The sequence below is a fragment of the Malaya genurostris genome, chromosome 2, assembly GCF_030247185.1.
Source record: "Malaya genurostris strain Urasoe2022 chromosome 2, Malgen_1.1, whole genome shotgun sequence".
Classification (NCBI taxonomy): domain Eukaryota; kingdom Metazoa; phylum Arthropoda; class Insecta; order Diptera; family Culicidae; genus Malaya; species Malaya genurostris.
The window spans coordinates 329252767-329396945 of record NC_080571.1 but is presented as its reverse complement, the minus strand read 5'-3'; the positions used below and the strand labels follow the sequence as shown (position 1 = coordinate 329396945).

General features: G+C 37.6%; 5 protein-coding genes and 1 long non-coding RNA gene across 17 annotated transcripts; 3 read left to right on the top strand and 3 right to left on the bottom strand.

The window, feature by feature from the left end:
• Positions 1-7989: 7989 nt before the first annotated feature.
• LOC131427786 (uncharacterized) lies at positions 7990-8882 on the top strand. Its single transcript, XR_009229310.1, has 2 exons — positions 7990-8108; positions 8278-8882. It is a non-coding gene; the product is annotated as an uncharacterized LOC131427786 (long non-coding RNA).
• A 6998-nt stretch (positions 8883-15880) lies between these two features.
• Positions 15881-24431, top strand: LOC131431494 (uncharacterized). Its single transcript, XM_058597248.1, has 2 exons — positions 15881-16036; positions 23826-24431. Exon 2 carries the CDS (start codon positions 23849-23851, stop codon positions 24134-24136), a length of 288 nt encoding a protein of 95 aa, XP_058453231.1. The 5' UTR covers positions 15881-16036; positions 23826-23848; the 3' UTR covers positions 24137-24431.
• Positions 24432-49318: 24887 nt separating this feature from the next.
• On the bottom strand, positions 49319-52362 carry LOC131431491 (uncharacterized). 2 transcript variants are annotated; one of them, XM_058597241.1, is made up of 5 exons: positions 51893-52362; positions 50913-51830; positions 50580-50855; positions 50364-50513; positions 49319-50296 (listed from the first exon to the last, which is right to left on the bottom strand). In XM_058597241.1, the coding sequence occupies exons 1-5, from the start codon at positions 51926-51928 to the stop codon at positions 50120-50122; spliced, it is 1557 nt and encodes a 518-aa protein (XP_058453224.1). In that variant the 5' UTR covers positions 51929-52362; the 3' UTR covers positions 49319-50119. The 2 variants fall into 2 exon arrangements, with proteins under 2 accessions (XP_058453224.1, XP_058453225.1); XM_058597242.1 differs by having other exon boundaries at positions 50364-50510.
• Positions 52363-63093: 10731 nt separating this feature from the next.
• Positions 63094-66964, top strand: LOC131431490 (spermatogenesis-associated protein 20). Of its 2 annotated transcripts, none has more exons than XM_058597239.1 (5): positions 63094-63648; positions 64171-65763; positions 65830-66038; positions 66111-66320; positions 66382-66964. In XM_058597239.1, exons 1-5 carry the CDS (start codon positions 63296-63298, stop codon positions 66645-66647), a joined length of 2631 nt encoding a protein of 876 aa, XP_058453222.1. In that variant the 5' UTR covers positions 63094-63295; the 3' UTR covers positions 66648-66964. The 2 variants fall into 2 exon arrangements, with proteins under 2 accessions (XP_058453222.1, XP_058453223.1); XM_058597240.1 differs by lacking the exon at positions 63094-63648 and adding an exon at positions 63775-63939.
• A 5789-nt stretch (positions 66965-72753) lies between these two features.
• On the bottom strand, positions 72754-138046 carry LOC131431488 (AP-1 complex subunit gamma-1). 10 transcript variants are annotated; one of them, XR_009229682.1, is made up of 18 exons: positions 137525-138045; positions 136254-136634; positions 111459-111520; positions 110981-111335; positions 110673-110911; positions 91849-91925; positions 91105-91122; positions 83833-83928; positions 83578-83738; positions 76187-76571; positions 75908-76121; positions 75627-75765; positions 75273-75558; positions 74749-75204; positions 74546-74686; positions 74287-74394; positions 74053-74226; positions 72754-73889 (listed from the first exon to the last, which is right to left on the bottom strand). XR_009229682.1 is itself a non-coding variant. In XM_058597235.1 (17 exons), the coding sequence occupies exons 2-17, from the start codon at positions 136271-136273 to the stop codon at positions 74119-74121; spliced, it is 2847 nt and encodes a 948-aa protein (XP_058453218.1). In that variant the 5' UTR covers positions 136274-136634; positions 137525-138046; the 3' UTR covers positions 72754-74118. The 10 variants fall into 10 exon arrangements, 9 of the variants coding, with proteins under 9 accessions (XP_058453218.1, XP_058453212.1, XP_058453219.1 ...); XM_058597235.1 differs by having other exon boundaries at positions 72754-74226; positions 75627-75747; positions 137525-138046; XM_058597229.1 differs by having other exon boundaries at positions 72754-74226.
• A 323-nt stretch (positions 138047-138369) lies between these two features.
• LOC131431487 (T-complex protein 1 subunit epsilon) lies at positions 138370-141108 on the bottom strand. Its single transcript, XM_058597228.1, has 4 exons — positions 141001-141108; positions 140767-140928; positions 139421-140402; positions 138370-139350 (listed from the first exon to the last, which is right to left on the bottom strand). The coding sequence occupies exons 2-4, from the start codon at positions 140872-140874 to the stop codon at positions 138818-138820; spliced, it is 1623 nt and encodes a 540-aa protein (XP_058453211.1). The 5' UTR covers positions 140875-140928; positions 141001-141108; the 3' UTR covers positions 138370-138817.
• Positions 141109-144179: the final 3071 nt, after the last annotated feature.

Genomic DNA, 144179 nt, shown 5'->3' with positions numbered 1-144179 from the left:
AGCAAAACATTTATAGACGACAAATTTTTCAGTAATTTGATTGTCTAGCTTTGAGAATAGTATATCATGAGAATTCTGATGCAGTATATTCAATTGTATTCCATTTGAAAAAGGAATCATTGGATCAATTGTACTTAAAGAAATTGGTATGCCTTATCAATAACGAAATAAGATATAATAACAAATCTTAATGCTAAATAGATTTTGTCTAATCTATCAAGAAGATTCCTTTGAAAATATGAAGTATTACTATGACAGCACAGGAACATCAAGACGAGATATGATCTTAATATTTGTTATTATTTTGATTTTCGTTTATATTCACATCTACCCGGGAGGAGTGCAAGTTTTGCTAGGGCAATTCAAACGCGTCTTCCAAACGCAGCGCCTGCTGTGTGCTCAAACCCTGTGCTCCTGTTACTTCCATAAAAGTCAATGTCAATGTCATGTCAAAAAACGATTTATTGAGTTTAATCAAAATAGTGTATCATCATAAACATCATCATCAGCATCAACCAGCTGGAAGTAAAACAAAGTCTTTTGTCGCTCTAATCACTATGTGGTGTGAAATATTTTTCTAAACTAATTTTGCTTGGAACATTGCTATTGCGAAAAGACTGCTGTCAAATTAACAATATCAATGTGATTACGATCCAAACTTATTATTTACGTGAAATTTTCATCTAGCATTTATTTCTCTTAATCTAGTATTCATTTTATTGCGAATGAAACAACGGTTGCGAAATCGAACACGGTATAGGACATCAAACGAGAATATATGTTGAAACTACGTAAACCGTAACGTAAAGAAACCGATATTTTCTCCAACTCTGTTGATAAGGAGTGTTAAAAGAGCATTTCCCAAAGATACAAAATTGACAATGTTCCATGATTTTGGAAAAGTCTCATTGACACGCGTAATCCTTAGTTATAAATTCCTGTAGGATTGCTGTTATTACTAATTTTCACACCCCTCAGCAGGGGATCAACGATTTCGGACGTAGATCATGCCATGTCTTATCTTGATCATATGTGATTTTCCTTCACCTAGAATATAGCTGATCGAATCATCCAATGATTGAACTTACATGAATCAAAAATCATTTTAGCTCCAAATCACTACCGATTTGGTGTGACGGAAGATCCGTACCGATTTTGATCGAGGTAATTTAAAGATGACTGATCACTGATCAGAAGTGATCTCTATTGGGAAAGATCACAAGCGATCTTCTTTAGCAGTGATCTCGATTTGATGAGGTTTTGAACTTTATTTTCTCAGCCCTGTGTGCTACACTAAGGAAATATTATTCCTTAGCTAAATAAATAATATATCTGTAAAAGAATTAAACAGATGATTCAAATGTTTCATCAATACCAATCAAATACTATTGTTTAATTATATAATAATTATTAATAAAATAATTTCGATGGTTTTGTAATTTTAGAGATATTTTTTAATCTAATGACAGCATGTAATAAATTGATTTGTCCCTCATATTTTTTTTTATTCAATAGTAACATATTTGAAGGCACACTGCTTAAGCTCTTAGATGCCAAGGGCATTTTCTTATTTTAAATTATAACTAACTTAAAACTAGGGTATAATTCCGGTCGCAATGGTCGATTCTGGCAGATTCAGTCTGCAGCTGGCGATCGGCAATGGTCGGTGGATTAAATATGACATTAGTGTCCTCCAGATGACGATTGTCCCTCATATTTGTACGGTTTGTCATACATATTGAGTATGTATTGAGATGAACTTTATTTATTTTGAATTCGTGACATGTGACATAGGGAGGGTGGGGTGTCTTTGCTGCTGTGACAATTTGTGACAAAATGGGGGGAGAGGAGTCAAATATTGCCAAAAAAGCGTAACGTCTTTTAAGGACAGCCCCTTACGTATCCGGAATTATAGGGCAAAGTGTGTTAAATATTGTACACCGCCACTCAAAGCGTCGAAACAAAAACCATGCAAAATATTTTAAGTTGGCATCGGAACTACATCAATCGATCTTCATTATCAGTAGGCTGCCAAACAAACCGATTCTGGCTATCCTGGCTCCCTGGTTGTATTTTCCAAAATTTTTCTTCGTGATGGTTTGACCGATTTTCACAAACTTAGGTTCGAATAAAAGGTCTCGGGATTCCTTATGGAATTCCTGAATTTCATCCGGATCCGGATCGGTATCTCAAACTGCGCAGAAGCAAGAGCTCGGCGCAGAGGCTCAAGAATTCTGCTTCGGTTGTCTTGAAAATATGACAAAATATTCTTGAAATGTTGATATACAAAGAAAAAATATGATTTTTCGAAAGTGTAAGACCTTACGCGCTCCCCAGAAAATTGAATTGTTTCCTACGATTTTATAGACCATAAACTTTAAACGCGTTTCTCTCGAAAGCAGGTTTTGAAAGTGCGTGTTCATCGTCATTCGAAAACTACTTTTACAATTTTTATTAAATTTTGCACACACTTTCTACATGTAAAATATCAGAACCCAACGTTTCCCTTTTCGTTTTTTGTTACTCTGGGGAGATTTTACTGCTACAAACGGGCGTATTTTTTCGCGAAAATCACATTTTAGACTTCAAACAATCACCAAAAATAAAAAAAAACGTTTGGGTCTAGAAAACATATATTTTAACTATGATGCTTTGATTTGTTGACTTCTGATTAGTCTACGCTGAGATACAGTGGACACTGCATATCATGATTTCGAAGAAGCGTCCTCAAAAATACTCCTTCGCCAGCTCATTTCTCAATATTTTTCCAAAAAAAAGTTAGGGAGTGTTGTTCGAATGATGCTGATATTATGCAATGATGTATTATGCAAAACATTTGAATTATTTTGAACGATAGCTAATTTTTTTAACCGACATAAGTCACGTACCCACAGGGGGAACCCGAGGAGCCCTGGCCCTTCCGAAATCAGAAACAGAAACGAAAAATAAGTTTGGGACATATTAAGGGGCTGTTGATCCTGTAGATTTCACCGTGAGATAGAGGTTTTGTGAGCTACGTAATGGTAAAAACTCCACTGCCGATGAAGCACGCAGCGGCAGGCTCCTTGAAGCAGAACAGAGTCAAAACCACATAAAATGGAGGATGAATCTATTTGTGATTTAAATTTTCCAATTTTGACTATGAGCTTAACTCGGTGCAATGAACTTCATGTTGGCCATGGGCTTAACTCGACGCAACAATCTGTTTTTTGTGTTCACTATACAATGAGCTTTATTCGATGTAATGTACTCCATGTTGGCTATTGGCTCAATCCGACGCATCTCTTACCGTTTTTCTATTTTTTTGCTGATTATTTTTAATTTTATTTGCCATGAGCTGAATTTGTCTTACTCATTGCGCACTTCTGGCAACACTTGAAAAAAGCTTACCATTGTTCTTTCTTTTTTTCGGCTTTCTCATCGTTTATAAAACATTTTAATCATACTTACGATGGAAATGAATTTAAGATTCTCCAGTCAATGTTGCTCGAATATCAAAAATACAACGAATGTCTATGATCATCGCTCGCTTTCCTTCGCCTTTGTTCGATAATCGTTCTGGTATTCGAACTTGTTCGTATATTCGGGCGCGAACGAAGCCGACGCTGCTTCGTTACTTGCACGAATATCTATTCCTTGCAGTTGTTATTAGCTGCCCTTACACGAGACAATATTATTGTCAATACAAGGAGTATTGACAATACTTTTGATCGTGTAGTGGAAACTTCATTGGATTGACGAAAATATTGTCAAGAAATCAAAACTGCTCATCCATCCGACAATACTTTCTCTACAAAGAGGAAACTGCCAAATATGTGCAATGAACTCATCTCTCAATATTTCAATGTTCATTTGCAATATTTGAAGCTCCAAACGCTTGATTTTCTCGAAAAATGCGGACACAAGTTACCAAGTCAATTGGATTGACGGTATTGACAATACTTTGGATTGACAATAATATTGTCACGTGTAAGGGCTGCTATTCGCATTGGACATACCCCCGAATGACTTAACGCGAATATCGAACGAATATTCATACAGCGATCATCGCCAAACCTAATTCGCGATGATCGTTCGTGCTGTCTTTGAAACATGCAAATTAAGATGTTTCCCCCCGCACTATTACCATAGTCTTATGTGTATGTGATGAACCATATTCCAGCATTCTCCCATTACTGCTATCGAACGAGATATGATGAATTTATTAGATGAAAAATGCTTCGCGAAGAATGGAAACCAACGATCTTCGCCGTGACGCTATTCGAACCAATTCGAAGAATAAAATAAATGAACGAATGACAAACGAATGTATAAAACGAACATGCACGATGTATACCAGCAGCGAAGAATGGATTAGTATATTCGGGTTCTCTACGATTATTGCTTATTCCTTTTGCACCCTTCTCTCTTTCGAGCAGTGAATAGTTCAACGTTGTTCGAGACTGGCATATTCGAAGGCAGTATAATCACAGCAAGGATGCGTGAATGAATTAGTTACACGAAGAATATTTGCAACATTGTCTCCAGTTCAGTTTATCATGTCAGGATCGCCAATGTGATATTCTCTTTCTAGCAGTTACCAACTTATATTCTACATACTCGTTCGACGCCTTTTACTCCTCGTCTTCCACCGTCATCCAGACTCTACCGCGCTCTACACGCTAAACCAATCATACCCACACTCAATGTGGATATTACATTACTCAGGATACCACAATCGCCATTAAGGTGCTCGTCGAAATACTGCCGCCACCTCTCGTTCACATCACAGTTCATGAGAAGATTCCCGTTTGTGTCCTTGCACATATCGGTCTGTGGCACATGGCCTCTGCGCGAACGGTTCACCTTCTCGTAGAAATTCCTTGTGTGATTAGCACGGAACAGCTGTTCCATCCCTTCGCGATCTCGGTGTTCCTGTTGACGCTTTTTTCTACGGGATACCGAGTTTAATCTGTTCCGCGCCTGTTTGTATCGCTCCTCATTTGCTCTCGTCCGGTGTTGCAGCTTGCTCGCCCAAATAATAATAATAATAATAATAATAATAATAATAATAATAATAATAATAATAATAATAATAATAATAATAATAATAATAATAATAATTATTATTATTATTATTATTATTATTATTATTATTATTATTATTATTATTATTATTATTATTATTATTATTATTATTATTATTATTATTATTATTATTATTATTATTATTATAAAGATTAATCTGTATATATGGCAACCCTGTTTCGCATGGCATATTTTCACACGATCCCATACTAGAATAAAGATGTATTCAATCACTTCCACTTTCGCATTGCCGTTCGTAACTGAATGTGTTAGTGACTGTGCCAATTATTTTAAGTTCCATCTTGATGAATCTTTTGGTAGGAAATATTGAGATCTGAGATGGTTCTCGTGTGTGTCTTGTTTCGGCAACAGTTGCTCAGAAAATGGCAGGAAAGCGACAAGATTCAACTAGTTCTTCAGAATAATCTTTAGCACTGAAAAGTGCTTTGAATGGGCCTTGTTGGACTTTTTGGCTGCCTTTCTACCGGTTTTCGGTGTCATCGTGCTGACGGTGTCTCGTGCGTTCAGAGTAGCTGCTTTAACTTAAATGACGCTATTTCTCACATCACATTTCATTTTATACCTGCTACTGGCAGCGGTGTACGGACAGCCCCTTTGCCAAAATTCCTTTTCCTGTTCGCAGAACGGGAAATAGTGAGACGACAGGTCCTCGATGTTGCTCTCGTGTGTCTTGTTTCGGGAACAGTTGCTCAGCAAATGGTAGGAAAAATGAACCACTCAACTTTTATATGGATGCTCTTGTATAGATGCAGACATCTCGCGTTCTGATTGGCTGGTGCTGTCATGGGTTAAATCAAACAGGTTTTTCAATAGTGTACTATTGAAAAACTTCAATGTTGTTGCAATACACGTTCAAGTTGAAAATTTTCGATTCTATTGGTAGTTAGATTATATAAATCCTTCTACGTACCACTGAGCTATGAGCTTTCAAAATACGAGAAAGGCAAACGCGCCTTATGAATTATCCACTTTGATACTCGTTTGTACCAAACATTTCAGAAAAGTTTAATTTTGAATTATTTGTCACACAACTGAAAATTTTATCATAAAATTGTGATCATATTTCCGATGGCATGTAGCAAGAATTATGTTGATTCATTAAATACAACAAGAGATATTCAAGATCAAAAACTTATCACTCTCTCAGAGGGTAAATTTTGAAAAGGCACCCCATAGTAAAGTAAGTCGTATTCACGACAAAAATGGATCTTACTCACTTTTCTCAGAGATTGTAGAAGCGATATTCCCAATTTTAGGGTCAAATGAAAGGTCTGTAGGTTGAACTAATTAATGCACAAACAATCTCTTTGGTTTGTTTCAAGAAGCAAAGAGAAACATTCAGAATAGTATTATATATGAGAATATTGTTGATATGAGAAAGGTATTATTACACCACTAGGTGGATTAAAACAGATTTTTTTTCTGAAAACAAATGGTATTGCTATTTCCCATAACAAATGATAATAAAAAAAATTAAAATATGTCTTTACCTTCACCTGTTCCACGTTCCTGTCAAAACATGCTACAAACTGTAGTATTTACTACAAGTTTTCGGTAGGCAGCTCTAGAGGTTGCTACTCGTGTGTTTTCTGATAAAGTGAAGTACAGAATTTTTACCGATGTAAGTACGTTTCTTGCTTTTACGGCTCTGTGTCGATACGGTATGCAGTAAATGCTTAAATTCGGAAGTAGCATTAACTACATGTTCGAACTTGTTTTTTATTCATACCAAACCGCGTTATACTCGGTGGACTTTGTTTTTGAGAAGATACTACAAACAACAATCTTTACTACATTTTATTCATACGGCTACATTGTCACGTTGTACAATCGATCTACTAAGCACTCGAAACAAACAATGAATCAAATCAAAAACAATAATTTATCGACATTTTATTGTCGTAGTCTAGCTCTACGATTGTATTGAATTCAGATATTTTCGAATAAATTTAGGTATAGAACTCTGGCAAGATGTGCATTTAGTTCGCTTCAAATTGATTTGCATATTAGGTATAGACTATTCTAACAGAAACAAAGTTCAAAGAACAAGTTTTACCATACAACAAAACAGAAAAAACGATCGTCTACAGTTCTGAGATGAAGCAAACCTGTTTTATCAGAGCATCAATTTTAAGAATCATATTTTCGACTTCACGCAGACGGAACCTGAAACGACGATGGCACCGGTATAATCTGTTAACATATTCATCGCGGCTAAATATCAAGGAAAGGTTTGATTGTTTTTATTTCTTGAATCGGTTGCAGCTGCACAACATCGATGATTTTATGTGATGTTAAAGACGACAGGTTTAGTGTCGATCCTAGGGAAATTAATAATATATTGAATAAGAGACATAATCAAACTAGAACAGAAGGTATTGATAGAAAATTGTCAATACTTATAGTAACATAAAGTCCGAAGAACTCAGTCGGAAGATTTTTGATAATCTCAAAGTGCATTTACCAATTTTTTTTTATTCCTACAATCAGTTATATTATATACCGAATATAAATCAAAGAAATATCAAGTTTCGTTATGAATTTGATTGTCACTAAATCTAATTACAGCAAAAAATTCTTTTATTTTTTGTTAAACGCTTTCTTAGTTCAAATTAGTAGAGCTTTTGGATACGATAGAAATCGGATCCACGGTCGGTGTCGGACTGTTCGCTGTGTCATCCTTCCTAAATTAAACAATCAGCACCGACGATCGTTTCACATTTAAATGCGAGATTAGTTTATAAAATAAGAAAAAGGAAGCAAAAAATTTATGGGAGCTTTCAGCAATGCTCTTCAACAGCCATAAGTGGAAGTTGCTGAACTAGTTTCCACCTTCGTGGTATTATCGTGCCGCGGCAGGATCTTGTCATTTCAGTGCGCATATATATTCTTGTTAATTTCCAAGCAGATGAGCTGTCGCTGAATTCAGTGGCTTCTCACTTTCAAATTTTGCGATATAAAAGCTCTCAGCGGCCCAGACACCGTTGTTCTATCGTTTCAGGATTCCTTGGAAGACAGAGGTAGGTGGATTTCAATCAAGTGAAACATTTGGACACATTCGAAGTTGAGAATACTTGAGTGTCGGACATTGTGTGACAAAGAGTACAAACCTTTGAGAAGTGATTCTTTTCTAAACAAAATTCGAGTTGAGCATTGAATAAAAAAAAGTGTTATCTATTTCATTCGCAGTCCCAAGATGAAGATTCTGTTTTGTATTTTTGCGCTTGCTGGAGCCATACTGGCGAGACCCCAGAACCTGCCTCACTTTGACGAAGGGTTGCAGATTGGTAATCAAAACGGATTTCTCGCACCGGACGTAGCAATTATCGATCAGGGTGTTGTCCCACTGGTCAATGCCCAGGAAGACATCCCCTACACCCAGGATGTGAATCTAGAACAGTTCTTGGTTGGTTTGGATTCCCCGGTTGCCTCGAATCTTCAGCGTTCGGTCAGCCAGGCATTGCCGTAAGCATTCGGAAAGGAACTGACGGCACTCGAAACGACGATGACCCCTGCCAACGTTCAGCGGACCAATGCTCAAACGGATTCTTCTCGATGATACTACAACCGCCGATATTGCTGACATCTTTTGTGGCCACAAAGTTGACTTCTTTCGATGTAGAAATGCTCCTTCGCGTGATATTCATGATACTGATAGTGGAAAAAGACCAAAATGGAACGACAACACGTGAAGTCTTCATAGCTAGTTAATCCTAAATTAAAATAAATGTATTTTATTTATTGGCTGTAATTTGTAAGGTACAATAAAAATGCCAACCAATGACTTCTTAGAAGTGTTCTCTATTCTATTTATATTAGGCAACTTATGTTATCATAGTGGATGGGCAAAGCGGGATGGGTCTTCCACGCAGTCTTTAAGTCTTTATAATCTATTTCGGCCCTTCTTATATAGGTATCACTGTGAAAACCGTAAATTGCTGCTTCGATTTTTACCGGTTCTGAAAAACAGGGTAATATGCGAAAAAAAAGAAAATAGGGTAAGACCTCCCTATTTCATCTCAGCTCCAATTTCCATCTCATTCCTTCACCTCATAACTTTGAACATTAATCATACCTTTAAACGTACCTGAACAAAACTGTGGAACGTTCTAAAACGTTCTATTCTAGGTTTTGCCACACTTTCCAATTGAAAAAATAGTTAAAAAACCTTCAACGATCGCTTTTTTCATTTAAAATAAACTCACTTTTTGATTTAGGAACCACTTTCGTCTGAAATTCTACAAATCATCATGTTTCTGTATATTTACTAGTCGATTCGTTTCAAAACATGATCACATAATTACACAACTATTCAATGTTGGATGACTTTATAGTTAGTAATGTTTACTTTCCACTTGTTTATTCAACGATTAAGGTTTCTGAAATAACCTGATAAGCAAAAAAGCAATGAAAAATATGAGATGAAAATTTGCACTCAATTCACTTGATTGCGTTTTGTTTTCATCTCATTTCGTATCGCAAGGTTGCCAAGTTTTCTCATAATGTTAAATAAAAAAAAATATTTTTTCTTCTTTAAATTATCATCTTCAAGTATTTTTTGGTATCCGTGACATTAGTTTAATTATATCATTGATATTTATATATAAATAAAACTGTTCCGGATTCTAATATTACCAAATAGAGCGCGTTAAATACTAATCAAATAACCATTGTGGTAAATCTAGTAGCACTGGTTTCTTTCCGCTATACGTCACCATTACACTGTTAAATGTGTGTGTTTCATTGGCTCTGCATTTAATATAAATGTTTATCAGTGTTCATCATCAAACATTTGCACAAAAGATTTCCATGTTAACATGTGATTTGTCCGTTGATTAATAAACTTTTAAAGAAGTACTGCAGTCAAATACTAATATATACTCAGAGAGAAAAGTCTAACGTTTTACTTCTTACTTTTTATGAACCTTTACAAATCTGTATTGAATTTAGAAAATCTGTAATCTGATTTAACGAACGAGAGCGCAAAAATCTATACAATACAGATAAATCTGTATGAATGGCATCTCTGATTCTGCATTTTGTTTTTAGAAGGGCTAATGCCTAAATAGTAACAATTCTTTTTTGGTTTTTTTTTTAGTTCTCCAAATTAACTGCAGAGTAAAATTTTAAATTTGAAACGAAAGGTAATGAAAACGATCCAAAAAATTTTAAGCGTCGAACGATTCCTAACTGTTTCTTAAAATATCGTGTGTTGTGTCATAGTTGGCATTAGGCCCTTTTTCTGACATTTTGAACCTGAGAGTGTGATAGTGCAATATTTTGATTTTGATTGCTGTCGCCAATGCTAATTTATGGAATGAATAAAGGACCAACGATAGGATGAATATAAAACCTTTGAGATGAAATTAGGAGCACAGTAGTGAACATATCAGAAGTGTTTTTAGCTGATTTTTTAATGATTTTTATTATTTTAATTTCCAAGGAATGTGAATCAATTCCAAGGAATGTGAATCAATTCCCAATGTGGAGCAGGGCGAATTAAGCAGAAATATGAAAAAATCGTAGTGATTTCGGTGGCTGAATCAGGTTTTTAAGGTAGCGTCCTTACAAATGAGATGAAATAGGGAGCCCTTACCCTATAAGTTTGTTTTTTTTTTTGAGAAAGAACTATGTAAAGAGCAACAATTTTCTTAAAACTAGTTTAAAATTTCTAAAATTTGTAGACATTTTTAGCAAGCTACCGAATAGTATTGCTTCCTGTGTACCGGGCTTCGGGTTCCGGCTCCAAAAGTATCGGAAATAGTGGTCAAAAACTTTAAAATGGAGTTCACTTCGAATTCTTAAAGATGGTTAGGCAGATTTTCATAAAGTTAGATTCAAATAAAAAGGTCTTACAATTGGCCTTCTAACGACAGTTCGATATGAAGATAGCGTCGTGGTTCAAACGATTATGTTTCCGAATAAAACTGTCAAAATAGATAGGAATTTTCATTCTCCGGTGAGTTTTTATTTATTTGTGATTGAAATTCGAACCATCTAATGTCGTTTTCGCTTGATAAAACTGAAACTGGCTCAGAGTAGTTTCATCAAACAAAAACTTTTCACGAAACTGTCCGCACGGCCTTTTGGCTACCTGGGCAGCTATGGCTACCAAAGTTGATTCAGTGACGGCTGTCAAATCCAATTTGGTAAAACATCTGTCGCCTGTATCTTATGTCGTTTTCGTTTTTCAATTGCACTACACCGGTGTAGCGAAAGCTGCACCTAAACCGTTCGTTTTTACAAATTGCACTACACCAGTGCTACACTTTTTCTGCACCGATACGACTAATGTAGCACTCATCGAAAGTTTGATGCAGCTCTGTGCAATGGAATCGTTTATTGTAGTCAATGGTTACTGTTTATGTTTTCGTCATTTTTGTTCGTTTATTCATGCCTCAGTGTAGCACTGCACCGGTGTAGTGCAAATTAAAAACGAAAACGCCATTAGTTAGCCGAGCGTTTTCATCTATTCACCTTCGCTGAAAATGTCAATAATTTCGATGTGGAAAATCCTAGTGGATACGGTTGTATCGTTTGACGTGTATGTCTGGCAGCCGGGAGGCAGTTGGTCACCAAAATGGATGCCAACCATATTTTGACCGTTTAGTCAGCCGCCTGGCAGCAATGCGTATTCGGGTGTGTTTGGTTCGCACTTAGCAACGGGGGTTCGAGCAAACCTGATGTAAAAATCAGGTTCGAAACTGACTCGATTTTCAGTTCCAAAACTTTGAAACTTGGTTCGGAACTAGCTTCAAACAAACGGTTTGACAGTAGTTAGGGTGGAAACTGGGTTAGGTTTAGCATCAAGCGAAAACGACATAAGAATATTCTGGTAGAATAGGAAAAAAACATTGATTTCTCTTAATTAGAGCTTGAACTAATTGTTTTAATTATTCGGCTTGAGAATAAATCTTTTTGATTTTTTTGAAACTGTACTGAACAAATTGGTCTGGCCGTCATTTCCACTCAGTAGTAGTCTAAACCGTATGTTCGAGCCCCGATCTGGAAGGATTCGTAGTGTCAGTAGGATCATAGCACCAGCCATGCAATGGTTCTGTACACTCTGAATCGGCTGCGAAGTCTGTTGAAACCAACCCATACACAACCTGACAGAAATGAGCCTGTTGCATATGTGTTCCACTGAATTCAGGGCGGCGCTAGTGTACCTAAACAATACGGGTGCAATGAATTACGAAACAAAAAGATTACAAGAGAAACCAGTACTTCATTACGTTATTTACGGTCACTGTGTATGCGTCCAGCAGTATATTTAAAAGGAGCGTAATTTTCGTATTGTGACTCACAATATTGCGAATTTTTCTAACAGCGCTGCATAGCAACAAACTCATCAATAACACACGTCATAAATCTACAAACATGCGTATTTTGTAATCTTTATATCTTTTATTTCACTCTGCCCAACTTCTTCTCTTTGGTCTAAAAAGATAACTACTAATAGTAATTGATAAAGTTAGAAATAAAGTGTGAATGTGGTGTGTGACTAAAGAGTACCTAACATATTTAGTCGTATATGAAAACGCTAGGAATTAGTAGCCATTTGTAGGAGTATTTGTTATCATTGGATGATCTTCTAACGACTCGGATGAAGATAAGGGAACCAAAGATTTAATCTTGGTTTGCAAATTAGTAGTATTTTTCTTCAAGATTCAGTAGGACACATTACTTCACGTTTATTATTTATTGAAATGTGATGAACTACTTTTGAACCTTCTATTGTTGAAAAGAGAAAAATTATACTTATACTAAACCATAGTAACTTATCATCATAATTATTTTGTTAATGTCAAGAAATGGTAGCAAAATTTATTTTACTTATTTGAATATAAAAATTTAAACCGCAGATTGTCGAAAAACCGATACGTTATTTCCAAATGTTATTCTATTTACGACGCCATTGTGGAACCAGAGAACCAAAACTTTTACTTATATTCTCGATGTATGGGAGCTGTCAAGTTGTCCACGGGTTGGATGAAACAGAAGATACAATTCCACTACAGGAATGTAATACCAAGGCTTTGCTTAGTTGCCTAAACCTTTAGTTTAGATTACGAAAATTGTTTATATAACCTCACTGAGCACCAACAGCTAAATAAACATAGTTCAGTATAAAAAAATCAATAGTTAAAAGGATCAAAAATCATTCCGTAGGTTTGTTTAAGGGAATATTATCGTGTTAGTAACAATTTCCACAATTGATACTCGATTCATACGCTGCTCTATAGCGGCCCTTACACGATCATTAAAAGTGTCATTACTAAAAAGTAATGACACTTTTAATGATCGTGTAAGGGCCGCTTATGTGATAATCTGCTAACATCAGCGTTTTTTTTTTTGGTTCAGAAAATAAAACATAGAAGGCATTGGGTTGTTTTGAGTTTTGCGTTTGACAGCTAATTAGATTCTGCACGAACATGGCATAACCTCAAATATCGTTTTCCGACTGCTACTCATCAAATCCGTTCGAAAAATATCCATATTGTGATGGTTTGTAACGAATATCAATGAACTCAAGATTACGAAGTCCCATATAAATTAAAGAAAAAAAATTTCGGTAATCGTGAACCTGAGAACTCAGTAATAGTATACTTTTACCTCCTTCTTTTGCTCGAACGCCTTCAGTATATGTTTATCCAACTGAGGGTTAGCAGAACCTTTTTTCGACCCGTTTTCGATTTATATTCAAAGGTGTTATCCTCACCGAACTTCCTGATTGCATTTCGCACGGCTTTTTCACTTACTCCTTCCATTTTTGCTATCTTTCTCAGTGACAGTCCGCGTTCTGTGCACCATTTGTACACAATTTTTCGACGTTGTTCTGCTGAAAGTCCACGCAAATGTCCTAGCAAAAGAAATTAAATATAAAACAGACTCGATTTTACGAGAATACCGTGAAAGTTATGATTATTGTGAGATCTGAGATAAGACATTGACCGTGCGTAATCGCAAGCGTCTGGTAATTCAGCTAGGATTACATAAAAATCATTCGAGTCCGAGTGTCTGAAGTGACTAAATTTTGCATCGCTCTAATTAAAAAAGTAAAAGTTATTAAGGAACAATTGGTAACAGATCGGCTGAAAAGTTCGTATCGTTTCTATGAAAGGGCGCCACTAGAAATAAATCCATACCATTTTCAGTTAGTACCAACCTTCAAAAGATACGTGTATAAATTTGACAGCTGTCTGATTATTAGTTTGTGAGATATTGCATTTTGAGTGAAGCTACTTTTGTTATTGTGAAAAAAATGGAAAAAAAAGGAATTTCGTGTGTTGATGAAACACTACTTTTTGATGAAAAAAAGTGCCGCCGATACCAAAAAATGGCTTGATGATGAGACTCTGCACCGGGCGAAGCAACAATTCGTAAGTGGTTTGCAAAATTTCGTACTGGTCATATGAGCACCGAAGACGATGAACGCAGTGGCTGTTACCGATGAAAACTTGAAAGTCCAAAAGAGGCTGTTACCGATGAAAACTTGAAAAAAATCCACAAAATGATTTGCAATGACCGAATAGTGAAGTTGATCGAGATAGCTGACACCCTAAAGATATCAAAGGAACGTGTTGGACATATTATTCACGAATATTTGGATATGAGAAAGCTTTGTGCAAAATGGATGCCGCGTGAGCTCACAATCGATCAAAAACAACAACGAATTGATGATTGAAAACCATGCTGAAATTGAACGAATTGGGCTTTGAATTGCTCCCTCATGCACCGTATTCTCCAGATTTGGCCCCCAGTGACTGTTTCCTGTTCTCAGACCTCAAGAGAATGCTCGCTGGTAAAAAATTTAGAAGCAATGAAGAGGTAATCGCTGAAACTGAGGCCTATTTTAAGGCAAAGGACAAATCGTACTACAAAAATGGTATCGAAAAGTTGGAAGATCGCTATAATCGCTGTATCGCCTCTGATGGCAATTATGTTGAATAATAAAAACGAATTTTGGCAAAAAAATGTGTGTTTCTATTAAACGATACGAACTTTTCTGCCGAACTGTTAATCATAGGACAACTGCCATTGTTGCAAAAAGCAAAAGCGGTTTATCCCACTATTTAAGCGTGGGAATTAAATTAGGGTTTGATCTTTTTTATTTACTGAATTAAGAAGAAAGGTCGAAATAAATGCTCTTAAATATATTTTTAATTCAAATTTAATTTACTCGAAATTTAGGATGATTATCGCTATGCCAAGTATTTAGTTCTGTTTTCGTCAAAATCAATATGATAAATAACGCTTCATAGTTTATTTTATGATTGCTAAAAAACTGGATGTGTTTCGTTTTTTCATGTTAGTATTTAGCATTATGCAAAATTGATTTGAAAACATTAAATTAATCTCGTACTGCGGTTGAACTATGTTGAAAAACAAAACACGAAATTCCTTAACAAATTGCAAATTGTGGAAATTTATTCCATCAGGTCGAAGATACCAAACCCGTTTCGAAAGCTTTGCACCGTATTAATCCCGTCCAGCAACAGCGCTGATCGCCGATAATAGGAATCCATATTGTCACAAAGTGGTTCGATGCTTGTGGCCACCGACAACAAGAAACCTGAACATCAAAGATCTTCGCTAGCAGCCGGGTTTCTCTCTTGGGAAGCGTGTGAATCTCCCTGCGTTCTCACGGATTGCCACTGTGCAGGGTAGGTTCAAAATCTCGTATCTCTTCGCAGCAACAACGGTTTGAACGACACGGCACCTTACTAAAGCTTCGACGTTCTCCCCCCGTGGGAGACACCGAGTGGGGAGATCTGTGCTATAAAAGCATTGCTCCAAGCGGCGCCGACGCTTTGTCGTAGAGGAATTTCATCATCAGCAACAACGATTCCCATTTTCCACCCCGACTCGGGTCCATCATCTGTGCTCTGCAAGTGTATCCTTTCGACCTCTTGCAGTCGTGTTCTCTTAGTTCTACTTGAAGAAGGTGAGTTTCTGAAGAATTGGTGCTGTTTTGTTTTTGGCAAAATGCTGGCTAGTGATTTTAGTGTCCTTGGAATTGGCTGGTAACATTCAAACTGATTAACGAAAAGAAAAAATGAAACGAATCATAGGTCTAGCCCGACTCGGTTCCACACGATTCAATGATTCAAAACAGGTATTACGTTATTTAGAGCAAGATGAAAGGTAACTCGGTAATGCCAGACGAGTGCGCTGAATTGCCAGACAGTACGAGAGAGAGAAAAAAAGTGAAAACCAAATGGAAAGAAAAGAAGAATGAAGATCTCTCGGTTACCGGACCAGGCTGCACCCCAGTCGCCCCGCATTGAAAATTCGACCAAAGTAATTGTGACGAAGTTGCTAATTATGTATTATGAAACAAGCCGTGGATGCAAGTGCATACCGATGAACTGCCGTTTGTGGGAGAAAAAAACAAAACATGGTGATCGCGCATTTGTTGTTTATCGGCGGTTCGTTCGCACCAGATTCACCTACGAAACCACTATGCGATGGTTATGCGATGATGCTGTGTTTTATAGGGTGATGTGATTTTATGAAGGTGTAAATTTCTAGAATTTGGAGTGACCGAACCTAGCATAGTCAGTTGAAAAACAAAATGTACACGGAACCACCCGCAATCCCATTTCAACCAGAATATTAGTTGATTTTCTGAATTCGATTGGTTAAAATTTGGTACAAATAATCGATTGGTGTTTTAACTAAACTGTCATTTTTGTTTTTCGATTAGCAGAAACGATGGTTGAAACAACTAATTTATCTGTTTGAAAAAAAATGCTGTCAATTAGTGAGGACACATACCTTTCAATTTCAACAAATATTTTAGTTGAAATAACTGGTGTTGTTATTGAAACAAAATTCTGTTAGTTGAAATCGGTTTTATTTGTTTTAGACATTGCAAATAGTTGAATCAACTCGAACAATGTTATTGATTTGCGAAAATAATCAAAATATACTTACTGATACACGTCATGATCTATTTGAAATAAGTTTGGTATGTTGAGATTCATGAAATAAATATCGTTGTTAAAATATAAACAGTATTTTATATTGGCATGTAATAATTGGAAAAACCACCGATCACTGCTGATTTCAAGTGATGTTAACCAAGGAATAAATTATCATTACGAAATCAGAACTGATCTGATCTCTAAGTGATTTTGATTTGTGTATGATCATGATCATGTCAAATCGAGATCAGTAAAGATCTAAATTCTAAAAAAATACTTCTGATTCGATCGGAAATGATTGATGTAGAAAAACGTTTTTAATCAGCAAATGTGCCTGGAGGGGCGAGTAAATTAGCGAAATTATTAAATTTACCTAAAATGAGTATTGAAAGATGATGCCTTCAAACGGTTGAACTAAAGTTATGCACTGATAATTTTAGTCAATTTATATGAGCTTGGGTGCATCAACCGCTGGGAATTGGAATTTTGCGACGGCAATTCAAACGCGCCATTCAAGCGCAGTGCGTTCTGTGTGTTTGAAACCCTTCGCTCCTGTTACTTTTATAAATTAAATTCATGTCAAAAAGCGTTTTATTGCTAATGCATGAACATCATCATCGGTATCAAACAGCTGGAAGTAAAACAGTCTGCTGGAAGTAAATCAATGGTCGAATTTGAAGCATAAAATTTTTGCGCATACCTGAAAGATTACGAGATGATCATTCATTAACATTTTCTAATTTGTCACCAAATCTTTTTCATCTTAAACAAGGTTAACTTTATCACAACACCGCTGTTAGATAAACATTTGTTATCATAAATGTCTCAAATCGAATGAACACAATTTCACCAAACGCTTTAACCATAGATGTTGTTTTCATTGACATTTTGAAGCGACGCGAACAGATTTCAACTAAAAAAGTTGTTGATTTTGCATTGCGATTATTGTTTTGCTTTCAACTGACTCCGGCATTTGACAGCATTCAAAACAACATATTTTTCAACTACTTAAATATATGCAAATCAACAACCATATTGGTTGAATCAAAAAGAAATTAGTTAAATCAACTATCGCAAAAATCAAAAACTGCGATATCGCAATTTTGTGATCGAAGGGTTCTCCGTGTAGCTCTTTCAAATCAAGCTTATTTAATTCAATGTTTCTGAATATTTTGATAAAATTTGTTGTTCTGAAATTTATTTTTAGTCAGCGAGCATGTTCGCAATGAGCTAAAACTGATTATTTTACTACCTTTAATGTAATAACAGTTACACAATTCGCTCAGACTTTTGAAAAAAAATGGAAATTTCATACACCAATTGATTCAGATCGACGAATTGATCAAATGTAGAAATATGTATGTTTATAGAACGAAGAGGTACAGATCTCAGAGACAGTTAGGTCGATTTCAAATACTCAAACTAGTCACAAATGCAAGATTTCGTCGTAAGCCTGAACGCTATTGAATGTTTTTGAGTTAAGGAGTGTATCGAAAATAAGCTATCCACAAATTTTTCTTTCAAATTATGATAAAAAACGATATTTTATTCAAACTAAAAATTGATCCTTTATTGCACGAGGTTAAACTTGAGCATAACGAAAACCGGATGAAATTTAAGTTCACGAGTTTTCGAACTTTTGATCGAATGCTCTTCATCAAGTTCCGGACAAGTGTTGCATCGCATTTTTTGGACGCTTGAGCCCAATTTTTTTTGAACTCCTGCATGTTCCCAGCTGCCTAACCAGTCTTCTTGAAGACCCTCTTCACGATTGCCCAGTAACGTTCGATGGGTCGAAGCTGAGGCCAATTTGGTGGATTGAAATTTTTTTCTCAACGAAATGTATACCCTTTTCCGCAAGCCAATTGAGAGTGGTTTTGGCATAGTGAGCCGACGCTAAAACAGTGGAGGTGTACTATGCTTCTTATATAAAGGCAGCAATCTCTTCTGGAGACACTCAGATCGATAGATTTCTGCATTTATATTTTCGGTAGTGTCAAAAATGGTTGACTTCAAACCACAGGAACATATTGCTTACCAAACCAGTACCTTTCGACCGAGTTTCTCCACTTGAATCGACCTGTCCGCATCGCTCACAGCCTCCCCAACGACGACAGTAAAGTATTGTGGACCTGGAAGGGTTTTTGAGTCCTCTTTTACATAAGTCTCATTGTCCATCAAAACGCATGCATCCGGACACTGAAAAAGACGCGAATACTGTCAAACTGAGAGTTTTATGCTTGACGTTGCGTATTGGGCGTTGAAATTCCATGTCAACTTATGAAGTCAACATTTTCAAACTACACAGTTAAAAAAACCCTGTGATTTTACATAAATGGAGCGTCGCAGTTCACTCAGAGATCATTTAATATTGTGTCTAAAACTCCATAGCATGAAATAACAAAAGAATACTGATAGCAACAGCCGCGACGTTAATCTAGAATCATCGGATCGCAAGTACGCAAGTCTGTTAATCGACTGTTCCACGGAAGCATGCATCTGCTTGGCTGGTAAAAGGTGCATTTAAATTCATACAGTCGCACATGCTAGCAGAACGCAAGTTACAGTCGAAACCAGTAAAATTCAAGCTCATCTAACATTAAGTCATTCCAAATAAAATTTTCCGTCATTTGACAAATTAAGTTTTTAAGAATTACATCGTATGAGGGATTAAGTCACTTGTAAAATTCAATTTTTTTTGGAATGTAGACATGAAAACTATTGAATCCTTGGAAGCGCGATAATGACTTACGAAGATATGAATGATGAATGCTCATTATATTTGTTATTATATAACCATAATCTATTGGAATAACATTTTTTATCATCATTTTTTTGTAGGAATTTCATTTTTTATTGAATACAGATAAATACAAATATTTTTACAAAACAATACAGATTTGCTACGAAAACATCTGGCATCTCTGCATGAGAGAGAAATAAAATTGGCTCAAAAAGGCTGCCAAACAAGCGGCAGCTTTCTTGGATTTTATGTGATGTAGTCAAACTTGTAACCGAAAATATCAAAACTTTCTTGGCCACCCGGCCACATCAAGAGACACTTTGCACATTTTCGAGAGAGAGCATGGAGAGAAATGTAATCGGCACAGCGAGCCACGTGGTTTTACGCGACCTACTGGCCTCAGCCCTTAAGTACGTTTTTAACTTGAAAGCAATTTTTTCAGATGTTTTAGAATTACGTTATACAATATTTCTTTTTGTTTCAAGTTTGAAACAAATGCTAATAAAGCCTTATCGCGATAAAATTTGGATGTTCCAGAATGAGCGTATTGAAAATAAACACAAAAAAAAATGATTTTCGAAAAAAAATTACACAAAAAATTTGAGAAAATTGATGAAATCTTGATAAGAATCGTTAGAACGATCAAATTAATTTAATGTTTGAAGTTGATTTCATGCAAATGTTGGCCGCGGCTCCGCTTTAGATGCCCCATGAGTGAGGTCCAATTTCGACACACTCTCTTCAACATATCGGTCGGTATTTGACGAATAAATGCTTCAATATTGGCATCCAGTGCGTCAATCGTTCCTGGTTCATCCTTGTGGACATGAGCCTTAACATGGCCCCACAAGAAATAGTCCAAAGGCGTTAAATCACACGATCTAGGCGGCCAATGGACGGGCCCAAAACGCGTGAGATAAACTGTTCACCGAAGGCGGCTCTCAATTGGGTCATTGTTTCGCGTGCCGTGTGGGATGTGGCACCGTCTTGTTGCAACCACATGACATGCATGTCCAGTTCTTCAATTCTGGGCAAAAAGAAATCGTCAATCACTGTACACTGTAAAATGTAAATAATGTACGTCATTTTCTTCATACCTAGATGAAACATCTACAGAGTGGTGGCACGATGCCAAATTTTGTTAGTATTGAGGAACCGCGAGACTTTGGAAACGGTAGCAGTTACTTTTCTTCAATTCGGGTCTGATTTCTTCAATTCACCCAATTTGTCAATTTGTCCGGGTCGGCAGTTCAATGCATAGAGCGCTGGTCTTACACTGAGAATCCTTCCAGGCCGGGGCTGAGACAATTGGCTTGTACGATCAGCGCCCCATGTATTGCACTGCCAATCCGGAATACCAAGGCTTTTCATTTTCTTCAATTCACGTTCAAAACGGACTGTAAACAGGAATAACCATTCAGCAATACAGCATATGTCTGATTCCTGTGTCAAATCGCTTCTGTGACTTGTTTTATCAAATTTGGTAATAAAGAATGCCGCAGAAAGTATGGACGCACTTTGATTTCCCTGTGAATAATTCACAAGTGTTAGATATTCAAATTTTATTCGATATACTGATAATATTAGACTTGAATATTATTCTCAACATTTTTCGTTCTTGCGACCGTTCCTCATTAAATTCCTTACAGACTTCTTGGCGACAAGTTTTGACACTTTTTTCTAATCTTTTTCGAACTGTTGAATGGTGTTCTAATCTTTTTCGAACTGTTGAATCGGCTGCCGAGACTTGTTTCCTAAGATGTGCCTTCGTTAATGCCCAACATTCCTCAATTGGTCGAAGTTGTGGGCAATTTGGTGGATTCATGTCTTTTGGGACGAAAGTGACATTTTTGGTAGTATACCATTCTACCGTTGATTTCGAGTAGTGGCAAGAAGCAAGATCTACCCAGAACACAACAGAATCCTTGTGGCTTCGAATCATGGGTAGAAGTCGTTTTTGTAAACATTCCTTGATGTATATTTCGCTGTTCATTGAAGCAGTGGTGATGAAGGGTTTCGAAATCTTACCGCAGCTACAAATTGCTTGCCAGACCATAGCTTTCTTACCAAATTTTTCGACTTCAATCGATGTCTCGGACTGGTTTAACACTTGCCCTTCTCGCACCGTATAATATTGTGGTCCCGGCAAGGATTTGTTATCGAGTTTCACGTAGGTTTCGTCGTCCATGATTATGCAGTTCAAATTTCCAGCAAGAATCGTATTGTACAGCTTTCGAACCCTAGGCCTGATCGATGCTTCTTGTTTCGGACTACGTTTTGGTTGTTTCTGCTTCTTATAGGTTCGAAGATTCAAACGTTCTTTAGCACGAAGAACATTTGACTTCGAAGTGCCCACTTTTTTGGCCACATCCCGAACTGAAATCTCCTTCTTTTGCTCGAACGCCTTCAGTATACGTTTATCCAACTGAGGGTTAGCAGGATCCTCAAAGGTGTTATCCGCATCGAACTTCCTGATTGCATTTCGCACGGCTTTTTCATTTATTCCTTCCATTTTTGCTATCTTCTCAGTGACAGTCCGCGTTCTGTGCACCATTTGTACACAATTTTTTGACGTTGTTCTGCTGAAAGTCCACACATTTCGAAACAAACTAATGAAAACGAATAAATAACTGCACAAGTGGTTAGAGAAGAGTGTAAACAACAGGAAGCAGCCATAAAAATTGACAGATTCTGAACCATTGCGAAATGGCAGCGGTTTTTGGTTGGGTCCATACTTTCTGGGACAGTCTTTAATTAATTATCACAGAATTCGATAATAACGAGAATAACGATATCGAGTTAGGGTTGACCATAAACACTACCAAAACAAGGTACATAGAGAACGAGATAACCATAACGGCTATGGATTCGAGGTGAAAATTGATGGGGTAAAATACTAGATTGCAGTAAATTGGGTATAATACTATTGGAAAATTAGTAACACGCGATTGTCGTGAGGTAAAAAGAAGTATTTTTGCTTCTGAAGACTCTGTAGCAAAAATACTCGTCTATCCCAAAAAATGGATGGGATGACAGCTTCCATTGAGATGATTGAGCTTTGGTTTCTACGTCATAACAAAAAAAACATGATTCGTTACCAATTATGACTCTCTGGAGCCATATTGGGTCGTCGCGGACAGAATCCAACATCCTGAGCAATGTTGAAGCGATGCTGTTTTTGACTGAAATTGAAATTGAAACACTACCAAATGATACAAAATTGAATATACGTAGCCCGCAAAAATTCGCTATACTTTTGATTTTCAAGTACTCAGCGTGTTTGAGTGAAAAATTCTGTGCCGAATACTAAAAACTAACGAAGAGAATTGAGATTGGTGGAGATGTAACATGCTTACGTTAAAAGACTGAAACACGGGAGACTACAGTGGGCTAGTCATGCAGTAAGAATGCCGAAACAGATAATAACCTATGTGATGGGACTGCGGAGCGGCGGTCCAAGATCGAGCATCCTGAAAATATTCAATCCGCTTTTCGCAGAAGGGATGTGCATTATTTAACTTAAAGTTAAGTTTGAGTCACTAGTAAAGAGCTGTCGATTTCATTGTCCTTATTCATACATATCTTATAAGCGAGACATGACATGAATAGGAACTTCGAATCATCGTCCAATCAGAATAGACGACTAACAGATTTAGTTATATATTTTCTTTGCCTTTTATTCTTACTTGGATATGTGCTTAGAATTTGCAAGTAGGCTTTCGAGCTTATCGAAAAAAATGTCTGTCTTTTTTCACATTCAAATATTCCGCCAACTTCGATCCGAAAAACTCTTTCTTCTTCTTGCCCTTTGATTATGAACAGCCAACATCGTCTGTGAACGTATTACCGAGTTAAAATTACGCACCCTTGTCACCACCTTCCTAAAAATGGCAACTATGTTACCGAATCGTTGGCGCCGCCAGGTTATCCATAAAAACAATCGCATTATAATATAACCCACTCAAAAAATAGAAACGCTTACGTGAGCAAAGTGAACTTCACGAAAAAACCATCTTCTTCGGTTTCTGAAGTGTTTTTTTTCCTCCCTCTCTCTCTGTCCCCAGCTCACCAATCAACGACAGGAAAAATGAAAGTTGCCATCTGCCTACTCGCGGTCGTTGCTGTGGCCCTGGCTGCCCCTCAGGAGCGCGATGGAGCTGCCCTGACGAACGAAGCCATCCGACAGGCCCAATCCCAGCAGCTAATTCCCCGCGATGCCACCATCCAGGGAGTCCAGGAGGGCATCCAGGTGGCAGCCATTGAATCCATCCCCGGCAATCAGCGTGTCGATCTGTTCCAGCTGCTCGGCGATCAGGTCCCACGGGAAGTGATCAGCAATCTGCAGTCGCAGGTTGACCAGGTCGGACAAAACTAAACACGAGAACGTAGCGAAATGACAATTTGCCAGTAAGCAAAAGGACAACATGCGAAAACATGTGGACAGTACGGAATGTTTCGATTCTAAACCAACGGCATCACTACAAATCGTTTTAGAGTATGATTTTTGTTTCTCTCTTCGAAGTAATCGGCTGGTAGAAAATACACTTGTTATTCTTCCACGATAGTGCCAATAATCTTTTTGCGAATGTACTCCAAAAAGATGCGTTTAAGTTTTACTAGTATAGGTATTGAAGATTAAAGATTTTTTCACAAACCACAACAAAACCAAACCCGAGACCACATTTCGTTTCAACTGATGACATTTACTTCTGTTCCAAACCAGTCCGCCGCCCTCAAACAGAGTTTCGGGTTCGTCGTCTGCATTCGAGTGAAATGATTGCGAATGCCGCAACCGCATACTTTTGAAAGTCCGCTTCAACAACAACAGAGATGCAACGCAGACACCCTACGAAAAGAAGAGGTTTTTTTTTTTTCATAAATACGTTTATTTCATAGGCAATATACATAAGTTTTTCTTCGCCGTGGCATCTACAATACATAGTACTTTAAACCTAATACATTTCGAATATCCTATTAGTATGTTGGTATTCATTAGTTAATCTAAACACTGTTTTTATCAAGCGAGTTGCTATTATAAATTACATTAAATGAAATACATTTATTTTGTACATGATCTTATAACTATTTCAGGTTTGTTTGTATCAGTTCATCACTTTTATTTAATATAAGATAGCTGGCTATTGGTTGAGCTCATGGAAGAGAAAACAATCTAACATAAAATAAAATTTAAATTGGAACTCCAATGGACTTAATGAAATAATAAAGAAGTTTCATGTAAGGAACGTCACGACAAGCAAGAATGTCGCGAACTGGGACATTGGATAGTCTACCTTGGGTACGCAAGGAATTTATTAGTTGAGATCTGACATCACGATACTCCACGCATGTCCAAACAACATGGTCAATATCGCGGTAACCTTCGCCACAAGCACAATGATTAGTCTCGGAAAGTCCAATTCGAAGGAGATGTGCATCTAACGTGTAGTGATTGGACATGAGTCTGGACATCACACGAATGAAATCTCTACTCACATCCAGTCCCCTGAACCATGCCTTTGTCGATATTTTAGGAATAATTGAGTGCATCCACCGACCCAGATCATCTTTATCCCAAGAAGCTTGCCAGCTGGCAAGTGTTCTTTGGCGAGACGCGCTATAGAATTCATTGAAAGCAATTGGTCTCTCATAAATTTCACCCTCAATAGCACCACGTTTGGCTAAAATATCGGCTCTTTCATTGCCTGGAATGGAGCAATGAGCCGGAACCCAAACTATTGTGATTTGATAATTATTATTCAATATGACGTTCAGGCACTGTTTTATTTTGCCCAAGAAAAAAGGTTCATTTTTGCCAGCAGCCTTTGAGCGAATGGCTTCAATTGCACTCAGACTATCTGTGAAAAGAAAATAATGGTTTGGAGATAATGTGACGATTATACTCAAACTATAATGAACTGCTGCTAACTCTGCTATATAAACAGATGCAGGTTCTTGAAGCCTAAAGGAGACCGAAACATTATTGTTGAACATACCAAACCCTGTCGCTTCTTCAATTCGCGATCCGTCCGTGTAAAACATTTTCTCAGAGTCGATATGCCTGAACTTACTTGTAAATATTTTTGGGATTTCCAACGAGCGTAGGTGTTCCGGAATTCCACGCACTTCGCGCTGCATGGATGTGTCGAAAAATAAAGTTGAGTCAGGGACATTTAGGAGGCTGACACGGATAGGAATATATCTTGAAGGGTTGATTTCCTGTGACATATGGTTAAAATATACAGTCATGAATCTTGTTTGAGATTGAAGCTCAACTAGCCTTTCGAAGTTATTAATAACTAGGGGATTCAGTACCTCGCATCTTATTAGCAGTCGCGACGAAAGCTCCCAAAAACGATCCTTCAATGGAAGAACTCCCGCCAGAACTTCAAGACTCATTGTATGTGTCGAATGCATGCAGCCTAAAGCAATTCGCAAACAACGATATTGAATTCGCTCTAATTTGATAATATGAGAGTTTGCAGCGGAACGAAAGCAAACGCATCCATATTCCATCACTGAAAGTATCGTTGTCTGATACAATTTTATTAGATCTTCCGGATGAGCACCCCACCAAGATCCGGTTATTGTTCGAAGAAAATTTACTCTTTGTTGGCATTTTGTTATCAGAAACCTAATGTGTCCTCCCCACGTGCATTTGGAATCAAACCACACCCCGAGGTATTTGAAAGTCAAAACCTGTTGGATCATTCTTCCCATCATATGGAGCTGAAGCTGCGCGGGATCATGCTTTCTTGAAAAGACGACTAACTCTGTTTTCTCCGCAGAGAATTCGATACCAAGATGAACAGCCCAATCGGACAAGTTATCTAAGGTATCTTGCAATGGTTTATGCAGATCAATAGCTTTGGGTCCAGTAACTGAAACCACGCCATCATCTGCCAATTGTCTTAGTGTACATGGGGTTACTAGACAGCTGTCAATGTCATTTACGTAAAAATTATAGAGGAGCGGACTGAGGCAAGAGCCTTGCGGTAGACCCATGTAGCTAATTCTGAATGTTACCAAATCGCCATGTGAAAAATGCATGCGTTTCTCTGACAAAAGGTTGTGCAAATAATTATTTATAACCGCTGGGAGTCCATGTTGGTGAAGCTTGTCTGAAAGAACATCAATGGAAACTGAATCAAATGCTCCTTTAATGTCTAAAAATACAGATGCCATTTGTTGCTTTTGAGCGAAGGCAATTTGGATGTCAGACGAAAGTAATGCAAGGCAATCATTCGTCCCTTTATTTCTACGGAAGCCAAACTGAGTATCTGACAACAAACCGTTCGTCTCGACCCAAGTGTCGAGACGTCGTAGAATAATTTTTTCGAACAATTTTCTGATGCAGGACAACATCGCGATGGGTCTATATGAGTTGTGATTGGAAGCTGGTTTCCCCGGCTTTTGAATGGCGATAACTTTCACTTGCCTCCAGTCAGGTGGAACAATATTTTGCTCAAGAAGCTTGTTGAACAATTCCAACAAACGTCTTTTTGCGAGGTCGGGCAGATTCTTCACCAAGTTGAATTTAATTCTGTCCAACCCAGGAGCGTTATTGTTACAAGACATGAGTGCTATGGAAAATTCCATCATAGAAAAGGGGCTATCAATGGAACCATTATTTGAAAAAGATTCCCTAATAATGCTATGCGTAGGAACAGAATCTGGACAAACTTTCCTCGCAAAATCAAATATCCATCGGTTCGAGTATTCCTCACTCTCATTTCCTACGTTACGATTCCTCATTCGTCTGGCCGTATTCCAAAGAGTGCTCATTGAGGTTTCTCTTGACAAACCTTCGACAAAATGTCTCCAATAGCTACATTTCTTGGCCCGAAGTATGCTCTTGTACTTGGTTTCTAAAGTCAAGAATTTTTCAAAATTCTGAGGAGTTCCTCCTCCTCGTTTTAAAAACATCTTGAAGGCATTTTGTTTCGCGTGCTTAGCATCTGAGCACTCTTTGTCCCACCAAGGGTTTGGAGGCCTTCTGTTAGACGATGGACCAAGAAATCGTTTGGTTTGGGCTTGTTCTGCGGCCTCCAGAATCGAACAAACGAGGAAGTCATATTCTTCAAGTGGGGGGAGCTCTTCCATTGAAGTTAAGGCACTTGAAATATTACTTTGGTATTTAATCCAGTCAATATTTTTTGTCAAATCATATGGAATATTAACTGAATTAGCAATGCCTTTGTTACTGCTAATTGAGATGATGATTGGTAAATGATCGCTACCGTGTAAATCAGGAAATACTTTCCAGGTGCAATCTAGTCGAATTGAAGTCGAGCAAAGAGATAAATCTAATGCACTTGGACGTGCAGGAGGTCTTGGGATCCGTGTCATGCTACCCATATTTAGTACCGTCATGCTAAAATTGTCGCAAATATTATATATTAAGGATGATCTGCTATCATTGTAAACGGAACCCCACATCATTCCGTGCGAATTGAAATCTCCTAAAATCAAACGTGGAGCAGGAAGGGCTTCGACAATTTCATTAAGCTGTCGTTGTCCAACTTGAGCTCTTGGAGGAATATATACTGAAGCAATGCAAATGTCCTTTCCTTTAATGTTTATTTGACAAGCAACAACTTCTATACTAGAAGTCGAAGGAATATTTAATCTATAAAAGGAATAACATTTCTTAATTCCTAAAAGCACTCCACCATACGGAGAGTCTCTATCGAGACGTATAATGTTAAAGTCATTAAAACTTAAGGCTATGTTTGATGTAAGCCATGTTTCGCACAAAGTAAATACATCACATTTTTGACTATGCAACAAAACTTTAAATGAATCAAGTTTTGGCATGATGCTTCGACAATTCCACTGCAGGACAGTGATTGAATCATTTGCGGCGGATGATAAATTATCCATCAAATGATACAAAACCTGAAAGAACTGGCCATTGAGCTGATAACTGTTTCAAAAAAGTTCTAGCTATTGGAAGGAATGCCGTTATGATAGTCTTTAGAGGTTCAGAAATATTGAATGCTGCGAAAATCCATTCTACAATTTCCGAAAACTTAAGTAATCCTGTTGGTGAATGTGAAACGGAGCCCACTGGATTATTGTCTTTCCTTGAGCTAGTTTCTGGATTGGTTTGTGAATTTGACAAACCAGGAGGCACAGTTTTTGGTTTTAAATTTGGCTTTTTAGCTTTAACACGGGGATCTTTTTTTGAAGATGTAATTTTAGGTGTCTTTTTAGGTATTTTGTGGTTTGTTAATCTCCTCTTAACAGACCCTTGAGGAGTGACAAACGAGGTATCTTCACTATTTCCGTCGGAGTCAGATTCCTCTGGCTCCATAAGATTTGAAAAACCGTTTTCGGTTTCCAAGGGGGAGACATGTATGACCGTTTTAAGCATTTCTGCATATGTGCGCTTAGACCGTGCTTTTAAAGAAAGCTTCATTTTGTCTTTACGCAACTTAAATGCAGCGCATACTGAAAGATCATCATGAGGTCTCTCCCCACAATAAACACATTTTTCAACATTTTTATCGCAAAGATTATCCTTATGAGGCCCTTGACATTTGATACATTTGGACTTATTACTACAGTAAGTAGCTGTATGCCCGAATTTTTTACAGTTCGTGCAATTCATAACATGCGGTACGAAAAGCCGAACAGGAAGACGAATTTTATCGATATAGACATGGCTAGGCAACGCAGATCCGGCAAATGTTACACGAAACGAATCTGAGGGACGATACGACTTTTTTCCATCGACAATAGATGCTGAGTACAATTGCTTGCACTCGAGTATCTTAACTCCCTCAAGCATGGAGTTTTTAAAACGACCAACTCCATTTTTAAGTAAATCATCGGCCGTCAGACTTGCTTCAGTCACGACACCGTCAATTTCCACCTCCTTCGATGGAATGTAAACTCGATATTCAACAGAAAATAATTTACAGGTTACAATTTCGTTCGCCTGTTTCAAGTCATTGACAACAACTCGAATTTTATCTCTATTAACTTTACATATTTCTTTAACTTCAGAGAAATGTGATGTCAAATCCTTGGTAATTTGCATCAAATTTAAAATCTTTTCTTTTTTTCGAAGATAGACTATCCATGGCCCAGTGGTACCCTGTGGATAATGTTTAGCCCTCGGAGTATTTAAACTCTTACTAGTATCCGGAATCGGATTCGGATGATCTTCCATAAGATCATCCATTACATTAAATTTTTTTGTAAATTAATAATACCAAAATAAAAACTTATGTTTAGTAAAATTTCAGATATAAGAAATAAAAAATAAATTAAATTAAATCTACCTTGTAGCTGATGTCTCTGTTCCTTTATCGTGAAGAACGACGTGAAGCTCTTCCAACGATTTCCAATTGGCAGTCTTCTGCTGTTTCCAATTGGCAGTCTTCTGTCGTTTACTGCTATCTCAGTTGCTCTGCCGTCGTTGTGAACACCACTGCACTTGCTGTGCTGCCTGTACCTGACCCCAGGTACAGTGCTTTTGCTCTTGGTGGCGATCAAATGCGATGCTTGCAGTGTAGCACCTCGCGATATATGCCGTCTCTTTTGATCCTACGCAGCGTACAAATTCTGGTACCTGGTAGATCAGCACTGGGTTGCTTTAGCACCTTTGTGCCTTTGCACCCCTTCGTCTTCGCACCTTTATGCGATGGCACCTCTGTGACTCGTCACTTCTATGCTCTCGCACCTCTGTGTTTCTACACCTCTGTGCGTATGAACGGGATGGCCTTCGTTGCTAGCTTTCCAGTCGGGAAACGCCCCGAATATTACGTTTGCTATGGGCAGTTTAACTACCTGAAGCTTAGAATTGTCTCGGTATCAGCCGTTAACTCACGAGCCAGTACAATCGAAACACAACCTCTTCGCTTGAATGGTTTTTTTGAAAAGAAGAGGTTTGACGATGACGATTATATAAATCGGAGTTGTAAGAGATGGTTGTGTTTCGTTTCATTGTAGGAGCAGACGTCGATAAATGGTAGGTTCACAATTTTCTCGTTTGTGACGTCTGATTTAAATATGATGTTGATTTATTCAGATATTAGGATAATTGGTTATGAGTACTGAATACTAACCTCCGTATGTTACGATAAAACTGACGACAGTAAAACAATACATTTTCCATAATCGTTGACGCAAAGGGTAGACTCGATAAAAATAGCACACACATATTAACTCACCAGAATTAAACCGATTATTGATTTTTTTTAAATAACTAGTTATTGGAATATGAGTTAAAATTAAATTATTAGAGCCTTCTCAGCCCATTTATATACAAGATTTGGTTATTACCATGAGGACATCATTTGCTTCCGCAATTCTGAGATTTTTGTGTAAGGAAAATTCTAAACCTACTTGTATTGTGTAATGGGGAAAAGGAACTTATATACTAACTTACTAACTAATACAGAGAGCGAATCGATTCAATTGAAGATTGCATCGATTTGTGTCGGAATTTGCTTATAATATTATGTGACATTACATCTAATGGTTCTATATTTGTGAGTCTGTGTAACTCATTTGTATTAAACCAGGGAGGACGCTTCAAAATCATTTTCAGAATTTTATTCTGAATCCTTTGAACCGTTTTCTTCTTGGTGGAACAACAACTTGACCAAATTGGTACTACATAAAGCATGGCTGGTCTGAAAATTTGTTTATAAATTAACAAATTGTTTTTTAGACAGAGCTTAGAATTTCTGTTTATAAGAGGATATACACATTTAATATATTTATTACACTTTGCCTGGATTCCTTCAATGTGATCCTTGAAAGTGAGTTTTTTTGTCATATGTTAAACCTAAGTATTTAGCTTGATCAGACCATGTCAATTCCAAACCATTCATTTTGAGAATGTGATTATTGTTTGGTTTAAGAAAAGAAGCTCTTGGCTTATGAGGAAAGATAATTAATTGTGTTTTTGCTGTATTTGGTTTAATTTTCCATTTTGAAAGATAATCACTGAAAATATTTAAACTTCTTTGTAGGCGACTGCAGATCACTCTTAGATTTCTACCTGTGGCTAACAGACTTGTGTCGTCACAGAATAGTGATTTCTGACAGCCAACGGGTAGATTTGGAAGAACCCTGCGGAACAACGGCTCGTACGGGTAGCAATTCAGATTTACAATTCTGATAGCTAACTTGAAGAGTACGATCAATTAAATAATTTTGAATCATTTTGATCAAATAAATAGGAAACTGGAAATCAGACATTTTTGCTATTAAACTTTTGTGCCAAACACTGTCGAATGCTTTTTCTATGTCTAGAAGAGAAACTCCAGTGGATAACCCAGAAGATTTATTTGCTTTTATCATGTTGGTTACTCTTACAAGTTAATGAGTAGTTGAATGTTCATGACGAAATCCAAACTGCTCTGGTAAAAAAATCGAATTCTCATTTATATGAGACATCATTCTCAACAAGATAATTTTTTCAAAAAGTTTACTGATAGAAGAAAGTAAGCTAATTGGTCGAAAGCTTGATGTTTCTGCTGGGATTTTAGCAGTTTTGAGGATAGGAATTACTTTAGCGTTTTTCCATCTTTTTGGGAAGTAAGCTAATGAAAAACACTTGTTGAAAAGGCAACATCGAAAAGATTTTTAATTAAAATATTAAAAATTCCATCATTACCAGGAGTCTTCATGTTTTTAAGTTTCCTAATAATTGATTTAATTTCATCAAAATTCGTCTCAATAATGTCATCTTGTAATAACACTTGAGTTGAAATATGATCATATTTCAGTGAGACTTCATTTTAAATAGGACTCACAACGTTCAAATTAAAATTGTGGACCCTCTCAAACTGCTGAGCTAGTTTTTGAGCTTTTTTGCAATTTGTAAGAAGTATTTTATTTCCTTCCTTGAGAGCAGGAATTGGTTTCTGAGGTTTCTTAAGAACCTTAGAAAGTTTCCAGAAAGGTTTAGAATATGGTTTAATTTGTTCAACTTCTTTAGCGAAATTTTCATTTCGCAAAAGAGTAAATCTATGTTTAATTTCTTTTTGTAAATCCTTAACTATGTTTTTCATAGCAGGATCACGAGAACGTTGATATTGTCGTCGACGAACATTCTTCAACCGAATGAGCAGTTGAAGATTGTCATCGATGATAGGAGAATTTAATTTAGTTTGAGTTTTGGGAACTGAAAGATTTCTAGCTTCGATAATGTAATGATTCAAATTATCAATTGCTGTGTCGATGTCCGCAGAATTTTCTAAAATAGTTTCATGATTCACATGATTTTCAATGTGAGATCTGTAATCCAACCAATTAGCACTATGATAGTTGAATATAGAACTAATTGGATTGTTTATAGCTTCGTTGGAAAGTCTGAATGTTACAGGAAGATGGTCTGAGTCAAAGTCAGCATGTGTAATCGGTTCACTACAAATGTGACTTTAATCTGTTAGAACCAGATCAATTATAGACGGGTTTTTCACGGAAGAGAAACAAGTAGGATTAGTGGGATGAAGAACTGTGAAGTAACCAGTTGCTGAGAGTTGATTATGAAGTATTTCATCATTATTGTTATTTTACAACAATTCCACTGGATATGCTTAGCATTTAAGTCCCCTATTACGAAAAACTTCGGTCGATATCTTGTGAGTTTTTGCAAATCGCCTTTAAAGAAATTTAATTGTTCGCCGGTGCATTGGAATGGCAAATATGCTCCAGCGATGAAATAAATTCCATGAATGGTTTCAACTTCGATTCCCAAGCTTTCAATAACTTTAGTATTGAAAGAAGGTAAAATTCGATGTTTAAGTTGCCGTTGGACAAAATGGCAAGTCCACCACCCATTCCAGTAAACCTGTCAAATCGATGAACCACATAATGTGGATTGCTTTTCAATTTTACATTTGGTTTAAGAAAAGTTTCTGTCACAATGGCAATATGAATTTTGTGAACTTTAAGAAAATTATAAAATTCATCTTAAGTCGATTTTAAATATCGAGCATTCCAATTTAAAATATTCAAATAATTATGTTACATCACTGTTAAATTTTAAATTCATTATAATTTTATTTGCAAATTGCCATCCGATTTGAAATGCTTCAAAAAGTGATGAAGTCGAATTCATTCGGATGATCATTTGAAAAAGTTGATCTTGTAGGTAGATCATTTTATTTTCAGTTATATCGCCTAAATCGACATCATTTAAAGAAGCGAATAGCATTGAAGGAATATTGGTAGGTAGACCATTAGAACTGTCATTAGAAGAAGATGATTTGGCCGATCTACCTATTAATAAATTGTTTTCGTTAGAGATGAACTGCAAGGCGTTCCTGTGTTTTGATTATCTACATTAGAAGAATTAAGTGGTAGGTTTCTACCTGTTACACTAGCGCAACTGACATTAGAAGAAGATGATGACGAGGTCGATCTACCTGTCAATAAATTGTTTTCGTTAGAAGACGAATTGGAAGGCGTATCTGTTTTTTGTTTTAAATTCGAATAAATAAGTGCCTTAGAAGAATTAGACGTGGCATTTGTAACGATTTTTTGATTTTCAGGTATGTTCTGTTAATTTAAGACTGTTGATTTGAGTTGTTGTCTAAGCGAACGAGCGTTTAAAATTTTTTCCTGACAGGATATTTCAAATAATTGGATTTATGATTTCCATCGCAATTTGAACATGAAAATTTATCAATGGTTTCATTCATTGGACAAACGTCTTTCGAATGCGATTTACCACAATTCAAACACCGTATATCCATATGACAATTTTTGGTTCCATGGCCGAAGCCTTGGCAACGACGACATTGCGTTAAGTTCGCAATACGATTATGCCGTTTATAATGTTCCCAATGAATTTTAATGTGGGAAATGAAGCGTACTTTTTCTAAAGTTTTCAAATTGTTTACGTCACTTCAATTGAAGTGTATTAAGTAAAGTTCATGGGAAATCCCAGAGCGTGGTTTAGAAGTACCATTCGCTCTTTTTTCATAAGTATTACTTGGGAAGGGGCAAAACCAAGCAATTCTTTTAGTTCATTTTTAATTTCATCAGTACTTTGATCATTTGATAAGCCTTTCAAGACAGCTTTGAAGGGTCTGTCAGATTTTATATCATATGAATAAAATTTATGAAGTTTCTCGGACAAATATCGAATAAGACGTTCGTAATCTTCCAATCCATCAACCAAGACTCGACATTCTCCTCTTCGTCCGATTTGAAATGAGACTTTTACTTCCGGGAGAAAAGTAGAAAGCTCAGTACGGAATGCTTTGAAGTCGGAAATCATCACCGTCACTGGTGGCATAGATTGATGTTTCTTCCCAGAACGACGAGCGTCCATTTTGGGAATTTTTGAAGAATTTTCTTCTATGTTGCTACAATCGGATTCAGGAAGAATCTCGTAAATATTGTTAGACGGCATAGAATCAACGGAAGGGAAGTCCGATTGTTGTCTTTTATTTTTACATCCAGATTCTATAAGATCGTGAATGTTATTAGAAAAACGTTGAATAACGGATTGTGATTTATTTCTTATTGAATTATTTTTAGCCTTAGGCTTGTTGCCTTTCTGGTTGGACGCAGGCATTTTTGAAATGAATGAAATTTTAAATTAAATTAACTAGGCTAAATTAGTCTTCGATTAGACTCCTAGTTTGGAAAAGTCTTGATAAAGACTGATTAGTTCGAAGAATAGTTCTTTGAATAGCTAGCCTTAAGAAAGGCTTATTAATTTCTTAGTCTTGAATAAGACTGTTTATAATAAAATATCACTTTTTGTATAGCCTTGAGAAATGCTGACTAATTGTTAGTCTTGAAAAAGACTGTTAGTGATTCAGGTAGCCTTGAAAAAGACTGAAGCCTTGAATCAATGAAACTCTAGGTAGCCAGACAAAAATTCCAGGAGCCAAGAGCTATACGCGTGCGGTGCGAACGACTGTTCAACACCGACTGAGTTATTGAATTTTCATTAATTGATTCCGGTGTGAGACTTTTTGTATCTCTTATGAATATATAACCCAGCACACTTCTTGGTTTCCTGCACAAAATCAACTGACAGTATGGATCTTTCAACAACATCTCGAACTGAGATTTTTGAACAGTTCTTGAGCTGCTTCCTTTGAACATTCCTTGAAGGTTCGTATCATACGAGATCCGAGTGAATTTGTAATTCCAAACTTTCTAGTGAATTTTGTACGAAGTATTTCTTGTTTTGATGACATGACTGCAACCAAAACATGAATAACTATGAAACTTGGCAATTGTAAACAATACACTATGGCGGAGTGTATAAAAACGGAACGTGGAGACGTATGTATCACGAATTTCAATAGCTAAATGTGTAAAGATGGAGTTTTGCCATTCTCATATAGAAAGGCTATGCAATCACAGTGTGAATCACTGTGTGTCATATATCATTCGACTCAGCTCGACGAACTGAGCAAATGTCTGTGTATCAGTCCGTCCGTGTGTGTATGTGTGTATGTATGAAATAAAATATGCTATTGAATTTCATCCCGATCCGACTTCCGGTTCCGGAGATACAGAACAATATGCACAAAAAATGGAAAAAATATGCCCTCACTTTTTCCAGAGATGGTCAAACCGAAATGAACTGCTATTGAATTTTATTTTGACTCGATTGCTGGTTCCGGAGTTACTGGGTAATATGTTTAAAAAATTTTTAGAAAAAAATGTGCACTCAATTTTCTCAGGAACGGCTTAACCGATTTTCACGAACTAATGAAAAGGAAAGGTCTTATAGTTCCCTAAAAATGTTTAGAACATTTTATTCTGATCCAACTTCCGGTTTCGGAACTAAAGCGCGATAAGTGAGTATGTACTAATTCCATAAAACTGTCTGATAAATTCTTGTAGTTTGCAAAAATTGTTAGTTTGTGGGAATATAAACTTGCTTCGGCACTATTGGCCCTCCTTTTCCTGTTCCGGAAGCACCGCAAGTAGTGAAGAAAAACTCTAAAAATAAAACTCACTTCGATTTCTCAGCGATACCTGGATCGATTTTCACAAATCTTAAGTTTAAATTAATGCTCACATCGTCTCAAAAGCCACTGTGAAATTTCATCCGGATCCGACATCCGGTTCCGCAGTTACAGGAGTGTCAAAGCTTTCAAACTGCCAAATATAATGACAATACAATACCGGTACGCACCGGCTCGTGCAACGTAAAAGAAGACAAAACGCACCACGAACGATGCGTGCTTCGTTATATTTCGTACACGCTATAAAGACAACGAAATGGTTACGGATGCCCTGCTACTGGTATGTGATATTGGTAAAAAAATGAAACAAAACAAAAATCATTTCAAAAATGTTACCTATGATTTGTTGTGGACATTAAATCAAATTTTATTGATTGGTTATGTTCTTACTTCTCTATATAACTTTGCTTTGTTCTGGCGGACTGTGGTTTGGACTTTTGGCTTTAATCTTTAATCTAAAGAATCAACATTCGATTCAATTGGACGAGACGAGTAGTGTAAAATACGTTCAATTTTTAGAAGAGAGAAAATTATTGGATTAGCTAACAACAACAATATGTTCTTCGTGGATCACGAGAACGTCAGGTCAGGTATAACATCCCAGTTTATATGGACAACAATGCTATCAAGTACGACCATCCTCGATGAATATATTAAAACAATTCATGTTCCAGTGCGAAGGAGTTCTCTCCATTGAAAAGGAAGTGTGGAAGGTTTTTTTCCTACGTACGTACGCTTGTCATGAATTCGTTTAAAGAAGCCTATACCTGACATTCGGTCAGGACACATTGATTCCGTGCAAATCGCTTGTCGCCTACCACAATCAACTGGCAATATGTCAATATTATCAAAAACCTGTTCAATACGGTAAGATTTGCAATAAACTGGACGGAATATCATATACACCTAAGAACAACAATACTTCTTCTACACCGGCAAAAAATAAGCCCAGTAATTCTGAGGCAGAGCATACTTTAGAAGTGGGCATTGAGACAATAACAAAATTCCAAATCAATTTTCATCGGGAGCAGATGTGTTGAACTTATCGTTGAGTGGAGAAAACTAATTTCTTAGTTGAATTTTGTAAAAGAGAACAACAGAAAGAGAGGGCAGTAGTAACTACCTAACAACAATATTTATATTTTTTGAAAACTTTCAGAATTTTCATTCGATTTTTCAGAAGGAAGAACACCTTTAATTCTTGGCGGCATTTTCTCGCATGCCCCTGTCAAACCAACTATTAATTAACCTAACAGTTTGTTCGCTGCAATAATTAACCTTCAACTGTGAAATGGCGGGTTGTTTTCGTTTCACGGATGCATCATAGTGACTCTCAAGATCAACGCACTAATTGGCTAACCAAGGTATTACAAACGGCACTGTGGCTTGGTAGTGATATTTGCTCTGGGTGAAATAATAATTGAAGGAAGAGAGTAACCAAAATAGCATCTAGAGTGTTTCGACCTTTACGATGTACTCAAGTGGTATGATGGATTGAAATAATAAACGAAACTGTTGGCAAGGTTGCATAATAAAACTATGCAAAAAATGGATTGGAACAACTTCCATCACTAGGGGCACTTTGCAGAATAATTAGTAGAGTGAACAATTGATTCGATTATACTGCATTTTACAAAATGAAGGAGTCTTTTCCATTTTAAAAGGGAATGCAATCACAGAGAAAATCGATTCAATAACATACTACCTTGATCCAAAAGTTCCTGGAATCACCACCGTGTGGCGTTCTCAGTCGCTCGATTAGATTTCTTTTTTTAGGTTTCTTCTCAGCAGGCCGTTCAATTTTGTTGGTTTTTGAGCGCTTGTTGAACGACATATTGCACGAAATATTCGTTCAATTTGCTGGAACGGTTGGTTGTTGTTTTTTCTCTTGCAAAAATAGTGTGAAAATTAAGTGTTACCTTCACATAGAAAGAATTTATTGTTATTCTACGTGAAGTAGAAGTATTGTGCAGGTATGTATTGTTAGTTTAAACAAATAAGTGGAAAAAACTTCAGAAATTCTGCAGTAAAACTGGTCCAACGGGGCTCCAACTCTTCATGTTAAAAATGGATCAACAATGAACCTATGTCTGCCGGATTTGTTGAATGAAAAAAATGGCATTCGGTTCAACGATCTGTTTCAAAATCGGCAAACGAAGGTCCCGTGTTGGCCTCCCGTTGAACGATTGATTGGACTTTCATTGGACCAATGATCCAACGTATTGGACCAATGAAGGACCACCGTTGAACGTTATTTTTTAAAGTGGGTTTCCACATCCGTAAATCGTAAACGACCCGGACAATTTTTACACCATTCAACTGCAGAGAACAGGCATCCAAGCTAGTACTGCGTACTATTTTATTTGCATGAATTATCATTGCGTGTAAGCTATAACACATGATCAACGATAAATAATAAAGACATGTATGTGCCTACAAAAAAATTAAAAAATCTGGTTCGTACCCGGCACTTTCTAAAATGACCGTACTCACCGCTTGGTAGAGCGCGAGATAAATTCGACCGTCCCACGACAAAAGGGCCTAACTGCAAATGACAATTTCTCTTTGTTTACTTTTTCTTTCGCGATTTACCGAACTGACTTCATATTTGACGCTTCAGTCTTCGCAAAACATTCAAGATAAAACTGCAAGCTTTTGATTTATGTTGGAAACTTTAGAGAATTTGCAATAATGGCTCCGTAATAATCAAAAGAGAAAGTAAACAAAGAGAGGCTTTCATTTACAGTTAGGCCCTTTTGTCGTGGGACTATCGAATTGCATTGTTATCATTTCGACTAAAGAGTGCCATGAGTAAAACAGAATCAAATGTCAACATTGTCACTCATTTCACTACAGTAAAATAAGAATACAATTGTTAAAAATAATCAACAAGATAATCAAAACGAAAAAATGGAAAGAATGAAGAATCCGCATTCAAAATAAGCAACCAGGTCATCATACTCATATCTTCCATATTTTCGTAAACCATAGATTTTGATTTTTGCACATTTATGCAATCTACTCTGAATTTTTCGTAGTACATAACGGAACGTCAGAAATCTCTTCTTTTAGCACTCGGAATTCCGAGCTTTTCGAGGATTTTTAGCGCACAATAAAGTAATCGATGTTCCTTTACTTCCAATGCGATAAGTATACATTGTAACTTTTATTTAACTACTGTAAATCATATTTGCTGTAAACTGTCCTCTCGCGATTAATTATCGGTTAATTTTTCAAAAGGGCGTATAAGCAAGTGACAGTTTCTCTTTGTTTACTTTCTCTTCTATTAATTACCAAGCGGTTTCCACGTTTATCACTCAACTCTTTGCATGAAATGATACCCGAAACTTTCGACTTTCAAACAGAATAGTGATATCAAAGAAAATCTTTATAATCACATCACAATAATCGAAAGAGAGAGTGATTAAAGAGAAACTGTCACTTACTTATACGCTCTAATGAAAAATCAACCGAGAATTTAAATTCACGAGAGGTCATGGTGTTAGCCGATTACTTCAAAACAAACAAAACTAACGAATCAAAAGGGTTCTCACGTTTTGACATTTGCATTATAAATCTCGGTTGATTTTTCATTAGGCAACGCAAGTAACCACGTTATTTTAGGCGTCGTCGTTTTTCATAAATATAATATTTTATTTGTTAATGATTCAGATTAAGAGAAACTCGTCGTGCTTTTCACTGTTTTGCTATTCAAATATACCTCATCTGAGATATTAGTTAAAATCGCGTAAAAAATACGTTCTATTTGAAATCGACATGTTTGAAAACATAACGCCTGAATTTATGTGAAAAACATTACCATCGTACCAGAAACACGCCTGAAGTTATACCCGATAACGTCAAGTGCGTTACGCTCAAATTTCAACGAATTCAGTCCAAATGGATCATGATCCGAGAATTTTTGATCATGGTGTATTATCATAACATGAAAATATACTATTTTCCCCAAATCATGACTTGTTTTGTTCATTTCTAGAATCGGAATTTTGCCCGTGTACTTGATGATCACTTTGACAAAAAACCATTAAATTTTTTACACAAATTGAAATCACTCGTAGAATATCTATTCTCTGTGATTTAACCGCGAGCAATTTATCAGTTCAACGAATTCGGCAGACAAAGGCCCACTGTTGAACGGTTTGTAATATGAGGTATCGGATCATCGCACAGTGATGCCTCTCCACACAAAAGTTGGCAAAAACCAAAAATACGGCGATAAACGTCAGCTGGATAATTTTTTATTAATAATTTGAAGTCTCTGAATATATTTACGTCTTGATAATGTATGCAAAAATATTCGATCCACCTAAAAGTGACATGACGCACCGTTCGCTATGGACCGGAAAATGACGACTTTTTTTAATAAATTAATTTGTGTATGTTTATTTATTTCGTCATTGAGTAGGAGCTTTTACTAATGTTTCAAATAATGATAAAACCCGTGTGAAAAATGTATACACAGAGAAAAAAACTTTTCCTTATATCTTAAAAACATCAATTTTCCCCAGGAGTGCTTATCTTAATATTTTTATTTCCTGATATGTTGTAACATAGGTGTACAACTGATGTAGTTTATTGCACTATGATTGAATATGGGAGAGTAACAATCAAAAAAGTGTTTTTTTTTGTTTTTAACAAAAATATTAATTTTTGGAAAATGCTCTGCATTTGGCATTTTTTAAGTTTTTCGATTTTATGAAAGAACACAAACACAACTATCAGGTGTACAACTTTGCTTCCGTCGTTTTCCGATAGGTGGCTGTACCGGTTGAGGCTGGTCAAAATACATAGATGATAATGCCTTTAAAGTGAATGTGTACAGTGCCTAACGAATTGTCATCGCCGTTTCAGTGACAGTTGTTCTTATTTAAAAAATGGTGATTTCGATGTCGAAGACAAACAAGAAGAGATGAAACCTTCAAAGATGAACAACTAGAAGCATTGCTTGATGAAGAGCTCTTAAAACCGGGTGAAACCATCACAGAAGATCGCTACCGAACGAAACTGATGCGCCTTTGTCGCGCGCAATATCAAGAGCGATATGACAAAGTCATCCTCCAACACGACAATGCTCGGCCTCACATCGCAAAAGTGGTCAAAAAGTACCTGGAAACGCTGAAATTGGAAGTCTTGCCCCATGCGCCGTATTCCCCAGATGTCTCCCCTTCTGACTTCCACTTATTCCGTTCGATTGCACACGGCCTGACAATCCTTCGAAGAGTTGGAAAAATGGATTGCTTCATGGATAGCGTCAAAAGAGGACTCCTTTTTTCGAGCCAGGATCCGAAAATTGCCGGAAAGATGGCCAATACTTTGAAGAGATGGTCAATACATTGAATAATAGATCTGTAAGCACATTTTCGCAATAAAACTTTTTATTTTGGAAAAAAACGGCGGAAGCAAAGTTTTTTTTTTTTTTTTTTTCAAATAAAACTTTTATTAGGCTCATTTGCTTTAGCTTAACGTGGCCGATTGTCTTGTTGTTAGGGAGAGAGAAAGGGATGCCGTATTACGGGGCGGCATACTCCCCAGTTAGTAAGGGGACATAGGGAGGGTGGGACCTACACAGTATTGAATTGAAATTTGAATACATCATTGGTTTGTGGCATACATCTTTTAGACACATTTTGCGTTCGATGAATCTTCATGTTTTTCAGCTTTTAGCAATGAAGAGATTATTCTGGATTGGGATGCTTCGTTGGTGTGTTCTGACGTTGATGTGACGTTTTTGGGTAGCTTCCAGCAACTCAGTCAGTTCAAGGCAGGTGCATGCTCCGAAGCATCGTTTACACAGGCCATACTTCCAGCAACGTAAAGAAGAGTGCGGTAGAGCTGTAGACGAGAAAGAGATAGGGAGAGCACTAAATTTGAGCATTGATAGTTTTCAAGAAGTTATAGATGAGAGTCATATAAGGAAGATTTCGAGTTGCCAAGACGTCGCGGACTGGTACGAAGGGTGGTATACCTCGGGCCCGAAGGGAACCTATGAGTTGGGACCTGGCATCACAATACTCGACACATGTCCAAACAACATGTTCGATGTCATGATAACCCTCACCGCAAACGCAGACACCACTCTCAGCGAGCCCCACACGACGGAGATGCGCGCTGAACATATAATGATTAGACATGAGCCTTGACATTACACGAATAAAGTCTCGGCTCACGTCTAACCCCCGGAACCAAGCTTTCGTCGATACCTGTGGGATTATTGAGTGTAACCATCGTCCCAGAGTTCCACTATTCCATGTATTCTGCCAGCTAGCTAGAGTTTTCTGACGACAGCAACTGAAAAATTCATTGAAGCAGATTGGTCTTTCATAGATATCACCTTCTAGTGCGCCCACCTTGGCTAACGAGTCCGCCCTCTCATTGCCCCGTATGGAACAATGTGAGGGGACCCAAACCAAGGTAATCTGGTATGATTTTGCAGATAAAGCACTCAATTGTTCCCGTATTTTCCCCAGGAAATACGGTGAGTGCTTTCCAGGCTTCACTGAACGGAGAGCCTCAATGGAACTGAGACTGTCCGATACAATGAAGTAGTGATCTGTGGGCAGAGTGTCAATGATCTCAAGGGTATACTGAATTGCAGCTAGTTCTGCGACGTAAACTGAAGCTGGATCACTGAGTTTATAGGAAGCGGTGAAATTTACATTGAATATACCGAAGCCAGTGGACCCGTCTAGATATGATCCGTCAGTGTAAAACATTTTATTACAGTCGACTTCTTTAAATTTATTATTAAAAATTTTTGGGATCTCTTGAGGGCGTACAGGATCCGGGATTCCACGAATTTCTTCTTTCATGGATGTGTCGAAAAACACAGTAGAATTAGAAGTATCCACAAAATGAACACGATTGGGAACAAACGAAGAAGGTTTTATATTCTGAGCCATGTAGTCAAAATACAAGGACATAAAACGGGTTTGTGAATTAAGCTCGACGAGCTTTTCAAAGTTTTCTATCACCATCGGATTCAAAATGTCGCATCGGATTAGCAGTCGATATGAGAGATCCCAGAACCTGTTTTTCAACGGTAAGACGCCCGCCAGCACTTCAAGACTCATCGTATGGGTTGATTGCATGCAACCCAAGGCAATACGTAAACAACGATACTGAATTCTTTCCAGTTTAATGAAATGAATATTCGTAGCGGAGCGGAAACAGAAACATCCATATTCCATTACTGACAATATCGTCGTTTTGTACAACCTGATCAGGTCTCCTGGGTGAGAGCCCCACCAAGTTCCGGTTATTGTACGAAGGACATTGATTCTCTGTAGGCATTTTCGTTTCAAATACCTAATGTGACATCCCCAGGTACCTTTGGAATCGAACCAGACCCCGAGATATTTAAATGTGAAAACCTGAGCTATGGTTTCACCCCCTAGTTGAAGCTGTAATTGCGCAGGTTCTCGCTTCCTTGAAAATACAACCAGCTCAGTTTTCTCCGTAGAGAACTCGATACCCATTTGAAAAGCCCATGTCGACAAGTTATCGAGGGTATCTTGCAATGGTCCTTGGAGATCGGCAGCTTTGGGTCCTATAATAGACACAACGCTGTCGTCGGCAAGTTGTCTTAGCGTGCAAGATGTGTTGATACATTCATCAATGTTATTTACGTAAAAGTTGTATAAAAGGGGGCTTAAGCATGAGCCCTGAGGAAGACCCATGTAACTGAATCGCTTTGTCGTCAAATCACCATGCTCAAAATGCATGTGTTTCTCGGACAATAGATTATATAAAAAGTTGTTCAAAACTGGTGAAAGACCATGCTGATGCAACTTCTCAGATAGAACGTTAATGGAAACTGAATCGAATGCCCCCTTGATGTCGAGGAAAACTGATGCCATTTGTTCTTTACGAGCAAATGCCATTTGAATTTCTGTTGAGAGCAACGCTAGACAATCGTTCGTTCCTTTGCCCCTGCGGAACCCAAATTGTGTACCTGAAAGCAATCCATTTGTTTCGACCCAATTGTCTAGACGGAAGAGAATCATTTTCTCCAACAATTTCCGAATACAGGAAAGCATAGCAATCGGCCGATACGAATTGTGATCGGAGGCTGGTTTTCCAGGTTTTTGAATAGTAATAACTCTCACTTCTCTCCATTCGTGTGGGACAATATTACCCTCGAGGAACTTGTTGAATAAATTCAACAAGCGCCTTTTGGCAGAGTCGGGCAGATTTTTCAACAAGTTGAATTTAATTCTGTCTAACCCCGGGGCTCTATTGTTACACGACAAGAGCGCAAGTGAGAACTCTACCATCGAAAACGGTGTTTCGTTTGTATTCAATGTCGCGACGCGGGATATCTTCTGTTCCGGAACAGAATCAGGACATACTTTCTTAGCGAAATCAAATATCCAGCGGTTAGAATATTCCTCGCTTTCGTTCGCGTGATTTCGATTGCGCATGCGACGGGCCGTATTCCAAAGAGTGCTCATTGCTGTTTCTCTCGTTAATCCGTCAACAAACCTTCGCCAGTACCCGCTTTTCTTAGCTTTAATCAGACTTTTCATTTGAAATTCTAACGCCGCGTATTTCCGATAATTATCTGGAGTTCCGTTCCTTCTAAACGAGATGAAGGCTGAAGCTTTTTTCGTTTTCAGCTCTGAGCACTCTTTGTCCCACCATGGGTTGGGAGAACGTATACTAGTTTGCGCGCTAGGTAGTCGTTTCGTCTGAGCTTGAATTGCGGTGTCAAGAATCAAGCCAGCCAAAAATGTATACTCTTCCTCCGGAGGAAGCTCCTGTGATGTTTCTAGTTTCTCAGATATCGAGCTCGCGTAACGTTTCCAATCAATGTTTCGTGTGAAATCGTACGAAACATTGATTGTTTCCGATGGTCTTCCACGGTTGGTGATAGAAACTATGATCGGCAAGTGATCGCTACCGTGAGGATCACAGATTACCTTCCACTTGCAATCTAACTGTAGCGAAGTCGAGCAAAGGGATAAATCCAGCGCACTTGGTTGTGCTGGCGGTCTAGGGTTCCGTGTCATTTCTCCCGTGTTTAGAATTGTCAAATTGAAGTTGTCACACAGATCTTGGATTAACGAAGAACGATTATCATCATATAAGCAGCCCCATCCTGTACCATGCGAGTTAAAGTCCCCTAAAACCAGCAGCGGTGAAGGAAGAAGTTCTATGATGTCTGCAAGCCGACGATGCCCTATCGAGACTCTGGGAGGAATGTAGATAGAAGCTATACATAGATCTTTGCCTTTAATATTAATTTGGCAAGCAACAACTTCAATTCCCGGTGTCGAGGGGAGGTTAATACGATAAAATGAATAGCACTTTTTAATCCCTAAAAGTACCCCTCCATAAGAGTCTTCTCGGTCCAGGCGGATTATGTTAAAATTATGGAAGTCGAGGTTGATGTTAGAAGTAAGCCAAGTTTCACTCAAGGAGAATACATCGCAATTATGAGTATGTATTAAGCGTTTGAAAGAATCAAGTTTTGGGATGATACTTCTGCAATTCCACTGAAGCACAATGATCATATCTTCGATTCTCAGTGGTAAATTATCCATCAAAAGATACGATCGCTGCAAGGAGGGGCCATTGTTCAGTCAACTGTTTTAAAAATGTCCTTACTGTTGGCAGTAGAGCAGTTAGGAAGCTTTTCAGAGGATCAGTAATATTGAAGGCTGTTAATATCCAGTCCACGATATCAGAAAATTTCAATAATCCAGCGTTTGTTGGATTTTCTGGTTGTGCTTTGGGGTCATTCGGGTTTTTTGATGCCCCAGGAAGTGCTGGGTACTCCTTATCATCCCTAAGTTTTTTGAACCCAGGAGGTGTTTGCTTCGGTTTTGAGTCAGCACTTTTTGTTTCCGTTTGGTTCTTTTGTGACGAAGAGGATAGTCTGAGGCCTTTACGAGGAAGCTTGGGAGAAGCCAGATTTTGTCTTTTCCTGCTTCCTTCAACCTGTGTGTAGGAAGGTCCTTCGCCTGGGTCGTCAGAGTTATCCTCTTCAACTGGCAAGATTGCAAACGGGTTCTCAGGGGTCGATGGAGTGGTTCTTTTTAAGATTTCCGCATAAGAACGTTTGGAACGTTCTTTCACGGATCGCTTCAATTTCTCCGCACGCTGTATGTACGTAGGGCACACCGAAAGATCATGAGGATTCTCCCCGCAGTAGCAACACTTTTCCACTGCTCTTCTGCAGAGATCGTCCTCATGGGCCTCCCCGCATTTGCCGCATCGCAGTTTGTTGCAACAATAGGTTGCCGTATGACCTAGCTGTTTGCAGCTTGTACAATGCATTACCCGCGGTACATACAGCCGAACAGGTAGACGAACTCCACTCACTACCAAATAATTTGGAAGTGCAGATCCGGCAAAAGTCACGCAAAATGAGTCCGATTGGTAAAATTTACCATCTATCGATTTGGAGTGCAATTGCTTGCACTCCAAAATTTTCACTGGTTGAAGGTCGGGGTTTTTGAAACGGCCTACCCCGTCCTTCTTCAGATCTTCGATTGTCAGACTTTCGTCACGGACCACACCGTCGATCTCCACCACATGAGACGGGACGTACACGCGGTACTCCTTCGTGAACAACTCGCTGGTAGCAATCTCGTTTGCTTGCTTCAGGTCGGACACAACAACGCGTAACTTGTTTGGCGAAACCTTATCTATTGTTTTTATTGCCGAGTAATGTTTTTCCAGGTCCCGAGCAATATTTAAAACTCTGAGAGACTTTAATTTGGGCCGGAAGTATACCACCCACGGACCCCCCGAGCCATCGTCTTGGTAAACTTTTTGGCGAGCAGGCAATATCTTAGAGGGAAATGGAGGCATCGGAGAGGGAGATGGCATCGGAGAGGGAGATGGTATCGGAGGGGGAGATGGTATCGGAGGGGGAGATGGTATCGGAGGGGTAGATGGCATCTCGGAAGCAAACTCAGCCTCTAAATGTTCTTCGTTCATTCGTTCAGCTTCGCCCTCCTCCGAGACACCCCCACTGTCATCAATATTCATATTTAAAGTGCGGGAGTAAAGAAGTCTCCCGCACTTGAAATGAGAAAGAAAGAAATAAAATGAAAAGAAAATATATGGATAGTAAAAGTTGAAAGAAAAAGTTTGAGAAAATACTTAACAGTATGTCACGGTAAGCTGTTAGGTGAGTTGCTCCTTCACTCCTTCGTTGTGCTTCAGCGTGACCTTGACTCAGGATTTAGCTGCTGCGATGCGGGTAGCAAACAATAGCAATAACTGCTGCCCGAGGATAGCACAATAGCGTCTACTGTCGATACCGATACAAAACCGGTGCACAGACAGAACTCACTTGCGGGGATGCTACTTTTTATCACTTTTATTTAATGCCTATACTACAGCCTCTGCTGTGATAGGCACCTTCGTCTTACCGATGTCGATTGTTAAAAAAACGCGTGTGCTCAATTCGAACATTCGGTTACGAATGGAAGCAAAGTTGTACAACTGATACAAAATAAAATTTGGTTGAATACTACCGCTTTACTAATAATAGTGGATTTTTATTATGTTAAAGTATCTTATTAAACTATGTAAAATGAAAAAATGACGAAAAAAATTACGCTGAGCAAAAGTGCATGTTTGCTCAGCGTAATTGGGAATTTTTATATGGACTACAAGAAAGTTCCAGAAAACATAAAAAGTGCATGTGGTGGGATCAACTGGGCGCTATTTATTATGAGCTACTCAAATGCGTTCGGGCAGAGCATTGCATGAAATGTGGATGAATGATGAAGATCTTCATGGCATAGTATTTTTGCTTCATGACAATGTAAAACCCACGACAACACCAAAAATTGGATCGATTCATTTGTCGAATCTGAGGAAAAGGAATTTTTCAAACGTAATATATAACCTTTAAGCTGCAGAAATCTATCTTTGAGAGGATATGGAGAGATTATTTCTTCTTCAAAAATTTTTATACTTTAAACTGTAATCCTTCAATTATCTGAGAATTCAAAACAATTAATACAGTGCATAAAAAAAATTATTTTTTGGATTTCTGCCACCTTGGCATCACTGTGCATCGGTGGATTTTCAAGGCATTAAAACTTAAATGAAGGAGTGATGCCTACCCAAAATTGCAGCAACTAGAATTGGAAATTTGGAAAAGATATTCTGATATTACACTTTTTCTCTATAATCCCCATAATTTTGAATAATAATAGAGTTTTAATAAATCGAAATGACCCGCCTCTCGCACACGCATTTGAGCAGGTAAGCACAAGTAAGAATTAGAAAAATGGTTGACATGAATGTGGAGTTTTTTATTTTGTATTTTACCTTTTTTATAAATATAAAAAATAGGTATAGAATTCGCTCAAGCTATAGAAAAATTTTCCGAGGCCCTAAGGGCTGAGTTTCATATACCAATCGATTCAGCTCGACGAACTGAGAAAATGTCCCCGTGTGTATGTGTGTCGTCAGCAAAGAGGTCGAGATCTCAGAGACGACTGGACCGATTTTGATCAAATTAATATTTCTCAATATTTCTCCGCGAATTAAAAAATTTTGTTCGAATGATGCTTTATATTAAACATTGAAGTTTTTATATTTTAACAATAACCTTTAAAAAAAATTTTAACGATAACCTCAAAAAAATGTTTTATTTTCATCCGTTACACCTAGTGTGCCATACTTTTTTCACACTAGTGACAGATAAAAGAATCATAAGGCGACCCAGTGAAATTCATACGCATGTCCGAATTGTATCTTATTTTTCGGTTATGGAAATCATACAATGGAACAAAATTTAAATGGTTCTAATAAAAACGTAATCCAGTAGTCATCTAGGGGTTAACCCATTTTGTGCCTAGGTCACATAACCGTTTTTTATACTTTACGTTTCGTCTTCGACTCATCAGTACATAACAGTTTATGTTGAACTGTTATGTTACCAAGCAGTTCAACATAAACCGCTAGGCAGACATAAAGGTTCTGCAATATACAGAACAGAACACTTTTTCTGTTAGAACTGAAGTGCTACGTCTTAACTGTCGTGCCGTACGTAAACTGGTTTCGACTTATACTAGCCGATTCAGGTGGTGGTCATCTAGGGGTCAACCTATTTTGTGCATAGGGCACATAACCGTTTTAAGTGTTTTTGAAGGCATCATGAGGCAAATTTTGTGTACATCGCTAGTCCATTTATGCAGTGCAGTAGCACTGTTGCTTCTATGTCGCGAAAAGGGGTGTCGGATTTTTTTAATAACCCAATTATTCAATAATCGAGTATAATTTTCAAACAAATTCGATTATTGTAACAAATTCAAAGAATTTCTCGTAACCTAACTTCTCTGACAATAATTGGTTGCAATCCGAAAATTCAAAGCATGGTAGCTTATAAAGTACCTATTTTACTTAGTAACAACTCAGGTCTCTGGAAACAGGATTTCGACTTCGATTTCATGCTTACAAACAATTTCACAGTGAGGCCATTTTTTCCTTGCGAAGTTAACTTCTTGTGTTGAAAGACACTTGCTTTGTAGTTCTATTCGACTAAGCTCAGGAAATGGTACAAGCAGTTTGCACAAGTAGTTGTAGCTCATCTGCAAAATCCAAACCACAAACAAGGATTTTTTTTATCACAACATGTTTTGTTTTGTGCATTTTTACCTGTTTCACATCCAAAGTCATCTTTTGTAAGGAGAATGTTTCTGATTCAAAGGAGTACTCACTCAACTTCTTAAATTTTAATCGCAGTTCGTGAAGATGCATTGACGTGTTCAGAAAACAGAACAAATCAGTATCGAGCTCTTCTTCCTGCTGATAGTAAAGAAATAATTTTAAATAAAATCTGGATCCCGTATTTCAGATTGTTTTAACGCTTACGGATTCAGACAGTGTCAACCGTTTGAGAGACACTAAACCGCGCAGCATACGTTGATAAAATGAAAGAATATACTCTCGGGTTCTTCTACGGCAGATATTGATCAGTTCCAAGGTTTCCAACGCCGGAAACGCATGACGTAGAAGAGCGTTAAACTCATCTGGATTTGGAATTGTCACATTGTACAAGTTCAAATGACGCAGCATTCTCATTACAGGCATTGGTGAGGGATCGAACGAAGGTGGAAGTTTAAAGTAAGTATAATTCAATTTAAACATCTGGAAAAATAGCAGTTTTAAGAATTGGATCTCACCATTCTCTGAATAAATTTTTACCTCTAAACATTCAAAGTTGTCCAAATATAACGTCTCAAAATCCTGAGTGTTTAATGATAGTCGTTTGAGTGTTTTTCGCGACGATGCTAAACTTTTCAATACATCTGCTTTCACCTGTTGTTCCATCAAAACTTCCTTAAGTATATTGTGCTGTTTCAAGAAACTGTGGATCGGTTGCATACTAACTCCGTTAGCTGCAAACATCATGGATAACTTCTCAAGCCGAGGGAATTTTAACTTTTTGAAAAAATACATTTCCGATTTTGATTCAGGAAACTCACAAGAAATGTGCAATTCTGTGATCTGCGATTGAAAGTGTACCAGACATTGAATCAATTTCGGATTGCGCATTAAATTCACACGAAAACGCGTTAAGTTTGGTGAAATAACTTTCAGGTCGAACTCAAACCAATCTAACAGATTGCTTCTATTATTAAACTCCTGAAGCGACGGTAATACATCAAACTTTACTGTTTGATTTCGATCGGTTTCATAAAACAATACACGATCTATTTGAAATATTTCCAGATTAGGACATAAACTCAAAGCTCTACTAATAGTTGCAAGTTCAACAATTTCATTAGGTACACGCTGATGCAGTATCAACGTTTTAATTGATGGGCCAAATTTCATTAGCATGCGGCAGAGCAGCTCACTGATAGCATGAATTTCTGTTCCGTTGTTTGTACCGTCATCAGATGATGCATCATCAATAAACCAAAAAAGTATTTGTTTATAGTTTCGTTGGCTGGCAAGAAGAGCTTGTCGACAGTTTTCCGTGCTGTTGTTTTCAACTTTTACCACAAGCTGAGCTTTGCTTGCTACAAGCCTTGCAGTTAAATAATTCCATCGACGACAAATAGTGGTTACCGTTCGTAGATATTCGAAACTGAGATAGGAAAATATTTTTTCCAACATCTAAAAGTTGCATGTTAAGATTAAACAGAATATAGTATTGATAAAAAATGAAAGCATATTACCTCGTCTGGAAGACCATCAACCCGTGTCAGGCACATTATTCAGATTACTTACAAACCGATTTCTGTTGCAGATTGTTTTTTTTGTATCATTTATTTATACGCGACTGTTTTTTTTATTTGCTGTGCCACTAACGTGACAGGCTAAGGCCAGTGATGGCCCATCTTGCCCGTATATTGTTAGATTATAATTTAATTTTGTGTTTTGATTTCGATTTGTTTATATATTTTCGAATAGGTTAGGTTTTGGTTGTATTATTATTTTCGATTATTTTATATTTTTCGATTGTAAATTCTTTTACATTGACTCCCGATGATGTTTCGCGGCGTCGCCACACGGATTCACTCTAGAACGAGAAAAAATCTTTCTTCCGCGAACAGAAATACACAAAATGTTATCTCACTAGAGACCGCTATTTGCGGTTGTTCACTGGTGCAGATTGTTGTTGTTGTATGTGTTTGCAATTGGCCCGAGGATGACTAACGTGAATTGGCCGACTAAAGCTCTCACCAACCAAAGCTCTCTCAGCAACCAAAAAGCTTTTTCGAAAAATTGAACTGCCACCTTAATAGCGACCAACTAAAAAGCTTGGGAAGAATATCCTACTGAATACGCCCTGGTGGCAGATATCGAAAGCAGGAAAGCCAACAAAACGTGAACTCCCCGACTAAAGCTCACCAACAAGCGCGTTCTTTTCTAGCATTGTCGTAAATCATGAGAAGTATTTCTAAAACATTGTATAAAGAAAGTGAATAAAATTAAATTTACAAAACTTTTTCTTTCAAAAATCATAAAAAACAAAAAACGAAGATATTTATTTTCCGAAAACTCCTCGTATTGCATTCAGTTTTTTCTATGATTCTTTCAAAATATTTCGTTCTGGGTATAATGAAAGGTGAGTCAAAAGAAAAAAATATTTTGCGGAAAACTGCCCACGTGGAAACGAACCAAACTAATTAATTATGATAGTCCCATAAGTGCTCTACGAAACCTATAGTAGCCTATGTTGCCTAAATTGCAATTAATATTTTTTACAGTTTTTTCAAAATATTTCGTTCTGGGTATAATGAAAGGTGAGTCAAAAGAAAAAAATATTTTGCGGAAAACTGCCCACGTGGAAACGAACCAAACTAATTAATTATGATAGTCCCATAAGTGCTCTACGAAACCTATAGTAGCCTATGTTGCCTAAATTGCAATTAATATTTTTTACAGTTTTTTCAAAATATTTCGTTCTGGGTATAATGAAAGGTGAGTCAAAAGAAAAAAATATTTTGCGGAAAACTGCCCACGTGGAAACGAACCAAACTAATTAATTATGATAGTCCCATAAGTGCTCTACGAAACCTATAGTAGCCTATGTTGCCTAAATTGCAATTAATATTTTTTACAGTTTTTTTCAAAATTTCATCGTTTCTTGCATTCATCAAGCGGCTATTGGAAAGCTCCACAATCCGCTAGGAGGAAAGCGCCATGGTGACGAATATTGGAAGCTTAAGCTCAGCAACCAAAAAGCTCACCTTTAATGTGCTAAAACATTTTTAAATTTACAAACCGACAAAAAAAATATTTTGCTGAAAACTGCCCACGTGGAAACGAACCAAACTAAATAATTATGATAGTCCCATAAGTGCTCTACGAAACCTATAGTAGCCTATGTTGCCTAGATTGCAATTAATATTTTTTACAGTTTTTTCAAAATATTTCGTTCTGGGTATAATGAAAGGTGAGTCAAAAGAAAAAAATATTTTGCGGAAAACTGCCCACGTGGAAACGAACCAAACTAATTAATTATGATAGTCCCATAAGTGCTCTACGAAACCTATAGTAGCCTATGTTGCCTAAATTGCAATTAATATTTTTTACAGTTTTTTCAAAATATTTCGTTCTGGGTATAATGAAAGGTGAGTCAAAAGAAAAAAATATTTTGCGGAAAACTGCCCACGTGGAAACGAACCAAACTAATTAATTATAATAGTTCCATAAGTGCTCTACGAAACCTATAGTAGCCTATGTTGCCTAAATTGCAATTAATATTTTTTACAGTTTTTTCAAAATATTTCGTTCTGGGTATAATGAAAGGTGAGTCAAAAGAAAAAAATATTTTGCGGAAAACTGCCCACGTGGAAACGAACCAAACTAATTAATTATGATAGTCCCATAAGTGCTCTACGAAACCTATAGTAGCCTATGTTGCCTAAATTGCAATTAATATTTTTTACAGTTTTTTCAAAATATTTCGTTCTGGGTATAACGAAAGGTGAGTCAAAAGAAAAAAATATTTTGCGGAAAACTGCCCACGTGGAAACGAACCAAACTAATTAATTATGATAGTCCCATAAGTGCTCTACGAAACCTATAGTAGCCTATGTTGCCTAAATTGCAATTAATATTTTTTACAGTTTTTTCAAAATATTTCGTTCTGGGTATAATGAAAGGTGAGTCAAAAGAAAAAAATATTTTGCGGAAAACTGCCCACGTGGAAACGAACCAAACTAATTAATTATGATAGTCCCATAAGTGCTCTACGAAACCTATAGTAGCCTATGTTGCCTAAATTGCAATTAATATTTTTTACAGTTTTTTCAAAATATTTCGTTCTGGGTATAATGAAAGGTGAGTCAAAAGAAAAAAATATTTTGCGGAAAACTGCCCACGTTGAAACGAACCAAACTAATTAATTATCACTAAATTTTTGTTTGAGCTGTTAGTAGAATGTTGTCACTAATAGTACTGTTGTTGTACCGTTGAATTCCACTATGTTATATCACGTCATTACACTCTCACAAAGTCACTATTTTCACAGTCACTATTTTTCCGAAAGTGTATAAAACGTTATAATACAGATACGTATTTCGGAGTGCTATTTGCATCCTTCTTCAGTGTATCGGTTTTATAAGTTTATTGAAAGAATGCTGCAATGAAGTTCCTTTTATACAAACGTAAGTATGTAGAAACGTAAGTAGGTAAACCACAAAATGAAAGGTAAAAAACAGGTAACAGAAAACTGGAAGAGTTAAGTGTTTTCTATGTTTGTTTTTATCTTGGATATGGGTAGTAACTGGAAAAGCCAAGAAGATCTATTCCCTTGGTCTCGGTTTAATAAAGAGATGGAGTTATTTTTGAAAATTTCTAAACTTTCTGCTGAATCTAATTTCCATGGATTGGAAATTTGTCTTAAGATTTTTATGTCATTAGTAGAGAGTTCATGATCTTCAAAAAGGGTAACAAAGTGGTAATTATGGACAAAGAAGATTATGATAATCTGATAATTAAAAAAATCAATGACGGCCCTTATAGGAAACAAAGAGCCGACCCCCTTCCAGATATTATTAAAAAAGTAGATAAAACTCTTCATGAATGCAACCCAAACTTCGATATCAATCTCAGTAGTCTCAAAGTTTCTAACCCTTCTTTATCCAAAATAAAAGGACTACCAAAGGTTCATAAACCTGGTAACGAAATAAGGGAAATCATTTCTTCAGTAGGGGCCCCAACTCAAAAAATATCCAAATGGCTAGTAAAAGAATTCCAATCTATGCCAAAAAAATTCTTCAGTAAATCAGTTCCTAACACACAGACATTCGTTACTCAACTTCAGAATTCAGGCGATATCAAAGATGACGAAATGATGGTATCTTTCGATGTAACCGCCTTATTCCCAAGTGTCCCAGTGAAGGACTCAATCAATCTGTTGGAAGATTGGTTACTTCAACAAAATAGTAGTAGTTTATGGAAATGCAAAGTACGGTCTTATCTTACTCTAACTCGGCTTTGCATGGATGTAAATTATTTCAAATTCAGAGGGGAATTTTATAAACAATTACAAGGGGCACCAATGGGCAATCCACTCTCCCCGTTTTTATGTGAATTATTCATGGCAAACCTTGAAGAACTTCTAAATAAGCAGGGATTATTACCTAATCGCTGGTGGAGATACGTAGATGATATATTTTGCATCATCAAACGCAACGATTTATCGAACTTTTTAGAAATAATTAATAATTTACATAAAAATATTAAATTCACCTATGAGGAAGAGAAAGACAACAGTTTACCTTTCTTGGACATTCTTATTGTCCGGGAGGCAAAATCCTTAACTTTCGAAATATATAGGAAGCCAACCAATACGGACCGTGTCATACCAAATACTTCTAATCATCCCCATCAACACAAAATGGCAGCATTCCACCATATGATTCACAGAATGCTATCTTTGCCCCTTAGAAAAGATGCTGCGATAAAAGAGAAAAACTTTATTTTCGAAATTGGAAAGTTCAATGGATATCCAGAGCATACAATTCAAACCATCTTCGATAAAAAATTAAGACTGTTGAAAAAACAATCACTTACAACTTTGACCCCCCCTTCTGAAAATTTTAAAAGAATATCAGTGGACTTCAATCAAAACATTTCACACCCACTAAAATCAAAACTAAGAAAATTTGGTTTAGATTTAGTGTTCAGCAGTATGAACTACCAATTGAAAACTCTACTAGGTTCTACAAAAGATCCTACAGAGAATTTGAAAAAGTCTGGGGTATACAAAATCTCGTGTCCTCATTGCGATAAAATATACATCGGACAAACAAAGAGAACACTGGACATTCGTTTCAAGGAACATATCTCAGAAATAGCGAAAGCATCCAAAGAATTGGAAAAGGGACTACCACATCACTTCAAGTCAAAAGTAGCAGAACATGCCTTTTTTGAAGATCATGAACTCTCTACTAATGACATAAAAATCTTAAGACAAATTTCCAATCCATGGAAATTAGATTCAGCAGAAAGTTTAGAAATTTTCAAAAATAACTCCATCTCTTTATTAAACCGAGACCAAGGGAATAGATCTTCTTGGCTTTTCCAGTTACTACCCATATCCAAGATAAAAACAAACATAGAAAACACTTAACTCTTCCAGTTTTCTGTTACCTGTTTTTTACCTTTCATTTTGTGGTTTACCTACTTACGTTTCTACATACTTACGTTTGTATAAAAGGAACTTCATTGCAGCATTCTTTCAATAAACTTATAAAACCGATACACTGAAGAAGGATGCAAATAGCACTCCGAAATACGTATCTGTATTATAACGTTTTATACACTTTCGGAAAAATAGTGACTGTGAAAATAGTGACTTTGTGAGAGTGTAATGACGTGATATAACATAGTGGAATTCAACGGTACAACAACAGTACTATTAGTGACAACATTCTACTAACAGCTCAAACAAAAATTTAGTGATAATTAATTAGTTTGGTTCGTTTCAACGTGGGCAGTTTTCCGCAAAATATTTTTTTCTTTTGACTCACCTTTCATTATACCCAGAACGAAATATTTTGAAAAAACTGTAAAAAATATTAATTGCAATTTAGGCAACATAGGCTACTATAGGTTTCGTAGAGCACTTATGGGACTATCATAATTAATTAGTTTGGTTCGTTTCCACGTGGGCAGTTTTCCGCAAAATATTTTTTTCTTTTGACTCACCTTTCATTATACCCAGAACGAAATATTTTGAAAAAACTGTAAAAAATATTAATTGCAATTTAGGCAACATAGGCTACTATAGGTTTCGTAGAGCACTTATGGGACTATCATAATTAATTAGTTTGGTTCGTTTCCACGTGGGCAGTTTTCCGCAAAATATTTTTTTCTTTTGACTCACCTTTCGTTATACCCAGAACGAAATATTTTGAAAAAACTGTAAAAAATATTAATTGCAATTTAGGCAACATAGGCTACTATAGGTTTCGTAGAGCACTTATGGGACTATCATAATTAATTAGTTTGGTTCGTTTCCACGTGGGCAGTTTTCCGCAAAATATTTTTTTCTTTTGACTCACCTTTCATTATACCCAGAACGAAATATTTTGAAAAAACTGTAAAAAATATTAATTGCAATTTAGGCAACATAGGCTACTATAGGTTTCGTAGAGCACTTATGGGACTATCATAATTAATTAGTTTGGTTCGTTTCCACGTGGGCAGTTTTCCGCAAAATATTTTTTTCTTTTGACTCACCTTTCATTATACCCAGAACGAAATATTTTGAAAGAATCATAGAAAAAACTGAATGCAATACGAGGAGTTTTCGGAAAATAAATATCTTCGTTTTTTGTTTTTTATGATTTTTGAAAGAAAAAGTTTTGTAAATTTAATTTTATTCACTTTCTTTATACAATGTTTTAGAAATACTTCTCATGATTTACGACAATGCTAGAAAAGAACGCGCTTGTTGGTGAGCTTTAGTCGGGGAGTTCACGTTTTGTTGGCTTTCCTGCTTTCGATATCTGCCACCAGGGCGTATTCAGTAGGATATTCTTCCCAAGCTTTTTAGTTGGTCGCTATTAAGGTGGCAGTTCAATTTTTCGAAAAAGCTTTTTGGTTGCTGAGAGAGCTTTGGTTGGTGAGAGCTTTAGTCGGCCAATTCACGTTAGTCCGAGGATGTTGCCTCATAAACGCCAGTAACAAGTGCAGATTGTTGAATGCTAACATTGCCAGAGATGCCAGGTAAAAATTTCAAATATCTTCAGACAGGGTTGGAAAAGTCTATATAGCCAAAAAATCTGCAGTCAGCAAGTATGTCTTGCTGGCAGCCTTTTCTCTATAGAGTATGATAAGCTAAACTGATTTGGCGAGCAAAAAAAAGGTCGCGATAATTTCAAAAGTCTGTAAATCTCTAAGTCTGCGAAAAACTCGATTTTCAAAAGTCTGCACAACAAAAAATGTCTGCAGCACTATGTACGAAATCTGCAAATTTACAGACAAATCTGCAGATCTGGCTTCTCTGAACATTGCTAACCTAATCAGGGATACAGGTCATTTTTTTCAAAAATCTGCGATCAAGCCAAAAACCTGTCTGGGAAAATCTGTGCCCGTTTCCCGTACCATAATAGCAGATCGAAATCAATTTGGAGAGCAAAACAAAAGGTCTCACTACCAACACGCTCTGTACCTTCTCCCTCAACCGCTGTGTACTTTTTGGTGCTTTACTGTGCTCGATTTAAAAAATCTGTGATCATTTTCAGAAATCTGAGAAAATCTGTGTCTTTTTTAACACATGGATCAACAAGTCCCGAGACTAACAATGGAAACAACATTTTTTTTGCAAAAATTTTTTTTATTCATCAACATAATCACCTTTTAGGGTGATACAATGGTTCCAACGTTTTTCCAATTTTTCAATACCATGTTTATAAAAAAATTTATCTTTCGCTTCAAAATAAGCTTCAGTTTCAGCGATGACCTCCTCATTTGAGCCAAATCTTTTTCCCTGGAGCATTTTTTTAAGATCAGCAAAGAGCCAGTTGTCACTGGGGGCTAAATCTGGCGAGTATGGGGGGTGGGGAAGCAGATCAAAGCCCAATTCGTTCAATTTCGCCGTTGTTTTCATCGACTTGTGGCAGGCTGTTTTTGTTCCATCGAAAGCAATCGCGGCACCCACTTGGAAAAAACCTTTTTCATGCTCATTTTTTCATGAAGGATAGTAAATACACTTCCATATGATATCTGTGTCATCTCAGCAATCTCACGGAGTTTCACTTTACGATCTTTCATTATAATTTTTGTCACTTCACTCACATTTTCCGGTGTAACGGCTTCCACATGTCTACCCGAGCGTTCCGCTTCATTTGTGTCGGTACGACCACGTTTAAACTCGGCGAACCACCGACAAATCGTTGCTCTTGATGGACAAGAGTCCGGATAACATTTTTCAATCCATTGTTTCGCTTGCACGGTGTTTTTACCCATTAAAAAACAATATTTTATCAAAACACTTTCCATTTTTTAAACAAACTACAAAACGACTTTACTCCAACCTCGATAACTCAGCTGTTTCTGGTCGGATCGACTTAAAATTTTGACCCGTTTCAAGAAAAGGTTAGTACTCTAGAGAGACGTGGTTACTGGTTTACTACGAGCGCCATTTCTTCTTTAGTCTCGGGACTTATTGATCCACGTGTTAAAATCTGTGCAGAGAATTGAAAATCTGTGAAACACAGATTAACCTGTGAACCTGGCATCCCTGAACCTAATAACCTCTCTTTTTCCAAACACGGTTGCCGAACAGAATTGCACGCAGAGAAATTGAGCGTGTTTAAAATAACAAAACAGTTAGTAGTTTTTTAAATTTTATTTATATTCATTTCAATCTAGAACATGATTGTTACAAATCAATTTCTCACTTCAACAAAAACAATGATCTCTGTTTGATTTGAATCAAAATTTTGGTTCAACCAAACCAAAAATATATTTGTTCCGGCTGAGTTTATTGTTGAAATAAACTAACCATTTTTACATGTCAACCAAAGTTGAGTTAATGTTATCGGCAATGTCCTCGTTGACTCACTCCTGCTATACCTTCATATCAAGAAAAAACTTGGTTCAATTTATCTATGATATTATTTGTGTAATGATACAACTAAGTTCCCTGTTTAAATGAACCGCGTTAGTATTATTTCAAATAAACCAGAACATTTTTTGTCGCCCGTATAAACCACAGCATTTTTGTCTCCCGCGTAAGAAGTTTGCTTCATTCATTTTCTAAGGGGTTTTCAACAATTCAAGTGCATGTATTGATGATTAAGTATATTTTAAAAATTATTATGCAATAATATTACATAACACATTTTCTTTACAAAAAATATTTGATGTAGGTTCTCTGTTTTGGCCGGACTGATGTAGCACCGAATCGTTTGCATGCTATAAAAATAAAAAACAGGGCTTTACTGCGGTATGCGAATAATTCGATCGTGTAGTAACGGGAATGACGAAACGATCAAATGTCTGAAAAAATTCAAAATTAAAGATATTTGTTTTCTAGAAATTTTTAAACCAATATACATAAATCGAAATAAAATTAGTTAAAATATAACCCTGTAAATTAGTTTGAATGAAATAATTTTTTTTAAAACATGTTTTAATTCACCTAGTGCTGTAATGATGCCTTTCTCATATCAATCATACTATCATATACACTAAGGTCTCTTTTTACACGGGGGTTACGTACCGTGTTAAAAAAATCCGTGCAAAAGAAAACCGTGTTAATTGCGAAAACCGTGCAAAAATAAACCGCGTGCAAAATTTGATGTAATAATTCTAAAAACCGTAAATTTGATTATTTGTTTGTTTTGTTTTGGATAAAATGTAACTTTTGATAATTTGAAAGGAAAAAAAGCTTTTTTTAACTCCCAAATTTATGCAAGGTGCACATAACTGTGAAAATGTAACTGTTATTTCACAATAGAAACAGAAATCTAAAAAAACAGCCTGAGGTTACGAGAAGGGTCCAGTCATACATGATTAAACACATTGGATGGCAAATTAAAATTAAAACACTTGGGAAACGCATTGTACGATAAGCAAATTATTCTTAACGGCTTTGAACGACCTTCTGTATAATGCATTCAGTTTTCAAAAGAACGATAATAAGTACAATTAGAACCCATAAATACTTTCACTACAAAAAAAGACTTGAGAATAAGTTCTTTTCAATTCCGAAGTTGCGATGTATAATAAACACTAACGATCTTAACAGTAATTCTCAACTAAACTGAGTGGGAAGACATGGGTATTGGATAAAGTGGGGATAAAGTGGGATAAAGGACTCATAAAGATCTATGCACGCAACGACAAAATCTAAAGGGAAGAATTTATAGAGATGATTATGGGTCAAATTAGAAAAGGTATTACAATGTGTCAAAATCATTATACTATTAGAGCTATCATTCAAATGGGTATAAAACACTGTACTGCTCGATATGATGAAAAGTTGAAGAGATTAGTAAATTCTACTAGTTCTTCAACGCTACGAAATTCTCGATGATATCAATGACGATGCTGACATCATACACCACAACTGAGCGGAAGAGTCTATGAGAAAAGTTAGAACACATATTTTCTTTTTTTTGTACATTTTACCCCATAATTCCCGAACCGCAAGTCGGATCCAAATAATATTCAGGAATTTTTTATGGGACCTCAAGACCTTTCATTTGAATCTAAGTTTGTAAAAATCGGTTCAGCCGTCTCTGAGAAAAGTTAGTGCACTTATTTTCACAATTTTTTGTGCGTTTTACCCCATAATTCCGGAACCGGAAGTCGGAAATAATATTCAGGAATTTTGTATGGGACCACAAGACCTTTCATTTAAATCTAAGTTTGTGAAAATCGGTTCAGCCATCTCCGAGAAAAGTTAGTGCAAAAAAAACATTACTTACACACATACGCACATACACACACACACATACACACACAGACATTTTGCGTACTCGACGAACTGAGTCGAATGGTATATGACACTCGGTCCTCCGGGCCTCGGTCAAAAGTCGGTTTTCACAGTAATTGCATAACCTTTCTATATGAGAAAGGCAAAACAAACAAAAATGTATGGTTCCAACAAACAAAAGCGTTAGCTAAAACAGTTAAATTTAAGGTAATTTATTTCAACTAAAAAGTTTGTGAATTCAAAGCGCAACAATTCTTAACTTTATCTAAAGTTCGTTCGCTCATAACAAATTTTTCAAATGGAATTCATTGTGAAATTGTTTGCCAAGAAATTGAGAAGAACGCACAAGTGAAATATTTGTTGCTTTTATCAAAATGTTTTTTGAAACAAACTAACACACTGAGTAAAATTGACTATCTTGTTTTGTAGTTTCAAGCAGCAATATTTTCTATATTAAACCAGATTTTCTTTTGTCACTATTTTAACAAAAAAAAAATCGTTGCGTGAAACCCAAATTTGGTTATATTTACATGTTCTCTCTGGGTGTACATGTTTTATCGAAAAACAATTAAATGTATAGTTTGCATATTGTTTGAAAAATCACGTGCACAATAAATTAAATTGTGAAGCCTAGAAACAGTATATTGAATCGTTGGAAATGAAAAAAATCTTGTCAAGATACAATAAAATTGTGACCCATAGATCTAATTGTGAATCAATTGTTTATGCTGTAAAATCAAAGGTTTATTTTCTTACGGGTTATCAAGATACAATAAAATGTATTGTAACCCATTGATCTAATTGTGAATCAATTGTTTATTTTTGGTGTTTAGTTCATTTTGTTGCTCAGTTTTCTTGTTTTCATCGCATGAAAATAGATTGAAGGGACAATACACCGAACTGGCCGCACTGTTCTCGTGTCAAGTTTTCTATGTTTTCAGTTCTTACCACCTGTTTTGTCTCCCTCTTTCGTCACACACACGATGCGATTGTCAAAATATTTTGCAATAATCGGTCGCGTAATCAACAGATTCGAGCTCCGTTTCGTCTCGTGATAGTTGATGGTAGATTGAGGAGGAATTTTAACTACAAGTGAAAATGAGAACAAAAAATATGGTCCAGGATTAGATCGTAACATCATAGGCGCACACCGCAGACGCTTACGTGTCTTGCTATGTTCCAAGGTGTTGCAGCAAAGGTGAACCATCTAGCAGGATATTTGCGGACTAGTTGCTTCCCGACTGGAGGTGGTCTCACCAAATCCTGCCAAAGACGAACCAGTTTCGCGTACCCGGAGGGAACAGCGTATTCCAGTGCTAGCGAAAACTCTAATCAGAACAACAAAAACAACAGGCAAATCCAGCAGCATCCGAAACCAGTAGGTTATTGTCATCATCATTGTTATCATCATCAGTGTCGCTATTACCATTACGGCCGTCATCATCAAAACGCAGAGTCAGTCACGTTCACCGATCAATATCTGCAGCAAGTGAGGCAACGAGTACAACGCTCCATTGGACAAGTTTGGTGAGTTTTTTCGTGTGTAAATACACTACAGACAGTTATATAAGTAAATAAATGATTGCAGTGTATGCCTAAATGTATTGTTTACTACTGATGCCTTGAAACATTGGCTGAGGTGTTCATTGAAAGATTCGTTCGAAGAAAAAAAAAGTTTCATTTTACATTAGGATGCTAACTTTTAGATCGAATAACAGGTTTCCTGGATGCAATGTTTACACATTCTATGAAACGATTGCGTGTTTTTTCAAAGTACAATCTATGCGATAGGGATAAGAACGAAGCAAATACATAAAAGTAGGTAATAAAATTGATAATTGAATTTAATAGAGAAAAATATCTGCCGAATTAATCTGTAAACTGACACTAGTTTGAAATTGAGAGCTTCTATAGTTCCATTCTAACGTCATACAATGTAGAATCAGAATTTATTTGAGTAAATTCAAAACTATATTAATGAAAAATTTCAAACATGAATTGATATTACATGGATGTATAATTAATTAAACGACTTCATTTCGATTTCAGCAAATTTTGCACAAACACAATCAGTATGAGTTCCAATTCGCCATCCGGATCATCCGGGGATCAGAAGCACACAAACCGATTGATAAATGAAAAATCTCCGTATTTGTTGCAGCATGCGCACAATCCAGTTGACTGGTATCCGTGGTGTCAGGAAGCAATTGATCGTGCCAAAGCGGAGAACAAGTTGATCTTCCTGTCGGTTGGATACAGCACGTGCCACTGGTGCCACGTTATGGAGAAGGAATCGTTCGAAAATGAAGAAGTAGCCAAGATCATGAACGAAAATTTCATCAATGTAAAGGTCGATCGGGAAGAACGCCCGGATATCGATAAACTGTACATGACATTCATTCTGCTGATCAACGGTTCCGGGGGTTGGCCGATGTCGGTCTGGTTGACACCGGATCTAGCGCCAGTCACGGGGGGAACCTATTTTCCGCCTAAAGACCGCTGGGGAATGCCAGGGTTTTCCACAATTTTGCTGAAACTAAAGAACAAATGGTTGACTGATAGTGAAGATCTAGCATCAACAGGGCGTTCGATCATCGATGCAATTCAAAAAAATGTCGAAGAGAGACACAAGGAAGAACCGGAACGCGCTTTAACAGCAGAGGAGAAGTTTAAACAGTCGAATGCAATTTACAAGCGCAACTTTGACCCAGTGTGGGGAGGATCATTGGGTGCTCCCAAGTTTCCGGAAGTATCTAAATTGAATCTCATGTTTCATTCTCATATCCGAGATCCAGCAGGAAAAATTCTAGGTGTCGTGCTCAATACACTGGACAAAATGGCTGCTGGTGGAATTCACGATCATGTATTCGGAGGGTTTGCCAGGTACTCCGTGGACAAGAAATGGCATGTGCCACATTTTGAGAAAATGCTCTATGACCAAGGACAGCTTCTGATGGCCTATTCAAACGGGTACAAAACGACCAAGAAACAACTCTACCTGGATGTGGCGGATTCCATATTCAACTACATTTGTAAGGATTTGCAACATCCGGCTGGGGGATTTTATAGTGGTGAAGATGCTGATTCGTTACCAACTTGGGAAAGTTCTGACAAAATTGAAGGTGCTTTCTACGCATGGACATACGCCGAGGTACGGGATCTGTTAAAACCAAACTTGGACAAGTTTGGTGATATCGGCGAGGTAGATCCAGTCGATGTCTACACAGAGCATTACAACATTCAGGAAACCGGTAACGTAGAGCCTAGTAGCGATCCGCACGGACACTTACTTGGTAAAAACATTTTGATTGTGTATGGATCCGTCGGTGAAACGGCTGATAAATGCAAAACTTCTTCGGAAGTTGTTAGTGGTATTGTTAAAGTAGGTAACGCGATTCTACACGAAGTACGAGATAAACGCCCGAGGCCTCATCTGGACACTAAGATTATCTGTGCCTGGAATGGACTAATTCTTTCCGGTTTATCTCAACTGGCGTGCATCAAGGATGCGCCAAACCGTGAGAAATATCTCCAAGCGGCCACGAGTCTGGTATCATTCATTCGTGAAAACCTCTTCGATATGAAAGCAAGAAAGCTACTGCGGTCGTGTTACGGTGATGATACTGAAAAGGCGAAGTCACTGTAAGAATCAAGTCAAGGTTTGAGCTGTCATGTCATGCGATACTGATTGCTGATAAATATTTGCAGGGAACATCCCATTTACGGGTTCATCGATGACTATGCCTTTCTTATCAAGGGACTAACCGATTACTATCGAGCCTCTCTGGATAAGAGTGCGCTTTGGTGGGGCAAAGAATTGCAGGAAATTCAGGATCAACTATTTTGGGATCAAGTCAACGGTGCTTATTTCTACTCGGAAGCCAACTCCTCTAACGTAGTCGTGCGATTGAAGGAAGGTAGGCATTCACGCGGTCAAGATTTTTTTTCGTTGGAGGCTATTGTCCATCAATCAAATGAATCTGTTACAGATCACGACGGAGCCGAACCCTGCGGAAACAGTGTTTCCGTTCATAATCTTCTTCTGTTGGGAGATTATTTTGAGAGTGAATCGTTCCATGATAAGGCGAAAAAAATCTTGAACTACTTCTCAAATGTAACCCCTTTCGGTTATGTCCTACCGGAAATGATGTCCGCAATGTTGTTGGATTGCCATGGTCGCGATATGTTGGTGGTTGTTGGTAAGTAAAAATTGTTACTGATACTCATGAAAGGTATTAATAGAGCTAACTTTGTAATCAGGCCCAGATGGTCCAAGGACTGACAATTTGATCGATGCGGTAAGAGATTTCTACATGCCTGGCTTGACTATCGTCCGATTGAATTCGGTAACGCCGGATCAACACTTGGCTGGGAAAACGCTCAAGAGTTTTAGGATGCTTCAGGACGCTCCGACGGCTTACTTCTGTCACAACAAGGTCTGTCAAATGCCGGTCACTGATCCAGCGCGATTGACTGAGGATTTGATACCGAAACACATATTCGACTATACCGAGTACGAAAATTGATTTTTCGAGGCCTAAGGTTCTTCGTACGCTGAATAGGTAATGAATGGATGTTTTGTTACTAGCTAGGCAATCGAAAAGAGGAACTGGTGGCCCTAGATCGTGAAAAGTTGTTGGACTTGTTACAGAATTAGATTCATACTAACGATATGTCGTTAGCTTTTATTCGTCTCACGGTAGAACATCAAATGTTGGTCACAAAAAAAAGCTTAACGAGAAAAAGTGTATAGTTCCAAAATAACATGGAATAAAACAAAACGCAATTATACCGACATTCTAAATTATCAAATATAGCGCACCGAAACGAACGAATATCATAACCAGTAGTCATATCAATTTTAATCAAATGTTTCTCCGTTTATCACATTCTAAGTGTTTTATTATGAATACTTCCTTGCTTGCATGTTCGTCCTAATGAAAATAAACACGTTCGTTTTACATAAGCAAAAATTCTTGTTAATGGAATTGTTTTGATTCAACGATAGCAAAAACAAAACTAGATTATTAGTACCATAATGTGATAAATGATTGTTCAAAAAGCTCCTATCAAAAGCTATTGGGACCGACATGCGAGTGTGGATGGATTGTCATCGCCGTACTGCTAAGCTAGTGCGCAGCATGTCTTGGACCTTTTGTTACAATTGGCCGATATGCTGTGGAAACTGATACAACAAAAAAGCCTAGACGAAAAGAATACTCTAGTTGGAATAAGTGAATAACATGTGATTTAGTGATTAAAGAAAACTAACGGATCTAGTGCCAATGTTTTGGTGGAAAAGCGCTAGTTCAAGTACCGAAATAACCTTATGAAACATGAACATTTTGAACATTTCTGACATAATGATACAAAAGGAGAGGATTTGAGAAATAGCATAAACTAAATAAGCATGAGATGCAATTGATATTGATAGATACATTACTATCCCGTTTTACTATCGTTTTTAGTCTTCAATTACAATTTACTAAAATATAATTGAAATAGAGTTATCAATAAAAAAAATATAACATATCTTTTTTTTCTTCGTGACTCGGAGTGCAGTATCCCTTATTTTAATCTATTCAATTGGCTGAGGTGGTTTGCTAGAACCAATCAGCTACAGAATGTGTATAATGAACATTAAAGACCGTTTCGTCAATTACAGCATTATAAACGTACACTACCCACACGAGACTAAACCCGACGACGACGAGAAGAAAGTGAAGCTGTAACGAACCTACGACAGCTGCACACAGCGAAATGTGAAACTCGTCATCTACGACATAAACGTCGGTCAGGTAGGCCAGGTGACAATGTACTGCTGGAGAGCCTGTGGAATGGTAGTCCGAAGAGCTTTCTTCCCCCGCAAAGATATCTAGGAGATCAAATAATCAACATACGGAAAACCAAATCGACGGAAAATTCTTCGTCGTAGTCGTAATCTATCAATCCGATGCTGAATCAGAATATTTCAATCGATTGCGAAATTTTACATTCTGTATCTCGGGCCATACAAAAGCATCACTCGATCGAAATGAAGACTACAAATTTTCACATTCGATCGAAATAATCCGTTTCAATCGAAATACATAATAGGGGTGAGTGTTCGCACTTATCGTTGCGTAAACACTGATTCGGTCTTGTCGCAATCTGTATGCGGTGTGTTGTGGCGATGGTCTTGAAGGATTGTAAGCTGATATCATCATGTTATCTACCGATTGACTAATAAAAGTTGCTAAGAAAGTAGTATTGAGAAATGATACCGTTTGAACTCAAACTAAGCATCTCAGCAGTCGCCCGCCCCCATCGCTATCGTTCACAGAAAAGGATAAAAGATAAGAAGTATAGGAAATGTAGATGTTTTACTTACATTCCCGGAGGACGACGACTTATCATTCTCTTCCATATTTCAAGAATTCGCTCAAAGCTAGCGAAACGACCATGGAATAAGATGAAAAGTGGGTTTTCTCCGAAAAATGAAATTTAAATTAGATTCCTGTCAAATCAGGAATCCAACCTTCATGATCACTAGTCCTCTGTAATCATCAACTGACGTAAAATAATGATAAAGATACTTCATGAGCCGCTCTAATTGAATGCAACTTAGGTTTTTTAATTACTCCTTCGAATGACACGAATGAATGAATAAAATATATCTATTTAACATGAATACTTTAATTTTTGTTGACGGCCGCATGCACGCTCGAAAGTATGTATGTCAAATTCGTATTACCGTTTACGTTCGAATTAATCGCACTCTCACACATCGTACATACATAAGAACAACGCCAATCCAACTTTAAACCATCATTCGCTGATCTTGTATCATCGTTCTTGTTAACATCCGTATTGACCATTCGGCGATCACATACTTTCGAACGAATATTTATTTATTGCATTTTATTGCAATCTTGTCATGTTTTCGAAAGTCTACATATTTATTACATTGGTAAAATAGCGGTAACGAACTTGGTTGGTAAACGACTGGACAATGCGCAATTCAGGCCCCAGTGTGGCTCTTAGCCTCTTGTCCAGTAACTTCTATCCCTACCTCCCCGCGGTGCCGGCTGGGGTACGAGCAACCATAGGAAAGATCGGGTAACCAACCCCGGTGGGACCTTGGTCGTATGATGACAGGGAAGGGGGTCCTCTTTAGAGAATGTCGGAGCGTCTGTACTCCATGTTAGGAGCGGCTTCAAACAGCGTCTGTTCTGGTATCCAGCGGCTGAGTATGAAATGCTGCACCCCGTCCAGCTAAATCCAAGGTGGCAACCCCACCAACGGGATCGTCCTAGTGTTAGTTGGGACGTTAAACAGAGCAAGCACGATGATCCTCCGGCGAGACAGGGGGTTGGCGTAGGCCTAATAAGCCGCCCATAAAACATTTATCACTAATAATAAAGGAGAGAATACGACCCGGAACAATCGGCATAGACCCACGCGACGAAATAAGGACTACGATTGGAAACTTGAAACATGGAACTGCAAGTCGCTAGGTTTCGCAGGCTGCGACAGGATAATATACGACGAACTAAATCCCCTCAATTTCGACGTCGTAGCGCTACAGGAGCTTTGTTGGACGGGACAGAAGGTGTGGAAAAGCGAACATCGAACGGCTACCTTCTACCAAAGCTGTGGCACAACGAACGAGCTGAGAACTGGCTTTATAGTGCTTAGCAAGATGCGTCAGCGAGTGATTGGGTGGCAGCCGATCAACGATGGGATGTGTAAGTTGAGAATTAAAGGCCGTTTTTTCAATTACAGCATCATTAACGTGCACTGCCCACATGAAGGAAGACCCGATGACGAGAAAGAAGCGTTCTACGTGCAGCTGGAACAAGCCTATGGCGGCTGCCCGCGCAGAGACGTTAAAATTGTCATCGGTGACATGAATGCCCTGGTAGGAAGGGATGCAATGTACCGACCGGTAATCGGGCCGAACAGTCTGCATGCAGCATCGAATAACAACGGCCAACGATGTGTCAACTTTTCGGCCTCCCGAGGAATGGTAGTCAGAAGCAAAAAGGTGCTACTCCACAAAGCTACCTGGAGATCACCTGGCCAACAGACCGAAAATCAAATCGACCACGTTTTGATCGACGGAAAATTTTTCTCGGACATCAACAATGTTCGCACCTACCGCAGTGCGAATATAGATTCGGACCACTACTTGGTTGCTGTATGCATGCGCTCAAAACTTTCGACGGTGGCTACCAAACGTCGAAACCGAACGTCGCGGTTTAACATCGCGCGGCTCCGGGATGCTGGAGTAGCCCAAGATTACGCGCAACAGTTGGCAGTGGCACTACCAACGGAAGAGCAGCTTGGTGCAGCTACTCTTGAAGATGTGTGGAGAGACATCCGTTCTGCCAAAAGTAGCACTGCATCAGCAATGCTAGGCACGGCGGCTCCGAACGTAAGGAATGACTAGTTCGACGACGAATGTGAACAGTTAGTAGCCGAGAAGAATGCAGCTTGGGCGAATAAGAAGAGCAAGGATAGACACGAGTGGCAGGATAGACACGATTCAGAAAGTCCGTCCAGCTACTTGGTTTCGCTGATGATATTGACATTATAGCACGCAACTTTGAGTAGATGGAAGTACATCGGACTAAAAGCTGAGGCCAAGCGGATCGGACTAGACATCAATGTGTCAAAGACAAAGTACATGAAAGGCAGGGGCTCGAGAGAAGATAATGTCAGTAACCCATTACAAGTTCTGACTGGCGGTGATGAAATGGTCGACGAGTTCGTTTAGTTGGGCTCACTGGTGACTGCCAATAATGATACCAGCAGAGAAATTCAGAGACGCATATTGTCAGAAAATCGTGCTTACTTTGAACTGCGCAGGACGCTTCGATCGAGCAAAATTCACCGTCGTAAGAAGTTAACTATGTACAAAACACTGATTAGACCGGTTATTCTCTGCGCCCACGAGCCCTGGACAATGCTTGTGGAGGATCAACATGCACTAGGTGTTTTTGAATGGAAGATGTTGCGGGCCACCTTTGGCGGAGTGCGGATGGAAGACGATACGTGGAGAAGGTATAAGAAGAAGCGCGCAGCGGACAAGGTGGAACGATCAAATTGAGGACGACCCGCGGACCCTTCGTAACTACCGAGGCTGGCGGCGAACAGCCATGAATCGAGTTGAATGGAGGCGCCTTCTTTATACAGCAGAGACCCGCGTGGTCTACGACTGGAAGAGTCAGAGTAAGTAAAATAGCTTAGTTGGCCGCCCATGCATGGTACTTAGGGAGGCGTAGATCATGCTCAACGTGCAACCTAAACTGACTTAGAACATGGACTGATCAATAACGTAGATGGCCACACCCATGCAGGTCAATGTGGTAAGGGAAGGGACGTACATTTACAGTTTCCGTCGCTGGAATATTTTTCATTTTCGCGAATCAGCAATTTTCAATAATAACACTTTTCACTAAACAGCACACACTTGCCACAGCTGCCCTATCACTCAAAATAATAGTTTCGATCAATTACTTTACTATAAGTTGCCTGATACACATTGAAATTAGACTTTTTTGAGAGCAACACCCAGCCATGTAAAAAATTCAAAAATCTTCAGACAGGGTTGCAAAAGTCTGTAAATCCGAAAAAAAATCTGCAGTCAGCGAGTACGTCTTGCTGGCAGCAATCATATAGTATCATATAGAGTATGATACGCTAAACTGACTTGGCGAGCAAGTCAGGTCGCGAACAATTTCAAAGTAAATTTTGACGAAAACTCGATTTTCAAAAGTCTGCGACAGACTATGCAACAACAACTGTCTGTAGTACTATATATGAAATCTGCAGACTTACAGATAAATTTGCAGATCTGGCACCTCTGCACCCAGGCACCGCTTCCACCGCTTCGCACTCCCAGTGATGCCAATTCTTCATCCGTGGTTACGATTTTTCAATACAGAGAGCAGTAGTGTCCTCCATGCAATGCGAGAATAAATCAGCTAACTATTGTTTACAATTCGATCTCAACATTTTTCCAAGCATTTTTTTGTGCTCGCACCCAAAAGGTCCCAAAATGGATTGGCCCTATCAGTCGCCCGATGCCAATCCAATTGAGAACGTTTGGGCTCAAATGAAGATGAAGCTTGGGAAGAACCGACCACACTATTTGAAGCAGCTTGTTCACCGAATTCACAAAATTTGGAGGTCGTTTTCAGAAGAATACACGCAAAATTTCGCTCAAAGTATGTGGCTTCGAAGGTGTGAAGCCATTATAACCGCTGAAGGGGATTGCACTTGCTATTATTGTATTTGCATGTATGTTTTTGAACTGCACCTTTGTGTGTATTCAAAAGTATTTTCTTGTTGAGTCTTTTCATTTTCTCACAACAGTGACCACGCTCATATGTAACAGACTGTATATTTGTTAAACTTATTCAAATGCATCATCATTTTAAATTGATCTTCGGAGAACCAACCCATACGGTGAAGTAATCAAATCACTGATTGTGAAATGACTCATTCCTTCTGTATTACAGGTTCGAAGCACAGTTTAGAGAAAACCTTTGTCTACATACCTCTTTAGAATTTGTCATCCAGACAGCAAAGACAGGGAGTTTCGGACGTTTCAGTTTAACTGTGTTCATAACCTGTAAAAAATAAAGCTTATTTCAAAATCCTTCATACACAATCGAGCATGTATTTATACACATATTTGTAGCTGTTATAACGTATATTTGGGGTTTACTCGTTACTCGTGCAAGGATATCGTCTTCGTTTCGGAGGATACAAGTACAAAACCCTTTGACATCATATTATTGTGTCACTCTCTGTCATGCTCATGTTCGCCTAGGACTTACAGCCTACTCGCTACATCATACCACTCAATAGTTTTAACCACTAGTTTATTCATAACTAAATAATCATCTACTAATGTTCCGGTAGTTAATTTGTCACTTCCGTTGCTTATTTCTTTTTTTTTTTGTTTTGTTTAGATTAGCTCATGGTATAAAAATACTGCTTCGTCTATGTGAATGAAAAAGCATCGCGCGCACGTATCAAACAAGCTAAATAAAATACGGTTGGCTGGATCGAACCATGAACTCAGATGTTAGTCAAGCACAAATGGTAAGTAAATATTGTCTTTTATGTCGATATAACTTAGGAGTAAATGTAAATCACTTTAAGTCGTTGGGAAAGCTGATGCTCGTCAAACCAAACAGCAACAAATGGACAACACACAGAGGAAGAAAATTCTATGAACTTTCCTCACGTTTGCTTCACCCACGGCACTCACCACCACGCACTTAAATGGGTTTCTTGGACGGAAAACAGTACATTTGCTTCATACAACTGCTACACCATTGTTTTCAAAATGCAATGATGAAACCTTAAAATAAACTATTGATTGAAAACATATTGTGTTTCAAGATTTTTTTTCTTTCTGAAAGCTACAACGCTAGAGACGGTTTGCGTCGTCTTTTGAGCTAACTTTTTTTCCCTAAATTGCCCTTTCTTATACTCAGTTCGTCATTGAGAATCCTAAGGTTGTCTTCCATTTACTTACAAGGATTAATTCTAATATAATATCGCATCTCTTCTATTTTAGTAATATTTACAACTATTTACGTACACTCGTGAAATGCGATTCCATGCTAACGAGTGGTAAGTATATTCATAATATCACTAGCAGATAGCAGAATTCAATTATTTCTGCTAGATTATTAGTAGTTTGGGTAAATTTAATAACAGGATGTGTTAGTTAACTAGTTTTGGGAGTTGTTTCATGGTTAAAACAATAGCTTATCATAAGTAGTTATGTCAGTTTAGGAAAATGACCGCGTCCGGAAGATGTAATGAAAAAAAAAAAATATGGGCAATTTTTTTTTAAACTGCAATCATACGAAACAATAAAATCAGACAGAAACAAACAACTAATACTTTGACCAACACAAAGGTGCCTACCATGATTTGTTCAATCGGCGAACCAAACTAAAACTTAACCGTAATGTTTACGTTCCAATTTGGACCTCATTCGAGCGGTGTTTGCTCCTCGGGAAATCCAGAGACCTCGGTTTGTTCCAGTACAGGACTACCGTCGCATTGGTACGATATCCGCAGTCGCATTCGAAGGGTGGCCTAGACATGAAGAAAATAAGTTAGGTTAGATTGATTGAATTGACTCAATGTGATCAATACCTTAGCAGTACTGGAGATTCGCATTTCCTGTGTGATTGTTCCACCGGGAGGTAGCGTTGAACCGGATGGTGACAGCATCTGCAGCGAGAAGCTTCTTGGAACGGCAGCCTGTAGGGTTAGAAGATCGCAAAATGAATTGAAATTTTAGTCCAATATGAGTCTTTTTTTATATTGAAAACTTGCACTTGGTAAGTGGATTGTCTCTTTGTCTTACGTATGTCATTTTATCAAGAAATACCGTAAACTAAAATAAACTTACCTGGAACAAATATTGTTCTAGTGTGGTTAACGAATTATTTACAGCTGTCATGATAATCTGCAGACATCCGCCACTTTGTTTTGCTAGTAACTGTACTAGTAGACCGTTTTTATCTAATGCTGTCAGTGTTTTCGAATGTTCCTGAAATGTAAGTAGAAATATATAAAAAGTCAAGCAACGCCAGAGACAAGGATCGAACCAACCTCATTGTTATTGAATGTGGAAAAATCGCTGAAGATGTTTGTACCGGCCCCGAGGTTGTTAATTAAACCACCTGAGCCCATGGGTGAAACGATGTTTCCTGCTGGGATGGCCGTGGTCGTTGGTGATGCCAGATTAGAGTTCAGCAGATTGTCCAGTGTACCGAACGATGAAGATCCGGTGACTACTGCAGATGTCACATTGGTCATTTTAATACTATTGTCATTCAAACTGTTTAGATCCAAACCAACACCGCTTATGGGTGGAATCGCTGCCGGTGGGGTACTGACAGGCATGTCAAGCCCACCCAGTAGGTCTAGCAAATCCTGATTGTTCGAAGTACCCGTCGCGGATGTCTTACCGTTGACCGTGGTTGAGATGATGGAATTCGGTGTAGTAACTAGTCCGATGCCTTCCGTGGGGTCGTCACTTCCACCGAGAAGATCCAGAAGAGCGCTCTGGACCATACAGGAAAAAGATAGATATAGGAAAGGAATGGTTTTATACATAATTCTAACAAACTTACCGAGTCTGTTCCAACCTTGGTATTATTGCCAGAAACGAACCCGCTTATTTCCAGCTCATCACCACCACTCTCAATCAGATCGATACTATTCGAGTGCTCATCATAAATTCCCCCGTTATCTGTTCCGTTCGCTAGTGATTTTTGAATTTTCGGCATTTTTTCTAAAAGAGCCGGACGCAGATGGCTATAGTCACGGAAGAGTTGGGAGAATTCTACACCTCGCTGCTGCAAATCAATGTGCAGATGAGTGCCAAATGCTTCAATAATCTGTTTAGCCTTTGTTTCCCTGGATAAATTCGGGTGATGTCGAGTTACTTTTTGATGATCAAAATTTATTTGGAAATAAAAACTTACTCCTCCTTGGACTGAATCCGGGTACTGAGCTTGGCCAATGAAATCAGTGCGTATTGCTTGCTGGTCGTCGATACCGGAGTACCCCATAGCAGCTTCTGATACAGCTCCACCAGTTCGCTCTCTGCAGGAATTTCAACATCTTTGGTTTAGAGATGTTAACGTGCGGGAAAAAAGGAAAGCAAAAAAAAACTACGTTCTAACTACCTGGTGTAAACTATTTCTATTTGTACGTTGGATTTCTATATGATAAATTTTCTTATGTAACTTTTGGTGATCATTACCTTCAAGGCGTTCACTGCTCAGCAGCAAATCTCCGTATTCACCGATGGTCCAAACAGCTACTTGCAACAAGGGTTGTTTGTCTTCGAATGAATTTGTGATATTGTGGAGAGAATCCCACAACCGCAGACCTATGTAGGCTTGTTCCTCTGGCGGACTATTAAGGATCAATTGAATTGTGGAAGACGTGACATCATCTCGGACATAGTTTCCGGCCTGCAAGGAAAATAAAAGAATGTTGTAAACTTCACTGAATAAAGTAAGCTCTCATCGAATCATACCGCAATCAAAACACTCAACAGCGTGTCTAGGCGCCAACGGATCGACGTTGCGTACCGCTCGGCCACGTGCACCATCCTACTGCTGCACTGTGCCTTGAATTCCGCATCCGCCTTCTCGAGGAAGATCAACAGTTCCTTCGACATCGCCCGAATGTTCTGAGAGTTGATCAACGCGAACGACAGTTCCATCGCCCGACGTCTTATCGAAACGTCCGGATCCTTGAGACACTCGAGAATCGTACTGCGATGTCGCTGTACGGCGGAGATATCGGCATGCACCGTTCGAAGCAGCGTGTTCAGGGCCACGTAGCGAATATTTTTGTCGCTATTAAGCAGAAATCGACCTAGGATATTGACTGCTAGTACGCGGAGTCCGCCTTCCGATCTGAAAAAATGGACCACGGCAATTATTGTATTGTATTTTGTGGGGTAACAGTTTCCAAAATCATCTCAGCTTAAGTAGTCATATTATATGCAAAAACTATTAGTTAGAGTAAGATCTACTGTCTCTTTTTAATTGATTGACTGCAACGGTAATATTAAAATAGGTGCATTCGCTTTGAGATTTCGCGTCGCTATGACAGCAGTATTGCATAATTTTTTAACTTTTTTCAGGGGTATTTTTTTGGAATCAAAGCAAAGATATTGTATCCGGTTTTATCACAATTCGTTGATTAAAAGTCGAATAATTGGTAAAATAACCATCGATTTTATTCACTAGTTCTTTTAAAACGGCATAACTCCGGAACTACTGAACGGATTGCCATCAAACTTGGCACAGATACTTATTGCTCTTCAGAAATGATCATAAGAGTATTTTTATGGGCGAGGGAGCGTAGCAAGTGTCCTTAACAGGGAGGCATGAAAAGAATTATTTAATTTGACCAAAATCGATACTTTTTTAAGATCATAGAAACATTTAGCATACCTTAGATATGATAATATGGAAGATGGATGTAGCAAGTGCTTTTAAAAAGGGGGTGTATTATTTGTAACGGTATAACTCCTAAGCTACTGAAAGAATCGCTATCAAACTTGGCACAGATACTTATTGCTCTTCAGAGATGGTCATAAGAGTATTTTAATGGGAGAGGGAGCATAGCAAGTGTCATTAAAATGGGGGGTCCATAGAAATCGATTCCTTTTGAAGAACATGATGCTCTTTGAAAAAGAGGGGAAAGTGTGTAGTAAAAGTCTTTAACATGGGAGGGGGCAATGATTTTTTTTTATAATTTAAAGAGAATCGATAATTTTTGATGGCCATCCATACTTTTTGAAAAACTCAAATATGGTCTAAGGGGATTTGAGAGGGGGTTGATATAATGAGTGCCTCTTAAAAAGGTTTAATGTGAAGTCGATAGAATATTCCAAAAAACGATACTTAGTACAGCTATTTTTAAGGGGGCAGATATTTATAACAATTTAAAGATGATCGATATAAAAACTCAGTAAATTATCCCCAAACTTGGCACAGATAATAAGATAAATTATCCCCAAACTTGGCACAGATAAGATAGGATATTTTTTGCCTTTCTCATATAGAAAGGTTATGCAATAACTGTGAAAACCGACTTTTGAACCGAGGCCCGGAGGGCCGAGTGGCATATACCATTCGACTCAGTTCGTCGAGTACGCAAAATGTCTGTGTGTGTATGTAACGTTTTTTTGCACTAACTTTTCTCGGAGATGGCTGAACCGATTTTCACAAACTTAGATTCAAATGAAAGGTCTTGTGGTCCCATACAAAATTCCTGAATATTATTTGGATCCGACTTCCGGTTCCGGAATTATGGGGTAAAATGTGCAAAAAATTGTGAAAATAAGTGCACTAACTTTTCTCAGAGATGGCGGAACCGATTTTCACAAACTTAAGTTCAAATGAAAGGTCTTAAAGTCCCATAAAAAATTCCTGAATATTATTTGGATCCGACTTCCGGTTCTGGAGTTATGGGGTAAAAAGTGCAAAAAAAAAAGATATGTGTTCTAACTTTGCTCATAAATGGCGCGACCGATTTTCACAAACTTAGATTCGAATGAAAGGTCCTGTAGTCCCATACGTAATTGCTAAATTTTATGCGGATCCGACTTCCGGATCCGGAAATATAGGGTAAAGTGGGTTAAAAATTGTATACCATCACTGAAAATGAGGAAAAACCTTAAAAAATTTTCTAAATCGACCTCAAATCTTTTCCAATTGATAGTATTTATCAGTAGACGGTCAAATAAACCGATTTCGGTTATTCTTTCAAGAATCGCAGTATTATATATGATAGTATGATTGATATGAGAAAGGCATCATTACACCACTAGGTGGATTAAAACAGGTTTTTGGGATATTTATTGCAGACCACGTTGGATTATCAAAGTGGATGTGAAGAATTTTGTCTCTCCTTTTGGCTTCCATTTGGAATAACTTTTGACTCACTGCACGAAATACCGTGAAATTTATACCACATAAAGTAGGCACCTAGGTAAACAAACCGCAGTAAAAGAATTGTTTCAACGATCACTTTCCGTGCCGCTGCGATACAATAAATGTTTCCGGATTCTAATTGGACAGAACTTTATGCAATATGATTGCAAAACTTGGAATAAAACACGAAAAATCGACTCTTCACATTTAAAAATCGAAACCGGAAATTGTTTTATGTGAAATGTTTTTATATTATTTTCTCTTTCAATGAGCTTTCAATTTATATCTGAACTGCCAAAGACACTGTTTTTGTTCTATCGAAATTAATTTTATTCGGTACAAACAAATCAGGAACAAAATTGGTAAATTTCGAACAATCAAATTCTGTGACTGGATATTTGACATTGATGTTTCTCAACCAGACACTCGAGCCCACGTACAAAAACTTGTCAATAAGAAAGCTCGTATATCAAGGAGTATTTCCGTGCCGATGACTGAATGAATACAGGAGATAAAAATAATGCAGCCATAAACGGAACATTTGTGAGCTTTACCCTTTATCGGAGGTCACAACTCCCTGTCACAGTTAGACTGACTAATGAATAGCAAAGACAGAAAGTATATTTGACGCGTAATCAAAAAAGTTGTATCATACTGCTGAAAAAACGGTCCACCACTTAACATAATCGGCAGTATTTAATATTAATAACCTCCACATCATTTGAGGCAGCTCAAATATGAAGCTCTGAACTAAACTTGTAAGCAGTTTCACAACCATTATCTTTATACACTGTCTTGAGGGATTTGGATCAGTATCCCTATAGACCGGAGCTAAAAAAAGTCATTTTCATTGACTCAAAATCTACGAAAATGACGAAAAATAAATGTTATTTTCAGCTGCGCTAGTAAATTATGAGAACGAAAGCCATGTCCGGTCAATGACATAAGCGGAACATTAGTTTCAAAATTGTGTTTTTTTCTTTCATCTACCCTATCAATTTTTCTCGGTTTTCAGTGAAAAAACCCATAGTTATGCAGTGTCGATGTTCAACCGAAGTTTTGAGAATCGATAATGACAGAAAACGATTCACAATGACTTTTACCTGTTGGTGTTCGAATGTGTGGTAGTTTTGGTTTCCAAAGAGCTTCTGGGGTGATTTATCATATTTTAGTGTAGGTTCATTTCAGATCGACTTTAACCGTATGGTCTTTCGCCGAGGGAAGAATGAGAATTGAAATTCTACTGATTTTCCCTGTAGACGTTAGTTTGGTTTTGTCTTGTCATAGAGGAACGAGTGACGTGAACAGTGATACTCTCTTTTTTTTGCAATGAGAGACGAAAATGCTTCGGTTTGTGCGTAAATGTCCGTAAATTACCGTCTTTGTTTTCTGTATGGGAGCACGAATTCAAAATACGGAAAACTGTGCAAACAGTGGTTAGGTAGCATCGTTTCCAGTAGATAAAACTATATATTTGAGATTTTCAGTTAATAGCGAACAATAAATAATTTTTCCTGTTAACAAGCCGTTCTCATAACTTCCCTTAACGGAGATGACAATTTCGTATACAGGAGATCATTTTACATTTTGCACAGCATAGATGCAACTATTAAAACTGAGCCTCATTAATTAAAATTAGTATTGAACCGGCTCGAACTCTGTGCGGTTCGTTAACACCGTAAAATGGATTCTGTGCTCAACTGCAAGTGGGCCTTCTGTGGATTTTTATGCGCCGTTAGACAGTCAATGATTGTTTTCAAAGTTCTACTGATTTTTCAAGGTGCTGAACGACCTCGATCATGTGCATGATCAAGGGTGACATTATGCATCCAATTGTAATCTACTAGTACGTACAAGCGCACGTACAAAAGTATTTCGTTTCGAACCCAGAACCTCTTATCACCAACGTAAACTGACAAACGGTATTTTTCAGGAAATTCAAAATTCTGAAAGAACATGAATAAATAGTGATTCGGGCAATAGTTGTGTAGTCCTACGTCAACAGTTCGAACAAGCCCAAAGGACTATCACTTGCTGTGTTTCATGCTATGTACATATAACATATCTGCACAAAATGTTCAAAACGAAAAATGTAGCATATCAGCGCGATCAGCGATGTTGAAAAATAATCGCACAATTTTAAATCCTATTTAAAAATGAGTAATTGAAACAACTTCATATCTTCACTAAATCGTCCAATTTGTATGCGTGCAACGTATCACAGTGACTAATTCACAACTACTAATTTTCAACTACAAAGATAACTTTTAGGCATAAACGACACTTAAGTCGTTTTGTAATTTGATCATGTACGTTGGACAGTATGATAGGTCGTTTTTTCCTGGTTGACTTGACACATAAGTCGTTTTGCTTCTGTTAGTTACGTCGTTTTGCGAAAGTCACAGTGTTCATTCGTCGTTTTGTTACTCACACTTGTGTGAAAGCCAGTTTTGCTCGAAAACATGAGTATGAGTAGTTTTGCATGTCAAGTGGCACAAAATGACAGTCGACTCGTTTTTAGTGTGTTTTGATAACTTTCGCTTTTGTTTTTGTTCTACGATTGAAAACAAATCAGTTTCTTTCCAAATTAATCAGCGTATTTTTCAACAAGCTTAATAGCAACTCGATCCCATTGAATATCTCCAACTCTACAGCAAGTCGCACTTTCATATCACACTAGATCGTGGAAAACTATTTTGTCGTAAGTCCGCACATACACTTTTGTTTATGCTTTGGTACATTGGTCAAAACATTGCCAATTGACGAAAATAGCATTAATGATTATTTTTCATTGATTTCGACATACGTCAAATGTGTTGACAGATTTTTTAGTGAATCTATAGTGAATCGAAAAACGGTGTTCGGGTAGTGCGTGTATTAGGACATTCCCAACAAAATGCAGTAAAAATCTCGGTTTGTTTACTTTTGCTGTTCTGTTTAGCTAACATACCAGTCATCTTTGTCAAAGTTAAGTTCTGTGTTAGTCAGTCTTTTGTAGTGGTCGTATCAATAAATACAGTTATCGTTCTCACAGGGGCGTCTCGTGATAAAGTTTACTGGTTCTGCACTGCTTAAATGATATGATATCAGATGTAACAGTTCGTTGTGAGTGAAAACTAAAGATTTAGGAATGAATGCTTGTGTTTTTGCATACAATGAAACAACGATATACTTTTAAATTGAATTTTTTTATTAAACTTATTTCATATCATCGATACAATAGAAGAATTCGACGCTCTTCACGTCGAACAAATCTGTCAATAACTTCATCAATACAACCACATCGACGTTGCAACTGAGACAGCAATTTGTTTTCAACTACCATAAGCATAAACCACTGAAGCTTCTCCTGGAGTTGGGCAAACAAGTTCCCATGTGATAAAGAGAACAATAAATCTCAGAGCTGAGCTAAGTAATTCCTTCTTTTCTGGAATCTGTGCAACTCATGAGCATGTGAAAGACACTAACACAGCGACAAGAGATACTTAAAATTCTGAGTTGGATGTATATGAGATGTGCGTAAATACACGCAATTTTGGTGCACAAAACTAAGTGCTATATGAAAAGATCGTTCGATTGTCATTGACCAGCAAGCACTAACAACATAGGATGAATTTGTGCATATTGTGTTGTGTACAAAATCGCACATTATTTTATATTCGGTATCTTTCGAACTGCCTTCATCGATTAAATAAAGAACTAAAAAAAATATTAAATGTGGGCTATAGAATTTAGTACTTTTCAGTTTAGGCTTAATTTGCAATAAGGGAAATTTCATATCCATCATTCTGATGTTCTACTGTAGCATTTATTGACATCAAATAAATTTTTTAAATGCAAAAAGAAGGAGATACCGATTGATTTTTATGTTTCATTTGTAGAACGCCCGCACAAGTTTTGACTCAATGTAGCTGAAGCTGAAATGAATAATTTAATAAAATCACAGATATTACTTAGGATAACCTTACAGAAAAAAATAATGTCAGTTCGTTTTGATGGTGTTGATTAGAAAATTGGTTGGGGCAAATATTTTCTCGAGTTCTCCTCGGGCGCCAGAAACGCTCACTACGACTCTGCAGTCTTTCATAATATGTATAACGTGCCAGGACTGTTCAGAGAACAGTTCTTGCCACTTTTATTTACTTTCTCGTAGTCTTTATCGCGTTTAAAAGTTGAAACTAGGTTCAACAGCAAAGTTTGAGGGAAATCGACTCGTTGCATTTTTTTTCTGTGCATTTGTAGTGTACTCTGAGGGTCGTTCAATTAAAAACTACATTACGTGATAGTACAAGGTCGGCTAGTTAAACTTTAAGTTCGGCAGTGAAACTTGTTCTTTTTCATTGCTCAAAAGACAAATCCAACTTTCGATCAACTTACCGAAGCATATGAACAGCTTTGAAACATTGTTGGAGCAGGACGAACTTAGAGGCAGCAAAAAGTACATGGAATTCATGAACGACTATGACAGCAGTGCAATCAGGATCTGCATAGTCAAGTTAAAGTAAACATCCCACCCCATCTGACATCATGTGATTGTTCCCGAATCAGAGTTATGTGAATCTCGAGTCGGTTCCAGAAACGAAACATGACAATCTTGTATCGTATCGTAAGAAATGTATTTAATGAAATCCGTTTGAATTAGTTGTCCTTGTCTATAAGTCGTGAAGCAATTTATTTAATCTACGTTGACAATGACTTCATTAAATCGAAAGACTAATCTTTGAAAAGGTAAATTCTCATGCGTTTTTCAATTCCTCCTATACTATATTCGTATACTGGAACAATTTTATTTTTATATACCAACTAATTTGATAAAAAAAAACTAATTTTGAATCGAATTTGAAAAATGTCGTGTAGCCAAACGTTCAGAAGAAAACAAATCATGAGAGATCATTTCTACTGGAAATAGATTCAATGGCAGATAAATAATAATTTCTGCCGAGTTAGCTATAAAGTATATAAAACAAACAACACTTACTTGATATCCATTATCGAAAGCACCGTCTCGTAAAGAATCGTGTTACCGACGTTCTTACTCGTCTCGGTGTTGGTGGCAACCTGTGCCAAAATATCGTTCATCGCCTCGGAAGCATCCGGATCGTTATGTCCAAGTATTCTCAATAGTCGAAGTATTTTGACCTATTAGTTACGATGAAAAAGATAAAAAAAAGAACAGCAAAAATCACCAACAATTATTTATCGGTTGGTTTCTTCTGTAACCTTCAGCATTTACCTGCAAAAACGGGTCACTCACACCACTGACATCATGCTCAGGTGAGTATCCGGCCAGTATCAGGTTCTTCAGGATTCGCAACAAGTTGGGGACAATCTGTATTGGACGATGTTGGATGAGTAGAGAGCAGAAGAAGAAGAAGAAGAAGAAAGCAGGACGGGAAGTAAAATTATTGTTAAAAAGGCACTGGATCTCTTTTTCTGATTGTTTTTGTTAGCTTTGATGGAACACTGAAAACGTGTCTCGTAACTTTTCTGTCCATATGGATTGGTCTATGTTGTTCATTTTCAGTATATGGCAACTTGGTTTTGTGATCGCATGATGAGGAATGAAAATTGGGGTGACTGAAAGGCTCAGGCGAAACGGAAATGAGTTGGCAAGCCTTGTTGCGAACGAAAAAAGAAAAAAAAACAGTGACAACAAAGGAAGCGAAAAGTGGCTTCATTGTGATGCAATTTATGCAGCCTCTCGGCGTAGCACTTTTTCTGCCATCGGAAGCCATTGGAAAAGAAATGTGTCAAAGAAAAGCAAAAGCGTAAAAGACTAGGGGACATTCCGATACCTATAATTAATGAAAATAACTTACGGGCGAAACGGATACAACCAGAAAGATACGCTGCAATAAGCCATAATCACGTGAAAGGGTTTCGCCACCCGTTATCAGAATGTGGCTGAAATTCGCATGAGGCAGGCTACAATACTAGGCTGGCATTCATTTCACATGCCTGGTCGAACCGTTGCAAAAATCATGCACCGCATAAAGTTACAATTAACTCTTCTTTTTTTTTGTGCAGCTCCTCCTCTAACGGAAGTAGAATCTCGAAATGCCAATTTTATTGCTGCGAGGTTTTTGTACGAAAAAAAGAGTTCTATATGATATCAGCTGCATCCCCGAATCCAAACGGGACCGGTCGCTGAATAAGCACTGATATGCAAAATGCACAAACACAGAATGCAACCCGTACTGAACATTTTTATTCATGAAAATTAAACAACAATACTGCCAGTTTCAGAAAGTCATTCCAAATAAAAAAAATCTTCATTCATTTGATCGATTCGTTGGGCAGCACTTTCTATTTTGTTGATTGGAATGTTATTCGAAAACGGAGGATTTTTTTAGCATCCAATATTTCTGGAATACAGAAAACAGATATCACAGATGAAAAAAAAATATCTATACCAAATTGCATATGTTGAATATCTGTTTCCTGTGTTCGGAAGTTCTTACATATTATGCACAGTAGTAACGATAGAAGTTCTGGAATAAATACGCCAATCGACATCATAAATATCGAGGGTTGGAATCATTTCTCTTTCGTTTCCCCTAGGTTCAAGAGCTAACACAAACTAAGCGTACCGACCGATTCAAAAACTATATCTTTAACTAAATCCGAATAAAAATAATGGCTGACATTGGACTCAATGGAGATTCATGTCAAATATTTCTAGAATCACTGTAGAACATCTCAGTCACTGCAGTGGTGCAAAAGAGGTTTTAGTTTGAAGCACTCATCACCTAAAGAAACATCAATGTGAATGAAACAAATAAAGAAACATTACCGAGTATGCAAAAGGCGGATGGGTAATGTTCAAGACATAATCGGCTTGACGTGAATATGAATAAAACTGAAATGCTTCCTTCCTTACTGTAGGTTTTAATGGAAGAACAAATCGCGAAAGTACTTTCTCAAGTAATAATGACTGTTACGGTAACTTATTTGTAACTAGTTTGCAGCAAAAAATTTGAGCGTGACTGAAAAAGCGCAGTTTTGACTAGTGACTAGCGACATATTACAGATCACTCAGAAATAAGTTGTCCTTAAGTTTCAGTGAAAGGTGAAAGAACTTATCTCTTCATAACATGAAAATAATTATCAAGTAAACTAGATAAAACACAGTTGTCAACGACATTGTAAGCATCATATGAATCCAGAATCAATGTTTGGGATTTCTAAAGATCCAAGCTTGTTAAAATAGCTAAAAGCATCGCTGAGCAAAGTGAGCGAGATCCATTTGGAAAAATATGACCGCAATTTCTGGTGCCTCCGGAACCGGAAAATGGGAACCAAGATAGCCGAAATAGGTTTGCTTGGCCGTCTACTGATAATGACTAGCGATTGAAGTAAATTTGAGGCCGGTAACGTCATCTCTAAGAAAAATGAGTAAGTAATTTGAAATTGGAATTTTTACACTAATCACCCTATAATTCCGGAATCAGAAGTCGGATTCAGGTGAAATTCGGTAGTTTTGTAAAGGATTATAAGACCTCTCATTTTAATCTAAGTTTGTGAAAATCGATCACGCCAGAAGGAATGCATATTTTCATTTGTTGCACATTTTACCCCATAGTTACAGAACCGGAAGTCAGATCGAAACAAAATTCAGGAATTTTGTATGAGATCACATGACTATTCATTTGAATCTTAGTATGTGAAAATCGATTAAGCCATCTTCGAGAAAAGATGGTGAACTCGTGAGTCGGATCCAAATAATCGACGAACTGAATCGACGGCCTGCGGGCCTCGATTCAAAAGTTGGTTTTCACAGTGCATAACCTTTCTATATGAAAGAGACATAAATATTGTTTTAAATAATGTTTTATACGTTTTTTTAGCAACTCCATAACGTGTTCGAACAATCCAAGTCAACAAAAAGTTTTCTACGCTGCATTTTCTTTATCATTACGTTGCGAAAACCAACCAAAAGCTATCTGTGCACAAATTGCAAAGCTGTAAGTGCACAAATTGCATATTATAATGTTGTAATATCTATGATACTGCTATATAAATTCACAGTAACGATTTCCACATACGCTTATGTATTCATAATGGTTTTTGCAGCGTCAAATGAACGAGCAGGTAAAAACATTCCTGTGATTAAATATTTGCTTGAAATAAATAACCAATAAATGATAGTTAGTTCAGTAAGGAGTGTATCGAAAATAAGCTATCCACATACATTTGTGTTGTACGCATGTATTTGTGATGGTTTTTTTATGCTCAGATCACAGCATGCTGTGCGTTTGGCTGTCAGCTTTCGTATGGTTACTTGTTTGTGCGGTTGAAATTCTGCATTTTTAAAATGTAGCGTATTGAAAAGGAAGTGAAAATTAAGGTTCTGGACACATGGCTAAGTGAGAAGGGTATTACTATGCAGAAATTGGCGAAGCGGTTTAGAATTCATCATGCCATTGTTGAAAACATCATTAATAAGTTTGGGGAACATTTCCTTAGGATGAGCTACCAGGAAGAGGCAGAAAACCCGGTTCTTCCAACCCAAAACTGGACCAGAAAGTTGTATCTCTAATCATGAAGAACAAATCAATGTCAATACGTGATTTGGCCCAAACAGCAGGAACGAGTGTCGGAATGGTCCAGCGTATCAAGGCGAAATCACCTAAAGACCTACAAGAAGCAGGAAATCTCGAAACAAAGTGTAAAACAGAAGAAGCAAGCAGCAACAAGGACCCGGAAATTGTATTCGCGTCTTTTGCAGGGTCCGGATGCATGCGTTTTGATGGACGATGAGACTTATGTAAAAGAGGACTCAAAAACCCTTCCAGGTCCACAATACTTTACTGTCGTCGTTAAGGAGGGAGTGAGCGATGCGGACAGGTCGATTTAAGTGGAGAAATTCGGTCGAAAGGTACTGGTGCGGCAAGCAATATGTTCCTGTGGTTTGAAGTCAACCATTTTTTACACTACCGGAACTATAAAGGCAGGAATCTATCGATCTGAGTGTCTCCAGAAGAGATTGCTGCCTTTATATAAGAAGCATAGTACACCTCCACTATTTTGACCGGATTTAGTGTCGGCTCACTATGCCAAAATCACTCTCAATTGGCTTGCGGAAAAGGGTATAAATTTCGTTGAGAAAAATATCAATCCACCAAATTGCCCTCAGCTTCGACCCATCGAACGTTACTGGGCAATCGTGAAGAGGGTCTTCAAGAAGACTGGTTAGGCAGCTGGGAATATGCAGGAGTTCAAAAAAGTTTGGACTCAAGCGTCCAAAAATGCGATGCAACACTTGTCCGGAACTTGATGAAGAGCGTTCGATCAAAAGTTCGAAAACTCGTTAAGGAATAACTTAAATTTCATCCGGTTTTCATTATGCTCAAGTTTACCCTCGCACAATAAAGGATCAATTTTAAGTTTGAATAAAATATCGTTTTTTATCATAATTTGAAAGAAAAATTTGTGGATAGCTTATTTTCGATACACTCCTTAGGACATAAATATAGCATGGAAACTTAAATAACTATTTCGTAAACAATTATGTTATGAAGAAACATTACTGCAATTATGTTATGAAGAAACGTATTAGTGCTATTGTTGCAACATAGTTTGGAATAGTTTGCTGGTTTGTTGTTCTTCAGCCTACCGATCTCGTCAGGAAAATTCGCGTTTGTTTTGGTAAATTAAGTTTTTCTGGTGTGGTTTTATAACTGTATAGTAAACAATTTTAAATGAAACCTCCCCCGTTTGTTTTGTTGTGTTTTGATTTATCGCTTCGTATTATGCTCGGGTTATGTCATCCGTACAATAACTCTCGGTTTTCGCCTTTCGAATTCATGATTTTTTTGGTGTCGGAGTCGTTCTTTTTTTTTTTTTATATAAAAGTGATGCATTGGCAAGTGATGCTCTGTTGAATAGTGTTCAAAGTTTTATTTCTTGTACAATTTTGTGTCACAAAACTTCAAAATTTACAAGTGTCCGTTGCTGGGAATTTGTCACCCAGAAGTAAACGATCATTGCCGACCAAAGCGCCATCTGCACACATCATTGTCGGCGATCTCAGATTCAAACATTATGGAAATTGCTTGTGATTGTTGTACCGGACGAACTTCGAGTACAGGATACTGGTGAGATCGTAAGATCGGTTTCCTTTGAAAAAATTTTTTTTTCTACTAACAATGGCACAAAAACATAAACAAATCGAGATATAATAAACACTGTAAATTGAGTTTTTTTTTTTGCAATGACTAAGTGGAAACATATATTGGAGAAGCCAAATGATTAAAAAACTTTGAGAAAATACAATTTTTTTGAAAAAAAGATACACTCGAACCTGCGTTCTTTTGCATTCCGTGCATACGCGATACTATTTCGTCACCCTGTGCCTTGTGATAGACACAGCTCTAAAACATGGTTAGGCATGATAGAACGTACATCGAACATGGTCTATATCTTGGCCGTCTCACGCCCGGTACCATACATCCAAACATGCTACATGCTTCTGTGGCTCAGTCGATTAACAGACGTACTTTGCGATCCTATGATTCTCGGTTCAAATCGCGGCGGTCGCTATCAGTATTCATGGGGCAAAGTGGGGCGAAAGCAAATTTTTATACACAATAAATATCTCATTTAAATAGTGAAAATAATCATTAAACCAAAATGTCGGTAGTCAGGCACATATAGTCTACTGGACGAGTATAAAAGGAAAACTTTGATCGAAAATCGTTTATTTCTTCTAGTACGTTAGACGGAACTGGATGTTGTGGTGAGGTTCTTTTACAAACATCAGTAACAACAAACCGTCAAGCGCGTTATTTAATAGTGTGGTTGAAAATATGTTGCAATGGCGAAATTCCAACTATACCTTATGATCAAAAAAGAACCGGAATTTTCATTTTAAAATTCCCGCGCTTGTCCAATCGGTAAACTTTTATTCTCTCAACGTTGGCAACACTTTTATACACATTCTGTCAAATTTTGACGCATATCGTACGATTAGTTTTTGTTTGGCGTCTATACAAAGAAGTTGAAAAATTTTCGTGTGGCGATTTTTATAATGGATGAAAATTTAGAACAACGTGCGTGCATCAAATTTTGTGTTGCAAATGGATTTAAGTGTTCCGAAACGTTGAAAATGTTAGAAAAGGCCTTTGATGAATCGTGTCTAGGAGAAACACAGGCATACGAGTGGTATAAACGCTTCAAAGGTGGTCGGATCATGATGAGATCCCTGGCCGCCCAACAACATCTGTTACTGAAGAAAACATTGAATCGGCGAAGCAAATCGTGTTGCAAAATCGTTCTGTACCGATTATAGAGATTGCTGTGTTGTTGGGCATCTCTTATGGAACAGCCGAACACATTTTAACTGATGTTTTGGGTTTGAAACGCGTCGCTTCTCGGCTGGTGCCAAAAAAGCTGAATTTCATTCAAAAACAGCGTCGTGTTGATGTGGCCAAAGAGATGATTTTTGGAAAAAACTCAACCAATATCATCAACCAAGCACCGTACTCTCCAGATATGGCCCCGTGTGACTTTTTTCTCTTCCCCAGACTCAAATTGCCATTGCGGGGAACGCGTTTTGAGACCATAGAGATCATAAAAGAGAATTCGCCGTGTGAACCAAAGGCCATACCTTCGGCGGCCTATAAAACTTGTATGGAAAATTGGATCAAGCGTTGGCATGCATGTATTGCCGCAGGAGGAGAGTACTTTGAAGGCGATAATAAAAAAACTGATTAAAAATTGAAATTTAGCGTTTTTTAAAAAAATTCCGGTTCTTTTTTGATCATAAGTGGTATATTATCAAGTTTTGCAGAAACACGCTGAGGAATAATTCCAACTCCTGATAAATACCAGATATCGATTACTATTACGTTATTTTTGCGAATTCATCTACTGATTGTTTGACATAAACCACCGAAAATGAAACTGTACTGAACATTCGTGAACAAACATGAAAAGGATGATTTTTGAATGCATGAATTTCGGAAACAAAAATTTAAATGGTTGACAAACACAAACTAGCTTAGCACGAACATTTGTAGAATAAATGAGTTTTCCATGTACGTCATATATAGCATGCCGATTATTTTGTTCAACTGTTTTATTTAGATGAAGCAACTTGAGCATCAATCAGAAGCACACGATTTCACCGATGAAACGGAAACATTGAGGTAACAAGAAATGGAAATAACGATTTAGTAGACCACAACACTTGAGTTTTACAGCAAATTTAACATGTAGAGATTTGGCAGATGCACTACTAATCAGCAAGAGATGATCAGAGGGGAGAGGTTCCGGAGCGACACGATTTTTTTCGTGCTTCGTCGCGGACTTTCCATCAAAACACGTAGCTTTGGACGATGGTGGAAGCGAATTTGTTTTTCCTAATGGCAATACAGGATGGAATGGAGTACTTTTCCGAATTGGGATGGAGATTGTTTTAAAAAGTTGGAAACGAATTTGGAGCCGACTGATTGTTTTATGTCATTTATCTTGATGGAAGTGGGAGAGAGGGGGACGGCATTACCTCTTGGTTTCCACTATCCTGGCAAGCAATAAAATATAGGTAAGGTAGTACACCAAGAAAAACGTTAAGTTTTAGATTTTACTGCTACTGGTGTAGTTTGGTCGGATAATCGAGCATAATTGAAAAATAATGATTATTCTAAAAATATTTAACATATTCTAAACTAGATACAGCACTGTTTTCAATATTTATTATACAATAGTAATAGAACAATAATGAAGTAAAAACAAAAAAAAACATGGAAATATACACATTGGATGTTACTTGTGGAGTGTATAAATTGGTAGAACGTAGAACTATCATTTTAACTACTACATATCAAACTCAGCACTACAATAGCAATACTGAGCTGTTTTTTTTAAACATTCACAATACTTAGACAGAAAACAAACCATTCTCCAAACTATTCTGATCTGACTAAAAATATTCTAACCATTGTAATATTTTTAACTATTATTAAACATTTGATCTATATTTTCTAATATAGATCCTACAAAGAACTAGCGCTAAACAGGTGGGCTATTGTGTCTGGAATGAAAATGTAATTTATGTCATCCGCAAGAAAAAAAACAAATGAAGAAATAAACGAATCCTAATATTTGTGAAACACAAAACTTGTTGGTGTTAAAACGTCACCATGACTATCGAGAAACTTTAACACAACTGTAAAAATCTGCTGACATTTGAAATGGAAACAAATACGAAGAGGAAATCCAAACGGAAGAAAACCATAATGAAAATTACCTTTTTAAAATGTGTTAGCGTATCTTGACTTTTCTCGCACATTTCAGTGATGAGCGTGACTCCGGCAATGAGGATACCTGGGAAATAGAGAGAACAGTTTAGTTAAATATAGAGAATATACAATTTGAGTTTAAAAGTTTACGATTATGAACAATATCATTTATATATGATCTTCACTTTATCGTTGGATAGAAAATATGAGTTTTTTTTAAAAGTGCAACGATGCTGCATTAAAAGTTTAGGACTATTCATCGAAGAATCTATTATCTCCAGCATCTCTGAATGAATCTTCTTTGGAAAAAACTTGTTTTAATCCACCTAGTGATGGTATTTTTCAACATAATTTTCTCTGATTCTTGGAAAAAAAAGGTTTGTCCATAAACTAGTTTAACTTAGAAAGAGAAACAGTACTCAGATCGGTTAGGCCATCTCTGAGGAAACGAAAAGAGGTACTTCCGAAACCGGTATAATCGAAGTTGGTTCGAAAAGTGACTGAGATTTTTGAGTCTATGGCTACAATCTTCGGTCGTTCATCTAAACCCAGAATCAACAAGAATTTTGTATGGGATAATTGAATCTAAGTTTGTGAGAATCGGTTCAGCCATCTCTGAGAAAAGTGAGTGCAAAAAATGTCACATACATACATACACACACTCATACACACAAACACACATACAGACATTTTGCGTACTCGACGAACTGAGTCGAATGGTATATGACACTCGGCCCTCCGGGTCTCGGTTCAAAATTCGGTTTTCACAGTGATTGCATAACCTTTCTATATGAGAAAGGCAAAAAACAAACAAAATTTTGTTCACAAAAATAATTTTTATTTTAGTTTACACTTAGTGTCAGCGGAGAAAAGTTATTTTGCAAGTTTAAACAAGTAAATTGTCCTTTGAAGTGAAATCAGCTGTTTTCCAAAAATGGGCGAATCTTACGAAAGTACACGGAACTACCGAAATTAGCTCTGCGCCTAATTCGTATTACTGATTTTGAATTAGTTGATTTTAACAACAAAATTTCCAAAATAACTATAAAATTAGTTAAAATTGAGAATTTACTTTGCTGAAAAAACTCTTATTTTTAGAGAATGTGTTTAGTTGGTGAATATCCTGGACACAAACCAGAAATATTTCAATCCAACACGAAATTCTCATTGACAACTACTTTTGTTATTAAAATCAGAAAATTTGTTTCTATTTATCTATCACCATCATTACTGAAGGACAGCACAAAGAAACCAAAACTGAAATGGGTATTATTAACAAGTTTATTAGCCAAAAACTCATGAGAAGTGTCAAAGCAAAACAATCCATTAAAAAGCTGAAAAGGACAATCTTATTGAAACTGCTTGAAAATTGTTTTGATGTTTTTCGCATGTGTTCGATATATCTTTATTTAAATTTCTAAACCGAAATGTAAAAATGTCGTAAACTGTTAGTGGAAATCGTATTTATTCAGAATTTGTGCGCACTTGAAGCGATTGTGCGTAATAATGTTTTTACGCGGAACAGTGAAGTGAATTTCGAATGTTTCACTCTAATTGTGATGAAGTTTTTTTGTATCTTCAAACCTTCCGAGCTGCGCCGTCCGGTGTACTATTTGTATTCGGTTTTTGTTTTCCGAGTGCTCAAAGTTTTCAGTGAGAATGAAGAAAACAGTGATTAAGAAGAAAAAAATTCAAAACGATGTTTACGTTTCGTTTATGTCTTTTTCTCCAATACAACATCGTATTTATACCTGCCAATATAGAAAAGACAACCGCGTCTGAAATTTTTTCGGCAGTAGTGTGCCATCTAGTGGCTAGTAGTCATTACGGTGTTACCGTTTCGGTGACAGGGCGCCATATAGCTGCAGATTGCAGAAGCCAATTCAACCATTCATATTGGTTGAAAACAACATTATATTTCTTTAATTCAACTAAAAAATTAGTTGAATGGAAATGAAATGTGCCTTAGCTAAGAAATGACAGCACGTTTAATTTGTGAATTCAACTAAAAAAAATAGTCATTTCAACAAATATTTTATTATTATTAAGGGAATGAGAATAAAAAATCTAAATCAGCAAAAGTAAGATTTTTTTAGTTGTCTCAAAAAATAACTAACTAAAATCAGCAAATCAACTAAATTTTTCGCGAAAATGCTGATTTCGGTCGTTCCGTGTAAAACTATCGAGTCTAAGTAATCGAAAGTAAATGGAACGACGAAATTACCCGTAGATTTGTCTTAAGGAGTGTATCGAAAAGTAGTTAGCAACATTGATTATTGAATAAAAAAGCGAAAAAAAACATATTTTGACATCAGTTTTCGATATATTGTAGAAAAATTACTTTTTTATGCATTTCACTGATTATATTGAAGAAAATCCTAGTTTCTGTGAAACGCTCGCACTTTGGACTTGACATTCTTCATTAAATTCTGCACAGTTACTTTTGTGACTTTCTTGGTGGCAGCTGTCCAGTTTTTTGAACTCCTGCATGTTTTGGGACACTGTACCTTCCTTCCGAAAGTGCCGCTTGACAATTTCCCAATACCTTTCAATTGGCCGAAGATCCGGGCAGTTCGGTGGATTGATGTCCTTTTCCACGAATTGTACATTATTTTTTGACAACCACTGTAGAACGGAGTTGGCGTAGTGGGATGAAGCCAAATCCGGTCAGAAGAGAGGAGGAGCCTTATGCTTTCTGTACAGTGGCAACATTCTCTTCTTCGAACATTCATCCTCGTACACCTTGGCGTTAATTGTGCCCTTCGTGAAGAAAATCGACGACCGCAAACCACAGGTACAAATTGCTTGCCAGACCAACACCTTCTGCCCAAACTTTTCCATCGCCACCGTGGTGTCAGCGTCATCCAGGTCCTGGTACACCGATTTCGTATAATATTGCGGTCCGGGCAGCGATCGAGAGTCTTCCTTGGCGTAGGTTTCGTCGTCGATCAGGATGCATCCGTCTTTATTCTGTAGAATCCGGTTATACAGTTTTCGCGCTCTTGTTTTGGCCTGAACTTGCTGTACCAGGGACTTTTTCGGCACCTTCTGTTTCTTGTGTGTTTTTAGGGAGTTCCGAACTTTGATCCGTTGAATCATCCCGATGCTGGTGTTGAATTGCTTGGCCAAATCCCGCGTCGACGCCGATTGGTTTTTCCTGATGTACTCAATCACTTTTAAGTCCCGGCCGGGCTGGCTGGGACCCGTTTTCTTACCGGATCGGGGCAAATCCTTCATGGAAAGGGTCTTACCGAACTTCTCGATAATATTTTTGACACTGGTGTGGTGCATTTTCACCCGTTTAGAAATTTCGTTGTACGTGACACCACTTTCTGAGCACCAAGTGTGCAGAATTTTCTTTCGCGTTTCCGGATCAATTCGACTCATCATTGAAACAATAAACCGTACCGAAACCAATCGAGCTGTTATTGACATGTTAACAAACATGTCACTGCAAAACACGCTGCAAAATATTAAGCCGTTTTAGAGTAGCTGTTTGAATGTTGCTAACTACTTATCGATACACTCCTTAGCCGCGGAAACTAAGCTAATTTCACACAAAAACGCGAGGAAAAAAATTGAGAAAGGGCGAAACTTTTTTTATGTTGATTTATCCAGCCAAAAAATGCATACATTTTAAAGATTTTTTTTTGTTTTTCACAGCGATTGCATAACCTTCCTATATGAGAAAGGCAAAACACTGATAAATGACTCCTAGTAATCTTTTTCAGACAACTAAGATTCGTTGAGTGCGACAGAGGATGCGGTAATTCCAAATATGTACATGACTTTATCCGCACGCCTTCAGAATAATTATGCAATTTGCTTCTATGAAAGTACCTAATCTTTAGAACTCAACACAAATATTTTTTCTAAATCAAAACATTCGAACCTGGGTTCATGCAGCCGAATTCTAATTGGAAAACACTTTAAGAGAGTATTCAATTTCTGATTCTTCATTCTACGCAAACGATTAAAATGTTTACTGCTTTTCAATTAATAAGTTGTCCTCAAATGTTCCATTCCATATCCACCGCAAGTAATAAACTGACGTGTGTGCTAAAGTATGCATTTCAGTCAATTGATGTTTTATTACGTGAAAAACGTACGCAGCTCACATTCAACCATGACGAACTGATACGGAAGCTGTGCAATAAACAGCCATAAAGCTGATACGTGTGTCATCACTTTTGTGTATGTACGTCTTTTTACTATAGCAGACACCGTACCGGCTACCAATGTTGGCCACAGGACGGTTTCTTTGCAACCGATATTTTTCGGGGAGTGAACATCGGTGCTTCGACGGTATATGAATTATTGAGTGATTGGACATGTGCAGTTTGTACACGAAAAAAATTGGCAGTGCGAAACAGGTTTCAGGTGTAAAAAGTATATCAATTCACTTTATTACGTGAAGCGTTTATAAAAGTAAGCATGAAAAAATACCACCCATTCGTGAATTGATTGAACTATTGCATTATCCCAAATTTTAATATGTAGAGATAGTCTGCTAATCGATATGAAATCCTGATGCCGAGTCGATAATTCCAGCCAAAACAAAACGGAGCACGTGGACTGCTTTAGGAAAGGAAACAAAAGCTTGTACAGACGTTCCGGTGTTCGACTCCAACCCCTCCAGTTTTGCCACATTAATCAATCTAGGCTACTTTGTATGCGAGTAGCTTGGATTTTCTTGATGGACGAGCAAAATTTTACACGTTGCTATTCTTGTTTCGACGCCAATCAATTCAATTAAGAGAAAAACTTTTAAGCTTCACATGGAAACGTTTAAAGTTTAAACGCAATATGGGATGTCAACGATAGGCTAAAGATGGAGAAGTGCAGGAGTTCATTCAGTAAAAACCATTCAAGCGAAGAGGTTGTGTTTCGATTGTACTGGCTCGTGAGTTAACGGCTGCTACCGAGACAATTCTAAGCTTCAGGTAGTTAAACTGCCCATAGCAAACGCAATATTCGGGGCGTTTCCCGACTGGAAAGCTAGCAACGAAGGCCATCCCGTTCATACGCACAGAGGTGTAGAGACACAGAGGTGCGAGAGCATAGAAGTGACGAGTCACAGAGGTGCCATCGCATAAAGGTGCGAAGACGAAGGGGTGCAAAGGCACAGAGGTGCTAAAGCAACCCAGTGCTGATCTACCAGGTACCAGAATTTGTACGCTGCGTAGGATCAAAAGAGACGGCATATATCGCGAGGTGCTACACTGCAAGCATCGCATTTGATCGCCACCAAGAGCAAAAGCACTGTACCTGGGGTCAGGTACAGCAAGTGCAGTGGTGTTCACAACGACGGCAGAGCAACTGAGATAGCAGTAAACGACAGAAGACTGCCAATTGGAAACAGCAAAAGACTGCCAATTGGAAATCGTTGGAAGAGCTTCACGTCGTTCTTCACGATAAAGGAACAGAGACATCAGCTACAAGGTAGATTTAATTTAATTTATTTTTTATTTCTTATATCTGAAATTTTACTAAACATAAGTTTTTATTTTGGTATTATTAATTTACAAAAAAAATTTAATGTAATGGATGATCTCATGGAAGATCATCCGAATCCGATTCCGGATACTAGTAAAAGTTTAAATACTCCGAGGGCTAAACATTATCCACAGGGTACCACTGGGCCATGGATAGTCTATCTTCGAAAAAAAGAAAAGATTTTAAACTTGATGCAAATTACAAAGGATTTGACATCACATTTCTCTGAAGTTAAAGAAATCTGTAAGGTTAATAGAGATAAAATTCGAGTTGTAGTTAACGACTTGAAACAGGCAAACGATATTGTAACCTGTAAATTATTTGCTATTGAATATCGAGTTTACATTCCATCGAAGGAGGTAGAAATTGACGGTGTTGTGACTGAAGCAAGTCTGACAGCAGATGATTTACTTAAAAATGGAGTTGGCCGTTTTAAAAACTCCATGCTTGAGGGAGTTAAGATACTCGAGTGCAAACAATTGTACTCAGCATCTATTGTCGATGGAAAAAAGTCTTATCGTCCCTCAGATTCGTTTCGCGTAACATTTGCCGGATCTGCATTGCCTAGCCATGTCTATATCGATAAAATTCGTCTTCCTGTTCGGCTTTTCGTACCGCATGTTATGAATTGCACGAACTGTAAAAAATTCGGACATACAGCTACTTACTGTAGTAATAAGTCCAAATGTATCAAATGTCAAGGGCCTCATAAGGATAATCTTTGCGATAAAGATGTTGAAAAATGTGTTTATTGTGGGGAAAGCCCTCATGATGATCTTTCAGTGTGCGCTGCATTTAAGCTGCGTAAAGACAAAATGAAGCTTTCTTTAAAAGCACGGTCTAAGCGCACATATGCAGAAATGCTCAAAACGGTCATACATGTCTCCCCTTTGGAAACCGAAAACGGTTTTTCAAATCTTGCGGAGCCAGAGGAATCTGACTCTGACGGAAATAGTGAAGATACCTCGTTTGTCACTCCTCAAGGGTCTGTTAAGAGGAGATTAACAAACCACAAAATACCAAAAAAGACACCTAAAATTATACCTTCAAAAAAAGATCCCCGTGTTAAAGCTAAAAAGCCAAATTTAAAACCAAAAACTGTGCCTCCTGGTTTGTCAAATTCACAAACCAATCCAGGAACTAGCTCAAGAAAAGACAATAATCCAGTGGGCTCCATTTCACATTCACCAACAGGATTACTGAAATTTTCGGAAATTGTAGAATGGATTTTCGCTGCATTCAATATTTCTGAACCTCTAAAGACCATCATAACAGCATTCCTTCCAATAGCTAGAACTTTTTTGAAACAGTTATCAGCTCAATGGCCAGCTCTTTCAGGTTTTGTATCATTTGATGGATAATTTATCATCCGCCGCAAATGATTCAATCACTGTCCTGCAGTGGAATTGTCGAAGCATCATGCCAAAACTTGATTCATTTAAAGTTTTGTTGCATAGTCAAAAATGTGATGTATTTGCTTTGTGCGAAACATGGCTTACATCAAACATAGCCTTAAATTTTAATGACTTTAACATTATACGTCTCGACAGAGACTCCCCGTATGGTGGAGTGCTTTTAGGAATTAAGAAATGTTATTCCTTTTATAGATTAAACATTCCTTCGACTTCTAGTATAGAAGTTGTTGCTTGTCAAATAAACATTAAAGGAAAGGACATTTGCATTGCTTCGGTATATATTCCTCCAAGAGCTCAAGTTGGACAACGACAGCATAATGAAATTGTCGAAGCCCTTCCTGCTCCACGTTTGATTTTAGGAGATTTCAATTCGCACGGAATGATGTGGGGTTCCGTTTACAATGATAGCAGATCATCTCTAATATATAATATTTGCGACAATTTTAGCATGACGGTACTAAATATGGGTAGCATGACACGGATCCCAAGACCTCCTGCACGTCCAAGTGCATTAGATTTATCTCTTTGTTCGACTTCAATTCGACTAGATTGCACCTGGAAAGTATTTCCTGATTTACATGGTAGCGATCATTTACCAATCATCATCTCAATTAGCAGTAACAAAGGCATTGCTAATTCAGTTAATATTCCATATGATTTGACAAAAAATATTGACTGGATTAAATACCAAAGTAATATTTCAAGTGTCTTAACTTCAATGGAAGAGCTTCCCCCACTTGAAGAATATGACTTCCTCGTTTGTTCGATTCTGGAGGCCGCAGAACAAGCCCAAACCAAACGATTTCTTGGTCCATCGTCTAACAGAAGACCTCCAAATCCTTGGTGGGACAAAGAGTGCTCAGATGCTAAACACGCGAAACAAAATGCTTTCAAGACGTTTTTAAAACGAGGAGGAGGAACTCCTCAGAATTTTGAAAAATTCTTGGTCTTAGAAACCAAGTACAAGAACATACTTCGGGTTAAGAAATGCAGCTATTGGAGACATTTTGTGGAAGGTTTGTCAAGAGAAACCTCAATGAGCACTCTTTGGAATACGGCCAGACGAATGAGGAATCGTAACGTAGGAAATGAGAGTGAGGAGTACTCGAATCGATGGATATTTGATTTTGCGAGGAAAGTTTGTCCAGATTCCGTTCCTACGCATAGCATTGTTAGGGAGTCTTCTTCAAATGATGATTCCATTGATAGCCCCTTTTCAATGATGGAATTTTCCATAGCACTCATGTCTTGTAACAATAACGCTCCTGGATTGGACAGAATTAAATTCAACTTGGTGAAGAATCTGCCCGACCTCGCAAAAAGACGTTTGTTGGAATTGTTCAACAAGTTTCTTGAGCAAAATATTGTTCCACCTGACTGGAGACAAGTGAAAGTTATCGCCATTCAAAAACCGGGGAAACCAGCTTCCAATCACAACTCATATAGACCCATTGCGATGTTGTCCTGCATCAGAAAATTGTTCGAAAAAATTATTCTACGACGTCTCGACACTTGGGTCGAGACGAACGGTTTGTTGTCAGATACTCAGTTTGGCTTCCGTAGAAATAAAGGGACGAATGATTGCCTTGCATTACTTTCGTCTGACATCCAAATTGCCTTCGCTCAAAAGCAACAAATGGCATCTGTATTTTTAGACATTAAAGGAGCATTTGATTCAGTTTCCATTGATGTTCTTTCAGACAAGCTCCACCAACATGGACTCCCAGCGGTTATAAATAATTATTTGCACAACCTTTTGTCAGAGAAACGCATGCATTTTTCACATGGCGATTTGGCAACAATCAGAATTAGCTACATGGGTCTCCCGCAAGGCTCATGCCTCAGTCCGCTCCTCTATAATTTTTACGTGAATGACATTGACAGCTGTCTAGTAACCCCATGTACACTAAGACAATTGGCAGATGATGGCGTGGTTTCAGTTACTGGATCCAAAGCTATTGATCTGCAAAAACCATTGCAAGATACCTTAGATAAATTGTCCGTTTGGGCTGTCCATCTTGGTATCGAATTCTCTGCGGAGAAAACAGAGCTGGTCGTCTTTTCAAAAAAGCATGATCCCGCGCAACTTCAGCTTTATATGATGGGAAGAATAATCGAACAGGTTTTGACTTTCAAATACCTCGGGGTGTGGTTTGATTCCAAATGCACGTGGGGAGGACACATTAGGTATCTGATAACGAAATGCCAACAAAGAGTAAATTTTCTTCGAACAATAACAGGGTCTTGGTGGGGTGCTCATCCGCAAGATCTAATAAAATTGTATCAGACAACGATACTTTCAGTGATGGAATATGGATGCGTTTGTTTTCGTTCCGCTGCAAATTCTCATATTATCAAACTTGAGCGAATTCAGTACCGTTGTTTGCGAATTGCTTTAGGCTGCATGCATTCGACACATACAATGAGTCTTGAAGTTCTGGCGGGAGTTCTTCCATTAAAAGATCGATTTTGGGAGCTTTCATCACGCCTGCTAATAAGATGTGATGTGCTGAATCCCATGGTAATTAATAATTTCGAACGACTAGTCGAGCTTCGATCTCAAACAAAATTCATGACAGTATATTTTAACCATATGTCACAGGAAATCAACCCTTCAAGATATATTCCTATCCGTGTCAGCCTCCTAAATGTACCTGACTCAACTTTATTTTTCGACACATCCATGCAGCGCGAAGTGCGTGGAATCCCGGACCACCTACGCTCTATGGAAATCCCAAAAATATTTTCAAGTAAGTTCAGGCATATTAACTCTGAGAAAATGTTTTACACGGACGGATCGCGAATGGAAGAAGCGACAGGGTTTGGTATGTTCAACAATAATGTTTCGGCCTCATTCAAGCTTCAAGAACCTGCATCTGTTTATATAGCAGAGTTAGCAGCAGTTCATTATAGCTTGAATGTAATCGTCACATTATCTCCAAACCATTATTTCCTCTTCACAGATAGTCTGAGTGCAATTGAAGCCATTCGCTCAAACGCTGCTGGCAAAAATGAACCGTTTTTCTTGGGTAAAATAAAACAGTGTCTGAACGACATATTGAATAATAATTATCTAATCACAATAGTTTGGGTTCCGGCTCATTGCTCCATTCCAGGCAATGAAAGAGCCGATATTTTAGCCAAACGTGGTGCTATTGAGGGTGAAATTTATGAGAGACCGATTGCTTTCAACGAATTCTATAGCGCGTCTCGCCAAAGAACACTTGCCAGCTGGCAAGCTTCTTGGGATAAAGATGATCTGGGTCGGTGGATGCACTCAATTATTCCTAAAATATCGACAAAGGCATGGTTCAGGGGACTGGATGTGAGTAGAGATTTCATTCGTGTGGTGTCCAGACTCATGTCCAATCACTACACGTTAGATGCACATCTCCTTCGAATTGGACTTTCCGAGACTAATCATTGTGCTTGCGGCGAAGGTTACCGCGATATTGACCATGTTGTTTGGACATGCGTGGAGTTTCGTGATGTCAGATCTCAACTAATAAATTCCTTGCGTACCCAAGGTAGACTATCCAATGTCCCAGTTCGCGACATTCTTGCTTGTCGTGACCTTCCATACATGAAACTTCTTTATCATTTCATTAAATCCATTGGAGTTCCAATTTAAATTTTATTTTATGTTAAACTGTTTTCTCTTCCATGAGTTCAACCAATAGCCAACTATAGGATATTGAATATAAGTGGTGAACTGATACAAACAATCCTGAAATAGTTATAAGATCATGTACAAAATAAATGTATTTTATTTAATGTAATTAAAATAGCAACTCGCTTGATAAAAACAGTGTTTAGATTAACTAATGAGTACCAACATACTAATATGATATTCGAAATGTATTAGGTTTAAACTACTATGTATTGTGGATGCCACGGCGAAGAAAAACTTATGTATATTGCCTATGAAATAAACGTATTTATGAAAAAAAAAAGTGCAGGAGTTAAGAATTCTATCAGAATGGCTTAATTTCGAGATTTGACGATCTTAAATATAGATGTCCCTGTTTGTTGTTAGATAATTAGATAATTGTTAATCAAAATCTTCACCTATGAATCGGTTCAATCACGAAGTCAAAATTATTCAACGTTTGCAAGTGAAGTGATTTGAAAATCAGAATTACTGAAGGTTAGCTGTTTTTTGTATGATGTGGAACTATGTTCGAAAACAAATGGATCGTATGAAACTGTCAGCTAGTTTTGTCTCAGCCTAAACCAAAAAAAAAAAAAATTGGAAGCTAGGCAAAATACACAGTTTTGGCCACACATGCCTAAACCACACTTTGTATGGTTACATGTCCAATGTTTAGCTTTGATGCTTTGACCAACGAAAAAGCAGATTGGAAAAATCACTGATAATATGAAAATAACGAAATACGAAACCTAGTGACATCAGATAGATAATTAAGATAGTTCTTAATTCACAACCTTCTCCGATCCGGGGAAACCATTCTGCCAATTGAAATACTCTGGATGTGATGAACAAAAACTAAATGTTAATCCATCAATTCAATTTTTTTTTGAATTTTCAACTTGGTGGGCTCGATCAAAAATATTTAGCAACCATTTTTGAAAATTTTGTGGAGCTATTATTCAAAAGCATCATTCGAACAACATTTTGTATTTTTTTCGTGAAAAAATATTAAGAAATTAGTCGACTGCGAAAAATTTGTAGCGTTTTAGAAATCATAACGCCTATGTTTTAATACGTTTTATTTTAATTTTTTTTTGAATTTTTGGTGGTTGTTTCGAATCAAAATTTCGATTTCCACGAAAAAATCCGCCATTTTGCAGCTGTAAAACCTCCTCAAAGTAACAAAAAAAATCGAAAAAGAAAACGTTTTGGTTGGGTATTTTATAGATTGAAAGTGTGTGCAAAATTTGAAAATAATAGTTGAAATAGTTTTTAAGTGACGGTGGAAACGGATTTTTAAAGCGTGCTTTCGAGAAAAACGCGATTAAAGTTTGTCTTTAAAATCGAAGGAAACAAATTATTTTTTACACTTTTGAAAAAATACATTTTTTCTTTGTACTTCGGGGAGCGGGTCATTTCGCCGAAAGCCATTTCGCCGAAAGTCGTTTCGCCGAATGCCATTTCACCGAAAGTCATTTCGCCGAATAGGTCATTTCGCCGAAAGTCGTTTCGCCGAAAGGGTCATTTCGAATATATCAAATCATTCATTTGTTGTGTTATAAGGCCTCCTGTATAACTGATGTAACCGACGCTGGCTGAGGTGGCCGCCGACCCGCCGTCGGAAGCGGCGGCCCCTTGCATGCAAACCTGTAACCGCTTCGTTTGCCCGGTCTACTCAAAGCTAGGTTTCTTTGCCTTAGTTAGGTCCGAACGAGCGGTAGCGAGGTCGGACAGCACACGAATCAAATCGATGTGGCGAAGCCGCATTAGATATTTGTTCATTTAGTACACGAAAAATACCACTTGCACTTGCTTGGTAGATACACCTATGCAATTGAATTGATGCTTAGTGGCTAATAGTCAACAACATTCCTTGGGAAATCAGTTTTTAGGTTCATGAATCAATCTTTATTCAAGAAGTACAATTGTAGATCAACAAAACGGGCGTTAACGTATTATGATTCATTTGTGTTTATTTTAAATCAATTCCAATTATAATATAAAGACAATTGCAGGAATCGGCAAAATGACCCTTTCGGCGAAATGGCCCATTCGGCGAAATGTCATTCGGCGAAATGACTTTCGGCGAAATGACCCTGATAACGTTTCGTTATAATAAATATTTCAAGAATGATATTTCAAGTTTTCAAATCAATCAAAACAGAACTCTTGGGCCTGTGTGCCGAGCTCTTGTCTCTTCGCAGTATGAGACAAGAAAAAATAAAGGTTCATAACTTCCAGAGTTTTGTTCCGATAGGCTTGAAAATTTGATAAAATATTCTTTTACAATACAAAATTTAATGATTTAATGATTTTTTAAGAAATGTTAGACAGTGATTCCCAAACTGGTCCCTATAGCCCACTAGTGAGCAATAGCTGATTTTCAGTGGGTAGAAACTCAAAATTGTTAACAGCTGGGCAATGAGTCGTAAATAGTGGACTTCGATACTTAAAAAAAATTTCTGTGAAAGGTCCGGAGTAAAATGTAATCATGACAAATTTATACAGACAAATTTATACAGACATATATCATTGCGAAAAACAATTCCATTCCAATCTATCAGTTGCAAATATGATGTGATTACTACATCATTTAATTCTTGTGAGATTTGTGAGAAAGAAAACGAAAGTAAGAAGATGAAAATTTAAGTGCTGCTTCGAATTGGTCAAATAAGAATGAGTGTAAATAGTCTAATGAAACGAAATTAGAAATTCATATCATGTCTATACACTGAGGTCTTTTTTATGCGGTTTTTTTATGCGACTTTTTTATGCGAATTTTCAGAGTTATTCGGTTTTTTTATGCGAATTTTTAGAGTTATACGGTTTTTTCATGTGAATTTTCAGAGTTATGCGGTACGTAAACTCGCATAAAAAAAGACTTCAATGTGCTCCAAATTCAATTCATAAAAAATACAAAAAAAATCAGGTCCACGTTCAGAATCCAAATGGTCAGAATGATTTTCAGAGTTCGAGTCCAAAACCTTGTTCAGAATCCTGAGGTCAGATCCAGAATTCAGATTCATGTTCGGAATTCAGACCCAGAATCCTGCTTCCCGGTTCAGAATTTACGTTCCTAAAATTCAGACCCAGAATCTAGGCCTGGGATCAGAGCTTATGTACGAAACACACGAAAACCTATGGTCCAAAATTCAGGCCTAAAATTCGGATCCCAATTTTTGCTCAAGAAGCCACGTCCATGTTCTGAAACTAGGTCCAGAATTCAAGTCCAGAATTCAGATGAAGAGTCAAGGTTCAAGATCTAGTTTCAGGTTCAAAAACTCTGTCAGCAACTGATTCGGGGCCAGAATTCCAGATCTTGGCTTAGGAAGTGTATCGAAAAGTAGTTAGCAACATTGATTATTGAATAAAGAAGCGAAAAAAAAACATATTTTGACATCAGTTTTCGATATAACATATTGTAGAAAAATTACATTTCTATGTACTTCACTGATTATATTGAAGAAAAACCTAGTTTCTGTGAAACGCTCGCACTTTGGACTTGACATTCTTCATTAAATTCTGCACAGTTACTTTTGTGACTTTCCTGGTGGCAGCTATCCAGTTTTTTTTTGAACTCCTGCATGTTTTGGGTCACTGTACCTTCCTTCCGAAAGTGCCACTTGAAAATTGCCCAATACCTTTCAATTGGCCGAAGATCCGGGCAGTTCGGTGGGTTGATGTCCTTTTCCACGAATTGTACATTATTTTTTGACAACCACTGTAGAACGGAGTTGGCGTAGTGGGCTGAAGCCAAATCCGGCCAGAAGAGAGGAGGAGCCTTATGCTTTCTGTACAGTGGCAGCATTCTCTTCTTCAAACATTCTTCCTCGTACACCTTGGCGACCGCAAACCACAGGTACAAACTGCTTGCCAGACCAACACCTTCTGCCCAAACTTTTCCATCGCCACCGTGGTGTCAGCGTCGTCCAGGTCCTGGTACACCGATTTCGTATAATATTGCGGTCCGGGCAGCGCTCGAGAGTCTTCCTTGGCGTAGGTTTCGTCGTCGATCAGGATGCATCCGTCTTTATTCTGTAGAATCCGGTTATAAAGTTTTCGCACTCTTGTTTTGGCCTGAACTTGCTGTACCAGGGACTTTTCCGGCACCTTCTGTTTCTTGTACGTTTTCAGGGAGTTCCGAACTTTGATTCGTTGAATCATCCCGATGCTGGTGTTGAACTGCTTGACCAAATCCCGCGTCGACGCCGATGGGTTTTTCTTGATGTACTCAACCCCTTTTAAGTCCCGGTCGGGCTGACTGGGACCCGTTTTCCTACCGGATCGGGGCAAATCCTTAATGGAAAGGGTCTTACCGAACTTCTCGATAATATTTTTGACACTGGTGTGGTGCACTTTCACCCGTTTTGCAATTTCGTTGTACGTGACACCACTTTCTGAGCACCAAGTGTGCAGAATTTTCTTTCGCGTTTCCGGATCTATTCGACTCATCATTGAAACGATAAACCGTACCGAAACCAATCGATTGCGCAGCTGTTATTGACATGTAAACAAACATGTCACCGCAAAACACGCTGCAAAAAATTAAGCCATTTCAGAGTAATAACTGTTTGAATGTTGCTAACAACTTATCGATACACTCCTTAAAATACATGTACAGAATCCAGGTCCAGATTCAGAATCCAAATAAAGAATTCAGTTGTGTCAGTTTTAGAATGCAGAATTAGGATCCAAGGTCAGAATGCAGGTCCATAACTCAGATCCAGAAACCAGGTTCTTAAACATGCTTCAAAATTTTGGCCCAGAATCCAAGTCATGAGTTATGTTTTTTGAATCCAGCTTCAGATTCAGAATCCAAAATCAGGATCAAGGTTCACGATTCTGGTGCATTCCCAGTATCTCTGTCAATTTTGTTGACTAAATTTGAAATCCTGAATCCAGCTCCAGAATCCTGCTCCAGGTTTAGATCCGAAACCTGCATCGAAAGTTCAAGCCAAGAAATCAGGTTCAGTTCTAGAATCCAAATCTATACTTAGTATCCAAGGGTAGATTTCTGTCTCAGGGTCTGAATCTCTGTCAGAATTCTAGTTCAAAAACCATGTCTAGATCCAGAAACCTTGTCGGATATCCAACTCCAGGGTCCTGATTCAGAATCCTGCTCTAGGATTAGAATCTCTGTCAAAAATTTAGGTTCAAGTTTAGAATTGAGGAATCCCAGAGAACTCAAGTCCAGAATCCAATTCAGACTCACAGTTCAAGTGCAAAATTGGTTGAAAGTTTAATTTTGAAAACTCTGTCAGAAGTTCAGAAAACAAAATTCTGGCGCAGAATCCAGGTCCAGCATCAAGGATAAAATCTCTGTCAGGAGTTTAGATTCATAATCTAAATACTGTCCCAGAAAGTATGGACGCAACCAAAAACCGCTGCCATTTTACAATGGTTCAGAATCTGTTAATTTTTATGGCTGCGTCCTGTTGTTTGCACTCTTCTCTAACCACTTGTGCAGTTGTTTATTCGTTTTCATTAGTTTGTTTCGAAATGCGTGGACTTTCAGCAGAACAACGTCGAGAAATTGTGTACAAATGGTGCACAGAACGCGGATTGTCACTGAGAATGATAGCAACAATGGAAGGAGTGAGTGAAAATGCCGTGCGAAATGCAATCAGGAAGTTTGGTTAGGATAACACCTTTGAAGATAAACCGAAAACGGGTCGAAAAAAAAATCCTGCTAACCTACAGTTGGATAAACGTATACTGAAGGCGTTCGAGCAAAAGAAGGAGGTTTCAGTTCGGGATGTGAGCAAAAAAGTGGGCACTTCGCAGTCAAATGTTCTTCGTGCTAAAGAACGTTTGAATCTTCGAACCTATAAAAAGCAGAAACAAACAAAACGTAGTCCGAAACAAGAAGCATCGATCAGGCCGAGGGTTCGAAAGCTGTACAATACGATTCTTGCTGGAAATTTGAACTGCATAATCATGGAGCAAGCAATTTGTAGCTGCGGTAAGATTTCGAAAACCTTCATCACCACTGATTCAATGAACTGCGAAATATACATCAAGGAATGTTTACAAAAACGACTTCTACCCATGATTCGAAGCCACAAGGATCCTGTTATCTTTTGGCTAGATCTTGCTTCTTGCCACTACTTGAAATCAACGGTAGAATGGTATACTACCAAAAATGTCACTTTCGTCCTAAACGACATGAATCCACCAAATTGCCCACAACTTCGACCAATTGAGGAATTTTGGGCATTAACGAAGGCACATCTTAGGAAACATGTCTCGGCAGCCGAAACCATTCAACAGTTCGAAAAAGAATGGAAAAAGTGTCAAAACTTGTCACCAAGAATTCTGTACGGAATTTAATGAGGAACGTTCGCAAGAGTAAGTAGCAAATGCTGAGAATAATATTCTTTTGTTGTAGTCTAATATTATCAGTATGTCGAATAAAATTTGAATATCTAACACTTGTGAATTATTTACAGCGTAATCAAAGTGCGTCCATTCTTTCAGGGACAGTCTTTAACTCCAGGTCTAGAATCCAGATCCATGTTCCAAATATAAGTACTAAATTCTGCTTCAAGTTCAGAATCCATATTCGGATAAAGTATCTTTTTCAAAAATCCAGATTCAGATTCTGTATTCTGATCCAGCAAATTTGTTCGATAGTTTCTAATCTAAAATTTTAATTAAGTGTTCAAGACCTGAATCCAGATCTAATTATCGCTTAGTTATTACTGAGTGAGAGGACTTGGGAGTTTTTCATAGAAATTACTGACAAATGTAATAAACACAGTCATGCACATCTTTATCAACAAAACTTATTTTTTCCCTAATTTTCCTGTGGAAAGTCGTCGCTTGAGAGTCGCAAATAAACTGTTTGACCTCAAATAAACTGTTGGATTTAAAATGTTTTCGTTTTTATCTTTCACACAAGAAGTAAAACCAGAACTAGAAATGACCCGAAAAGTTACTTTTGAGCGAGCTTTTAAAAAAATCATAGTGTTGTCCACATTCGCCACAAAAAGAAAACACAAAACTTCACCTATCGAAAAGACGGTCTGAAATTATGACTGATAAAATGAAAATAATGAAATCCAAAAACTGGCGTCATAAGCTTCCAGAGACAGTTATAAATCCGCCCGCAACCTTCTACAATCCGGGGAAATTGCTCTGTCAACTGAACTACTGTGGATGTTATGATACACAACGCAGAATACTTCCGACTAGAAAAGAACTTGGTATTTGATCTGACTGTGCACAGTCGGTTAAGTTCACATTTTAGTTGATCCCCTGTAATCCAATATCGCACTCAAATCTTCATTCCTCTACCACTTTATTTCTCTGGTTGAGCAATGATATGTGAGATTTTGTTGTTGTTTTTCTTATCCAATGTTTGAACGATGAGAAGCAAATTATTTTTTGTATCATTTCTATCTATTTTATATTTAATTCTCGAGTTATTTGCAAAAATGTTGATGGTCGTAGAAGTTTAATTTTTTTTTCTACTTGATGAGCAATAAGCAACGAATAATATATTTAAAATGGGTATTCGACCAAAAAAGTTTGGAAACCACTGTGTTAGACCCTACCCGTCCCTCGAACAGTATTTTCATGTCCCATCTTTTTTCGTGTTCAACATTCACCACTGTAAGTACACATGAAAAAGTGCGGTTATTCCTCTTGGAGAAATTGGTCGGCCTCACTAAAAGATAGCACCGTTTACGTTTCATCATCAACATAAACCCTCATGGCATGATTCAAAATGAAACAATTACAAAAGACCCGGCAGGCAAGTAGCACAGCTGACTGGTTTGGTTTGTTGCCGGCCGCTGTACCACAGGAGTATCGTTATTTGCATCGAGTGCAAATTAATTCACGGCCGTTACAATCCACAGGCGGCATCCGAACTGGAGCTCCCTTTTTACCGACCCGCGTGTATGAATAAATTAGATCCAATTTGCAATGAATGTAGCAACGATGGCAACGTCTTCATCTTTGCTAGTTTATGAGGGTATTTTGGCAGGATTTTATCTTTGGACATAGATGATGTTGCTTTGCTCTTCGGTGTTTGCTTCACGAAATAGCATAGTTGTGTTTGACACGTCGGAAGGATCATGTTCTCTATGACTATGTATTTTACTTCTTGATTAAGCAATGTAACATTGCAGATTCAGACCATACCGCACAAAATTTTATGATAGCTCTGCTTCTTTTGATTACACCGCCTATTAAAAATAATTCCCCCAGTTGATATTCCGATTAAGTGGCCCTCGCCCTTATCAACGTAAATGCTGACACTTACCGTGATTTTTCTCGTTTAGTAACGACCGAGTGGCTGGAAGGAAAATTTCCATCAGCTCTGGAACCCGTTTGATGATTCGAAACGCACAGAGCGCTGCTTTTTTCCTGATGTAGGCGTTGGGTGAACGCATCAGCTTCTCTACCTCTCCGGCTAGATCCCGTGCCATTTCCGGTGAGGCTATCGCTCCGAGGGTGCATAGCGCTAGACCTACCACGAATTGTGTCGGACTGTTCAAGTCGCTGTGTTGTGGAGGAAAAAAAATTATTCACGTGCATTCGCGATGAATAAAAACAGTCAGCAGAACTCACTTTTTCAAGCAGTTGGTAATCAGCAAATGTACATCCTGCCGTTCATCCAGTAGCAGCATTGCACCCAGATAACCGATCCGTTTATCTGTGAACCGTGGGCTGGCGGTAAGCTTTAGGCACTCCAACTGGCCGAAATGTGCCGGATAACCGAGCATGTGGATGTAGAGTAGTTTGGCAATGTTCCGACATCGCCAGACAGAATCTTCCTCCCGGAATGTGCTCCGGATGTAGGCGCATTCTCGGTTGACCACTGCCCGTTCCTCGGCACCCGTTCTAGCCGCACGGATCTGTCGGATGAGGTCCCGCAGTCGGGTGGGTGTTGGTATACGAACTGTTTTGAGAAGAACACCAAGGTCTAACATTAAAAACGAATCAGTTTCAATGTTCCACGATCGAACGAATAGTTACTAACTAAGGTTAAGGTCATTACAAATCGAAACTTTTTTTTATAATTAGCAATCGATTGCTCGTAACTCACCTCGTTCTATTGTTTCATTGATTGCCTGCCTTATGGTGGCCATATTGAAAGCTGGATTGAATCTGAAAATAACAATTGAAAAAAAGGATGTTTGATTAATACTCATTTACCTTCGCTATCAACAGTCATCAGCATTACGTTCAATCAAATTTATTCCCCCCCCCCCTCTCTCCCATCCAATCGCTACCGAATAACCACTAGTCATCAATAACCATCAGCCGTCAGTCAGGTTGCAGTGCAGAGTGTAGACATAACAAACAAACGTTGGACAAAGTGTACATACCGTTTGCGTACATCCCATGTTTTGACAACTTCGGCTTTTCCGATGGTAGCCGTGTGTTGGTAAAAGGTAAGTATTAATAGCAGAGAGGAAATGATATTTCCTTTGTATTTTATTTTGTTTTTTTTTTAACCTTTTGTAGGTGGCTCGGAGCAAGTACAGGGTCTTTTGGATTGCATACCCAAACGAGCCAGTTTGTGTTAACCACCTGAACACTGGCAATGAGAACCGAGGCATCTGCATAAGAAAAATGGTTGATACAATTGTCCATCGAATGTTGTTCGGTTAGAATAAGAGCTCTTACACTTACGGAAAGGGATATTCAATTACCCCTTCCATGACTGCCAAGCATTCAGTAGAATCAGAAACTACGATTCTTGGTAAAGAGTTTTTAGGTCTTGTACAGTGCAAGTCATAAAGTTGCGGAAAAAATAATTCGAATTTCAATTGCATTTCGTCCAAGGTTCGTCAAAGTATAGTGATTAAAAAAAAACTTAGTTCAGCATGAAATGTCAAGCAGACGAAAAGTGTCATTTTATGAAAAATTTCTTATTAAAGATGAGAGTTGTACGACAAATGTTTCCGTCGGTGAACATTAACAGCATGAAATATAGGAAAACGCTTTTCTTTTTTTGCATTTCGTCTTCGACTCATTAGTGCATTAGCAGAGGTGGTGAAGTGCTCGATTCATCCGCTGCCCTTATCATCAATTATTCATAAGGAGTGTATCGAAAATAAGCTATCAACATACATTTGTGTTGTACGCATGTATTTGTGATGGTTTTTTATGCTCAGATCACAGCATGCTGTGCGTTTGGCTGTCAGCTTTCGTTTGTTTACTTGTTTGTGCGGTTAAAAGTCTGCATTTTCAAAATGTCACGTATTGAAAAGGAAGTTAAAATTAAGGTTCTGGACACATGGCTAAGTGAGAAGGGTATTACTATGCGAAAATTGGCGAAGTAGTTTGGAATTCATCATGCCGGTGTTAAAACCTTCATTAATAAGTTTGGGGAACACTATTCTTTGGATGAGCTACCAGGAAGAGGCAGAAAACCCGGTTTTTCCAACCCAAAACTGGACCAGAAAGCGGTATCTCTAATCATGAAGAACAAATCAATGTCAATACGTGATTGGGTCAAAAAAGCAGGAACGAGTGTCGGAATGATCCAGCGTATCAAGAGGCGAAATCACCTGAAGACCTACAAGAAACAGAAAATCTCGAAACAAAGTGTAGAAGAGAAGAAGCGAGCAGCTACAAGGGTCCGGAAATTGTATTCGCGTCTTTTGCAGTGCCTGGATGCATGCGTTTTGATGGACGATGAGACTTATGTAAAGGAGGACTCAAAAACCGCTCCTGTTCCACAATACTCGTCGTTGGGGAGGATGTGAGCGATGCGGACAGGTCGATTCAAGGGAAGAAGTTCGGTCGAAAGGTGCTGGTATGGCAAGCAATATGTTCCTGTGATTTGAAGTCAACCATTTTTTACATTATCGGAACTATAAATGCAGAAATCTATCGCTCTGAGTGTCTCCAGAAAAGATTGCTGCCTTCATATAGGAAGCAGAGTACACCCCCACTGTTTTGGCCGGATTTAGCGTCGGCTCACTATGCCAAAACCACTCTCAATTGGCTTGCGGAAAAGGGTATACATTTTGTTGAGAAAAGCATCAATTCACCAAATTGCCCTCAGCTTCGACCCATCGAACGTTACTGGGCAATCGTGAAAAGGGTCTTCAAGAAGACTGGTAAGGCAGCTGGGAACATGCAGGAGTTCGAAAAATTTTGGGCTCAAGCATCCAAAAATGCGATACAACACTTGTCCGGAACTTGATGAAGAGCGTTCGATCAAAAGTTCAAAAATTCGTGAAGGAATAACTTAAATTTCATCCGGTTTTCATTATGCTCAAGTTTTACCTTGTACAATGAAGGATCAATTTTCAATTTGAATAAAATATCGTTTTTGATCATAATTTGAAGGAAAAAATTGTGGATAGCTTATTTTCGATACACTCCGTAAGGGGATTCGTTCTACTATGCTGCCATCAATAATAAGTTAATGTGTGAAGTTTCTCTGATTTTTATAGTAACTTAATTTTATTTTAGATTTTTTAAAGCTTATCTCAAGTTTTTGTTTCGGTTCTAGAGGTTTTAACCATATAGTCTAGAGATTTTAACCATATAGTCATTCGCCAACCATATAGTCGGGCCAGAAAAATTTTCTGATCCTATGTGTTGGAAGTCGAACCCAGATGGGCTGCGTGAAAAACATCGACTTACTCATCGTCCCCTTTATCTTAAGTTGTCTGCAGAATTGTTCGATGATGTTATTGAAGGAGAACACGTATCCACCAAGTGACGCTTCACGAGCTTAGATAACTTCGTACAAAACAATATATACTTTGTTTAGTGTTTATATGTCCAACTAGGGACTGGCCTCGTAGGAAACTCCTAATGCAGGAAAACACGCGTCATTTAGTTTGAGTATATCCGAGCATGATACTTTGTAATAAGGTCTCTTCGATTCAGATGTGGGTTTGTTTGTTAGATATGTGAGTGTTTTCACTTACAAACTTCTCTCCAGGAAAACCTTATATCTTTCTTATAACACTTATATAATGTGGTATTCTTCAAAATGATTTTCTATGAATCTTGAAAGAAAACAAAAAAGTTTTGTTGTGCATTTATTAGTACAAAATGAGATAGTTCTACTATTGCAGATACTTCCACAATCGGTACTATCGAAGTCATCAACTGACATACCTAATGGTTTTTAGTTAAAGTTAGAAAATTCTATACGATTTTGGTATCGTACTTTGAACGACGGTTTAAAAATTTGAACACTTATCATCGTGTAATTCCGGAACCGGAAGTCGCATCCGAACAAAATTCAGGAGTTTTATTTCGGACAATAAGACCTTTCATTCGAATTTAAGTTTTTGTGAAAATCGGTCCCGCCATCTTTGCGAAAAGTAAGTAATTTGAAATTGAACTTTTACACTGTAATTTCGGAGCCGGAAGACGAATGAATATGAAATTCAGGAATTTTCTATATGGCATCTTAAGGGAGGCACTCTATGAAAAATCAAGTTTTCACTTATTATTTTAATCGATAGATATGTTGCCTTGAGCTTGAGCGACCACCCCTGGTACTCCGTTTCTGATCGGGATTAGCTGAAATTGTACAGAGAATTTCTAGATGATCCGACCTGGGACTGGAAAATCATCTTTCAATGTACATCTTCGGATATCCCCAGAATTCATTGATCAGTACTGGCGCGGGCCAGGCCAGAATGTATATCGTCTAAGGAATGGGAAAGGATGTTAGTTTACCACTGCGCACTCCACAAGAGTCCCAGGAGCAGGATATTTGTTTGTTTAGATTTCAGTGATGGCAGTATTCGCGTGCGATTTAGCATGTTCCGATTTCAAAATGCTCGGATGCACCACTAAACTCACACTCCTGAGTGAACGTTTCAACAATATCCGATATTGAAGTCCCAGGAAGTCTTGATTCACATTCGTGGAAATTGAAGGAAAATTCTAAATACTACCGCGTAATGAATAAAAATTCCTCTGTTTTTCCTACATGGAAATACCTGCTTCGAAATAAATAGGTGAATAGGATTTAGACAAAATAGTATAATAGGTTCTATAAATTATATCAAATCATTCTAAATCACCAAACAAAGATCAACAGATTTCACGCGCGTCTTGCTTGTTTATTATTTCCATTTTATTATTTACCGCGTAAAATGGTAAATTTGTTATATTGGTTGATCTGGGCAGCCGGTGCACGAGATCTATGTTATCACTATTAATAACATTATAATATTTACGGATTTCGTAATAGTTCATTTTTATCATTCAATTTGTAATCGTGAAAAACAAGCAATAACATGAAATAAGAAAAAATACCAAATAAAACTTTTCTCAGAAGCTTACTGGAAATTTATAAGTTGAATGAAATTGAAAAAAATTGATAACTGAAGGAAAAAAGAAACTCCTGTAATTGTCTCCTTTTACGACATGGAAGGAGAAACCCAGTGGTTCTATTCTTGGTTAAGTTTCGGTTTTTACCTGGAATCTAGGCTGGAACTGTTCGAAGAAAGATAATAGGTACTATCAATCTTCTAGGGGACCCCAGCTTCTATTAATAGATATGTTGTGTGAGTTTCGAAGTCGAATTTTGAATATTTTCGGAGATATTGTTCTTTGAATTTACTTCGACAAATGAGATCATGTTCCCTTGATTTCTACATTCAAACGATCTAACAACGCTATCGTTATGTGTTTCTTTTCTCAAGATAGTCGATGAAGATTATGCCATGTGCATCTCAAAATACTGAACAGGGTGGCAGGCAAGTCGATTGTCGATTTCAATTCTCGTGATATAGAAATACTCGGTTATGCCACAACAAATTGTCATATGGACATATGGTGTTTAAATTGCGGTAAAAATTATTTCGAAGTTATAAGGATTATACGAATATATTCAATTTTGGCATTTAAAAAAAAACTCGTGGAAAGTTTTGAACCACTTTGTAAGTTGTTCGTGATGATTTTAATGAAAGATATAGATGAAACATTATTTTTTTGTAATACAAATACGTGGTGGTTCGACTTTCCTCACAAGCTATATTCTACAAAATAGCCGCCTATGAGTCAGATAATCAAATGTCATGCAAATAATTAAGAGTATAAATAGTATTTACACACAATGGTTTTGAAGATGTAGATTTGTTTGGTTTTACGCAAAAGTTTTACCCTCTGCCCTGTTTTACGCAAAGGTTTTACCCACTGCAGATCTATTTTTTCCTAATAGGGTTCTAAATGCTCAGCATCTCTTGTGGAGTAACCAGAAAATACGAGTTCGTCATAATAAACTCTCCGCTGGTTTCTACTCAGTTTTATTTCCAAATTGCCCAACTTGTTTATCTTTTATGAGAAATCGTTCTACAATTGATCTGGTTCCAGTAGATCAATATCACATTTGTAGTGAACTGATTTCTCTAACAGACTTTGATTCGATCATCTGTCAGAATTTCAAATTTCAGGATTTCAAATAAATTAAAAATTTTTCCTACTTGAGACTTTTGCCAACATTTTTGCAAGTGTTTTGTATACTTGTTGAAAATCCAACAGAAGCAGGCATGTTATCTTTATTTTTCATTATGAGTATTCATCGTGCTGTTATTGAAAACAACTGAAAAAGCTCTGATGGTTGCTGATAAATTGGAATCTGCTGATAAACCCCCGAAAATTAGTTGGATGTTGGTGTTCCAATGGATTGTTTAACATAGAACCTGTACGCACAGATAAAAATATTTGCATCTATTTTCATGCACATCTTTGGAGCAGGAAATTGAATTATTAAATTAAAGTTACTCGTCAGATCTTTACTTTTAAATATACTTTATAAGCAAAACTAAGCGTAAATTAAAATATGTTTTATAGTTCATTGAAAAATCAAGGCATTCTAATTTACATTTACATCGACGTTGGTTTTCATTCGAATTTTAATTGATGGCTCTTTCAAAGTATCATGGAATTACGTGTCGTGTAGATTTCATCATTTTTTCCTGTGTGGAGCAATAATCTTTTTCAACACTCTGAGTTTCTTGCTCAAGCCTGTTGAGTAAAAAAAAATAATGCTGAAAACTGTTACTCATATTTGCACTAGTAATACTTCTCCCCGTTTTTCATTAAATTTTTCGGTAAAACCAACTTCCCGACTTTTTTCCTTTATTTTCACCCTGCTGAAACCATAACCTTTCCAACTGATTCTTGTGCCTTTGGATGCTTCGAGCTTGGTTCACTGGCGGCAGTTCTCTCAGATGATGATCGTTTTAATTTTGGAGTGAAGTGATGGATCCATGTTTCATCCATGGTCAAATATGGACTCAATGAATCAGATTTATTACTAAAAAAAAGCTAAACACTACTCTGAATCATCAATATGTTGTTGTTTTCGATCGTACTGTAATAAAGAGCTTTTACTGGAGCAAATGTTCATGCATAATCGTAAATTCACTGTTTTATCTTATCTTTACGGCCTCAGCTATCCCACGCAATTTCAATTATGATAGATATAACCTGTTTACGGACTTTTTTGAATTTGATTTGGATAACAAAAATATCGCTTAGTTGGAGTAAATTTTATACTTTTCTATCGCCCTAATCACCTAGCAAAACAATACCTGTATAATAGTCGTATTAATGTAGATAGCATTAATTAACAATTTCTAAACATAAAAAGCGAATTCTTTACTCTATGTAGAAAATGAGATTCAATTTTGCCGTTTACAAGAAATTGTCACGTTTGAGTAATATTTGATTTCTACCTTGACGACTACCTGATATATTTGTTCGTGACATTGGTTTCTATTCAAGTCAACTAAAGACTGTCCCAGAAAGTATGGACGCACTTTGATTTCGCTGTTAATAATTCACAAGTGTTAGATATTCAAATTTTATTCGATATACTGATAATATTAGACTACAACAACAGAATATTATTCTCAACATTTGCTACTTAGCCATTGTTGACTAGCTGGCGCACCTTCTTGCGAACTGCCGAAACCTAAGATGTGCCTTCGTTAATGCCCAAAATTCCTCAATTGGTCGAAGTTGTGGGCAATTTGATGGATTCATGTCTTTTTGCACGAAAGTGACATTTTTGGTAGTATACCATTCTACCGTTGATTTCGAGTAGTGGCAAGAAGCAAGATCTGGCCAGAAGACAACAGGATCCTTGTGGCTTCGAATCATTGATAGAAGTCGTTTTTGTAAACATTCCTTGATGTATATTTCGCTGTTCATTGAACCAGTGGTAATGAAGGGATTCGAAATGTTACCGCAGTTACAAATTGCTTGCCAGACCATAGCTTTCTTACCAAATTTTTCGACTTCAATCGATGTCTCGGACTGGTTTAACACTTGCCCTTCTCGCACCGTATAATATTGTGGTCCCAGCAAAAAATTGTAATCGAGTTTCACGTAGGTTTCGTCGTCCATGATTATGCAGTCCAAATTTCCAGCAAGAATCGTATTGTACACCTTCGAACCCTCGGCCTGATCGATGCTTCTTGTTTCGGACTACGTTTTGGTTGTTTCTGCTTCTTATAGGTTCGAAGATTCAAACGTTCTTTAGCACGAAGAACATTTGACTTCGAAGTTCCCACTTTTTTGGCCACATCCCGAACTGAAACCTGCTTCTTTTGCTCGAACGCCTTCAGTATACGTTTATCCAACTGAGGGTTAGCAGGAACTTTTTTTCGACCCATTTTCGGTTTATCCTCAAAGGTGTTATCCTCACCGAACTTCCTGATTGCATTTCGTACGGCTTTTTCATTTACTCTTTCCATTTTTGCTATCTTTCTCAGTGACAGTCCGCGTTCTGTGCACCATTTGTACACAATTTTTCGACGTTGTTCTGCTGAAAGGCCACGCATTTCGAAACAAACTAATGAAAACGAATAAACAACTGCACAAGTGGTTAGAGAAGAGTGTAAACAACAGGACGCAGCCATGAAAATTGACAGATTCTGAACCATTGCGAAATGGCAGCGGTTTTTATTTGCGTTCATACTTTCTGGGACAGTCTTTAACCGACACTTCCAGAGTTATGTTCGTGCCGTTCGGTGTGACATGTAATATTACTAATTTGAATAAAAACCAGCAAAATCAGTATCCAAACATTTCTAGTTTCGAGCAGATTTTTGCAACTAGAGTTTTATGGCCCGGTAGCTCCAGGAATTTCAATCGATAGTCCATCATCACTCAACAATAGCAAACTCCCCAGACTGAGTGTACGAAGAAGAATTGAATCGTAAAATTATAAACACGACGTTTTGACTCGATTCTGCTGCCCGCTTGAATCCCATCGGAAGGTAATTCGTTTGAATGAAACACCGATAATGGGATGCGAGCTCGTTGTGTCATACGTTGCGATACGCTTCAGTGGCAGTTCAGATCAAACAACTAGCCATCTATGACGCATTTAAAGGGCGTGGTGTCCAATGGTGGTGAACAGCTAGAAGCAGAACAGAATTTCATTGAGATAAAAGTTGGATGAGTGTTTGGGAAAGCGCTACTATTTGAGACTGCTCTAACAATGTTTGCCAGTATCTTAATCTACCAGCAAATATTATGGCAGGTAATATTATTATCACGTATTTGTCTTTAACAAAATGCTCCACTTCTAATTTATATAAGGTAAACTAGATGCTGTCTCGTGAGTAAACATCGCTCCCGAAGTCATTATTCAACGTTATCTTATCGCTCAAATGTTTTATGAAAATGAAACATTAAACCCAAACGGCACGTTTACCGGAGATACCACTGATAGAAGTGTCCGTCAACGGACGGAACTAAATTGTGAGATGTACTACTATGAGCTTTATAAGCTCGAATAAAGAGATCCTTGAACTTAGTTCTCAGTCTCTCACGTGATAAAACTCAATTATCGTATTATTGAGTTGATTGAAAAAGGAAAAATTCTTTCCATTCATAATGGTGTCTATTCAAGCAAACGTCCGCGTAATTTTCTTTTGGAATGTAGAATAACTAATACTCACACCAGAGCCAATCTCGCCAGACCATCAGTAGAGTGATTCATCCTACAATTAATAAATCAAACAGACTTAAACTTTCGATAAAATTTTAAGCATTTATAAGATTTCATGTGTAAGGTGATTGAATCCTAAGCTTTTAATATTTCAGTTTTCAATCGATTAACAATCAATTATGAAACTCCCTACCGAGCGTACTAGGAAAGATATAAATGAAGTCGCTATAGAACGAAAATAAATCCTGCCCTGCTATGCCGTCGTCAGGCAAGAGTTCAAAGTTGATAAATTATTCAACGTTCCGTCTGTCTGGATCAGAATTACAAGCGTAGGATGCAGCAAAAGTGCAAACTTTCAAACTATGGTTAAAATGAAAAAAAAAACGAGTACTCCGTGAGTCATGCAGGAATCCGTTCGAAAAGGGTATGTGCAGCTGGTACTCAGTACGGCTGAGAGATGGATTTTTTTTTCTGAAATACACTATTAATTTTACTGCCATTCGAGGAAACTTAACATGAACGATTGCATTTTCTGTGTTATCCCAGAGCTAGACCAGATATGAGAGCAGCGAAATGGAAGGGCAACTAACTGCATCGGGTTATATATTATTCATTCATTAATTTAATATCTCTCCAGATCTTATAAGCTGAATAGATTTAGTTTGTAATATTTATTGGTTTGCCCATAAAATCGTCGTTGGGTGGTTGAGGGGCAAATGGTTCACTTAAAAGCAATTCCAGGAATGAGTAGACGAAAAAGTGACAAAATCAGAATCGACCTTCTCCGATTTGGATGAAACTTTGCACATGGCTTCAGTATGGCAAACCATAAGTTTTGAACCGATGGAGAGGTCAATCCGACTCACGACTGATTTTTAAAAAGGGCGTATGTATTTTTGCATTTCACAAAAATTGCCTTTTTCAAATCGTTGTAACTCGGAAACCGTTAATTGTACAAAAATGGCGTTCAGGAAGAAGTTGTAGGGAATCGATTGGGCACTCTAAAAAAAATATACACTGAAAAAAATTCTCAATAATTACAAAATAAATCGAAAAAGTTAAACAAAAAATATCAGGGTTTTAATTTTTGTTTTATCAATGTTTAAATTTACAGAGACTTGCAAAATTTCTTCTGTTTTTGTACTGCGAGGCAGCTCCGTCAGACATAAATATTGCTTTTTTAATTTGAATTTTCTCCTTCAAAAATGACATTAAGTGTGAAATAAACACTTGAACCGCGATGGTATCGTGTTTAAGCACTTCTGAAATCACAATGAAACTTAAATGTTTAAGCTCTTCTGATTCTCTATGATAAATTTCAAATGGATGAATGGTTGTTTGATCATTGCTCCCATAGTGGCATTGATCAGTATCCTGAAGCACAAATGAAAAATTTTCTGAAAAATCACAAATAATTACAATTTCTCCTGTCTTTAAATTTGATTTTGCCTTTTGAAGAAAATCAGATTGCTGATTTTTAATAAAATCATGAGTTTCTTATTTTTCGCTTCATTTTTCAAAAGGCACGGATGGGATAGCCATCAATCTGTAGGTTTTAGTGAGAGCTTTAAAACAAAATTTATCAAAAAAAATCGAAACCCTGAATTTTTTTTTCAATTTAATTTTTTTGGTTCATTTTGAAATTATTGAGAAAAAAATCAGTATATTTTTTTAGAGTACCCTATTGATTCCCTACAACTTCTTCCTGGACGCCATTTTTGTACGATGAACGGTTTCCGAATTACAACGAGAAGAACTTGATCATTTGCATGCACCCGTAAACTGATTTAGCTGTAACGTCTTCATTTTTCAAACGGCACGGATGGGATAGCCATCAATCTGTAGGTTTTAATAACAGCTTTAAAATAAAAATTATCAAAAAAAATTAAAACCCTGATTTTTTTTATTCAACTTTTTCGGATTATTGTGTAATTCTTGTGAAAAAAATCAAAAATATTTTTATTAGTGTATATTTTTTTAGAGTGCCCGATCGATTCACCCAATCAGATTGACCTCTCCATCGGTTCAAAACTTATGGTTTGCCATACTGAAGCCATGTGCAAAGTTTCATCCAAATCGGAGAAGGTCGCATCTGATGATCTGCCAAGCATTTCTGGAACTGCTCTTAATGCATTTTTGTCCTTCAATTAGTCATAACTTCTTAAGGGGTTAGCCTTTCTCGGTGCTGTAACCTATGCGATTTCCTTCTTCTTTACGTTTAGTCTTCGATTCGTCAGTGCTTAACAGTTTTGAATTTATATTTTTTTGTCTTCTTATCAACCTTATTCTTGCTCGGGTTCCCATTATTTGTGATTGTACCAGATATGCCTTGTTGGACATTAGATGGTTTAGACGACCAGAGTTTTCATTTAATGTGCAGTTTTCACTAAAGAACAAGATTTTTTCAACACACATACAGACTGTTCCACAAGAAAGGAGACTGGAATAGCTTCGGTGTAATTAATTAGAAAATAGTGTAGCCATCTCTACCATTGAGAATGACTTGGCATCTTCCAAAAATGCTTCCGACGATATTTTCGGCGTAGCTTGTTGAAAGAGAACGCCAAATCTCCCGATTTCGACATGACAGCAATGATTATTTCAAGTATTTCCGCTGCTCTTAAATTATACGTGAAATCTCCAAGGAACAAAGTCTCCGGTCTGAGAGCGCCCCAACAATATCAATTTTACCAGATGTTAAACGCCAATTCGGTACTGTTTCCCAATCAGGCACACCAAAAAAGGTTTAATAAAATCGTTACTTTATCCATGACAATCGAAATGATTCTTTGCCCAGATCAATCCTTTTTACCTTTGCCTATAGAAAGGTAATACTGGATAACCGACTTTCGAACGGAGCCTCGGAGACCCATTGTTTTATATACCATTCGACTCAGCTAGACGAAATCGGAAATGTTTTTTCTCTAATAGTACGGTTTAATTCTACTACGTCACGTCATTACACTAATACAGATACGTATTTCAAATATTATTTATATTCTTCATCAGTGTATCAGGTTTTTAAGATTTAAATTGTTTAGGATGAGGGTTTAGGGTAAAGACTGTCCCAGAAAGTATGGACACAACCAAAAACCGCTGCCATTTCCCAATGGTTCAGAATCTGTCAATTTTTGTGGCTGCGTCCTGTTGTTAACACTTTTCTCTAACCACTTGTGCAGTTGTTTATTCGTTTTCATTAGTTTGTTTCGAAATGCATGGACTTTCAGCAGAACAACGTCGAAAAATTGTGTACAAATGGTGCACAGAACGCGGACTGTCACTGAGAAAGATAGCAAAAATGGAGGAGTAAGTGAGAAAGCCGTGCGAAATGCAATTAGGAAGTTCGGTGAGGATAACACCTTTGAGGATAAACCGAAAACAGGTCGAAAAACCCTTCTTAATCCACCTAGTGGTGTGATAATGCCTTTCTCTACTTTCATAACAGTCTCATGAAAATATATTTCTTTTATTAATTTTTGTTAATATTTTTTATGACTTTCATTATATTTTATTACTATTACTATATTTTATTACTTTTATTAAATAATTTTGGATACTCATTTTGACACCAATTGATTCAGATTGATTCGAGTAGTTCACAAAAGCATGCTTCAGTGTTTATGTCACACAGTCAGCAGCATATTTCCAAACTAGTGCTTGACATTTGCGTTGCCTATTTGTATGAGAACAGTGATGCTAATCTAAAAAAAGCCTTCTCAGTCCACTTAGTGGAATTTTCATATATCTTGAAAAATCACCATAGAGGGGAGTACATGAAATTTTCGAAATCGAAAAAAAATTGTTGATGCCAAAAGGCTTAGAATTGCATGAAACGTCGAGATTTAGTGTCATTCCGAAAAAAAATTTTTTTGAAAAAGTCCCAGAAAGTTGACTTTTTCAAAAAAAAAATTTTTTTGAGAGGACACTAAATTTCGATGTTTCATGCAGTTTTAAGAGTTTCGGCATCAAAAAAAATTTTCGATTTTGGAAATTTCATGTACTCCCCCCTATGGTGCTTTTTCAAGATCGAAAATTGTCAAACCTTTAACACCGGGCAGCACCCCTTAAGCATGTCCGATTTAGGCCAATTTTTGCATGAAGGCTTTTTTCGAGGTGCTTAAACATTTGAGCACTAGCACTTAACGAAAATAGAGTTGATCCCAAAATTTTGGCACCCTTATATATATATATATATATATATATATATATATATATATATATATATATATATATATATATATATATATATATATATATATATATATATATATATATATATATATATATATATATATATATATATATATATATATATATATATATATATAAGAGCGGTGAAAATCAACGTGTTTTATCGGTTACGTCACTTATGCCATCATATATCTGGAACCAAAAGTCACAACCATTTGATCTTCGAACTTGATCAACGGCCCGACAGTAGCTTTCAAACGAGCCCAAGTTTGTTAAAATCGGATCAGCCATCTCTGAGAAAATTGAGCGCGTTCAAATACAACGCTTTTTGTCGGTTACGTCACTTATACAATCATATCTCCGGAACCAAAAGTCACAGCCATTTGATCTTCGAACTTGATCAATGGCCCGATAGTATTTTTCAAACGAGCCCAAGTTTGTTCAAATCGGTTCAGCCATCTCTGAGAAAATTGAGCGCGTTTAAATATCTTCGAAAAGTGCACACACATACACACACACATACACACACATACATACATACATACACACACACAGACATTTTCCGATCTCGACGAACTGAGTCGAATGGTATGTAACACTATGGGTCTCCGAGGCTCCGTTCGAAAGTCGGTTTTTCCAGCAATTCTAATACCTTTCTATAGAGAAAGACAAAAAGGTCCTGCTAACCCTCAGTTGGATAAACGTATACTGAAGGCGTTCGAGCAAAAGAAGGAGGTTTCAGTTCGGGATGTGGCCAAAAAAGTGGGCACTTCGAAGTCAAATGTTCTTCGTGCTAAAGAACGTTTGAATCTACGGTGTGAGAAGGGCAAATGTTAAACCAGTCCGAGACATCGATTGAAGTCGAAAAATTTGGTAAGAAAGCTATGATCTGGCAAGCAATTTGTAGCTGCGGTAATATTTCGAAACCCTTCATCACCACTGCTTCAATGAACAGCGAAATATCCATCAAGGAATGTTTACAAAAACGACTTCTACCCATGATTCGAAGTCACAAGAATCCTGTTGTCTTCTGGCCAGATCTTGCTTCTTGCCACTACTCGAAATCAACGGTAGAATGGTATACTACCAAAAATGTCACTTTCGTCCCAAAAGACATGAATCCACCAAATTGCCCACAACTTCAACCAATCGAGGAATTTTGGGCATTAACGAAGGCACATCTTAGGAAACATGTCTCGGCAGCCGAAACCATTCAACAGTTCGAAAAAGATTGGAAAAACCTATTTTAATCCACCTAGTGGAGTAATGATGCCTTTCTCATATTACTCATTACATCATAAATATAACCGTGAAATTCACAAAAACAACTGCTTATTGAATAGAAATATCATAAACTCTACAAATCCTGTTTAACCTGTAGTTTCGGAACCGAAAGAAGTATCCACAACAAATTAAAGAATTCCGTGTGAAAATTCTGCATATGTAAGTCAAGCTAAACAGCATCAATCAGCAGCATAAAATATGTAGTATTATTATTATTATTATTATTATTATTATTATTATTATTAATTATTATTTATTATTATTATTATTATTACTATTATTATTATTATTATTATTATTATTATTATTATTATTATTATTATTATTATTATTATTATTATTATTATTATTATTATTATTATTATTATTATTATTATTATTATTATTATTATTATTATTATTATTATTATTATTATTATTATTATTATTATTATTATTATTATTACTATTATTGTGTCGAATTAAGATTTCATGTTAACAAACTAACAAGCTCTGCAAACTAGAAGAATTTATAAAACAGTTTTATGGGATTTGTGCCTGTTTTTAACCATCGTTCGTGGAAAAATACTAATAAAATTGGTAATTTTCCACTTATCTCGCTTTGGTTCCGAAACCGGAAGTCGGATCCTGATGAAATGTTCCACAAATTTTTAGGATATTAAAAGAGCTTTCATTTGAATCTTAGTTTGCAAAAATCGGTTGAGTTGTTCCAGAGATAATTGAGTGTAAACTTTTTCTCAAATTTTCACATATTACCATATAACTCCGGAACCGGAAGTCACATTCAAATGAAATTCAATAGCAAGCTATGGGACCTTAATACCTTTCATTTGAATCTTTGTTTGTGAAAATCGGTTCAGCCATCTCTGAGAAAAGTGAGTGCATATATTTGTTACATACACACACACATACACACACACACACAGCCATTTGCTCAGTTCGTCGAGCTGAGTCGAACGGTATATGACATTCGGCCCTCCGGGCCTCGGTTAAAAAATCGATTTTCACAGTGATTGCATAGCCTTTCTATATGAGAAAGGCAAAAAGTGTCAAAATTTGTCGCCAAGAAGTCTGTGCGGAATATAATGAGGAACGTAGTCTACAATGGCTAAGTAGCAAATATTGAGAATAATATTCTGTTGTTGTAGTCTAATATTATCAGTATATCGAACAAAATTTGAATATCTAACACTTGTGGATTATTTACATCGAAATCAAAAAGTGTTCATACTTTCTGGGACAGTCTTTATTGCAATTATCCACAGCCCATACAGAACCGTTTGTTGCTTCAGAGAGAATCGCCACAGCAGCGAGCTAACTTTTGATTCTCAGACAGATCATCGAGATAAATTCGCTCTCGCACTTTTCTACGTTAAATGAACCCTGCCGATTTTTTGTTGCGGCGATGATATCCGTCTCTCTTTGATGGCACTGATTGAATCGTGTGAAGAGTTGCTTGTGAGCGTTCTTTGATACGATAAAAGCCATCCTTGCTTAGAAATGCATGAAAAGTCGAGATCTGGTGTAATCTAAAAAAAAATGTTGATACCGAATGCCATAAAACGTCCAGATCTGGTAAACGAAATTTTATTGAAAAAATTCGAATTTGGAACATGAAACGTCAAGATCTGGTATAATCCGAGAAATTTTTTTTTGAAAGTGTCAAAGACTTGATTTAAAAAAAAATCAGGATAACACCAGATCTCGACGTTTCATGCATTTCTAAGACAAAATTAGAAAACCGCATTACTTCGAAAGTCCGCGAAAAAAACCGCGTAAAAAACACATAAAAATCCGATAAAAAATAGCTCACTGTATTCGATAAAGGTCCACAGTACTACGGTTTCAAGTTGTTCAAGTGGGCAATCTAGCCTAATTTGCCTGTTATAGAATGAATATTATCTGAAATCCCTTTCGTTGAATCATGGTACCTTGAGTGAAGATTCCTGAATGAGTGTGACAAAACAATGTTTTTCATTTCAGAACGGACCATTTAATTGCCATCAAAAATTCAAATGGTCTCTACGAACCCTAAGAGTTCTTTCGGCCTAGACCCTCACATACAGATGGCTTGTATAGCAGACGTCCCATTATCTGATCCTGTAGGCTTCACTAAATGTTGTTTTCATCCATGCTGTCCCACATCGAATCTCTCAAACATGAAGCTTCCTTCTCAAGCTATAATTGTGACAGATTTTGGTTCGTTTACTATTGTGAATTCACCAAAACCATCGCCAGGTCATACATTTTCAAACAGAAAGGGACAAGTAGTATACAAGCTGTTAATGCAAATAAACTTGAAATCAAACCAAATCTCAGCACTGATTTACATATTCTCGGTCTTTCCCAGGCGTCGCCACGACTCTGGACGGTGGGTGGACAGCGAAGACAAAACATTGGCTGTGGAAATACATTCTAGATGGTAAACGACGTTGAAGGTATGCTCTCCACTAGTGACAAGCCACCCCACCCCACCCCACGTACACTCCACTCCTCGGTACGTTCTGCAGTAGAAGAACTAGATGTATAACACCGATAATACCACAGTCATCGTACACACCCAGATTTCACGTGTTATAGGTCATAGCACTAGTCGTGCGTTCCAGAAGAACATACATGTGTTTATATAGATATACGGGGAGGTTAGAGTCGATGTCACTTCGTTCTGATTTTGCATTGTGTCTCTTTCTCCCTTGGGGACAGTTCGGAAGAAGGTGCCACTTTCATCGACGGCGCAGTCACATTGATTTTTAATTCAACCACAGATAAGTGGAACGGCACTGGTTTCAATCACGTCTAGTTAATCGGAAAAAGTGCAAATGTATGATTTATGCTCAAGTCGTTTAGTCCGGTTCAATTCAATCGTTATGTGTTTCTCTGTCACCTCTCTTCCACCGAATCGCTGTACGATGAAGGTCGGTACTAAACAGATTGTGATTAATCACAAATGGCTAAAACTTTTTATCCGCAGATATTCGTATTCGAAGCCTGTTTTTTTCTCACATACATATACGATTAAACCATTTTCCCTTTCTCAATTCACGTTTGGGAAATTCAAGTATCATCACTGCACACATCTCTTTTGTGATTTACCACTGAGTTATTATTATAATTATAATACCACTGAGTTATGAAATGTGAGAACCGTTATAGACTGAACGTTTTTTTTTATGAATCGCTTGCTCAATGAAATATTTTGTGCTGTGCTTTAGATCTTTTCAATAGTACGAACAGCACTTCCATGATTACAAATAAATAAATTTCGATCAGCTCTGTTCTAGTTTATAAGCTGCCAATACCAGTCTGTACGCAGAAAATCTATCGAACTCAAACGGCTGTTCATTTTCCATGTTCTTTTTAAATCGTATAATCGTTGAAGAATCACTGACAGATTCGAAATAATTGTAAAAATGGAGTTTACGATTGACAGATTCAATATAAATTTTTGCACAATTACCAATCATTTTATTAGAATTTTGAATAGTAATTGAAACTTCTCTTCCATATCTACACAGTGGTGTGAAAATACCTTTCTAAAGCTTGCTTCTTTAGAATTGGAACAAACTTTTGCTCATATTGTGGCGCTCCTGGTGGACGGTTTTGGATGTTCTTGGCGCCCACGTGTCGGGAATTTTGTCAGCTTCACGTATGATTTTTGACATTCCGCAAATCGATTGTACTTTGTAAACAATATACATGGAAGCCGAAAGAGGGGAATAAATTGTGCACAGTTATTTGTAAAATCAATTGTGGTCTGCATCTAGGCTAGCTAAACAGCTGAAATTGCCCAGAAATACCGTATGGCGCGTTATCAAACGGTATAAGGAAACATTGACGACAATTCGGAAGCCTCAAGCCAATCGTCGGAGTGGAACTGTCGACCGGAAACTGCGTGGTAAGATTTTGAAGACGATTAAGAGGAATCCTAATCTGTCGGACCGTGATTTGGCCAGAACATTCGGTGCTGCCCATAGTACCGTGAGGAGAACTCGACTCCGGGAAGGAATCAAGTCGTATCGAGCTAGCAAACAGCCAAATCGGATCATAAAACAGAATAGTTTGGCCAAAATTCGTGCTCGGAAACTATATGACCAGGTGCTGACCAAGTTCGACGGGTGTCTTCTGATGGACGATGAAACCTATGTCAAGGCTGGCTTCGGGCAAATCCCTGGTCAAAAATTTTACTTGACAACGGCTCGGGGGGATGTTCCAGCCAAATTAAAATTTGTTTTTGCCGACAAATTTGCACGAAAATTTATGATTTGGCAGGGCATTTGCCGCTGTGGCAAAAAAATTTCGTTACAAATAAGATAATGACATCGGAACTATACCAAAAAGAGTGTCTAAAAAACGAATTTTGCCGTTCATTCGATCCCACGACCATCCCGTAATGTTTCGACCAGATTTGGCAAGTGTTCGTTACAGCAAAGTCGTTCAAGAATGGTATGCAGAGAAAGGGGTCCAGTTTGTTCCGAAAAACCTTAACCCACCCAACTGCCCCCAGTTCCGCCCTATTGAAAAATACTGGGCAATCATGAAGAGGAGACTCAAGGCAAGAGGAAAGGTTGTCAAATACATCAATAAGATGACGACCTGGTGGAATAAGATAGCTAAAACGATGGACGAAGAAGGTGTGCGCCGCCTAATGAGCCGTGTTACAGGAAAAATTCGAGAATTTCTTTGAAACTGTGACGAATAATTTTGTCCGTATTTTTTCTTAAAAGTATAAAGAAAACGCTACATTTGTATAAAAAAAAGATCTTGAATTCAATAATAAATAACAGAAATACAGGCAATTGTTTTTGTTCCAATTCTATCTGAAGCAAGCTTTATTATAATTTAAATAATTTTTTTGTATCATAGTTTAATTGGGCAAATTTCTAACACAAATTCAGAGGCATTAATTAATTTCCAGTTAGCTTCGGGTAATCCAGAAACAGAAAAGACATTGCACTCCGTTGCTAAACAAAAAGTGTTCTGTAAGTAGCAGAAACTTTACGTCTGCTTAGCGGTTCAAATTGAACTGCCGAGTTTAGCACTAAGCAGTTCAATTTTTCTTTGAAGTTTGTGAAATTCGATTTGGCCATCTTAATGAAAAGTGAGTGAGATCCTTTTTGCAGTTTTCAATCACCGTTTCCAATTCTTCCGAAACCGGATTCAGATGAACGGAATAGCCGAAGTTGGTTCGTTTGCCAGTAACAAATATGAGCTCCAAATTAGAACAGTTTTTAACCTAGTTAAACCTATACTTACTATCTAATGCTCTATTTCGATTAAACCAATTGAACGAAATCTAATGAACGAAGCGAATCTGCATTTCTGTTACTTCTGCATATGCAAGTCAAACTAAACAGCATGAATGAGCAGCATAAAACATGTAGTAGGATTATTATTATTATTATTATTATAATTATTATTATAATTATTATTATTATTATTATTATTACTATTATTATTATTATAATTGATTATTGATCATATTAGATTCGCCTTTCTTTGAAAAACAGCTGAAATGAGATTGGTTTGTTTTCATCAGGAAACTCCAGTATCAAACACAATTCAGACGAATAATCAACATCGGTCGACGCCAGGATTAATTTAAGAATTTCTTTTGTACTTCGGCGACTAAGTTGCTGAGCTATCAATCGGTGTCATTTCTAGTTAGGTGACGCCACTCAGAAGTGAAGAAGAAAAGCATTTGTTTGACGATTCGATTCGGTTTGTTTAAAAGTCTTATCAAATAAAAGTGACTAGTTGCGAAATGTGAAGATGATTGTTCAAGATGTGTTCTTCGATTTTTGTTTAAGCTTGTTTGTAAACAGTACCGCTGAAATGTCAAGGATGAATTCTTGTTCATTTGTGACGTCACGATAAGTAATCTAATTAGGTTTTGCACGAACATAACATAACCTCACAAAAATAACAAAATGAATCAATTTTGACAGCTATCAGTGGTTTGTTTATGTGTTCATTGCGTTCATTCTAATATGAATACGTGTTAATAGATATGTAAACAAACCACTGATAGCTGTCAAAAGGTGAATTTGATTCATCGGCAGTTCATTGGTAGTTCATTCGAGTAGTCATCGTGCAAAACCTAATTAGGTTTTGCACGATGACGACACAAATGAACTGCCGATGAATCAACTTCATCTTTGACAGTTACCGTGTACTTGTTTTGTTTTGCGACTGCAAGTTAAAAATTGAATAATGACGAAAAAGTGCCTGTTTAAAACGTATTCCACAGTGAAAATAACTAAAAAGATTGTCCTGTATGTGTTTCCAGCATCAAGGAGCGATATATGCATGAATCTGTTGAGTGTGAGGCGACTTGCAATTTTTACATGAACTTTCAAACTGTAAACAAGTACACGTCGACTGTCAAAAAAAGTTCATTTTGTGAGGTTATGGCATGTTCGTGCAAAACCTAATTAGGTTTTACACGATGACGACACAAATGAACTACCGATGAATCAAGTTCATCTTTGACAGCTGCTGTGTGTTTGTTTTGTTTTGCGACTGCAAGTTAAAAATTGATAAATGACGAAAAAGTGTATGTTAAAAACGTGTTTCACAGTGAAAAAACTAAAAAGATTGCCCTGTATGCGTTTCCAGCATCAAGGAGCGATATTTGTATAAATCTGTTTAGTGTGAGGCGACTTGCAATTTTTAAATTCAAACGATAAACCTCTTATGAACTTTTAAACTGTAAACAAACCATCGGCGGCTGTCAAAGAAAAGTTCATTCGGTTCATTTTGTGATGTTATGTCATGTTCGTGTAAAACCTAATTTTCAAATGTTGTAAAGTTAGTTTTTTCGGTAGGATTTAGAGATTATTTGATAAATAATGATCGAAATTTATTTTATTCGTCTCATGTTTTATGTTTCATCACCTAAATCGGTATAGGGACCCTTACACGAGAACAAGTAATGTCAGTTTTTATTTTTACTAGGTAATTACATTCCAAATTAGTATGGAGATTTCATAACAACTGCTCTCACACGTTCAAATGACATTACTTGGTAATAATGTCATTGCTGATACTCGCGTAAGGTACTCTTCTGGGAACTGATAATTTCAAATTTCATCCGAGATTTTCAAGTATATAGGATAGTTCTAAATCATAAGCGAACCTTACAGTGTCATTATTACCAAGTAATCATTTAAAATGACATTATAAATTCTCGTGTAAGAGCCCCCATACCGGCCCTTACACGAGCATTATTTTTGTCATTTTTAATGATGACTAAGTAATAGCGGCCCTTACACGAGTCATTAAAACTGTCATAACTAAAAAATAATATCATTTTAATGAACGTGTAATGGTGCAGTAATGACGAGATTTCTATCAAATTTGAAATACATCATTATTAGTCATCATTAAAAATGACAAAAATAATGCTCGTGTAAGGGCCGCTAATGATGTATTTCAAATTTCGATAGAAATCACGACATTACTGCACCATTACACGTTCATTAAAATGATATTATTTTTTAGTAATGATATTTTTAATAACTCGTGTAAGGGCCGCTTATACGTTTGGTGACAACACATGAATATTCATTTTTGCAAAGGTTGTACCATCTGCATTCGTTCAAAATCAAATAACACATGAGCTGAAAAGTCCCGGGCTTAACACATAGATGGCGTTAGTTTTATTGCAGTTACCTTTTTTCAGTTAATACTAACCTTCAAAAGACAACTGTTGAAAGTTCATGACTATCTATTCATTAGTTTGTGAGTTATTGGGCTAAGACTGACACTACTTTTGTTATTTCCAGAACAATGGATCAAAAACAATTTCGTGCTATAATTTTACACTGCTTCTTGATGCGAAAAAAGCCCGGGTTGGTGGTTCAATGCATAGGACACTGGTCTCACAAGCCAGTTGTCGTATGTTCGAATCTCGACCTGGAAGGATTCTTAGTGTCAGTAGGATCATAGCACTAGCCATTCAATGATTCTGTACGCTATGAATCGGCTGCGAAGTCTGTTTAAACAGAAAGGTCAAATTCCACGGAAGGAATGTAATTCCAAGACTTGATGCGAAAAAAATACCATTCAAGCAAAACAATGGCTTGAAAAATGTTATGGAGATCCCGTTCCATCAGAAACAACAATAAAACGATGGTTTACTGACTTCAAATGTGGTCGTAGAGACACCGATGATGCAGAACGCACGCAGTGGACGTCCAAATAACGCGGTAACACAATAGAAACATCCACAAAATCGTTTTGAATGACCGAAAAGAGAAGTTGCGTAAGTTAGATATCAAAAGATCGTGTTGGCTTTATATTGCATGAGCATAGGACTATGAAAACACCTCTGTTCAAAGTGGGTACCGCGTTTGTTCACTCTTGACCAAAAACGAGAACGTGTTGATGATTCTGAGCAGGAATCATCCGGAATTTTTGCGTCGATATGTAACAATGGATGAAACATGGTTTCATCACTTCACTCCGAACTCAAAACGATCGTCATCTGAGTGGACAGCAACTGGTGAAGCCCGTCCGAAGCGCCTGGAAGCGCAACAATCAACTGTAAATGTTATGGCCTCGGTATTTGGGGATGTGCGTGGTGCAATATTTATCGACTATCTTGAGAAAGGAAATACCATTAACAGTGAATATTATAGTGAATACGTTATTGGAGCGTTTGAAGACTGAAATTGCAAAGAAACGACCGCATATGGCAAAGAAAAAAATTTTGTTTCATCAAGACAACGCACGGTGCGTCACAAATCAATCAAAACAATGACACAACTACATGAATTGAACTTCGAATTTCTCCCACTTCAACCGTATTCGCCAGATTTGGCTCCCAGCGACTACTGGCTGTTTGCAGACATGAAAAAATGCTCACCAGTAGAAAATTTCGCACGAATGAAGAGGTTACCGCTGAAACTGAGGCCTATTTTTAGGCAAAAGATAAATCGTTTTATAAAAGTGGATGGAGATAACGTCGATGAATAAAGTTCATTTTGAACCAAGTCATTGTTAGGCTCGGGACTTTTCAGCCCATGTGGTAAATTGGAAAAATCGTTTACAAATTTGCTATATACATGGGATATGTCACAAGAATCACCAACACGCTATCTCGTGGTGTCCACGTTGATTAGATTCTTCAATGCTTCGTGGATTCCGACACAATATTATTTCGTTTAGTTTTTAGTTTTTCATTCGTTTCTCTTCCAATCGAAGCACAGTTTAACCACCGTCAGCTGATCTTTTGAAGTAACAAAATATTTCTTTCAATAGCGATCTTCAAATGAAGTTCATGTAAACATTCGAATTGGTTCAAGATAATAGAAGACAAGGCAAACCAGTCATGACAGCTGAAATATCAATTACAGACTAAACATAAATTAATTGATTCCTCCTTCAGTTATCATTTCTAATACTTTAGAGCACACCTCATTACATTTTAAACAGTTGAAAATTATCGATTTAAACTTGCTTGTGATAATCCAAAACTCAAATGTGAACCGCCACCCTCTATTTATAATTCTGGCCGGAGAGTATTTCTGATTTTGAGTTGATGTTCATGCCTATTCATTCAAACTTGATCACTACCAACAGCGAAGACAATCGCCCTTATTCTGAATAACTACGTATCGTTTTTTTGATCGTATTTCATTCGTATTCTTAATAACGCTAGCAAAATCAAAGGTAGCTAGGATTCGACCGAACCATATTCGATCGAAAAACCAATACGCCGTTATTAAGAATAAGGGCGAATAAACTCGACGAACTGATTCGAATGGAATGACATTTGATTCAAAAGTTGCTTTTCACGGGGCAATATTTATAACCGTGATATCTTTTGAATAGTTACATCACAATCGAAGGAGAAAGTAAATGAATGGACATTTACTGATACGGTCTTTCGAAAAACGCACAGGAAATTGCCAAAAATTTGACGTTATCTTTGACAATAAAAAACAATAATGATTTATAATCAAATGTTGAATAACACATTGCATTGGTAAAGACAACTTCATAATTCACAAGCTCTTCGGCATGACGACATGCATGGAAAATAAACAAGCCTCCTTCGATTCAACGGGAACTAGACCGAACGGTACGAGGAATGCGAGCACGTGTTCCGGTGTTACATGGCTTGTTGAAGCGAAATTAATTTCACGAACACAAAAGTTCTTTGTTTGCACCAACTTTTATTTCCTACCTCACTGACCAGAAGCAACGTTGTTTGCCATAACGTTTGCAGTGTAACAGTTGTAAGTTGTCTACTGCTGAAAAAAAGTACTAAGCAGAAAAGTAATAAACTAAGTAAAGACAGCTCCATCTCGTCGGTCGGTCGGAAATACTCGGAAAGTTTTCCTTCGCATTGTCTTCATTGGAGCGTTGTCATTTAACAGAAAATAGATGCGGGACAGCAAATCAATTGAGAATGACAATGTTAGAGGTTCAATTAATCAATTCGTCGCATTCATGTTTGACGAAACTTACCCATGATCTGATGCGTTCATTTTCGGTCCGTCGTTCCTTCGTCGTTTGTCGTCTTCGCGCGTAGTTTGATCTATGCGATGCTGACTGCAATTTCACTTAATTCTTTGATTGCTGCTATCGTTTACCGTGCGGATTCTAGCAATTTTATACCACGACAATTCTTCACTCACTACGCGTTGGTTTTGTTGACGATGTTTTGGATAGACGGATTTATTCAACTAATAACACATAACACTAGAATGACACAATTTAGGCGCACGATTCTCAGAAATATATTTTTTTACTTGATGAAACAATGACTAATTTGAAAATGTTCTAGTACTTGCTATTATTTTCTGTTGTTCAATTTCGAAAGACGGTGAAAACAGGAAGAAGAAATACCTGGGAAAAAAATTGACGAGACTCAATGCGTTGTGTTGAAAATCGAAATTTGCTGACGGCAGAAAACATTTGAACAATACAAGAAAATCATCGTGACTCATGCAGCTATGCTAGAAGGCAGTCAGTAAGTATTTCCAAAACAAACATAAATGTTTTAAATTATTGCAATTATATTAGGAATTCGAGAAAAACAAAAAATAATTACGAATAGTGTATTATAACAAAAAAAAAAATGATGACTTTCACCGATTCATCGTTGACCAACCACACCTGATTCATAAGCTGTACCAATATTTGTCTTTTCAATTTCAGTATGTGAAATAGCAAGCTGAAAAACTTGATTCCACTGCAAACGAAAAAGTTGGAGGTTTTTTTTTGGTGTGATCCTTCTTTTGTCTTCCAAAATGTTCACAACAAAGATGAATCAAATTACAGTTCATCGAGTCAAATCATTTTTGTTTATTTTCTCTGCCAAGATGAGGAGCTGTTCTGTGTACGGATCGTTTCAGACAGTCAGACTGACTGTTTGCAGTTCAATGCAAATTTCTGTTTGACGTAACCTATTCTAATTAGCAACTGGAAACTACAAAACTCAGCAGGAGCAGCCAGTCGAAACGATAGCTTCTTTCCGTGGCCTCCGCTCAACAATCCAGACAATAATTATTGCTCTTTTTAACACACTCTTGCTGGTATTTTCTCCTTCCTTTTTCTTCCGCCAGCTGAAAGTAACTTCTTGTTTCCTGCCTTTGTCTGATTGCCACCATTTCCGAACTGGGACAAGTCCACTCATAACTGGTTTGCTATCCTCCCAGTGGAAAGGCTGAAGCAATGCCTCAGGAACTAGCCTAATTACATCTATCAGCACGGTTTACGTGTCGCAGGGGCCTCACCAGCTGAAGAACCCAGCTACAAGCGATTTCTATCCGTAATTTTCGCTGTCAACTCTCCGAACTTCAAAACATTAGCTTGCTGTATTTCGCTTGCACCACTTCCAAGTAACCTTCGATTATTTTTCTTCCACTTTACACGCTCGCTTTAACTCTTTCCGTTTTTTTTTGGATTTTGATGTCACTTTACCATTGCCAATAAACTTGATATGGGGAAACTTCTTCTTCTCACTCAACCGTACGCTTGTCAAAAAAAAAGAATCTCAAATTTCCAACCTCCAGCGCTTCGTTCCGACGGATTTTCGCCACGTCACGCACCAGGAACCAACAACCCAATCGATGGGTGTACCTTTCCTGCACCGGGAACTAGGCTCGCAGTGGACACGGCAGACGGGTACCAAAGAAAAGAACGGAATCCAAGTATTATTCGCTTCCACCAGGACACAATGTGACACGACGAAAAATTTCCGATGTGATATGCGAGCGCGATGACGGATGAAAAAACTCTGATCGCTGTGGTTGCTTGCGAGACGTCGACAGTGACGCTTCTGACAGCAGTGTTGCGAGCAGTGCTGACGGCAAATGAAACATGTTATGCAGAACGGTCACTAGGTGGAGTGTGGTCATTAAAAAGAATATTAAGGGGTGGGGTCTCAGATTTTAATTATGATTACATTAGTTGATAAAATACGTTTAAAAAATGTTCAAAAAATTTCTACTTGTTAACGAAGGCTACAAGCACAAAATTTAATATCAGTTAATGCAGTATTGCAAGATTATCATTTGCTTGATGTTAAATAACTTTTATAAGGAGTTTCTTTCAATACAAGAAATATTTGAGGCTCGTGTTAATTTCACGTGTTGGTGAACGAACGTAGTATTTATTGAATTACTTGGTGAATAGATAAACGAGAGTATAAACTTCTTATTACGATGATTTATAGGTAGCAGTTGATAACTTAAAACGTGCACTAATTTCTGTAGTGCCGTATTAATATTTTGAGTCCAAGCCTGCTCTCATGCAGTTTGATTAAATTTAGTTGTTACGACATGAAATACATGAAGTGAGTTAAGCCACTAAGCATGAAGCAAATTATAACTGAACAACAACCAAAGATAAATGATCCTTACATGTAATTCCTATGTCGGTATAGCATCGTGGAAGTTTGAGTGCACGAAAACGGAAAGATGGGGGAAGTTATTAGACAAGTTTTTATCACGACAATACAGAATACAAAACATTGCCTTTAAGTCTATGATGTGAATAAGTGTGTGGGTGGAACAGAACAATAGAAATTACTTGTCGGCCGGCGTTCTAACGTCGTCGATCTTGAGGATCATTTTCACCAGCTGAGTGGCCAGAATGATTTGCTGTTTCTTCGAGTGCAGGGACTCGATCACGTGATGTTCCTTCATGTCGGAATTACCGGTGAGCATGCAATCGACTCCCAACGTGGCGGAATTCTCCGCTACCTGACGAGATTTCAGCTCGGAAAGTGTTTCGATCGAAAGAAGACCACTGTTTTCGGCCAGTGCCAATGGAATGGATTCCAGGGCTACGCTGAATGAACGGAAAGCATATTGTTCTAGCGTAGAAAGCTGATCAGCCTCCCGAGCCACGGCCAATGCGCAACTTATTTCAGCAGCACCACCTCCATAGACAATGCGAGAATCTTGAATCAGGGAGCGAACCACACACAGGGCATCGTGAATCGATCGCTTTGCCTCGGCTGTAATCATCTGATTACCACCCCGGATCAAGATTGTAACGGCCCGTGTATTCTTGCACTCCTCAATCACCAGCATTTTGTCCTTGGTTGTTCCAAAACCTGTCAAAAAGTAAACGGTCAATGAAAATGAAAGCTCCATTGGCTTAAGTACATGCAATTCGCCACTCACTTAATTCCCGTACCAACCCGGCATGACCTAGCTTATCGGCAGTCAGTTCCTCGAACCGGGGAACGATTCTTCCTCCGGTGGCAATTGCAATCAGCTCAATCTCAGGGCCACCGACCCAGCGAACTGCCGGCAGTTCTTGCTGCAGCAGCAAATGATTTGCCTCATCGTCAAATCCCCACTGACAGATGGCCAAAGTGGCTCCAGCATCCTTCACTTGTTTGACCATTTGCAAAAACTTTTCCTGTTCGTATTCACGCAATTTCCGATAATCATCAGCCGAAGTCACATCCAACTTATGCTTAGTTTTGGGCTTCGGTGGTTCGAACGGGCAGGTCAGAATGGCCAGCTTCACGTCCCGCAGCGTTTTGGGCATTTGCGAATGGGACATGGTTTTGTCGACCACTACACCCTTCACCAGACAGGTGTCCTCCATGCGACCACCGACCTTGCACTCCAGCTTGATTAGCTCAAAATTAACATCCTTCTTTTCCAAATCGGCCACGGTTAGAACGGCATCGACAGCAATTTCCGCCATTTGTCGGTGGCATTTATTTACGATCTTGCTGCCCAGGGTGGTCATTGCCACCTCAATCAACGGTTCCTTATTGTCCCGGGAAATCGGGAATGGTTCTGCAATCGAATCCAAGTGCTTACTGGCACACTGCGCCGCAAGTTCAAATCCATCAGCAATACGAATCGGGTGAATTCCTCGATCCAGCAGAGATTCAGCCTGCTCGAGTAAAGCTCCGGCCAACACCACCACTCCGGTTGTTCCGTCCCCGATTTCGTCATCCTGCGACTGACTCAGTTGAACCATCAGCTTACCGATCTCATGATCGACATCCATCAGCTTCAAAATCGTAGCCCCATCGTTGGTCACCGTGACTTCTCCATCCCCGCTAACCATCATCTTGTCCAGGCCTTTCGGACCAAGAGATGTACGAATTGTAGAAGCAATTTGTTTTGCTGCCAAGATGTGACTCTGGAAGAAAACGTAAATTCAATGAAAAGGGTTCTAGGCGAGATGGGCCCATTGTGGCCTTAGCCAGTCATCTAATGACAGAGCAAAGAAAAAAAAAAGGGTTCCATAAAGTGAGGTTAGGTTATTTCTGAATCATCCAACTGTGCAAATAAAACTAATAAAATCGATAAAATATACCACAAACAAATGGAATAACAAGTAAAATCTCAATCCACAACAAAAATTACCCGTTTATGCCAAAACAACAAGGAATAATCACATTCGGGATGAAAAATCGAGAACTTTCTTGATCACCAAAATGCTTTTTTTTTTACCATTTTGTCTTAGGGTGAAAAAAATCCGGTATTGAAACCTGAGGACTTACTTTGATGGCTTCGTTACCAGTCAGACGTTTTTGGTTCTCCTGGTCTCGCAGGATGATGAACGGTCTCCCGTACTCATCAAAGGCGATACTTCCCGGTAAGGACATCATTTTGGCGAATCCTGATTTCGCTTGCTACTGGATTCTTGAATGTATACCAACAATCTACAATATAATAAAGAAAAGAAATATTACCACTTAATTCGGAACTAAGAATATCTTTCTAGCATTTTGTACCTGTATTTTCAATCCAATGGAACCCACACGCGAGGCAGATTCTACTTTTCCTGCCGGACTCGTGATAAATGAACGACAGGCACGAAAACGATGAATGAACAAACGCTGAAGTTTGACAGGAATGACAGGTCTGCGATGCACCGTCTAAAATAGGGTAGCCAGATAATAAAGAAAAATTTCGTCGAGGGGCATCTATAAGTTTTTATTGCATGGTGTCGCCACCCCGACCAGAAACATTCATTGATAATATTATCCTGTTTAATATATTACGCATTTTTTCTGATAACAGGCAAGGAATCAATAGTCAACATATGTTTTAAGAAGAATTTCCGGCAAAAAAGAAAACATTTCTTTATCGATTACTGATATGAAATACGACTAAATGGTTAAATTTTCTCTCCATTATTTTTCTGATTATTTAACCTATAATTAACGAAATTGGACACACATTTGCTTTATCCCAAAAAGAAATATCACAAAAAATTAATGTGAAAATGTGAAATACTTCTGTTAAGCAAAATTCGAGCAAATGCACAGATTCTCATCTCAAATTAAAGAGTTTCTCTTCTAGATTTGTTTTTTCGGTAGAGTAGGATATATTTACAATTAGTATTTAGCCCAAGTAACCAAAAGTTCGTAAAAAAGATTTGGCTTAAGCAACATACAAAACATTCTGAAGAGTCCGTTTTTAAGGAATTGCTCATACTTGAATATCCACCCGACGCAACAGGAATTAGGAACTATGAAGCAGTTCCTAATACAGTTATTAAACAGCGAGAAAGTATCCTCAGAACTTTTTCTGTGCGTTCAAGTTGCCAAAAAGTGTTACGTGTATTTTAGGGCTCTAACAAAATGAATATTTTTCAGGCACTGTGGAACTGTTGGTTGCTTAGAAAGACGACGCTTATATTTTAATTTGGTATTAATCTTACCAATATGGAAAAAAAAACTTCATAGAACATGAAATATAAAATTCCTGTCTCAATCCATTATTGTAATCATCTTGAACATTGATCTAATTGCCACTTATTATGTGCGCTTAGTGTAATCTAATTCATTCGAAAGCAAAATGAAAGAAAAATCTCTTAGTTTGCCTTTAGAGCTTCTACAGTTCAATCTTTTCAATGATACATTTAAAAAATTTCTGATTTGTTAAACTCACGCTCACAATGGCCAATATTATTTATCTGACTTCATCACACACAATCCTTTAACTGGTAAACGATATCAGAACTTTTTCTTTTGCCCATACAGCTCCAACTTTTGTCAAACCGTTTGTTTAAAGTCAGTTTCGAACCTAGTTTCAACGTTGTTGAACTGAAAATCGAGTCAGTTTCGACCCAACACAGTTTCGTGAAAAGTGTCTGTTTAATGAAACTACTCTGGGTCAGTTAAAACAGTCATATGCATTCCACAATTCGGTAATTTTTCAAGCAATAATTTCGATACCCAAATAAGCACGTGGCTCGAAATAACAAATCGCATGGATCAAGTATGCATGTGAAATCTCCACACAAAAGTACTCGTTGCGCGCCAAACGATTTTTTAACGATCTAGTATTCTTTTCTTCGACGACCAAACACTCATGCAACTCGTTGCGCGCCAAACATCAATCGTAGATCTAGCTATCTTTGGCGACTTTTTCAGTGGAAAATTCCATTGTCCATACAAAAAAAACTTTATGTATTTTTTCCACTTTTCCGGCAAGTTTTCCTAATTTTTTTGATGTACGAACCCGGTGGGGGTAAAAACTGATCAAACAAAAAAAAAGCATCTCAATCCGTCCATCCGTTCTTACGTGATGCGATTACAAAGAATGATCTCTGCATTTTTATATATATAGATAGATGATAGATGATCAAAAAAGAACCGGAATTTTCATTTTAAAATTCCCGCGCTTGTCCAATCGGTAAACTTTTATTCTCTCAACGTTGGCAACACTTTTTTACACATTCTGTTGAATTTTGACGCATATCGTGCGAATAGTTTTTGTTTGGCGTCTATACAAAGAAGTTGAAAAGTTTTCGTGTGACGATTTTTATAATGGATGAAAATTTAGAACAACGTGCGTGTCCGAAACGTTGAAAATGTTAAAAAAGGCCTTTGGTTAATCGTGTCTAGGAAAAACACAGGCATACGAGTGGTATAAACGCTTCAAAGGTGGTCGTACAAGCTTGGATCATGATGAGATCCCTGGCCGCCCAACAACATCTGTTACTGAATAAAACATTGAATCGGCGAAGCAAATCGTGTTGCAAAATCGTTCTGTACCGATTAGAGAGATTGGTGTATTGTTGGGCATCTCTTATGGATTTTTTGGGTTTGAAACGCGTCGCTTCTTGGCTGGTGTCAAAAAAGCTGCATTTCATTCAAAAACAGCGTCGTGTTGATATGGCCAAAGAGATGATTTGCAATGCAGATAGTGACCCCACATTCATCGAATGCATCATAACTGGTGATGAGGTGTGGATCTATGAATATAACGTCAAAACCGCATAACAATCGACCTAATGGCTCTTCGAAGGCGAGCCGTTGTTCTAAATTTTCATCCATTATAAAAATCGCCACACGAAAATTTTTCGACTTCTTTGTATAGACGCCAAACAAAAACTAATCGTACGATATGCATCAAAATTTGACAGAATGTGTATAAAAGTGTTGCCAACGTTGAGAGAATAAAGGTTTACCGATTGGACAAGCGCGGGAATTTTAAAATGAAAATTCCGGTTCTTTTTTTATCATAAGGTATATATGTAGATAGATATACCTCTGTAATAATGCTTATGACTGCAATACACCATCTATCACTATTATAGTTTACATACAAATAACTTATGAGTTTCACAGTATACGAGAAAAGTTATGTTTGCCATAAAAATTTCGCACAATGTTCTTAAACATTTCGTACAAACTTTATAAGGCGGTCTAATGATTCGAATATGATATTCTTGTGGCCAGTAATGGCATTTCACTAGAGTGATACCCCATCGAGTAACTTTCATTTCAATACTTTGGAGGCCACCGACGAACATCACACAAAAAGGAAACACATTCTCTTCGCATGAATCGCTCACACGCGCTCTCGCCTAAATGTACTCAAGTGACCACTGGTGCGTGCTAGTGAGCGAACACTTCTATGATTCAATTAAGCACGTGCTCTCATGATGCGTGCACACTTT

Excerpts from the sequence above, each read along its gene's own strand:
- LOC131431494 (XM_058597248.1), top strand. The coding sequence starts at position 23,849 with ATGAAAGTTGCCATCTGCCTACTCGCGGTCGTTGCTGTGGCCCTGGCT.
- LOC131431491 (XM_058597241.1), bottom strand. The coding sequence starts at position 51,928 with ATGTGCCTGACACGGGTTGATGGTCTTCCAGACGAG. Across the intron at positions 51,831-51,892 it reads TTGATGGTCTTCCAGACGAG|ATGTTGGAAAAAATATTTTC; the intron begins GTAATATGCTTT and ends TGCAACTTTTAG. Across the intron at positions 50,514-50,579 it reads GGTTGACACTGTCTGAATCC|CAGGAAGAAGAGCTCGATAC; the intron begins GTAAGCGTTAAA and ends CTTTACTATCAG.
- LOC131431490 (XM_058597239.1), top strand. The coding sequence starts at position 63,296 with ATGTTCCAAGGTGTTGCAGCAAAGGTGAACCATCTAGCAGGATATTTG. Across the intron at positions 63,649-64,170 it reads CGCTCCATTGGACAAGTTTG|CAAATTTTGCACAAACACAA; the intron begins GTGAGTTTTTTC and ends TTTCGATTTCAG. Across the intron at positions 65,764-65,829 it reads ACTGAAAAGGCGAAGTCACT|GGAACATCCCATTTACGGGT; the intron begins GTAAGAATCAAG and ends AAATATTTGCAG.
- LOC131431488 (XM_058597229.1), bottom strand. The coding sequence starts at position 136,273 with ATGAACGCATCAGATCATGG. Across the intron at positions 110,912-110,980 it reads ATTACCAACTGCTTGAAAAA|CGACTTGAACAGTCCGACAC; the intron begins GTGAGTTCTGCT and ends TCCACAACACAG. Across the intron at positions 74,687-74,748 it reads CCACATTCAATAACAATGAG|GAACATTCGAAAACACTGAC; the intron begins GTTGGTTCGATC and ends CTTACATTTCAG.
- LOC131431487 (XM_058597228.1), bottom strand. The coding sequence starts at position 140,874 with ATGATGTCCTTACCGGGAAGTATCGCCTTTGATGAGTACGGGAGACCG. Across the intron at positions 140,403-140,766 it reads CTGGTAACGAAGCCATCAAA|AGTCACATCTTGGCAGCAAA; the intron begins GTAAGTCCTCAG and ends GTTTTCTTCCAG. Across the intron at positions 139,351-139,420 it reads CGGGTTGGTACGGGAATTAA|GTTTTGGAACAACCAAGGAC; the intron begins GTGAGTGGCGAA and ends ACTTTTTGACAG.